Source organism: Heloderma suspectum, chromosome 5 (assembly GCF_057233095.1).
Source record: "Heloderma suspectum isolate Gila_16-S chromosome 5, 16-S_ref, whole genome shotgun sequence".
Classification (NCBI taxonomy): Eukaryota; Metazoa; Chordata; class Lepidosauria; order Squamata; family Helodermatidae; genus Heloderma; species Heloderma suspectum.
In genome coordinates this window covers 25,077,109-25,221,287 of record NC_139462.1, presented here as the reverse complement: position 1 = coordinate 25,221,287, position 144,179 = coordinate 25,077,109, and the positions used below count along the sequence as shown (strand labels likewise).

Below are 144,179 nucleotides of genomic sequence, written 5' to 3'. Positions count from 1 at the left end.
TAAGAAGGGAGAGAAGCAGGGCCTTGAAGTTGCCCATCAATAGTTTCGGCTATTGGGTGGTATAAAAATTGTGATAGATGATTGATAGATAGATAGATAGATAGATAGATAGATAGATGGATAGATAACATTTGGTGTCTGGACAGCAGAATGAGCAGGCACACAGAGGTCACCTAGTCAGTATTCTCCGCTATGGTGAGCTGTTTTGCATTTTTATTTAAATTGTAGTCATTATTTCTAGTTATTATAGTTATTTTGTTTGCAGCTAAACATATAAATATACATATGCAAATGTTATGCAGATTGGTGCCCTTTTTGTCCTCTTTTTTGGCAATGCATAAGTGGCCACCCGACACAAAATGTGTGTAGGGATGTGTGGATTTTGTTAAGCCATAAGCATACCTCCATCTCTTAAGTTTCAGAGACAGCAAGGTGTAGTGGTTAGTGTGTTGTACTAGGAGGCCTAGGTTCAAATGCCCACTCAACCATGCAGCTCACTGGGTGACTCTCTCTCTCTCCCTCTTGGCCTAACCTACCTCACAGGGTTGTTGTGCAGATGAAACGGAGAGAGGGAGAGCAATGTATTCTGCTTTAAGCTCCTTAGAGGAACAGCAAGATAAAATGTAATACATAAAAAATGAAGGGAATACTGGACTAGATGGATGTTTGGTCTGTTCCAGTATGGCGCTTCTTATCTTCTTATTTCTTAACCTCACCCACTCATCTACAATATAGACATACTAAAACTGACCTATCTGACAGGGCTTTTGTTACAATTACTTTGGTATAGTATATGTAGCATTTTGAACATTCTAGCACTACATGAATACTAAATAGTGGAATTTGTTTGTTTGTTTATTATACTTCTATACTGCCCAATAGCCAAAGCTCTCTGAGCAGTTGACAACAATTAAAACCACAAAATAGATCATAAAATACAATATAAATTGTAAACGTTTAAAACTACAGTATAAAAGTACAACCCAGAATAAAGCCTAGCAGCAACACAAAGATTTAAAATACAATAACAGGTTTACAACAACAGAGCTACACAGAAATATGGCCCCATGCGGAAGATTAACCTGGGGATAACTGGCATGTGGAAAGTTGAGCAATCTTAGTTATCTCTTCTGAACAGAGCATACATTCGTACATGCTGTATGCAAGTGTAACACTTTTTTCTTCAGGTTCTCTAAAGCGACTCACAGCAAAGGCTTTGTACAGGGACAATTAACATATATTTTAACATCTTAATTAAAAACAGTAATAATGCTCATGGAATAATTTGACATGCATAACCATACACTTATCACCAAAACAATAAAACAGAGCACAGCCCTCCCAAAGTTCTGTCTTTTTTTTCCAGCTTGAATCCACAACAAAAATATAAATGAAACTTCTCTCCGAAGCTCGATTTTTCTGCTGACTGAAGAAGGAACCAGTCTCTACTCAGTTCACTCCAGCTCCGCAGCTATCTTCTCAAAAATTGGATCACAATCCAGCAACACAGGAACTTTGTTAAACAACCCTTTATACAATATAAAAGAACATAAACAAACAAGGAACTCATAGTGTTTGTAAAAAATAATAAAAAAAGACTCTGAAAAAATTTCAGAAGGAAACCTCCCTACTAACCTGTCTCAAGGGTTCAGGGTCTTACAGGGAAGATAAAACAAGCTTCTTCCACACTGCAATTTTGGTAGCTGCCTACCACTAGGTAGGCATGCCACTCCCTATCTCACTCCTTTACTGAGCATGTGCAGGAATATTCCCTCAGAATTCTTAAAGAAAAATATACCAGTGGGTTACACAAGTTGTGTACATGTAGGCTTTCATGTGGGTACAGAGTGCAGGGACAAAGCCTACAGATGTGGGCAGGGAGGCATGATCCTGCTTCCCTTGCACAACTGATTATCTCCAGGTTGATTGTCTGCACAGGGCTAAAGTAGTCTGGCAGTGCAGTCCTATGAAACCTGGGCAGGTGTCTCAGGGGCCTTAAGATATGTGAGATCTCTCCCTCTGAGGGTGGAAAAAGAGGGCTGTCCTTGGAAAGGGAGATCTGACCTTCGAGCCTTCCTTCCAGCTGCTGCAGAAATGTCCATGGCCAGTTCATTTCTGATGGTGGGAAGGGTAGGAGAAGGAAGCATGCCAGGGTTTGGCAAAGGGTTGGGATGTGTGGATTTTGTTAAATCCATTCCATCTGAGTTTCCAGGATTGTCAGCTATGTTTCATTCCATCATCTACTCATTGATGGAATTGGATTTGGGGGGGGATGTACAAGAATTTTGTTCCATTTGCACTAATGCACATTAGCGCTAATTCAGACTTGCGTTCATGTGCATTAGCAAAAGTGAGAATTAGTGCAAATGCGCCTTAGCACAAGTATGAATTTGCATAAATCCCCCCCCCCCAGTTAAAAAAAAATGGTCCCTAAGTCTGCAGAATCCACACGACATGGAAAAAGCCAGTCCACTCTGGAATCCACAGGTTGGATTCATAGAAATCCAAACTCATTTGAATCTGTTGCAGATTTCTCCAACATCCTCTAGGTAGAGAACATGCCAGGAGAGGCCGTGGATCTGTCTGCTCTCGAGCTACCGCCCCCCACAAAAAATCTGGCTGCTGATTTATGCGAAGTCTGACACTGGCAGATTAATTCCCTCCCATTAGGGGTGTCCAGTACTCAGGAATCAGGCCCATTTAGGACCTATCAAATTCCCACGCTGCCCTTGGCTTGCTCTTGCAATCCAAGCTGGAGATCCGCCCCTGAAATCTGGGAACTTGGCTGTGTGGTGGCAGAGGGCTGGGAGGGCACTCCCCACCCACCCTTCTGTCCTTGTGCATTCCCCCACCCACCCATCCGCCTCTGCACTGCCACCGCTGTGGTAGGACGCCCACGCTGTCCCTGCCCCAGCAACCCTACTATGCGCAAATGTCTCCTTCTCCCTCCCAGATCCTGGGAGGGAGAAGGAGACATTTGGGCACCACAGCAGGGTCGCTGTGTGCAAATCTCTCGTTCTCTCTCCCGGTCCTGGGAAGGAGGAGGCATTTGCGCACAGTGGCAGGGCTGTTGGCAGGGACAGAGAGATTTGTGCACTGCAGCTTCACTGTGTGCAAATGTCTCATTCTCCCTCCTGGGTCCTGGGAAGGAGAAGGAGACATTTGCAATGCATACAGCGATGGCTTGTGGCAGGGACAGAGAGAATGTCATGTGGCAGTGCAGCGGCAGAAGGGTGGGCAGGGAGTGTTCCCCCCAATCTTCCACCACCGTGCCACTGCCGCCGCTGTGGCTCATTGCGGTGGCAGACAGGTGGCAGAGAACGCTTCCCTCCACCCTTCTGCTGTTGTGCCAAGGTGGAAAATCCTTTGTCAGGCCTGCTGGAGGATATCAACCACAGTCCAGGGGGCTGAGCTGAGCTCCAGCCCCCCAAAGCATTTCTCTGATGTTCCTACCTCCCATTGAAACCAAATGGAAGGAATTAGGTGATCCATCCGCCTTCAGATCTCCACTCTGCACCAGACAGGATTGCTCTGAGCCATCAAAGAGCAAGAAAGTCTGGTGAGAAAAAGCTGAGAGTTACTTGAAGAAAGGAGGAGATGTTATAACCTGAAAGGGGTTTGACAGGAGAGAGAAGGGGGATCCGCTTTAAAATGGGGAGTCCTGCTCAGAGCCAGGGAGGTAGCGTATGGGAGAGAACACCTATGTTTATTTTTATGTGGAAGTGTCATACATATTTGGCTCCCTGCTTCTGTGGGTCTTCGTGTGCCTGCTTCACACTGCCTCCATGATTTGGAGCCCCCCTTGTATAAGGCATGTTCAGCAGGATGTTCAAGCTGACAACTCTCTCAGGCAGCCTCTGAAAACGTTGCAGCCCTGTGGTGAGTTTAGGACTCACGTGCAGTGGTGTAATGGAGCCAGGGCTCACACGGTCAAATCACTGGGACTTCTTGACTGGCAGGGATGATGATGGCATCTTCCCCACCCCACCCCTCATTCCAGGCTTCCCTGTTCCCTCTGAGCTTAGTGGCAAGTCTCACAGTAACTGGTGGCAGTGGAGGCTGGTGGCTCCGATTTCGGTGGGACTGTGAATCTATTCTGGGTTTCAGTCAGAACCAGGCAGAACTCTAGAGGAGCTATCCACGGTGCTGAACCCAGCCCCAAAATAGGTTCAGCACCTTGGATAGCTCCTCTAGAGTTCTGCCTGGTTCTGCCTGAAACTCAGAATTGATTCACAGCCCCACTGAAACCTGAGCTGGCAGCCCCCACTGACTGGTTGGGTAATGGATTCTCCCAACAATAATATATTGTTGTGAGCTATCCCTGTCACAGTGCAAAGTATTTCATGATGGCTTAGCCTTAAATGGGCAGTTAAGACCCATTCGCTTTACAGAAGACCTGCTCCCAGTGGAGATGAAACCTGCTAGAACAGGCTGGTTGACATGGATCAGCATCATTGCCTGCATTTTTGGACTCTCCGTGGGGCTGTGGCTATGGGGACTGCCACAATGAGCCCAACACTTCGAAGTTTACCACTCCACCCATGCTCCTATGTGCTCCAATCCAGCTTTGCAAGCATAAAATGATTGCAAAACTTGTGAAAAAGATACCGAATGATCTCCCCAACACACTTGTAGGGATGTACGAAAGGGACTTACCTTGTCCCGCAGCTTGCTTCGCGGTGGGGGGGAGGCGCTTCGCTTCTCCCACCGAAGTTCAGGCTGGGGGGGGAGGTGCCCCGCCTTGCCCAGCCGAAATTCAGGCCGGGGAGAAGCGCCCCGTCTCCCCGGCAGCGAAAGAAAAATTGAAAACAAAAAAACAAAAAACCTGTGATAGGTTACGTAATGATTAACGTAGCCTATCACGGCTAGATTTCCAAAGTCAGCCGTGATAGGCTACGTTAATCGTCACGTAGCCTATCACGGGTGACTTTGGAAAAAAAAAAAGCGCGTACGCAAATGGCGGCGGCCCATGGGCGCCGCCATTTGCGTTCCTTATTTGGGTACGTCTAGTCTATGTAAAGATTTACGTAGACTATGGTGAAAATAAGGGCACACTCTTTGCGTTGCCCTTATTTTCGCCATAGTCTACGTAAAGCTTTACGTAGACTAGATGTGCCAAAATAAGGAACGCAAATGGAGGCGCCCATGGGGTGCCGCCATTTGTGTACGTGCTTTTTTTTTCCCCCAAAGTCACCCGTGATAGGCTACATGACGATTTACGTAGCCTATCACTGCTGACTTTGGAAATCTAGCCGTGATAGGCTACGTAAATCGTCACGTAGCCTATCACAGGTGTGTGTGTGTTTGTTTTTTTTTACTTTTTTATTTTGTAATGGTGGTGGCGGCAGCCGGTCAGGAGACCGGCCGCCATCCCCGCCCCCGACGAAATGCCGCCGAAACACCGCTGGGACCCGCCGCCGGGAGGGACATTCGGCCACGGTAAGTCCCATCCCGGGGGAGGCGGGGGGCCGGCGGAGAATTTCCCCAACACTTTCGGGGGGCCGAATGCCTCGGCGCTCGGCCTCCCGAAGATTCGTGGAGAAATTCTCCACCATCCCTACACACTTGGCCCGAATGGCACAAAGGGCTTTATAAGCAGAAGTCTCTAAGTCCCACACAAAATAATGGATTTTCTCCACTACTTTTAGGCAATATCAAGGCCCATGGAAGTCACTGTTCCTGCAATCAATACTGTCACCATCAGTAGACAGGCCCAACAATGTCGAGGCTGGCTGCATGCTGGTATCAGCGTACAGGAGCTCATGATCGGAATGCAAGTCTGCAAAAGGGCAGCCATCATGCTGCGGGGAGATCAAAACCCAGACAGAAAATTTCTCATTAAGGTTGTTAGTTGAGAAGCAGCTTTACCTCCGGCCTGTCATTGTCAGCATTTTTCTTCCAATGATCTTAACTAGAAGAGCAGCAAATTAGGTGTCTTTTCCCTCCTGGTTTTTTCTTTTCTTTTCATGCTAAGGCATTAGCATCTCCCACCCTGGTAGCTTTGTACTTTGTGTGTGCATCTGCATCTTCCCGTATTTTATAGGTTAGGTAATAATGTGATACAATTTCATATGTTTCTAAATGGGTCAGGCAACATCTAAAGCATTAAGAGAAAAAATAACTTTCTATGAATGGGATACACTATTTAGCACTGATGTAGGGCTATCTGCATATTTATAATCTATTATTTCTACTTACATTGTCTCACTCATGTAGAAACACAATGGAAAGAAGGAAACAGGGTGAATTAAGGCAGGTCTGTGGAACCCGTGATCCGCCAAGTCAAACATGTATTGCATCTAGCCAGTTGCTGGACATAGATACCCAGTTGCAATCCACCGCTCTGGGTTTCCCAAGATGGCCACACCCATTTCCCCTGGTCCCAGCCCTGGTCCCTTTCAATCATTCTGTGGTTACCTGGCTTTTGTCCCCCCCCCCCATTCTAAAGGTTTTTAGATATGACCTGTGGGCCTTAGGTTCACACCCCTGCTATAAAGCAATATCAATCAGGTTGTTAAAAGTAGTAAGGTTTATTAAAGGTAAAGGTAAAGGTGTCCCCAGCCAGTCGTGTCCAACTCTAGCAGGTGGTACTCATCTCCATTTCTAAGCCGAAGAGCCAGCGCTGTCCGAAGACGCTTCCGTGGTCATGTGGCCGGCATGACTGAACACCGAGGTGCACGGGATGCTGTTACCTTTCCCGCCGAAGCGGTACCTATTTATCTACTTGCAAGTTCTTGCTTTCGAACTGCTAGGTTGGCAGGAGCTGGGACTGAAGACGGGAGCTCACTCTGTCACGCGGCACTCGGGTCTCGAACTGCTGTCCTGCTGACCTTCGAGTCTGCAGTTCAGTGTCTTAACCACTGAGCCACCGTGGTCCCATAGTAAGGTTTATTACTAACACTTAAATGCTTTGGTTATATATGAAAGTATTGCATTTGCTTAGGAATGCAATATTCCAAAGCAAATATTTCTGGAAGAAATTTATTCAGTTCACATTTTAATGTGGACTAACCTAATTCGCAATTCCTGAATCAATGTGTGAACTGAAACACAGTTATACTTCAATATTCTCACTTTTCTGAATCAGATCTCCAGTCAAAAAAAATGTGTAAGAAATGCATATAATAGTAAAAAGTGCATGCAAAAGTGCATTATATTAGGGAGAATTGCTTGCAAAATTTGTGTATGACAGGGGGAGTGCAGCCCTGTTAATTCTGCTTGATCTCTCATCAGCTTTTGATACCATCAACAATGGTATCCTCCTGGATCGACTCTGTGGGATGAGTATCAGAGACACTGTGTTACAGTGGTTCTGGTCCTACCTACAGGGCTGATTTCAGAGAGTAACACTGGGTGACCATTCCTCAGCCCCACCCCCTTGGCAATTGAGCTATGGGGTTCTGCAGGGCACAATTTTGTCCCCAATGTTGTTTAACATCTATATGAAGCTGCTGGGACCAGTCATTAGGGGATTTGGAGCTAAATGCCATCAGTATGCTGATGACATACAGCTCTATCTCCCTGTGACATCTGAATCAGGAGAGGCTGTGCAAGTCCTGGATCAGTGTCTAAACTCAGTAATAGGCTGGAGAGCCAATAAACTTATCTGAATCCTGGCAAGATGGAAGCCCTGTGGGTGAGTGGTTCTCAAGTCCAGGATATAGGTACATTGCCTTTTCTGGATGGGGTTGCTCTCCCTCTGAAAGATCAGGTCCGTAGTCTGGGGGGACTCCTAGATCCATCATTGTCACTGGAGGCCCAAGTGGCCAATGTGGATTGGAGTGCCTCTTACCAGCTTCAGCTGGTTCATCAGCTACGGCTAGGGATGTCAGAGAACTTCGCCACGAATCTCGGGGAAGCTGAATGCCAGCGCATTCGGCCCCCCGAAATTGGTGGCAAAACAGTCTGCCACCCCCCCGCCACCCCCCGGGACGGGACTTACCTTGGGCGAATCCTCCTGGAAGCGGCGGCTGCCACCGCCACCATTTCCAGTTAAAAAAAGAAGTGATAGGCTACGTAAAGATTTACGTAGCCTATCATGGCTAGATTTTTAAAAAAATACCGTGATAGGCTACGTAAATCTTTACGTAGCCTATCATGGCTGATTTATAGTGGAAAAAAACGCGCGCCGCCATTTGCATTCCTTATTTTCACACGTCTTAGTCTACGTAAACATTTACGTAGACTGAGACGGCGAAAATAAGGGGAATGCAAATAGTGTAGACGCTACGCTATTTGCGTTCCCCTTATTTTCGCTGTAGTCTACATAAATGTTTACGTAGACTAAGACGTGTCAAAATAAGGTACGCAAATGGCGGCGCCCATGGGCACTGCCATTTGCGTACGTGCGTTTTTTTTCCTTTTAAATCAACCATGATAGGCTACGTAAACATTTACGTAGCCTATCACAGCTGACTGCAAGGACGCAAATGGTGGCAGCTACGGCCACCGCCATTTGCGCACCTGGCCGGCCAGGATTCAGGGGGGAGGGATGGAGCGCCTCCCCCCGGCCAGAATTTCAGGGGGAGGGACGGAGCCCCTCCCCCCCACCTCGAATCAATTTCGTGAGAAGGTAAGTGACTTTTGTACATCCCTAGCTATGGCCCCTCCTGGACAGGGATAGCTTGGCCATAGTGGTACAGGCATTAGTAACCTCAAGACTGGATTACTGTAATGTGCTCTATGTGGGACTGCCCTTGAGGCTGGTCCAGAAGCTGAAGCTAGTGCAGAATGCAGCAGCTCGGCTGTTGTGAGGAGCTGCCCCTTTTCAGCATGTAACTCCTTTGCAGAAGGAACTGCACTGGCTGCCTACTTGCTACTGGGCCAGGTTTAAGGTATTAGTACTAGTGTACAAAGCCGTAAACAACTTGGGATCAGGATACCTGAGAAAGTGTCTTCTTTACCAACATGCCCGGTCACTGAGGTCATCAGAGGGCGTGTTCCTGGTAGTTCCACATGGACCTATGTCCCAGTTGGAGTCTACCAGGAAGAGAGCCTTCAGCGTGGTGGCCCCTTTCCATAGAACTCCCTGCCTTTGGAGGTCAGGCAGGTGCCAACATTGTGTTGCTTTCAGCGCCTCCTGAAGATGTTATTATTTCAAGAGGCTTTCCCTGAGTGACCAGCTGTGGTTTATTATGTTCAGCATCTGTTCTTTCAAAATGTTTTAATTGTTTTAATTATGGGGTTTTATTCTTTTATCTTGCTGTTCACCTCTCCGAGATCTTTGATGTGGAGTGGTATATAAATATTGTACATAAATAAATAAACAAATATGATTTTTTTGTGCATACTTTAAAAAAATGTTCACAAACTAATGCAGAAATGAACCTAAGGGTGGAAAACTGAGAAACCTACAGATTCGTCCATCCCTATACTTACATCCAGAAATTCAACATGTGGAGTTTTGTATATCAGAGCTCCTCCCTGCAATCACTGGCTGAATTCTGGACCTGTCACATAGCCCCACCAGGAGAGAAAGTTGCACCCTTAATTTTAAGGTCGATAGAAAGTCAGAAATATGAACTCCAAAAATACATTTTGACCCGCCAATTAATTATCAGCCAATTACCTTTGCTCAATAAGCAGAAAAACAAAGAACCTATATTCTACCCACAATGCAATGGGATTTTTATCTCAACAAATTTATTTCCAACAACACACAATGATATTTTTCTTGCTGTTGCTAAGGCATAAGCTGTCAGAAATGCTTGTTTCTTTTTCTGCAAAAGAAGTTAACATTTTATCCCTTCATATCTTATTTTTCTTGATAAAAGCATTGCATGTCTCCTCAGCCATCCATGTCTTGTCAGGGGGGAGTGGGGGGGGATCAGGAATCCAGGTTGTAAAAGAAATATGGAAGCAATTCACTGAATGAAAATTTCCTTTATTATTTCAACATTTTTATTCAATGCTCAATACAAGTTTTTTACATTTGTTAATCTATTCTTTCCTTTCCTTCTCCTCTTGACATCCCAAATGCCACTTTTTGCTTTATTCATGTTATCTCTATTATGTTATCACTATATCTAGGCAGGCAAATAATATATCTTTTAATCTTAAAAATGTAATCTCATAAAAACATTTCTATAAGAATGGGCACAATCCAATCAAGTGCAGCATTTGTGTGAACTTCTTTGGAACAGATGAGGGAATGTGTATTTAATTTTGGCATTTTCCAGTTTCATTACAAATCACCCATAGACTCATACATTACTACATCATAAAATCATAGATTTATAAGACACTGGAACAGATGAGAAATCCATCAAGTCCTCCAGCCCTGAACAGCCCTCCAATGGGATTCTTCACATAGGACTGTGCCAAAAGAAGAGAGCAGGAAGAATCAACATGCCATGTAAGAAATCAACATGCCATGTAAGGTGCCTGCAGAATTAGGGATGGACAAATCTTTCAGGTTCACTTTCTCATGCATTCATTAAAAAAAAACAAAAAAACCCCCTCACATTATTTCCATCCCAAATATGAAGAAATTTGCAAATTTTGGTAAATTCTTATAAAACTTGACAGAACTGAAATTCTCACCCATCCACGCTGACCAAAATCAGTAGACACATCTAATCCTGGCATAGAAAGGGCTGTACCTGCCTGCCATATAGCTCTTGAAGATGAGGAGCCTATCAGAAAAAAGAGGTGACAACTAAGGCTGTGCAGGGACTCCCCACACACACACACACACACACACCCCACTTCGGAGGCCGATTCAGAGCTTCTGAATTGGCCCTGACCTGCCTTGTCCCACTTTGGACCTTGTTCCACCTGCTTTGGATTCCAGATCTGAAGTAGATTTGGACATCTGGATCAGGTCCCTCCACCCAGTCATGTGAGCTGCGTGAGCCTCGTGCCCCCTGCCCAGCTTTGCGAGCCCGCCCCATGCCCAGCCCCTGATTTAGACATGAATGATTTCTCATTATTTGAGAACTGGCAATTGAACATGTGATCTGTCTGAATTCAGAAGTATTGTGGTTAGGGATGTGTGAATCTTCCAGTGTCGGTTCGGGGGGTGTCCATCATGAGGAAATTTGGCCCTCTTGGGGCTCAACAAATTTCCCTAAGACCTCTGGTGCAGCTTGCAGATTTCAGCATAATTTTTTTCTCTGTAAAAATGGCAAGATACGCACATAGTGGCCATGCCCGCAGGGAGAGCTGGTCCACTGAGGATTCCATAGGTTGGATTCTCAGGAATCCAACATCATTCAGGTCCACTGAGGATTTCTCCAGCTTCCCTAATGGTGGTAGTGTTGATATTTGGTAAGATGAAAGTTCTATCTATAATGTTTGGTCCATGTGGTAAGACAGACTGACTCATTCACATCATTGCTTGGTGCTGCAGTTATAGCAACATAGGAAGTTGCCTTATATCAGGTCATACTATATGTTCATCTAGGGATGTTGTGGGTGTCTGGCTGGAGGTTGAGGCTTGGCGAGGAATCGTCAGCTCGGCCCTCCCAGATGCCAGTCCATGGATTCCTGCACTTGCCCAACTCAGCACGTCCCAAACTAGGCAAGCACGGGGATCCCTGATCTCTCATCAAGCTGCAAAATGGCAGCTTGGGCTTTTTCATATAGGCCAATTTTACAGAAATGGCTGCTGTGAAGCAACCGTTTACACAAGATCACAGGTGTAAATGGCCATTTATGCCTGTAATCTTCTGTAAATGGCTGCTTTACGGCCTCCATTTGTGTAAAATTAGCCTTTAAAAAAAAGGCCAAGCCACCATTTTTATGCAAAATGGCAGCTCAGTAATGGATTGGGCAGCCACATGCCACTCTCCGGGCACTCGCGGACTGCTGGCAACTAGCCATGAGTGGCAAGCAGGGGTGGCCGCCCAGTGGGGGTCCGGTGAGCAGCGTGTGACCCAGACCATGATAAGTTCACCCATCCCTACTTCCATCTAGCTGTATTGTCTATTCTGATTAGAACTGTCTCTCCAGGGTTTCAGACAGAGGTCTGGTTTTTTTCCTCAACACTTGCGAGTTGATTGTTCTTAAACTGGTGATGCCAGGTATTGTACCTGGAATCCTCTGGATTCAAAATGGGTGTTCTTCTGCTGAGCTAAGCCCCCTCCCCTAAGTGATCATCAAGTCCCCCATCAAGTCATGAACAAGCTCATGTGAACCAGCCCTGCAACATCAAGTGATGATTTGCATCTGTGAATGAACCATCTCAGATCGACAAGCAGTACATTCATATCTCACACATTGATATACTAGTTATAGCATTGATATATTAGTACATTCATTAGTAGTACACTGATATTAGTAGTACATTGATATTAGTAGTACATTCATATAGTAGTACATTCATTCATTGATATAGTAGTACATTCATTGATATAGTAGTACATTCATTGATATAGTAGTACATTCATTCAGCTGCCATTGATCAGGGGTTGAGTAATCAGGTGATATACACCAATGTGTGGATACACCCCATCAACATGCAAAGGGGGAGGGAGGGCATAAAATCCCCAAAAGCAACAACCCATCTGACCTGGGGGAAATTCCTGACCACAAATATCATGATCAATTAGACCCTCACAATCAAGCAAAAGGCACCCAGCAAACCCAACTATGTGATTAAATTTTGTGCTTGCTTATCTGGATTTGGAAGAAGACCTCTAGGGGATTTGTTTTTAAATTTTGTTTTGATTTGGGTAAGTAGACCTAGACAGCTATAAAACACATTACAAAACCTTCCAAAGGCCAAACAAGGAACGATACAGAATATGGTAGAGTGGGGTTGAAACTTTCCCACTTCTATGGATGTAAATGATGTCTTGGTTCACATGTGCACTTTCATCACTTTTCAGCATCAAGTGATGAGTTGTATGAATCATTCATCACACATTATCCTACTTTCAGGTGGGCTTCTCAGAGACATCTGGCTGGTCTCTTATTAGAAACAAGATATTGGACCCTTATTATTCAGCAGGATAATGTTCTTAGGTTCTTCCCTAACACCACAGAAAAAGTCAACATATCAATGGATACAACCTCAATGATTTCCAGTGGAAGGCATTCACACAATCAGTTGGCAGGCACATGCATAAGTGAACCAGCCCTGTTGCATCATATACACAAACAGGTGCCCACAGAGTGAAGGCAGAAAAGGTCAGCCATGCACAGGAAGTCTGCAAAAGAAAGACAGCTTCACATGTCTATATTTGTCGGTGAAAATGATAAAAGATCCATAAGGAATAGAGATGGAGGAAAAAGAGCCAGTTTGTGAGAACAACAAGAACACATAAACACATGCTAAGTTTCCAAGAGCTGTGTCAGCCCTAGTTGCTACTGAAGAAGAAACCCAAGTTCACAGGTGGAGGAGGAAACACTTAAAAAAAAATTATTCATTCATTCATTCATTCCTTCATTCATTCATTCCTTCATTCATAGAATCATAGAATTACAGAATAGTAGGGTTGAAAGGGGCCTATAAGTAGGGATGTACGAAAGTCACTTACCTGTTTGCGGATTATGCTGATACTGGGGGGAGGCGCTCCGTCTGTCCCCCCCCAAATTGTGGCTGGCTGGCTCCGCTCCGCAGTAATTCTGCGGAGGCACCGGCCGGCTCCGCCAGCAGCCGGACATCCAGCCGCTGGCTAGCAGGGATGCAAATGGCGGCGGCCGTAGCCACCGCCGTTTGCACCCCTGCAGTCAGCCGTGATAGGCTACGTAAATGTTTACGTAGCCTATAACGGATGATTAAAAAGAAAAGAAAACGCGCGTACGCAAATGGCGGCGCCCATGGGAGCCGTCATTTGCATTCCTTATTTTGGCACGTCTAGTCTACGTAAACATTTACGTAGACTACGGCGAAAATAAGGGGAACGCAAATAGCGTAGAAAAAAACACCTATCTCGGTGTTTTTTAAAATTTAGCCGTGATAGGCTACATAAATGTTTACGTAGCCTATCACGTTTTTTTGTTTGTTTGTTTTTTAAACTCGGAAATGGTGGTGGTGGCAGACGGTCGGAAGACCGGCTGCCGCAGCTGCCTCCGCCGAACCGCTGCCAGAGCCGCCACCAGAGCCGCCGCCGCCGCCAGGAAGATCCGTCCCAGGTAAGTCCCGTCCCGGGGGGGGCGCGGGGGGGCGGGCCGCTCCGCCACCGATTTCGGGGGGCTGAATGCGCTGGCATTCGGCCTCCCCGAGATCCGTGGCGGAACTTTCGTACATCCCTACCTATAAGACCATCGAGTCCAACCCCCTGCTCAATGCAGGAATCCAAGTCAGAGCATCCCTGACAGATGGCTGTCCAGCCTCATCTTGAATGCCTCTGGTGTGGGAGAGCCCACCACCTCCCTAGGTCATTGCTTCTATTATCGTATTGCTCTAACAGCCAGGAAGCTTTTCCTGATGTTCAGCTGAATCTCACTTATGTAACTTGAGCCCGTTATTCCGTGTCCTGCACTCTGAGATGTTCAAGAAGAGATCCTGGCCTTCCTCTCTGTGACAACCTTTCAAGAACTTGAAGAGCGCTATTATATCTCCCCTCAGTCTTCTCTTCTCAAGGCTAAACATGCCCAGTTCTTCCAGTCTCTCTTCATAGGGCCTTGTTTCCAGTCCCCTGATCATCTTTGTTGCCCTCCTCTGAACCCTCTCCAGTTTGTCTGCATTCTTCTTCAAGTGCGGTGCCCAGAACTGGACACAGTACTCCAGATGAGGCCTAATCAGTTCTGAGTATAGGGGAACTAGTACTTCCTGGGATTTGGAAGCTATGCTTCTATTAAAGCAGCTCAGAATAGCATTTTCTTTTTTTGCAGCCACATCACATTGTTGGCTCATATTCAGCTTGTGATCGACAACAATTCCAAGATCCTTCTCGCTTGTAGTGTTGTTGAGCCACATATCCCCCATCTTGTAACTGTGCATTTGGTTTCTTTTTCCTAGGTGCAGAACTTGGCATTTATCCCTATTAGCTTTCATTCTGTTGTCTTCTGCCCAGTGCTCCAGTCGAATTGTTTGTAATTGTGCCTTTAGAATTTCATTTTTTAAAAACTCCCACCCATCTTGGACTCCTTTTCTCATTACCGTCGCTTGCCATGGGACCTTACTGATAATTGTTCTGAGTTTATTAAAATCAGCTTTCCTAAAATCCAGGGTACGGGTTTGGCTACGCTCGGCTTTTGCTTCCCTTAGAGCCAAGAACTCAAGTGCAACATGGACGCTTTCCCCCAGAGTTCCTGTAACTGCTATTTTATCCACTAAAATAAGGGTAACTGCTATTTTATCCACCATGGCCAAAGATGACCAGGAGTTCAAAGGAGATTTACCAAAGAGAAATGCATCAATCAAGATGGCATGCCCTGATGGTAGATTTGGGGTCATATGTTGGGACATTTCAAAGTAGCCCATTTGTAATGGTGTCAGACACGTTCCCCAGACACATGAAATCATGGGAGATAGATGGGACACCTTGTTTCTGATTGGTGAGCAAATGCTCTAACCACATGCACCCCATTTCCTATTGGAAACTGATTGTCTCATTGCTCCTTGGGCCCCACCTTTGACCAGAGCAGAGGTCTAAAGCCCAGGGAATGGGAGCTCTGAGGTGGTTCTTTTTTGTTCCTGCTGCTGCTGCTGCTCCACTTCCCTCTTTCTGCTGTGCCACCAGACCCACGGATTTAGGTAAGTATGGACCTCTTTAGTCTCTTAGACTGTGGGACTTAGAATGATTTCTGAGTTTGGGACTTGGAGTGATTTCTGAGTTTGGGATTTGGAGGTTATATCTGAGGAGGGGATTTGGAATCCCATCTTCGGAGGTGACAACTGGAATTATTCCTAAGTCTTGAGTTTTCTGTTCACTCCAACTCCTTCCTCTACTCTTCCTATGCCTAGAGGAACTTAGTAATGCTTCAGCATAAGTTCTTGTATTCAAGTAAGAAGCAAGAGGGGGTAATGGGAAGGTTAACACATAGGTTGAATTGTTTTCGTTTAGCTTTGAACTGCAAGTAGTAAACAGGAGTAAGTTGGAAAGAGGAGTCATAACAATGTTAGAATCTCAGCCTGTTATCTTATTGGCCAAGTTCATAGTACCAGCTTTGGCAATTGCAGTTCTTTTGATTTATCTTCTGTTTTTGTTGCATTGTCTTTCCCTGTAATTGGAGAGATAATTTCTAATGCTCATATAACCGCCATGCTATTTTCTTTGTTTTGTATTTCTCCTGAATTTTCAGCAATAAAACCATAAATATGGTTTCAAGTTACAATCGCGTCTGTAGTGATGTTCTGTGGTGATGTTTACCTGTTGGGATTAGCCTGTTTACCCAGTGGAGTGCTTCAGACCCATTTGGTGCAGGTTCTGAGGTTAAACTTGACTGAATTTACATTCATCTGGTGCCGAAAGGAGTACAACATAGGCACCAGGTGAATCTCTCTAGGGAGCTCATTCCACAGCCAGGGTGCCACAGCCAAAAAGGCCCTCTTCCTGGAAGCCACCCACCTCCCTTCCTTTAGCAGGGGCTTATGGAGAAGGACCCCTGAAGATGATCTTAGGGTCCAGGCAAGCACATATGGGAGGAGGCAGTCCTTCAGATAACCTGGCCCCAAGCCGTTCAGGGCTTTGAATGTTAATACCAGCACTTTCAATCAGGTCCAGAAATGGACTGGCAGCCAGTGCAGCTGGAAAAGTACTGGCGTGATATGATCTTGTTGGCCAATCCCTGTTAACAATCTTGCTGCCCTAGCTGAAGTTTAGAGAGTGTTTTCAAAGGCAGCCCCACATAAAATGCATCACATTATACATGGGGCTGCCTTGTATAACTTCTTGACTCCTTGAGATCACAGCTTAATAATAAAATATCTGTAATAAGTGTTCCATGTTCAGAAAGGTAAGGATACAGCCAGCTTGGTCCTTTCCCTCAATCATAAAAGTGGTTTCAAAAGTTAGTCAAAGTCCAAATCTGCACACTGCTTGACAATGTTCACAAGCCATTTATAGTTATACTGGAATGAGCAAGTAGGCTGGCTAGGGAATACTGGGAGTTGTAGGGCTTAGTTCTGTCTAAACATGCATAGAATTGTGCCCTAAGTTGTTTTACTGGATTTTAACGGGGTCTGTTGAATTTGTTTTCTAAATGTATTGCTAGCTTTTCTTACACTTTGGGAAGGGTAAGGCTCTAAATGATATCTGCAGGTTTTCTGAGATGGCGGAGTGCATGTCAGGCCACAGGCTGGGATGTTTGAATGCTCCTCAGCCTTAAAACAAACAAACAAAACCTTACACCCTGAAAGTAGGGATGTCAGAGAATTTTGCCACGAATCTCGGGGAGGCCGAATGCCAGCGCATTCGGCCCCCCGAAATCGGTGGCGGAATGGTCTGCCCCCCCGCCCCCCCGGGACAGGACTTACCTTGGGCGAATCTTTCTGGCGGCAGCGGCAGCTCCGGCGGCGGTGCGGTGGCAGTGCAGCAGCGGCGGCTGCGGCGGCCGGTCTTCCGACCGGCTGCCACCACTGCCATTTCCAGTAAAATAAAATAAAATAAAATAAAATGAAATAAAAAAAACGTGATAGGCTATGTAAAGATTTACATAGCCTATCACGGCTGATTTAAAAGAAAAAAAACCACACGTATGCAAATGGCGGCGCCCATGGGCGCCGCCATTTGGGTTCCTTATTTTGACACGTCTTAGTCTACGTAAACATTTACGTAGACTAAGACGGCAAAAATAAGGGGAACGCAAATAGCGTAGCCTATCACACTGACTGCAGGGACGCAAATGGCGGCAGCTATGGCTGCCGCCATTTGCGGAGCCGGCCGGCCAGGATTCGGGGGGGGAGGGACGGAGCACCTCCCCCCCCGGCCAGAATTTCGGGGGGGAGGGTCGGAGCGCCTGGCCAGAATTTCGGGGGGAGGGACGGAGCGCCTCCCCCCCACCGCGAATGTCACCCTTCGAAAAGGTAAGTGACTTTCGTACATCCCTACCTGAAAGTAGAAAATTAGCACAGCATGGAAAAGAACGTGTGCTAGTTTTCTAATTGCAGGGAGGTGGGTGGGGATTTACACGGAAAAGCATTCACAAATGGCATCTTCCACCAATGTGGTACAGTCCACAATACCACTTCCGGCATCTACTGTCTCATTCTGCTGCAGGTGTACACCAGGCTTGAGTTTGGGGAGTTTTTTCAATGACTGCTGAATGCCTTCTCGCGGTTTTGTTAAGGGAGATGTCATGATAGTTGTCTCAGTCTCCACAGTCCCTTTTGTTCTTCCACAGAGCAATAATGTTAGCATTACACATGTCCTGCGGGACGACTCCTTCCCTCCAGCAGCAAAACAGGCCATTGAGGAGGTGTACTAATAACCATATGGCCGTGCTTAAGCACCTCAGCTATAATACCGTTATTTCTAAGAACCTGCCACTTGCTAAAGAATCTACGTCTTGGCTAATCTCTTGTACTGTGGCTCCATATTGAGCTTCTCCATGACAGGCAGTTCTGACAGTGCATTGAATGCTAAAACAGAATTGTGAGGTGATCTGTTACTACAGAAATGGCTGCCAATCAAGTAGCTACAATGTGTTCCTAAGGCACATCATGTTAATTGGAGTTAATTTGTCCTAGCTGCATATTCCTTATTACGCACATCGAATGTTCTCAATTCCAGCAAAACAAAACAAGTTTCTTGCCATACTGGACATGAATTTAGCTCTCGGTCCTGAGGCTTAATAGGTGTTGTTGCTCTGGGGCAGTATATAAGCAGGCAACAACATTCTCTCTAGCAGTAATAATCATAAACAACCTTCCATCACGTAAATGTACTTCTACGTGATAAAAAAAGAGATAAGAACTACAGTAATGGGTCACTGAACTCTTCCCCCGCCCCTCGCAAGGCAATTTGCAGAGGTCAGATTGTTTAGATACTGCGGAGAGTGATTCACTCTCTCTCTCTAGCCGTCTATCAATTTTGCCATAGGAGTTTTTAATTGCTCTCTCTCCTGGCTTTGCCTCCAGATAACAAGGTGGGAGGCTGCTGCCCGACAAAGGTTTCTTTCTTCTCCATTCTGTTGGGATTTCTTCTGGAGACAAATCGTGCCTTCACTGTGGCTAACCTTTCCTGAGAAGAAATGCCCCATGCCTGACAGGCACCTCAGGGTTCCTGGACCAGTGTTGGCCCTCTGCCTTCAAAACAGAGATGAGTACACCTCACGTGTACTTACTTGGGTCAACTGAACATTAACCCTGGTTCTTCTTAGGCCATCTTCACACAAACAGTTCCTGCAGTTTAACAGCCCCTTAATGCATACTAACTCCATTCTCACTGAAGGGGGATATACAAGGCCATGCTGAAGTGGATTTGTGCAGGGCCAATCCTCCACATTTAATGGGGCTTGTGATAGCATGTAATCAGCCCAATTTATCTCCTTAACAAGATGGAGAAGAGGTTGAGAGCTGCTAGGAAAAGAGGATGCAGGTCCTAGCTCAGCTATGTTTTTCTCGGAAGAGCAGCTTCTTGTATCCAGTGTTAGCTTCCTCTGCACTATGAGAGGAGCATGTAGAGTAGCTCATATTAAATCACAATCACGTGCAATTTCATCAGGGAAAAAACCCTCTCAGCTTCAGTTACCCAGCTATAAAATGAGAATAATATTGGTCAGTGATCACGTGTTTTTCTGAAGACAAAAAAGAGGAAGGGGCAATCCATCCTCCACTACCAGGTCCAATTCAAATGCTTCCTCCCATGTCACATGACATATCAGACGTTTCACCCTGAGTCAGTACTTTCTACTAGGGATGTATGAGAAATCTGCAATCTGAGTCCATACATTTCTGAACACACACCCAATGCGTTCAACAGTATGCGCACATTTGAAAAATGCACATTAAAAAAGCGTGCTTTTGAAAAATGTGCACAAATACACTTTAATTAATGGGAGAAGAATGTGTACATTTCAGAAATGGGCACAATTGATGCATGCATTTGGAAAGCTATGCCTGGAAACGTTCATGGATTTCTGTAAGAAAAGGCGGGGGGAACCAATGCTCACAATCTGATCTGGACTTGAGTTGGAACAAGCTTTGAAATGGAATTTGGAGAACTGTGGCAAGCTTGAGTTTGGCTGACTTGCACATAGGGATGTATGAAACCCCCTTACCTGGAGTCCATGGGGGGTCCGCAGGGGAGAAGGCGATCTGTCCCCCCCCCCCCCAGAATCCTCGCTGGCGGAGCTGCCAGCCAGCTCCGGCTGCTGGCAGACTTCCGGCCGCTGGGACGCAAATGGCGTCCAGCATAGCTGATGCCATTTGCATCCCTGCTCTTTGCCGTGATAGGCTATGTAAATCTTTACGTAGCCTATCATGACAAAGAGCAGGGATGCAAATGGCGTAGCGGACGCTATTTGCATGCCTGCTCTTTGCCGTGATGGGCTACATAAAGAGCCTATCAGGCTAGAGCTGTTTGCAAATCATGTCTTGAAATTCTCCACTCTGTTTGTGGGCAGAGAAATTGGGAGGACCATTTCACCAAATGTCTGCAGGGGGAGGAGAGTTTCTCCAACAGTTTCTCAAGGGTGGGGCTCACCATGAGCAGTGGCGGTGCTGCAGCTTCTTTCTTTTTTCCTAAAGTTTCATTGTTGTTTACTGCTGTTAGGGATGTTGTGAGCATCCAGCTGGGGCGAGAAGCCCTGCAAGAAGCTGTCGGTTTGGCCCCCCGGGTGCCAGTTTCCAGACCTTAGCTCTTGCCCTACTCACGGCGCGCTGAGTTGGGCAAGAGCTCAGGCGCCGCTCCCTCAGCAAGGAGAGGAGAAGAAGGCAGCGCCTCTCCTCTTTCCCCCATCCTTGCTACAGCAGCAGTGGCATGGGAGAGGCTGGTCATTTTCCGTATGTTTTCCTGGCCTTACGGAAAACGACCAGCTTGTCCCTTGATGCCACTGCTGTAGCAGGTGGGGACGGAAGGAAGAAGGAGGCACCTATCCTCTTCTCCCCCCCACTTGCTGGAGGCCAGGGCCAGAGGCTGGGGATGGCTGCACTGAGATCCTCCTTTCCCATGCCGGCCTTTGACAGCCAGTGCGAGAAAGAGGGGCAGCTCGTGCAGCTCACAGGCAGGCCAGGCAAGCAGGTAAGCTTGGTGAGCAGGCCCGGCCTGTGCGATCTGCGAAGGGGCAGTTTGTCAAGCTCCCCGATCCCAGACAGAGATGGGCTCGTCCATCTGTAGCTGCTGTTGCTATTTCGAAGTTTGGCCACCATTTTGCAGCATCCACAATGCATTAGACCAAGCATCATTCTAGAGTATTGGGTTGGGGATTTTGTTGGCTGCCACAAAAATTGGTGGGGAATATCACTACCCCTTCATGGATCACTGCCCCCTTCATGGATCACTGCCTTGTTGTGGCGAAGGGGCTTGTGTAACTCAGTGAAGCCATAAGCTATGCCATGTAGGGCCACCCAAGACAAACAGGTCATGGTGGAGAGTTCTGACAAAATGTGGTCCACTGGAGAAGGAAATGGCAACCCACTCCAGTATCCTTGCCAAGAAAACCCCATGGAATGTATCACAAGGCTAAAAGATATGACGCTGGAAGATGAGCCCCTCAGGTTGGAAGGTGTCCAATATACTACTGGGGAAGAGCAGAGGGTATTTCCAAGTAGCGCCAGAAAGAGTGAAGCGGCTGGGCCAAAGCCGAAAGGACACTCAGCTGTGGATGTGTCTGGTGGTGAAAAGAAAGTCCGATGCTGTAAAGAACAATATTGTTTAGGAACCTGGAATGTCAGATCAATGAATCGAGGTAAGCTGGAGGTGGTCAAACATGAGATGGCAAGATTGAACATCGACATCTTGGGAATCAGAGAACTAAAATGGACAAGCATGGGCGAATTTAATTCAGCTGACCATCATATCTACTACTGTGGACAAGAATCCCTTAGAAGAAATGGAGTAGCACTCATAGTCAACAAAAGGGTGGGAAAAGCAGTACTGGGGTACAATCTCAAAAATGATAGAATGATCTCAGTACGAATCCAAGGCAAACCATTCAACATCACAGTAATTCAAGTCTATGCCCCAACCACTGAGGCCGAATAAGCTGAGGTTGATCGGTTCTATGAAGACCTACAACACCTTCTAGAACTAACATCAAAAAAAGATGTCCTCTTCATCATAGGGGATTGGAATGCTAAAGTAGGAAGTCAAGAAATCACCGGGATAACAGGCAAGCATGGCCTTGGTGTACAAAATGAAGCAGGACAAAGGCTAATCGAGTTTTGCCAAGAGAACACGCTGATCATAGCAAACACTCTTTTCCAACAGCACAAGAGGCGACTCTACACATGGACATCACCAGATGGTCAATATCGAAATCAGATTGATTATGTCCTTTGCAGCCAAAGATGGAGAAGCTCCATACAGTAGGGATGTACGAAAGTTCTGCCACAGATCTCGGGGAGGCCGAATGCCAGCGCATTTGGCCCCCTGAAATCGGTGGCATAACAGCCCCCATGCCCCCCCGGGATGGGACTTACCTTGGGCTGATCTTCCTGGCGGCGGTGCCTCCGGCGGCGGGGCGGCGGGGCGGCAGCGGTGGCGGCGGCAGCCGGTCTTCCAACCAGCTGCCACCACCGCCATTTCCAGTTGTTAAAAAAAAAAACCCACAAAAAAACGTGATAGGCTACGTAAAGATCTACATAGCCTATCACCGCTAGATTTTAAAAAAACACCGTGATGGACTATGTAAATGCTTACGTAGCCTATCACAGCTGACATAAAAAAACAACAACGTGCGTACGCAAATGGAGGCGGCCATGGCCGCCCCCATTTGCGTTCCTTATTTTGGCACGTCTTAGTCTATGTAAACATTTACGTAGACTAAGATGGCGAAAATAAGGGGAAGGCAAATAGCGGAGACACTACGCTATTTGCGTTCCCCTTATTTTCGCTGTCTTAGTCTATGTAAATGTTTATGTAGACTAAGATCTGCCAAAATAAAGAACGCAAATGGCGGCGGCCATGGCCACCGCCATTTGCGTATGCGCGTGTTGTTGTTGTTTTTAAATCAGCCGTGATAGGCTACATAAACATTTACGTAGCCTATCACGGCTGACTGCAGGGACGCAAACGGTGGCGGCTACGGCCACCACCATTTGCGTCCCTGCTAGCCAGCTGCCAGATGTCCGGCTGCTGGTGGAACAGGCCGGCAGCTCCGCAGAATCGCTGCGGAGCACAGCCGGCCGGCCAGGATTTCGGGGGGGAGGAACGGAGTGCCTCCCCCGTCGGCCAGGATTCCGGGGGGAGGGACGGAACACCTCCCCCCCAGCATCAACATAATCCGCGGAAAGGTAAGTCACTTTCGTACATCCCTACCATACAGTCAGTAAAAACAAGACCTGGAACTGACTGTGGCTCAGATCATGAGCTGCTTCTTGCAACGTATCGGCTTAAATTGAAGAACGTAGGGAAAACCACTAAGCCATTCAGGTATGACCTAAATCATATCACTTATGAATATGCAGTGGAGGTGAGGAATAGATTTCAGGGATTAGACCTGATAGACAGAGTGCCTGAGGAACTATGGACGGAGGTCTGTAATGTTGTTCAGGAGGCAGCAACTAAATCCATCCCAAAGAAAAAGAAATGCAAGAAAGCCAAGTGGCTGTCTGATGAGGCTTTACAAGTAGCTGACGAAAGAAGGGAAGTGAAAAGCAAGGGAGAAAGGGGAAAATATAGCCAACTGAATGCAGAGTTCCAGAGAATAGCAAGGAGAGACAAGAAGGCCTTCTTAAATGAACAATGCAAAGAAATCGAGGAAAACAATAGAATAGGAAAGACTAGAGATCTTTTCAAGAAAATTGGAGATCTCAAGGGAACGTTTTGTGCAAAGACGGGCATGATAAAGGACAAAGAAGGCAGGGACCTCACAGAAGCAGATGAGATTAAGAAGAGGCGGAAAGAATACAAAGAAGAACTATACAGGAAAGATCTGAATGTCCCTGGTAGCCATGATAGTGTGGTCACTGAACTTGAGCCGGACATCCTAAAGAGCCAAGTCAAGTGGGGCTTAGGAAGCATTAGTAACAACAAAGCTAGCGGAGATGACAGTATTCCAGCTGAGCTATTTAAAATCCTAAAAGATGATGCTGTCAAAGTGCTGCACTCAATGTGCCAACAAATTTGGAACACTCAACAGTGGCCACAAGACTGGAAAAGGTCAGTTTACATTTTATTTATTTATTTCATTTCTATACCGCCCAATAGCCGAAGCTTTCTGGGCGGTTCACAAAAATTGTGAATTCCAATTCCAAAGAAGGGCAATGCCAAAGAGTGTTCAAACTACCGTACAATTGCACTCATTTCACATGCCAGCAAAGTGATGCTCAAAATCCTACAAGCTTGGCTTCAGCAGTATGTGAACCGAGAACTACCGGAAGTACAAGCTGGGTTTCGGGGAGACAGAGGAACTAGAGTTCAAATCGCCAAAATTTGTTGGATCATGGAGAAAGCAAGAGAATTCCAGAGAAACCTCTATTTCTGCTTCATTAACTACGCTAAAGCCTTTGATTGTGTGGATCACAACAAACTGGGGAAAATTCTTAAAGAGATGGGAGTACCAGACCACCTTACCTGTCTCCTGAGAAACCTGTATGAGGGTCAAGAAGCAACAGTAAGAACCGCACATGGAACAACCGATTGGTTCAAAATTGGGAAAGGAGTACGACAAGGCTGTATATTGTTGCCCTGCTTATTTAATTTATATGCAGAGTACATCATGAGAAACGCCGGTTTGGATGAATCACAGGTCGGAATTAAGAATGCCGGGAGAATTATCAACAACCTCAGATATGCAGACAATACCACCCTAATGGCAGAAAGCGAAGCGGATCTCAAGAGCCTCTTGTTGAGGGTGCAAGTGGAGAATGCAAAAGCTGGTTTGAAACTCAACATTAACAACACTAAGATCATGGCATGTGGCCCCATCACTTCCTGGCATATAGAAGGGGCAGAAATGGAAGCAGTGACAGATTTTATTTTCTTGGGCTACAAGATCACCGCAGACAGTGACTGTAGCCATGAAATTAAAAGACGCTTGCTCCTTGGGAGGAAAGCTATGGCAAACCTAGACAGCATAGTAAGAAGCAGAGACATCACCTTGCTGACAAGGGTTTGTATAATCAAAGCTATGGTTTTCCCAGTAGCAACGTATGGCTGTGAGAGCTGGACTATGAGGAAGGCTGAGCGCTGAAGAATTTATGCTTTCAAACTGTGGTGCTGGAGAAGACTCTTACGAGTCCCCTGGACTGCAAGGTCAAATCAGTCAATCCTAAAGGAAATCAACCCTGAGTGCTCATTGGAAGAACAGATACTGAAGCTGAAGCTCAAATATTTTGGCCACCTAATGCGAAGAGAAAAGTCACTGGAAAAGACGCTGATGCTGGGAAAGATTGAAGGCAAAAGGAGAAGGGGACGGCAGAGGATGAGATGGCTAGATAGCATCACCGATGCAATGAATATGAATTTGAGTAGGGATGTCAGAGAATTCTGCCACGGATCTCGGTGAGGCCGAATTCACCAGGTATGTTGTCTCCCGGGAGAACAGATTAGAGACGTGACTGAAAGGTTGCCTGCACTCATAAAGCCCACTGACAGGTATCCCTTTCTTCTCATCCATGTGGGAACAAATGATACCGCCAAGCGGAGCTACGAAGAGATCATGTCAGACTTTGAAGCTTTGGGAAGGAAACTCAAGAACTTTGGGGCCCAGATAGTTTTCTCATCCATCCTTCCAGTAGTTAGAAGAGGGGTAGAAAGGGAACGAAAAATACTCCGGGTGAATGACTCGCTACGAAGGTGGTGCCGACGAGAGAGATTTGGATTCTGGGACCACGGGCTATACTTCCTGGAAGATGGGCTGTTGGCTAGGGACGGGTTGCACCTCACAAAGCCTGGGAAGAATGTGTTTGGCCACAGCATGAAGAACTTCATCAGGAGGGCTTTAAACTGAATCCTACAGGGAAGGGAGATGTAATGTTGGGGGTAACAATGGACATAGGCACATGCACTGCAATGGAGAGAACAGTTCTGATAGCACCCAATAATAGTCTTCAGACACATGTAGGAAGAAAGCCAGACTATGAAGCACATGGTCTTCGATGTCTATATACTAATGCCCAGAGTATGGGAAACAAACAGAACGAACTTGAACTCTTAATACAAGAGGGAAATTATGACCTGATAGGTATAACTGAGACTTGGTAGGATGACTCTCATGACTGGAATACAGCAATTGAAGGATATAACTTTTTCAAAAAGAACAGAAGGAACAGAAAGGGAGGTGGGGTTGCACTGTATGTGAAAAATACATATCTCTGCACAGAAATACAGGAGGAGGAGCTTGGTAGCCCCATCGAGAGCATCTGGGTTGAAATAAATGGAGCAAAGAATAAAAGGAACCTGGTGGTCAGAGTCTACTACCGGCCACCCAATCAAGGAGAAGACAAGGATGTAACTTTTGAAAAGCAAATAGCCAATGTTTTAAGGAAACATTGGTCAGCTACGTGCATAGTAAAAGACAGAGGAAAGAAATGGTTGTTCAGCTATTAAATAAGGATGGCAAAACGATAACAGATGACAAAGAAAAGGCAGAGGTGCTCAATTCCTACTTTGGCTCAGTCTTCTCCCCAAAGAGGGTCTATGACCCCCCTGGCAAAGGTGAAGTACAGGCTGAAGGGGCAGGATTGCAGCTTGAGATTGACAGGCATATGGTCAAGGAACACCTCATTACTTTGAATGAGTTCAAATCTCCAGGGCCAGATGAACTGCATCCTAGAGTCATAAAGGAACTGGCAGAAGAACTCTCAGAACCGCTGTCTATTCTCTTTGAGAAATCATGGAGGACGGGGGAAGTGCCAGATGACTGGAGGAGGGCTAATGTTGTCCCTATCTTCAAAAAGGGTAAAAAGGAGGAACCTGGGAACTACAGACCAGTCAGTCTGACATCAATCCCTGGGAAAATTCTGGAGCAGATCATAAAGCAATCCATCTGGAAGCACCTTGACAACAATGCCGTGATTACTCGAAGCCAACATGGATTTGTCAAAAACAAGTCCTGCCAGACAAATCTGATCTCATGTTTTGATCAAGTCACCTCCCTTGTAGACCGTGGGAATGCTGTAGACATCATATACCTCGACTTCAGCAAAGCTTTCGACAAAGTGCCCCATGGTATCCTGATGAGCAAACTAGCTCAAAGTGGGCTAGATGAAACAACGATCCGGTGGATCCACAGTTGGCTACAGAATCGGACTCAAAGAGTGCTTATCAATGGGAGCTTCTCAAACTGGGGAGAGGTAACGAGTGGGGTACCGCAGGGCTCAGTCCTGGGCCCAGTGCTCTTCAACATTTTTATTAATGACTTGGAGGAGGAGGCGCAGGGAATGCTTATCAAATTTGCAGATGACACAAAATTGGGCGGGATAGATAATACTTTGGAAGACAGAAACAAAATTCAAAGTGATCTGGATAGACTGGAGCGCTGGGCAGAAAACAACAGAATGACATTTAATAGGGATAAATGCCAAGTTCTGCACCTAGGAAAAAGAAACCAAATGCAGAGTTATAAGATGGGGGATACGTGGCTCAACAACACTACAAGCGAGAAGGATCTTGGAATTGTTGTCAATCACAAGCTGAATATGAGCCAACAATGTGATGTGGCTGCAAAAAAGGCAAATGCTATTTTGGGCTGCATTCATAGAAGCATCGCTTCCAAATCCCGGGAAGTACTAGTTCTCCTCTACTCAGCACTGGTTAGGCTTCATCTGGAGTACTGTGTCCAGTTCTGGGCACCACACTTGAAGAAGAATGCAGACAAACTGGAGAGGGTTCAGAGGAGGGCAACAAAGATGATCAGAGGACTGGAAACAAAGCCCTATGAAGAGAGACTCAAAGAACTGGGCATGTTTAGCCTTGAGAAGAGAAGACTGAGGGGAGATATGATAGCACTCTTCAAGTACTTGAAAGGTTGTCACAGAGAGGAAGGCCAGGATCTCTTCTTGATCATCCCAGAGTGCAGGACACGGAATAATGGGCTCAAGTTACAGGAAGCCAGATTCCGGCTGAACATCAGGAAAAACTTCCTGACTGTAAGAGCAATACGACAATGGAACTAATTACCTGGGGAGGTGGTGGGCTCTCCCACACTGGAGGCCTTCAAGACGAGGCTGGACAGCCATTTGTCAGGGATGCTCTGACTTGGATTCCTGCACTGAGCAGGGGGTTGGACTCGATGGCCTTGTAGGCCCCTTCCAACCCTACTATTCTATGATTCTATGATTCTATGATTCTATGAATGCCAGTGCCAGTGCATTCGGCCTCCCGAAATCTGTGGCGGAATGGCCTGCCCCCCTGCCCCCCCCCGCAGATCCCCCCTGGGACGAGACTTACCTGGGACAGATGTTCCGGGAGGTGGCGGCTAGGGATGGTGGAGAATTTCTCCCTGAAACTTCGGGGGGCCGAGTGCCAACGTGTTCGGCCCCCCGAACAAGTTTCGGGGAGAAATTCTCCGCACCCCCCTGCCCCCCGCACCCCCCCCCCAGGATGGGACTTACCTTTGCCGAATGTGCCTCCCGGCGGCGGGTCCGGCCGGCGGTTCGGCGGGTGTTCGTCCTGGGCGGGGGCGGCAGCCGGTCTTTTGACCGGCTGCCACCGCCGCCATTGCAATAAAAGAAAAAGAAACGCCCCCGTGATAGGCTACATGACGATTAACGTAGCCTATCACGGCTAGATTTGCAAAGTCAGCCGTGATAGGCTACGTCAATCGTCACGTAGCCTATCACGGGTGACTTAAAAAAAAAAAAAAGCGCGTACGGATAATGGCGGCCCCCATAGGGAGCCGCCATTCCCGTTCCTTATTTGGTTGCTGTAGTCTACGTAAAGATTTACGTAGACTTCGGCGAAAATAAGGGCAGCGCTATTTGCGTTGCCCTTATTTTCGCCGTAGTCTACGTAAATCTTTACGTAGACTACAGGGACCAAATAAGGAACGCGAATGGCGGCTCCCTATGGGGGCCGCCATTAGCGTACGCATTTTTTTTTTTTAAGTCACCTGTGATAGGCTACGTGACGATTAACGTAGCCTATCATGGCTGACTTTGCAAATCTAGCCATGATAGGCTATGTTAATCGTTACGTAGCCTATCACAGGGGCATTTTTTTTTTTTTACTTTTCTTGTAATGGCGGCGGCAGCAGCCGGTCGAAAGACCGGCTGCCGCCCCCGCCCCTGACGAAGACCCGCCGAACCGCCGCCTGGACCCGCTGCCGGGAGCGACATTCGTGAAAGGTAAGTCCCATCCCGGGGGGGCGGGGGGGGCAGAGAATTTCTCCCTGAACCTTTGGAGGACCGAATGCATTGGCACTCAGCCCCCTGAAGTTTCGGGGAGAAATTCTCCCCCATCCCTAGCCGTAGCCGCTGCCATTTGCGTACGCCTTTTTTTTTTTTTTACCCAGCAGCCACAGCGGCCGGAAATCCAGCTGCGGACAGCCCTGGCCTGGCCAGCTGCTCTGTGGAGCCGCTGCGGAGCACAGCCGGCTGTCGAGGATTCCGTGGGGGAGGACCAGATCGCCTCCCCCCCTGTCGAGGTTTCTGGGGGGAGGGACGGAACGCCTCACCCCCCAACATGAACAGAATCCGTGGAAAGGAAAGTGACTTTCGTACATCCCTAAATTTGAGCACACTCCGGGAAAGAGCGGAGGACAGGAAGGCCTGGCATGCTATGGTCCATGGAGTCACGAAGAGTTGGACACGAATTAACGACTGAACAACGACAACAATTCAGAGAAAATTCTGTGAAGTGGCCTTTTCTTTGAAGGGGATGAAAAAAAGGGAAAAAAATCTTGAGAAATGTTGGCACAGCTCTGCTTCAACCATTACTGAAGTCCAGCGTATGTAAGTGTGCTGTAAAATTAAGGCTTAAACCAAGCTCAAGAATTGGTATCTAAGCATTGCACACTTAAACTCCCATAAAACGATGCAGAAGTCTTTGTACAAAAAAAAAAGCAAAGTGGCTTTATATTCACCTCCTTTTATCAATAGCAGAATTTTAATATTGCACTCTGATTACAGTCAGGGATAGTTCCTGTTAACAATTGGCCAAAGACAGGGAAAGCATGGAACTGATATGAATAAGATTAGGTTAAATCGTTTGGGAATTCACTTTCTCAAGTGTTGTACACCCTTAAAAAAGGGTTAATCAGGTCTCTGAAGTTGCTAGGTAACTGGGTGATACATTCATGGTATGATCAGTCGATGAGAGTTTGATTTTTACATTACAAACTCATCAGGCCAGGAACCGCATCTTTATCTTTGTCTTGTAAAATGCAAAGTACCCTGTCAGCACATAATTAACAATGCTAATATAATACTTGCTACTTTATTTCCCTGTTAGAGCTTTGTTGTGTATGAAAAGATCCAAAGCTTAAGGAAATTGTAGCTTTCCTAGATATGTATTTAGATAATGTTTTCTGTTGCAATGTTTCCTTGAAAGCACACAGAACCAAGTATCTCATAATGATCCAGAAATCCAAGGGGTCTGTTCACATGGTCACTTCTTCCTACAGACATCTTTGGGGTATACACTCACATGAGAATAGATGGATGCATCATGTGGATGCAGCCACCATCAAAGTATCTGGAAATCGCCTGCTAAATTTAATGGGTCTCCTCTAAGTAGGACTAACATTGGATACAACCCTCTGAATATAGCGAGAGAACAGTTTATGCATGGCAGACCCATGAACAGCCATGCCTCATTGCCCTAGAAATTGCACAATAATCATGGTCTATTGTTGTCCTGTGATTTTATGTTATTAACTGGATTTTTTGTTACTGTTAAAGGGCAGTGTTGAAATCCCAAAGAAACAAATAAATGTTCTCAAATTGCCACTACACAATACCAAACCAGTCAGTGCTATGAATGCAAATCTATGATAAGCACTTAACAGGTCAGCCAGAGCTAACAGGGAATGAGATGAGCTATATAGCATGGTTTCATATATCACTATTTCTTATACCAGCCTCTCCTAACCTGGTGCCAATTGTTTTGGACAACAACCTCCACCATTCTTGACCATTGGCTACCCAAGCTGTGGTTCATGGGAGTTGAAGTTCAAAACATCTGGAGGGCATCATGTTGAGGAAGGGTGTCAGAGGCAAGGCATAGTGAGATGTTGAGAAATGGTGAAAATGACCCACAGTGAAAAGGGCAAGTGTAATGAACACAGGGATGGATGGACTCACCAGTGCCCAGCTTTCTCAGACACTTGCTGAGCCACTGCCACTGCCCACCCCTCCTCACGGCACTCTCATGGTCAGTCATGACCACTGTCATGCCCACCCCTCCTCGTAGCTTTGTCATGGCCTGGCGAGCACCTGATGAAGCCATGGGGCCACCTGTCCTCCTAGCGAGCTGCCACTGTGTGCAACAATGGTGGCTTGGGCAAGTCCGGGTAGGTAATGTTGCATAATTGGAGGCTGGAAATGACTAGGGATGTCAGAGAATTCCGCCACGGATCTCGGTGAGGCCGAATGCCAGTGCATTCGGCCCCCTGAACTCTGTGGCGGAAAAGCCTGCCACCCCCCCGCCACCCCGCAGATCCCCCCCGGGATGAGACTAACCTGGGGCAGATGTTCCGGATGGCGGTGGCGGCGGCAGCGGCTGGTCTTCCAACTGGCCACCACTGCCGCCATTTGCAGTCTGGTTTTTTCTCCTCCCCCCATTCGTGATAGGCTTTGTAAAGACTTACGTAGCCTATCACATCTAGGTTAAAAAAAAAAACGCATATGCAAATGGCGATGGCTATGGCTGCTGCCATTTGCGTCCCTTATTTTAGGCCGTCTTAGTCTACGTAAATATTTACATAGACTAAGAAAGCGAAAATAAGGGGGAACGCAAATAGCATCTGCTACGCTATTTGCGATCCCCTTTCTTGTCTTCGTCTTAGTCTACATAAATATTTACGTAGACTAAGACGGCCAAAAATAAGGAATGCAAATGGCGGCGGCCGTAGCCACCGCAATTTGCGTATGCTTTTTTTTTTTTAACCCAGACGTGATAGGCTACTTAAGTCTTTACGTAGCCTATCACGGCTGAATTCAGGGATGCAAATGGTGGCGGCTATGGCCACCGCCATTTGTGTCCCTGCTAGCCAGCGGCCGGATGTCCAGCTGCTGGTGGAGCTGGCCGGCAGCTCCGCGGAATCCCCATGGAGTGGAGCTGGCCGGCCAGGGTTCAGCGAGGATTCCGGGGGGAGGGACGGAGCGCCTCCCCCCACAGCGGAACCCGGTGGAGCCAGGTAAGCGGGGTTTCGTACATCCCTATGACCCATTTATGCAACATTATAGGCATGAACGGAGCATTCATTCCTGTAACATTGCATAAATGGGCCCTTTATGGCCACCAATTACACAACATTACCTACCTGGAAGTGCCCAAGCCGCCATTGTTGCACACACTGTTGGACAGAATGGTGGCTCATAGGGATGTACAAAAGTTCCGCCACGGATCTCGGGGAGGCCGAATGCCAGCGCATTCGGCCCCCCGAAATCCGTGGCGGAACGGCCTGCCACCCCCCCGCCACCCCCCCGGGACGGAACTTACCTGGGGCGGATCTTCCTGGCTGCAGTGGCTCCAGTGGCGGCTCCGGCGGCGGTTCAGCAGCGGCGGCTGCGGCAGCCAGTCTTCCGACTGGCTGCCGCCGCCGCCATTTCCAGGTTTAAAAAAAAACAAAAACGTGATAGGCTATGTAAAGATTTACGTAGCCTATCACGGCTAGATTTTTAAAAAACAAAGTGATAGGCTACGTAAATCTTTACGTAGCCTATCACGGCTGACTTAAACAACAACAACAACAAAAACGCGTGTACGCAAATGGCGGCGGCCACGGCCGCCGCCATTTGCATCCCTTATTTTGGCACGTCTTAGTCTATGTAGATGCTACGCTATTTGCGTTCCCCTTATTTTCGCCGTCTTAGTCCACGTAAATGTTTACGTAGACTAGGACGTGCCAAAATAAGGGACGTAAATGGCGGCTGCCATTTGCGTATGCGCGTTGTGTGTGTTTTTTTTTAATCAGCCGTGATAGGCTATGTAAAGATTTACGTAGCCTATCACAGCTGACTGCAGGGACGCAAACGGCGGCGGCTACAGCCACCGCCATTTGCGTCCCTGCTAGCCAGCTGCCAGATGTCCGGCTGCTGGCGGAGCTGGCCAGCAGCTCCGCAGAATCGCTGCGGAGCACAGCCGGCCAGCCAGGATTCCGGGGGGGAGAAATGGAGCGCCTCCCCCCCGGCGAGGATTCCGGGGGGAGGGACGGAACGCCTCCCCCCGCACCATCAGCATAATCCCCGAAAGGTAAGTACCTTTCGTACATCCCTAGTGGCTCACTAGGAGGATGGGGCAGGTGCTGGGTGCTTTCTGAGCTGTGGGGCACTCGCCAAGTGGGTCTGTGATTGCCCTGTGGTTCGGCGAAACTCACCCATCATCATAGGACAGATCAAGCCCCCCATAGGTTTTGCAACACTTCTTCAATGCAAACCTGTTCCCCTCCTTCATTTCTCATCTTTTTTCAGGATTGTATTTTTAGCCTTTGCAGAGCCAGTAGTACTTTCCAATCAGAATACCTTCTTCCCAAATGTTGGTTGTCCACTTCTCCTCTCCTAGGTTTTGAAAGCATGATGAACTAAAGGGTCATCTACCATAATCACCTGGGTTTGATCTTGCCTGTTTTCTCTGAGCCTCCAAACAATTCTAATCCACAATTTTGCCCCTTCACACAATATGGATCTGAGTAATTTCCTCCCCATTTGTTCATGTTGGACCAATTGGATAGAACAGGCCTGAACAAATGGTGATCCACCAAGCCAAAGAGGACTACCCACCATGTGTGTCCTATCAGGTACATGTTGTAACACCCCAGTTCTGTAGTTCTCAGAAAGCAGGGCCTGGGATTGGGATATCAAGCCACTGGTGAGCTGTCTCCAGCTTGGTGGATCACATAAATGATGCAGGACTGGTGTAAGGAAGAGGGAAGAAGCTGACTAGGGACAATGAAGAGTTACAGAGAAAGACTTTTCTGCTTGGAGACGTAGGAGGGAACCACTGCCCTCGCCTAGGCCAATTGTTTCCACTCTTGGAACTGTGGTACTCAACCTGGAGACCACAGAGAATGGTCAATCTTCACAGATCCTTAAGCCTAATTCCATTTACACTGGAGAACACAAAAACCATCCTCTGTAAGGATGCCTCCATATTCCTAGTGCTATCACTCAGAAGGCACTGTGCATCAATTCCTGCTTTTTTTCCTTAATGGATTTTCTGCACCAAAGGGAATGATAGAAGAAGCAGAGGGAAAACATAGGAAGGTTATGATTGAAAGTCAACAATATCTGAACCCTCATTAAAATTCTGTGAATGAGGCAGGGTGATGACACTATAAAAGCCTAGCCTGGACGTACCCTTACCCTTGCTTCTCCTTTCCCCCTCCCCTTCCCATCCCTCCCTCTATTGGCTGCCTATCAAAATTCAGATTGTAAACCTGACCTTTTTTGCTCATTTGTAGAAGCATACAACACTGACAGTGTTATTTAATCAAGTAATTACCCCTCCTCACAAGACTGGGCTGTGAAATGGGCTGTATGAATCATTTTTAAGCATTGGGCTCTTTGCTATGGACATCATAGTGCATAACCACAAAGAAGCTTCCAATGAATGTTGTAAACATAGGGAAAACAACAACAACAACAACATCAACAACAACAACATGAACCATGAGTAGGGGACACCTGAGGAATTTGCAGAGCACAGAATTATTTGTGAACACACTATACAGAATGGCCAGCAGATTGTACTTTTCCCACAAGTTCATGTGCATTTCAGATCCTCAGTTTTCTGATCTCCATAGTCAAACTGTATATGCCTATAACAATGTAGCAACAATAAATGCAATTACTTGTGCACATGCATGTGCTCATGGGCTGGATATGCAAAGGAAGTCTATTGACAGAGCTTAGGTTGGACCAGCAACAACTGGGTTAAAACCATGCAGAAAGCAGGCACCCTTGCTGGCCAGGTGGGAAGGAAGAACAAGCAGGAGATGGATGAAGAAAATTATTCATGGGAGTCAAATGATGCCAAAAAAGGAGGTAGGAGGGAAGAAGTTAGCTAAGTAAAGGGGAAACTGAACTGGGTGAAGGGACAGACCAGAATGCATAACTGGCAAAAAATATGTACATATCAAAATGTGTTAATTAGGGATGTGGGAGAAATCCGCAACAGAATCAAATGAGTTTGGATTTCTATGAATTCGACCCATGGATTCCATAGTGGGCCAGCTTATCCTGAGTTGCACAGATTCCACTGACTTTCTAACTCCCCCCCCCCCTTTCTGGAATTTTACATAAATTTAGTCATAGAAAAATACATCTTAAAAAAACCACCAGCCAAAATTGTGCATTTCCCCCATAGGCGAAAGCATGAAAATATGCACGGGTGTGTGTGTGCTTTGGGGAGGGGATTTGTGCATATTCACAAGTGTGAATATGCACAAATGCGAATTTGCCTGAATTTGGGAAACTGGAAAAAATCTGATTCTGTCAGTGAGTGGATGATGGAATTAAAGGCGCCTGACAATCTGTGAAACACTGACTGGATGTATTTTACAAAAAAAGTATATCCCTGGTGTTAATTATAGTACAAGGTTTGCATAAATCCTGTATAATTTATTATATGCAGTTTAGAAACTTGATATATGGAGAGTTTGTAACAATCCACATTATAGAAATGGAAGAGAATTTAGCTTGTAAACTGTGAAACATAGACAGAATGGAAAACCAGAGATCCATCTGTCCTTACCCATGAGAAACATGTCATTTTCTTATACATTCTGGCCAAGACTCCAAACCTCCAGTTGCTTTGTTTTTGTATTGCAAGTGGTTCTGCTTATTGCAAGAGGTTCTGCTCATTTCACAGTAGCAAAGTTAAGAAATGGTGAACGGTGTAAAGGATTGAATAGTCAAGGTCAGCCATTCCTTTTAAAAAAGAAATTACACTATCAGGGGCTTGTCAATACAGTGTGCACCTGGTGCTGTTCAGCTAGCAAGAAGGAAGGCCTGGCTTGCTGTAAACCTGAAGGTTTGTAACTTCATGTGTTAAAAGGTGACGTGCTGGCAAGCGCATTCAAGGATGGCTTGCTTGGCATAAGTGAGGAAATAACAGTGCAAAGCACCACAATAAATTGGAAAGGCTTGTCCAAGCCAACACAGATAAAAATGTTGCCATGGTAATTGGGCTTTCCAAATATACAGAGGAGGCTGCTTGCTCGAGGCCAGGCATGGGACCTGGATACCTTTTTGAGCATTGGGTAGAGATAAGCACTGTCACAGGCAGATTATTGGGGAAAGCATAAAATGAAATCTGTTGCAGGAGATGTTATTTGCACTTCTTCTTAAAGAAGGTGGCAATGGGGAGTGGGGAGGGAGGAGAAGAAGATCCATGGGAACCTGGCTGGATTGATTTCACTCTCTTCTGCATAATGGTTAGCCTTACTGATTGTATTGATCTGCACTTAGGTTCAATGGCAAATGCTTCCTTAGATTAAGTAACTGATAGCTGAGCAGACCCTTCCCACACCCACTGTAATGCAAAGGAAGGGTGCCGGATTGTGTGTATCTATGGGCTGCAGCATCACAACTTGCGGCATTTAGGAGACTTGTGGCCTGGAGACCACCTAGCTGTGAGTCCTGCAAGACCTGGTCATTGCTTCTCTGGCTCATTCCACCTGGCCTGGGAGGGCAGGGCCCTGCTTGACCAATGGACTGACTGCAGCTACAAAGGTTGCTGTCCCTGATGTTACCTTTACTGGTTTGGATTTTCTCTCTTTCTGCTGTTTGACCTTAGTATGAGTTATTATTATTAGATTGTTTAATTCTAGTGTATATTTATTAATATCAAGTTTTTAAAATATATGTGACTATTTCAATCTTATTATGACTTGTAGCTGTTAGATAATTATTTGGAAATGTCGCTATATTTGATTGTGTACATTCCCCCACCCCCCATTTTGCTGTAAGCTGGCTTGAGCATGGTTTTACCATGGAAAAGTGGCATACACATACATTGATGATGAGGTTGGTGATGAGGATGATGTCAGCCAGAGGAGGATGCACACTGGCACAGTAGTTTGAACTGATGGCACAATGCTAAGGGGTGGATGCATGACCACAAGGAAATGTGGAAACACCTGTAGGGTGCATTTAGCGGGGGGAGGATGAGAGGAGGACCGGAGACGACTGCTAAAGCTCCTCTAGTCTCCAGAGAGAGAAGATTCCGTACGCACTTGATCTAGTGCAACAGGCCATTTTAATGGGATTGCAAGTGGCAGGTGACACAGCAGGATGGATTTGCCTCATTGTTAGGAATGTTAATAGGGATGTACGAAAGTCATTTACCTTTTTGAAGGGTGACATTCGCAGTGGAGGGGAGGTGCTCCGTCCCTCCCCCCAAAATTATCTCCGGCTGGCTCCGCTCTGCAGAGATTCCGCGAAGCCACTGGCCGGGGCCGCCCGCAGCTGGACATCCAGCCACTGGGCAGCCTGCAGGGACACAAATGGCGGCTGCCGTAGCCGCCGCCATTTGCGTCCCTGTATTTTGCCGTGATAGGCTACGTAAATATTTACGTAGCCTATCACAGCAAAAAAAAAAAAACAGCGAACGCAAATGGCGTTCCCTTTTTTTCCTGCCGTAATAGCCTACGTAAATATTTATGTAGGCTAAAACGGCAAAAAAAAAAGGGAACGCAAATGGCGGCCGCCGTAGCCGCCGCCATTTGCGTTCACTGTTTTTTTGGGGGGGTTGCCATGATAGGCTACGTAAATACTTACATAGCCTATCACAGCCATTTGCATCCCTGTGTTAGCCGTGATAGGCTACGTAATTATTTACGTAGCCTATCACGGCTATAATGAGGAAGCGACTGGTGGCTACAGACGCGGCCGCCATTCGCAAGTCAGCACGGACGGCAGCAGCTAAGTGCTTTGTTTCACGCGCCTTTCGTGGGGTGGGGGGGCGGTGGGCTTCGTTCCGCCATGGATTTAGGTGGGCTGAATGCACTGGCATTTGGCCTCACCGAGATCCGTGGCGGAATTCTCTGATATCCCTAGGAATGTATGATGTCCAGTTAGTTCCTCCTAATGTTTGGGCACAGAATTGTGAGCAGACAAAATAAGTTACTCCTTCCAGTACCTCTGTTACATGAATGGTGTACCAAAGGTATACCAGAATAGAATTCCAATTGAGATACAGTTGGGATACATGGAAACAACAACAGGTATGTAAGTTATCTGTTAAGAACACCCAGACATCATCCCGGTTATTTTCTCCTATTTTATTAATGACGTTTTGCATGATTACAGAATCACTCTCAAACCATACCAACAGTAATCTTCCTCGGGCATTAGGGCTCTTGAGTAGAAATGACACATGAACAGGAAACAGAGCTGTGGTATCTAGCCCCCCCCTCCAACAACCACGTCTCATGGTGTTCCCACCCACTGATGTGACGTGGATATCTGCAAAGAGGGAGCTGTGCATGCTCCATAAGATCAGGAATCCTGATGATGTGGGGATAGCCTGGTGTGTGGCATTGGGAATGGGGCTAGCCAGTACAGCCCTGTCCCCTGCTCATGCCTTGCTTGTATGGGTAGCCCTAATGCCTGAAAAGGGCTACTACAGTTAGAGATAGAATAATTGTGGATTATAGTAGAATGAAGACAGATGTAATACTCCAAGAGAGGTCACAGTGATTTCCTTACCTGTTGTGAGTACATATGCATATGTGTGTGTGTGTGTGTAGTACAGATGTATGGATTGTGTAAAATCTGTTCTGTCTCCCAATATTTATGCAAATTTGTTTTTTGCACAAAAGCATATTTGTGCAAATTCGCACATGCGAAAAACGGGCAATTTCCCCCCTAAATGCACATTTTCACACATTTTTGGCTGAGTTATTTATTTTGCATATTTTTCTATGATGAAATTTGCACAAAATCCAGGAAAGTTTGAAGAACAGTCTTCAGGTCCACAGAAAAAATCTGCCCGGCAATGAGGGAAGCTGCTCCATTGGGGAATCCGCATGAAGATCTGAACTCATTTGTTTCCATTGTGGATTTCTCTGACATCCCTAGTACGTACACGCACACGCACATGCACGCACACACACACAGAATCATCCTACAGCTTACCAAAACAACAACGATAATAATAATCACAAACATGTTGAAAATTGTTGCAAAATTGCACTTGGGATGAAGGCTAGGTCTGTTGGTGATGTCATGGGCCCTAGCCACAAGGCATCAATCACACTGAGTTTTTCTTCAATTGAAATGGAACCATGCTGAAAAGTTGGATAGCTGCTATAGAAAAAGTGTACATGTGTTTTGAGGGCAGCGATGGAATACTCAGAACATTTCTATTGTTCTTAAAATATCACATTTGCTTAACCCATAGATTATCAAATCTATAAAGACCCACCCGTTCCATGATTAAACTTAACCAACAAGCCTCAAAGGGATGATAATGATGGGGGTTTGTGTATGTGTATGTGTGTGTGTTTTTAAGTAAATTGGGTGCACCCTTGGTATCTATATCTTACTCTAGATTTGCTCCACATCCGACACACCCACCTGGTAGGTCAGAGGTCTGCTCTGGGGAAATGCTTTTTTTTTTTTTTTTGGTAAAAGAAGAAAAAAATAACAAGACAGCCTATCAGAATTTGAGTTTAGAAGAAAACTATTAGCATCTCTGCAGATAGAGACTTGGCTTGAAGGATATAGTAGGAAGGAAGGGCAGGAAGGGCAAAGAAAGTCATATTTAAAGAGAGAGATGCAGTCTCCAGTGGGTCATTTGAATTTCATCTGCAGAGTAATTTCCACGCCATTTAGCCCTATCCATTGCAGGAATAAAGAGGACTAAACAGGTTATTAAACTGACAAAGTCATACAAGGGGTGGGGAGGGATTTAGCCATGTGGGCAAGACGTTTGATAAAATTCAATGATACGCTACAATAGGTTAGTGACAAATCAGGGATTTAAGTATCTACAGAAAGATATGGCACACCAATGGAGGAAGAAGCTGGAATATATACATTCAGGGATCATATTGTGTTGAAGATTACTTTTATAAACAGAAGACAGGATTTTTTTAAAAATGGAGTGGGCTAAAACTATTCTCAGTGGTGGTTGGAGGTATACAGTACTCCCCCCACCTTTTTGGTTGACATTTTAGACATCACAGATTCCTTATCAAACAACAGTGAATGTGGACTGGTCCTTCAGGAAGTAAAGGGGATGAAAGTGTTAATCCCTTAACTGGTGCTACTAATTGTCTAATTTACTAACCACAGATTAAATATATGGATTCTTAATCAGATTTTCATCAAAGCCTTCCCCTGTGAATGGTGTATGTGCTGATGACAAGCAACCCTTATACTCTTTGAGTTAAGCAATGCATTAAAGATATTTATTTTGCAACGATTAATGTTTTTTTAAAAGCAAGAGAAATTCCCATCATTCAGAATCCTCAAAGCGTTGCTTTAGCAGTTTGATTAATTTATTAATCTGTTAAATGCACGCCGGTCAATTTATTAAAAAGCTCTAGGAAATGTGCCATTACAGAGTGGTTTCACCTCCTGGAATTCCAGTGTTTAAATGGAGACCTTCCATAGGAAAAAGTACACGTTACACGTCTAATTGCAAAATGGAGTATGAGTGAAGAAGGGTGCAGGGTTTTAATATTTGGTACCAAACGTCAGCCAATCAAGTGTGTACATATGTATTGTGTGTATGGCTTAAGTAGGACTCTTCATAGCTTCAACTAAGGACTGAACTTAACCAAATTTAGCAAATAAAGGTACAAATTTAATGAAATGTGGCCAGTTTGGGTCTAGGATCCAAACCTTCAAAGGTCCCAAAGGTCTGGGAGAAATCCCCCATGATGCAATTCCATGTTACTGAAGAGCATATGTGAATCCAGTCATGAAGGTAGTCTTATCACATGTATCCTCCCCACCCCGTTGGCACCCTTTCTCCCAGCAACTGCTTCCAAAAATGAAACAGATGCAGAGACATCATTTTCTGAGTAGCATACAAGCGGACGACTGTCAGAGGTCGACAGAAGGTAGAATTGACTGATAGATCTCTGAGTGATTTGCAGTAGACTGACACATGCTTCTGACTGCCAATTATTTAGCAGCAGCAGCAACAACAAAGTTTTCCACCCACTAAATTAAGCTGCTGAAATGAAGAAATCCAGGAGTGCATTTTTATGTTACAAGACTGAGCTCAGTTCTGGGTCTGAAAACAAATTCCTGGGCTGAGCATGTACTCAGAGGCACCCTGTCCCTCCATTTTTAGTGTATGTCTGTCAGCCTGAGCCACTGTTTTGCAGGTGGCTCCAACAGGTGGACCTCAGGTTTCTAGTAAAACACACACACAAAGTAGATCCCATAAGGATGAAGTCTACCTATCCCTGGTCTATGTTGTGTGAGCACTGAAAGCTACGGAGAAATCAAATTAACTTAACATTGCTGATAACATTCATAACCTGCTGTACATTCTTTTTTTAATGGTGTAACAGCTGGGCAAGACTCTGAACGTACTGAAAACATTCATATAATGAGGTGCCTCAAAAAAAATGGGAGAGCTCTTACAAAGTCTTCCATTGAGCCAATATAAGGCAAGATAGGATAGTTGGCAGTCTTGGAAATTTGAAATCCAGATAAAGATCTAATGAGATTACACTTGCCACCTATTTCCTGGTAGCGCACCTCTGTTTTTAATTGCATGACAGGCAGAAATGCAACCAATAAAGCTTTCTCCAGCACAGAGATGTAGGGATGGGACATTTTTTCACATCTAATGAAAAAGCACAGGACCTCTACCAAAAAAAAGCTGGTGAACCTAAATGAGATTCACTTTATTGGGTAGAATGAAGCAAAGAGGAAGAGGAATTGTGCTTCCTTGGGGGATCATAGCTTTGTGTACAACTAATTTATGTACGGTACAATATGTAGCCAGTAAAGGTAGTTACGGGTGGGTATTTGGCTGGGATGGAGCCTGTTGCCAGCCTGAGCCAGACTTCTTGTCCATAGTTCAATTCCAATAAGGCATCTCCCTTAACCACTCGGTCAACATATTTGTTATCATTGGCATTTTCAGACCGGAAAGCTAGCTTGTCTATTCCATCAACCACTAGGTACCCTGAGATGACAGGGCTGTTCGATTCAATGGTGTATTCAAAGATATAAACACCAAGATAAGGCACACGGAACCTTCCATTTGCTGGAACATAGGAGGAGCCATAGTTGACATCCAGATTGTTAAATCGAACAGGGCCAGGAGAATTCATCCCATAAGTGTGTGAAGCAAAAAAGGCCACCATTGGTGCATATCTGTAAGAGCCTTTCGAAAAATCTGCAAAGGAAAAAAAAACACATTGTAAGGATACATAGATTTGCTAGAGCCTTCGGGCAGCACTAGATGTCATGACAGACACAGGTCTGCTACTGAAAATGCCAGACACATGTTTCTAATTCTTTCATTCTTCCCTGTAACAACTGAGGAAACTCAAAAACAAAGAGAGAGGAGACTTCAAAGTTGCACAAAGGTTGACTGATTAGCCCAACATGTGTCAAAATCTTATGGCACAATCCTATGCAGGTTTAGACAGAGAAAAAGTCCTACAACTCCCAGCATGCCCCAGCCAGGAAGTTGTAGGGATTGTTTCTATTCTGAACATGCATAGGATTGCACCCTAAGAGACTACTTGAGGGCTAGATGTGACACTAGATGTGATGCCGTTCATGCAATTAGCAATTGCATCAATGAGGTACTTCTGTAAAAAAAGAAAGAAAGAAAGAAAGAAAAGGGAAAGGGAAAGGAAATAGCAGGCAAAGGGGCAATACAGATTGGCACCCTGGCAGGGGAATAGGCAGGTTTTAACCTTCTGCCCCTTGCTGCTGTCCAGGTCCAGAACTAGGGATGTACGAAAGTCACTTACCTGAACCGAAATTTGCTTCACGGTGGGGGGACGCGCCCCGTCCCTCCCCCCGAAATTCTGGCCGGGGGGGAGGTGTCCCATCCCTCCCCCCTGAAATTCTGGCTGGGGGGGAGGCACCCTGTTCCTCCCCCCCTGAAATTCTGGCCAGGGGGGAGGCGCCCCGTCCCTCCCGCCGCAAATCCCGGCCGGCCGGGAACGCAAATGGTGGCGGCCGTAGCCGCTGCCGTTTGCGTCCCTGCAGTCAGCTGTGATAGGCTACGTAGATGTTTACGTAGCCTATCACGGCTGAGTGAAAAAAAAACACGTGCGTACGCAAATGGCATGTGTAGTCTACGTAAACATTTACGTAGACTACGGCGAAAATAAGGGGAACGCAAATAGCGTAGACACTACGCTATTTGCGTTCCCCTTATTTTCGCCGTAGTCTACGTAAATGTTTACGTAGACTACACGCGCCAAAATAAGGCACGCAAATGGCAGCGCCCATGGGTGCTGCCATTTGCGTACACGCAGGTTTTTTTTCTTTTCCACTCAGCCGTGGGCTACGTAAACATTTACGTAGCCTATCACGGTATTTTTTGAAAATCTAGCCGTGATAGGCTACGTAAATCTTTACGTAGCCTATCAAGTTTTTGTGTGTGTGTGTGTGTGTTTTACTGGAAATAGCAGCGGCGGCAGCCAGTCGGAAGACTGGCCGCCACCGCTGCCGCCGCACCGCTGCCGCACCGCCGCCGCCAGGGAGGTTCGCCAAAGCTAAGTCCCATCCCGGGGGGGCGGGGGGCAGACCGTTTCGCCACCGATTTCGGGGGGCCGAATGCGCTGGCATTCAGCCTCCCCAAGATTCGTGGCGAAATTCTCTGACATCCCTATCAGAACAGGGGCCCTCATACTTGCTATTTGCATTCAAATGAAAGCTTCCATTGGTGCAAATGGGAGCTTTCCTTTCAATGTAAATGGCAGTTGTGGGAGGCAGGGCTGACCCAAATTGGGACTGCAGCAAAGGGCTACAGCCCCTGCCCCCTGCCCACTCCCAGGGTTCCAGTCTGGATCAGGCTAGGGATGTATGAAAAATTTGTTTCAGTTTTTTTGATCAGGATTCACCAGGTTTGCACCTTCTAGTCCGAACACAGACTAGGACACAATCTGCAGTCAAAGTCCATATATTTCTGTGCTTGTGATGTGATTTGCAGACCACCACCCCCAACGCATTCAACAGCATGTGTCTGTTTGAAAACTGCACATGAAAAATGCATACTTTTGAAAAATGCGGACAAATGTGCTTTAATCAGTGGGAGAAGAAGGCGTACATTTCTAAGGTACACACAATTGATGCGTATATTGGGGAAAATACATCTAGGTTTTCATCCAAAAAGAAATAAGCAAAGTTTGCAATCTGATAACAGACTCAAGTCAGAACAAGCTTCAAGGTGGAGAACTTCAGCAAACTTGGATTTTGCTGATTCGCACACCCCCATATCAGGTGCTCCACACCTGCAACTTACTTTTAAAAACATCCATATAATTGCTAATGGCATGAATTGTATCACATCTAAATTTGGCTTTGAGGAAGATTCTTAAGGATGCAATCCTATGCAGGGTTAGACTCCCAGCATGCCCCAGCCAGCATGGCTGGCCTGGAAATTCTAGGAGTTGTAGGACTTTTTTCTGGTTAAACACGCATAGGATTGAGCCCTTAAGAACACTTACCTGACATCTTTGTCAAAACTTTCTTGGGCTTTGACAGATGTTGTAGGAAATATTTGATGAGTGTGACAAATCAGAGTTCTTCAGAGATTTTGGGAGCAATCCTATGATCTAGACACCCAAATGATGGAGGCCTCTGAGATCGGGGTTCTCCATTCTACGCTCTGCCAGGCTCTTGCCAGCAGGGCGAGAGGAGCAATGGAGGCTTTTCTGCCTCTCCATCATCCTTTGAAGCAATTTTCATTAGATGGGCCTCCGAGCCCATCTAATGTGCTTTGCTGCTGGGGTGGGGGGCTTAGAGACCTTTTCCAAGGTTGGAGTCCCAACCCTGGAAAAGGAACCCTCGCAGAGCTATCCACAACAGCTGGGAGGGTTGGGGTGGTGAGATCCACAGTTGGATTCCCTTCTCCATAGTCAGAGCTCTGACCCTGACCTTGGAATAGAGGATTTGCTGCAACCTATGGCCTTTTGAATGCCATCTAGGAATGATAGGATTGCTCTCTTTAGGTGTTTTACCCTTGAGGAAGAGTTATAAGAGCTGAAGTTGAAATGCATTAGGCTAAGAAATCATCCTTCCACTTTTTAATCTAGTGGCCTCCAATCTTTCTTTCCCCATTTTGTCATCTCATGCCAAGGTCTCCCCACTCCTCCACCAGCAGCCAACAGTGTGAAACAAGGGTGGAGAAATTTGCATAATGCTGCGATGTCACAGACAGAGTTTAACTAGAGGAGAGCAGGAAGATCTATACACAGGGCTGCTATTTTCGGCATTCACCCCATGTCTGCCATAACATCCAGATCTCCCTTTTGTTGTCTTCTCCCCATGCGGAATTGCTGATGTAAATGGGATCAACTCTGTATAGCAGACACAGGCATAGTTGTAAACTTTCCCCCCAGGCCTCCTGTCAAGTTTTCAAGAAGCTAAAGAAGAAAAGCAGAATGAATTCTTAAGTACTGTATAGAAAGCAATTTTCTCCACAATTAGCGTCAAATGCACCAACAAAGGGTGGGGGGAGCTTCTCTTTTAGAAAAAATCAGAATCAGCAAGGAAATTTCAGTTCTGACTGTGCTGCATTATTAGGAAGAAAAGCTTTCCTGACTCTCTCACTCCAATGTCTGTGTCACACTTTTCTACCAATGTAACATGTTTGCATGCATTGTGCAGCCTAAAATTTGCTTGCAAGCTCTCAGCAAACATTGGAGAGATTTGGAAGCTTAATAGTAATAAAAAATAATAGGAATAATAAAAAATAAAAAATAAAAACATGAGGAAATAAAAAACATTCTTTGTTTCTTTTCCTTGCCCATAGCATACAAACCACTGCCTCCACTGCTGTAAAAATGATGGAGAAGCAACCAGATAGCGGCAAAAGAGCATAAAATGCACATTTCATGTATCCTGAATGCAAATCTTAGTTTATTCATTTTTTATGGCAAGGGTCTCGGTGACTGTTACTGCTGAAATGGAAATTCCCAGCAGAGTAGAGTCTATGCGGTTATAAGAGCTCAAATCCAGATACAAACCCCTCCTCGATTTTTACAAATATGGCAACTTACTTTTCATGAATTACATTTGTACATTTGTACAGCCCATAGTTTTTGAATATGTTTAAAAATGTATGGAGTGAATATGGCCTGTATCATAAAGAATGTGTATCATGCAGGCCCAGTGGCAGAATGTCGCATCCTCGGGCAGCTGCTGAAGTCCCAGACTTAATGGGGCCAATGCTTATCAAGCCTGGGCTCCCCTTTACATAATCTCTTTTCATGGGTGGTGGGTCTGGAAGTAGGGTGGCCATATATGAATCGCCAAAAAGGAGGACAAAAGAAGACACGGTGTTGCATAAAATCTGCATATGCTAATTTATATGCAAATATGAAAAATTTGAAATTATTATAATTTAAATAGAAACGCAGTATATCTCACCATAGTGTGGACGACTGTCACCGGGTGACCCATGTGCCTGCCTGCTCAGTTTCCTCCTCAGGTGCAAACTGTTGATGGGCAACAGTTCTTATGGTTCTTTATCTATAAACCAGAATTGGACAGGGTGGTCCTTCAAATAGAGGATGCCTCCAGATAGAGGATGGTCCTCTGGCAGCCTTCAGATAGAAAACTCTCCTCTGTAAAACAGGACACATGGCCGCCCTATGAGCTTCCATTTAAATTCCCTGAAGTGATTCTACATTGGAGGTATTCGGGGCAGTAAACGGGGAGGCGCCAGTGGAATACTGCAGGTCCCTGCTGCTCCTCCTGCTAGATAAGCTCGCCCAGCGGGTGCACTGATGGAGGAGGGAGCTAGGGACAGGCAAACGAGTGAAGTTCAGGATTGCTAGGATTCTCCAACCATCGTCTTGCTGCTCATCTCGTGCTCAGTTCCCGTTCCCATCTGCGATGGTGGCTCGCTTTGCTTGAATGGGAGATTTGCTCAAATTGAGCAGTGATCGAACAGGAGATTCCTATGGATTTCCTCCATAGACTAAAGCAGGGCTGAGTCAGCCTACTGAGGAAATTAGCACAAATTAGGAAATTTGTGCAAATCAAACTGGGACTCAGGGCCGAGGTGAACGCGAGCCCGTGTTTGCGAATATTTGAGAATGTTTTTGGCGGACATGTGCTCATGCTCGTGTTTGGGGCTTCAAACAGGGCATGCTTGCCTGTTTAGCAAGGAAACACAAAATTCTTATACATCCCTAGAGGGAGCCCATGAGAGGCACTTTGCTGAGGGCCCCTCATCCTGGCCCTGGCCCTGCAGTCATCAGACAGCTAGGTGCATCTTTCTTTGTTGCTGAGGCCTTTGGGAAACTGCCCTACATTCTTGAGAACACGAACCAAGCAAAGTGGATGAACGATTAAATATCAGAACAATCCCTCCCGTGATTTGAAATGTAAGAAAATGACTACAGTACCACCTCAGTTTTCATCAACTTCCTACTGCAGGGTGGCTTCTAGTGCCAATTATTTTAAATGTATGTGTTAATGATTCTAGGAGACAGACACATTCATCTGTTGTAGCAAAAACAGCAAAGAATCCTGTTGCACCTTAAAAGCAAAGGCCACACTCCAGCCTCTCTGTGCCTAAAGACACTGTGCATGGCGGACAGGAAATCAATGATGGAGGGATGGCTGATGAGCAAAGTGGAGAAGGGTGTTGGCCAGCCCAGGTAGTTCCCCCTCCTCCCAGCCTCCTCTCATCTATCATGCAGCTTATTGGATCAGAAAAAAGCCTATGAGGGGAAAAGATCTACAATGGCAGATACTAGGCAATGACCTATAGAAGACGGTGAAGACAGCAATGCCACAACTGTAGGAGAATGAGTTGCACAACAAAAAGCAAGTACTTCCAGAAATCTCTGCAGACATTGAGATCATGTTGATATAGACTTCCCCACTCACTTCAGAAGATGAGAGCAGATCCATGAAGGCACCCCTTTGTGGAAAGGCTCCTTCTCCATTTGTGGAAAGTAAATGGGCGAAAGATTCTTGCCATCCTGAGATAGCACATTCACTCTCAAGTGCATTTATACACACCCTAGTTGGAGGAACTTTACCAGGTGAAAACAAAAATCAGTCAAAGGATGCCTACAGCTAGGGATGTCAGAGAATTCCGCCACGGATCTCAGGGAAGCTGAATGCCAGTGCATTTGGCCCCCCGAAATCAGTGGCGGAATGGCCTACCACCCCCCCGCCCCCCAAGGACAAGACTTACCTGGGGTGGAACTTCCGGGCGGTGGCGGCTCCGGCGGCGGCTCCGGCAGCAGTGCGGCAGTGGTGGCTACGGCGGCCAGTCTTTCGACTGGCTGCCGCCACCACCATTTCCAGTTTAAAAAAAGAAAGAAAAAGACATGATAGGCTACGTAAAGATTTACGTAGCCTATCACGGCTAGGTTTTTAAAAAAAAAACGTGATAGGCTACGTAAATATTTACGTAGCCTATCACGTCTGACTTTAAAAAAAAAAAAACCACGCGTACACAAATGGCAGCGGCCATGGCCGCCGCCATTTGCGTACGCGCATTGTTGTTGTTTTTAAAGTCAGACGTGATAGGCTACGTAAACATTTACGTAGCCTATCATGGCTGACTGCAGGGACGCAAACGGCGGCGGCTACGGCCACCGCCATTTGCATCCCTGCTAGCCAGCGGCCGGATGTCCGGCTGCTGGCGAAGCCGGCTGGTGGCTCTGCAGAATTCCTGCGGAGCGGAGCCAGCCAGCCAGGATTCCAGGGGGAGGGATGGAACGCCTCCCCCCCACCATCAACATAATCTGAGAACAGGTAAGTGACTTTCGTACATCCCTACCTACAGCATACCTCTACCTACAGCATACCTTTTCCACATTGATTCATCTGCCTAGGACAGGGGGTCCCCAACGTTTTTGGACCTGTGGGCACACTTTGGAATTTGAGGAAGTGCTGCGAGCACCACCACAAAATGGCTCCCATGGAGGATGTGACTACTACAATAATGGAGTGCTGTGGGGCTACACCTTCCATCTTATACAAATTTGTGCAAATTCAGGAAATTGGAAAAAACTCAATTCCGCCAATGAGCGGATGACAGAACTAGAGCTGTGCATAAATGCTCAAAATTCTCCACCTTATTTGTGGGCAGAGAAATTTGGGAGACAATTTCACTGAATTTCTCCAGGGAAAGGAGAAATTCTCAATAGTTTCTCACAGATAGGGCTCACAGGAAGGGGTTGTAGCACAACTTCTTTCGTTTTTCGTAAGGAATTTCTGCTTTTTCTGTGCTGCCTTTGCAAGTGGCAACAGCATCAACTGTGTTGGCTGGCTGGCCCCCATTTTGCATCCACCACAATGCAGCTGTGTGTGGGGGGGGGGGCAGTGTTGTGTCTAGCTCCAGGAATAAGGTGGAGTTAGTGCTGAGCCAAAATCTGTACTTCAGTTTCCTGAAAATTTTGCTCCCTGTGAAAGGGCCTTCCGTTGTTCTGCCTCTGTTTTATCATTTATTTTTGTGGTGTTTTTGAGCTTACCTAATCACAGCTAGCCTCCCAGGCTGCCTGCATGTCCTCATCTGAAAAAGCCCTGTGGGAGGAATTACCTCATGCTGCCTTCCACTGGGCTTTAATTGAAGTGCAGGAAGCTCAGGAGGCTACAGACTGCCAGATAGTTGATTGTACAATGAAAAACAGGACACTTGTGCTCACTCCTCGGCCACCTCCTAAGTAAGCTAAGCCCAAGAAACCCAAACCCAACCCATAAGAATTTCTCTGAAATGTCTTCACCATTGAATTTCTTTCCAAAAGCAACTTCTCCTTTGTCAAACTGAATGAGAATGGTCAAAAAATATGGGAGAATTTTTTGGCACCACACTAGATGGAATGAAAGGCCTCTGACAATCCATGAAACACAGATGGAACAGATTTTACAAAATCTGTACATCCCTAAGCAGATGCTCTGCTTTTTTCAGAGACCTTTGCTCTGCAGATGGAGCCTACGCATGTCCACCTTGTACATGCCTAGGCACAATTCACACCGTTGTCTGAACATGGGAAGGTGAGGAGCAGGGATAACAGGCACAGTCTCGATTCCTCCCCTCCACACGTTTAATGAACGTGTGAAAAGGGCTTATACAATGCACACCGTTCTCAGACTTGAATTTTTTTATAACATGGAAGGTGCAGCCTTAGTTGCACATGTAATTGACCAATTTCACCGCTTTTAGAACCAAAATTGCCAGTTTGCTCCAGCCTATTTATGATAGTACTGCTTGGCTAATGACCAGCTTGTTCAATCCACCACAGTCCTGCTTTTTATTCTTTTTTATGGATAGGCCTGTGAAAGAAATAAAATTTTATACTTTGAGATGTGGGGTGCATTGAAATGGAGGATTGTGGACTCTTGCCGGGAACTAGATGCTTTAAAAAACGACTTTGCCGCTGGGGAGCCTTTGTTCAGAGAAACATGTTCTCTCTAACTTAATTTCTGGTCTGTAGCTAGAGAGGCAGGAGAAGGGCTTGCAAAATTTTACATATACTTGCCTATGGCTGGAGCCTTTTCATCCACCATCTTTGTGCTGCAGTTGACTCCTCCGAAGGGATAGCGGCAAGCGCAGACAAAGCTCTTCCTTTCATTGACACAAGTCCCCCCATTTTGGCACGGGGAGCTACTGCAGCTCAGATAATCACCTGGATTGAAAGAGAAAGAACGACATGAATTGCCACAGTAATCATGAACAGAAGCAAGGAGTCCTCAAGAACTCTTTGAAAACATTTTTGCTTCCAAAACCCAAATCAAGTATTTTAGCCTCCCGCTGTCCCCAGCTGCATTTGAATCTAAAGTTAAGGTTAGGGATGAACTAATCAGTCTGTTTCCAGTCCACTTCAATTTTGCATGTGTTCAATTTCTGCATCAGTCTGCAATATTTTGTTTAAAAGAAGAATGCACAAAAAATCACTTTTGTTTCGTATGCAATCTCCTAATTTACGCATTTCTGTTTGCAACTTTCCCCAGTATACACATTTTTGTATGCAACTTCTCTAATACACACATTTTTAACACAATGTTTCTTAATATGCACATTTTTGCATATGTACTTTTTGAGCTGAGAACTGCATTCCAAAGTTTGGAAAAGTATGAAGGATAATGTTGTTCTGATCCATATATTAGTCTGGATCCAGGAACTGTGATTTAGGTGAGTTTACGTAAAAATGGTGACCAAATAAAAATTTGTATGGGAGCAAAACCAGCCACCATTGTTTATTTGCATAGAAATTATGCTGCTTTCCAGGATGGTGTATTTTTGTTTCCCTAATGTTATTTGCCACTGGGGAATTTAGTCAGACACTGTTTGCTGACCCTGATGGTATCAGGTCTCGACTGGCTAATCACTCATCATTTCTGCCAAGCTAAGGTATAAGGGAAGCACTCAGCCTAGGCTTGTGTGCCTGCTGCACAGACTGCCAAATCGTATTTTATTCATGATTAAAATACCACTTAGTGCTTTACAGTCCTGTTCCCATTTTACAGATGGGAACCTGCCTTTTAGTGACCTGCCCAAGTCCATGTCAGAGCTGGAATTTGAACCCAGTTATCTTGTAATTAGAGAGTAGGCACATGGCCCTCTCAGTCACACTCATAATGTACTGTATGACGTGGGTGAACCACATGGATACCTGTGTGTATTCGAGGTCTGAATTGCGCGATTTCAAAAAAGAGAGGCTATGAGCACATGCAGGTTTCTCTGTAGAGACATTTATTATGAGTGTGGCACAGGTAGATCTGCCAGCTACTCTACTTGTTGTATCCCAAGACCTTTCTGGCAGGACAACCCTGGAACTGGAGCAGACCTCAGAGGAGGCAGAGGATCCTGTCCCTGGCTCTAGTGGTTGTCATTGCCAGTTGTAGGATGCTGATAGCCCTCCTGAGACCACCACAATGAGTGATGCCCAACTCCAGGAGGCTGCAGCACTGGGAGAACCAAAGCACCTGTACTGGTCCCGTTGTACTGCTCCAGGCCCACCAAGGTCACCCCCAGGACTCCGCTCCAGGAACAAAGGCAACAATGTGTCTGGACAGGAGCCCAGAGGCTCAGTGCCCATCTGACAGCATGCCAAGTATCTTTGAGCCCTACTCACAAGGGGGAAGCATGCTCTGGATCAGGGTCTTAATGACCAGCAAGGAATGAGTCGGTCAACAACATCCCTTAGAAAGCTGCTCAGATGGAGCCTAGCCCTTGCTGAAGCAATGTCTCTCTTAATGTGCATCCCTGCTAAGTGGACCTTCCTGAGCCTTAAACCATTGTTCTTGCCCTGGTAAGACAGGAATGGACTTTCATGGTAGGGATGGCAGGAACAGGACACTACCCCAGAAGCAGGATCTTTAGTTGAGTATCTGGATTGGACACAAAACTCTACTGCAGGTTGATGCTGCTCTTGGCCAGTATTTGGGGAGGGAATTTTGAATTAATGACATTATTAAAGTCAGTTATATTATTGGACCATATACATAAAACTGGGGTGGTTCATCCCACAAGTTAACTTTTGCTATATATGGAAACCCTATATTACATTCATTATTATTAAATATTACATTTATAACCCACCCTTCCTCCAAAGAGCTCAGAAAAGCATACATGGCTTCCCAGCCCACATTTACTGGTGAGGTAGATCAGGCTGAGAGAGTGACTGGAGCAAGTTCACCCAGTGAGCATCAGGGGTGAGTGGGAATTTGAATCAGGGCCTCCTCAGAACTAACCTGGCACTCTGACCACTGCACCATATAGGGTGGCCAGTTTTACACTGCCAAAAAAGAAGACAATAGAGGATAGCAATTTTCATAAAATGTCAATATGATAATTTTTATGTATAGATGCAAATTTAGAAAAAAATATTCTAATTTAAAGATAAATACAATCCGTCTCATCATGGTGGAGAAAGACCTGTCTGCCTGGTCAGTCTGCTCCCAGAGGCTAACTGGATGGGCAACTTCAAGCCTTCTTATGGTTTTTGATCTTTAAAAACCGGACTTGGACTGGACAGCCCTTCCAACGGGATGCCTTCAAATAGAGGACTGTCCTCAGCCAGCTCTTGAAACAGAGGACTGTTCTCTGCAAAGTAGGCCACATAGCTTCCCTAACACCATACTGGCTCTCAAAGAACTGAGAATTATTTCCTGTTTGCATTTTCCTAGTCAAAATTTATCTTGGCTCATAATGTGTGGGTTTAAAAATAATGTGTAGAAATGCTGGGGTTCACTGATGATGTGCCAACTTTCCTTATTTACCAGAGACAATCTGACTCTCTTCTGGAACCTGGTAAATCATTGTTGCTCCCTTTGCCTTTGGAAGAGATGTTGGGATTACCCTTTAAAAATGTTGTTAGTGTGAATGGCTGGAGATGTGTTCAAGATTCAGCTCCCTCTCCAGGGTCTCCAGGAGTAGGATATGGGATACATCTTGTCTTTAGCACCACCCTGATGTCCACGTCAGTGCATGGGCACTAACTAAGGTGCCACACACTGCAGTGTGTGATGGTGAGCTCTGGTGAGCTCCGTTTGCAATGTGGATAAACGATTTTAGGAGAAATATGTTTTTCCTTTCACAGCATGTCTACTTTAACCTAAGGAAGAAATACCTTCTTGGCTTTTAAAACTCTCCCCACACCTTTTTCCTTTTTTCATGCTGAAAGTCTATACCATTTCATAACCTTTGTACAACACCTATGGCAGTATCCAATAATGCCACTGCAGAAGCAGGAATGATCACTAGTGTAACAGGAAAGTAGCGCTTACTAGCACAACTGCAAACAACCTGAAACTGCCAGTTCCAAAATGGGACAATTCCAGAAGGGGTAGTTTGGGGTAGTTTCTTGGCTGGCACTAGCAAGAGCTACTTTCCTGTCGTGCTAATGGTTGTTCCACTAGTGTAAAGTGTATAGAGCTGGCACATTGCCAGCACGGGATACTGTCCATAGGATATAGATACACACACACACACACACACACACACACACACATGTACACACAAACAAACAAAAACTACAACTCCTACCCACAGCCTGGAGTTATACAGTCCAGGTACAATATTATCACTTGATTCAATTGCATCTAGAAATTGGGCTTAAGAGTCAGATGCAATTGCATCCCCCCACCCCCACCCCATGCCTTGAACTGTCCCCTGCAAATCACTGTTCTCTATCATCTAGGGATTAGACAAATTGAATTACCAGAGACCATTCAACATGCACAGCTCCTAAGACTCCTAAGCAGTGACAGTGGGGGTATGCATGTTCTCGCAACAAGATTGCCAAGCGGGCCAGCCACAGAGTCTTGAAAGAATAGCCTGGAACGCTCAAGAGGTAGGTAGGTATGGGTGATGAAAAGGGTGTTTCAGAATAAGTGCTGATTGCCGGCAGATGTGTGGAATTGCCTCTTTTCACAGGCACTTCACCGGCGCGCTGAGCTATCTTTAATTTCCAGCCCAGTCATTTCAGATGCCACCGCGTTCCGTCACAGCACTTTGGCGGTGATGAATCGGAGTTGGCCAGGCTGAATGCAAAGCTTTGTGCGCTTTGTGCAAAGTGCCCCCTTCCCCCACACCCGAGGTTAGACGGATGAGGTTTATGGTCTGCAACATGCCGGGGAGTTTCCGAAGTTAGCTTAAGTAATTATTTTCTTGTCTCCTCCACCTCCATCAACATATTGCATTCCATCTCTCACAACAATAAGACCCAGGATAAGAACTGTATGAGTGCCCTTCAAATGTCAGCAACACAAGAGGAAATGCTGGCGTATGTAGCTTTACATTTATGATTTGCCTGGCCTTAAAGATTAAACAAAAAAATAAAACAAAAAAGCTCCAGACACTACTGCAGAGTGTGGCCACATTCTCATTATAGTGGTGAACCTATGCGTGGGGTTGTATGGCTTCAGGCTGCAAGCAAGACTCATATAATTGAATGTCCCTGATACAAACAAAAAATCCTTTTGCCTATAAGACTAGCAGGTCAGGTGGAAGCTAAGCTGGTCAGGAAGACACTCGTGCCAAAGTGGTGAGCATGATGGAAGCCTCTCCCAGCTTCTTTGTTATACTAGTAATCTTTAATGTGTTAACTTCCCTCTTCAGAGGTATCAGGAGGCAAGTTGCCTTGTAAACAGAGTTGCCACTAAAATTTGACCTTATAGGAGTTTTGAAGCACATAGGGAGACTTCTCTTCAGGCAAAACTCTGTAAGGAATTTTGAGGGAATTTTGACCCAGTTTTTGAGGGAAGCCAGTTTTTATAGGTTTGCAAAATTTCTCAAGGAAGACTAGCTAGGGGGGGCGGGGGGGATAAAAACAGCACCTGTGGGTGCACTGGTGGCCACAAAGACCCCCAACAGTGCCTGCCAAGACTCCCTTGGACTCCTCCCACCCTGCTCACCTTCCCCAGCCACAAACCATGATGCCACCACCACCACCCCACAACTGCCTACTTCACCCCTGCAGTGCCGAAGCCCTATTGAGGAAGCAAGAAGTCAGAAGATCAGATCTTTTAGGGCTTCAGCAGTGCCTAGGTGAGGGAGGCAATGGGGGGTGGAGGCGGGAACCATGGTTTGGGAATGGGGAAGGCACGCAGGGGGTGATAAATGTGCAGCGGGGGAAAATAGATTTCACGCGAGGGAGAAATTAACAGATTCCAGGTGGGGTGGGAATTGGAAAAGAAAGTGGTGGTAGGCAGCAGGAGCAGTGGGGGGAGAAAGAGGAAGGGTGGGTGTCTACACGAGGGGGGAAGGAGGCAAGAAAAGTGGAAGTCCACACAAGGGGGGAAAGAAAAGTGGGAGGCCATGCAGGGGAACAAGAAATGGGAGAATTTTGAAAATCAGTGCCCACGGGCCAAAATGACAACTGTACCCATGGGTCTGGAAAAAAATTACAAATGTGCCCATGGGCCTGAAATAATTGCCTACCCCTGCCCATTTATGCCTGTAACCTTGCAGATATTGGCCATTCACCACACCATTTTGTGTAAGAGCAAAACACTGGCCGCAGAGATCACCAGACCGGCCCAGGGTGAGTGCAGGCAGCTTGGCCAGTGGGGATGGGGGGGTCAGGCAGGGCAGTGGGCTCAGCAGTGGGCAGGGGGGGATCCACTGGACTCCCAGACTTGATCAGGTGCCCGTGCCATCCCCACCCACACCATCCCTAGTGACCATAGAATACTAACTTTATGGTAGTGGCAGGGGAATGGAGAAACAGGGGAAATGAGATGGAGTACACTGGGGGAGGACATGTCTGGCTGCAACAGTGGACAGGAGCACTCCATGCCAGTGGAGGCCAGTGGCTCTGATTCTGGTGGGGCTGTGAATCCATTCTGGGTTTCGGTCAGATCCAGCAGAACTCCAAAGGAGCTATCCAAGCTACTGGACCTATTTTGGGGATAGGGTTCAGCACCTTGGATAGTTCCTTTAGAGTTCTGGCTGGTTCTGACTGAATCCATTTTGGATTCACAGCCCCACCACAATCAGAGCCACAAGCCTCTACTGCTCCATGCAGCAACATTTTGTTGCAGGCCCCACTTGTTGCTTCCCACCCACCCCTAAATTGCACCATGTATCTATATACAACACCAAGTCATTTTTCTTATTTGTTGCATTTACATCCTGCCTTTCTCCCATAAGGAAACGTAAGGCATTGTACGTGAGTTCTCAGGCAGCCTCCCTTTAAGGCACTGACCCTGACCCAGACTTGCAAGGCTGCTGCATCATATACCTGCCCTTGGGGGCCCTGACGTGCCATATTCCAGCTTAGTCTTTTGCATATAAAAGACCTGCATTGCCTCTGTCTCAACAGCCTGAGTGTGAGCCAAAGGAATAAGGATGGAAGATATTTCAGTCTGTTTGTGCTTCAGAGATGGCAGGACTAGATATTTTTGTCCATCACCCAAAGCGATCTGAGAAGTAAATGAATGGAGAGGACATGTACTGTTCTCTTCTCCCGCTAACAAGAGGTCGGTTTTGGGAGGCCTTTCGGTACTGTGGCAATAAGGAAATGCTGCTGTTGTAGCCACGTCATTGCCTATTAGAGAACGTCAGTCTCCAGTGCTTTTCCTTTGTTCTAAATTACAAACAACAACAAAAACCCCTTTCATCTGTCTCCTGCCCTGTTGTACTGAATGTGCAAAGTTGAAGCATGAAGAGTCAAACTGAATTAGGATAATGATCAATCTCTCGCAATTAAAACGCAAAGTACAAAACACGTTTAGACAGGCACTTTGGCACCGGACAGCAAGCAATAATGAAAGCCTTGGTATCTGAGGTACCACATGTCAGAATGTATGTTCAGGGCTGAACAGCATTCCAAGGGCCTCATTTCCACCAGTAGGGAGGTTCAGGCCCTGGCTAAAGGGGTGGAGCCTAAAATCTTGGGGTGATGTCACAGTAGGGGGTGAAGCCTGGGGCAATTGGGGTGTTTGAGGTGGTGGGGGAAGAGATCTCAAGCCTCTCCATACTGAGTTCCAGTGCAAAATTATTACCTCCTTTCCTATATGCTTTCAAATAGGTTTATTATGTTTGCATTTGTGCCTATCTCTCAGTCACTATCTCCCAAAGAAAGATACTAGGACTGGAAGGACATCTGGGAAAATTGGCTGGTTTACGGTGGGGCACAGGGAGTCAGTGCTGGCTGCCTCCATATTTTTGAAGGCCCTTCGGTAAGGGACTCTTAATGGGCTCCCTCCATGTCAGTGATCCTACCTTCTCACCACCATTCTCACCAGCTGCTATTGCTCTTCTTCCTCTTTCCCATCATTGCTACCACTTCCTTGCCTGAGAGGCAGTAAGGTGGCCACTTAGGAATTGCCAAAAAAGAGGACACGCATCACCCCAAATAAGAGGACACCTGATTTGCATAAAATGCGCATGTGCAAATTTATATGTATAGATGAACATTTAGAAATAATTTCTATTCGTTGAATAGAAATACCATACACCTGACCATAGTGGGCAAGACCATGACCAGGTGACCTGTGTGCCTGCCTGTTCAGTCTGCTGTTGACAGCAGCTTCATGGCCCAGTTCTTCTTCTGATGGTTCTTTGTCTTTAAATTGGATTTGGATTGGACAGCCCTTCAAATAGAGGGCTCCTTGAAACAGAGGACAGTCCTCTGGCAGGCCTTCAAATGCAGGCCCGTCCTCTGTAAAAGAGGACATGTGGCCACCCTAAGAGCCACCACTGTTGCATTTCAACTGCACAAAAGCCAAGAAACCACCAAACCGTTGATGGCTGGGGGAAAGAAGGTGGGGCCAGAAGAAAGGGGTGTGGCTCTCTGGGGAACCCTGGAGGGCCAGATTTGGACCCCAGGCAGGCTGGATTTGGCCTGAGGTTCTGCACCCCTAAGTTAAAGATCTCAGGTAGACGACCCCTGCCTGAGATCCCCCAAAGCTACTGCCAGTCAGAGTAAGCTATTCTGGGCTAAATGGACCAATGTGGCAGCTTTCTACGTTAAATCCACCCCATTTTCCCAAACTCCTGGAAATTTTTTTTTTTTGCCACACGTGTGCTGACTCAGAAGTGCCCATTGTAAAGGAGCAGTTTGGACTGAAATATAGTCAGTTTCACATGGAAAGATGGAAATCAGGCTGCAAATGAGGCCAAAGAATTTCATCCATACAGCTGCTGACTTCGACTGTTTCACTGCTGCACTGAAGATGCTTCCAGGAGTTTAAGGGAGAATGGGTAAGCAGCCAGATATGAAATAAAGTGGAAACATTATTGAAGCCTGAATCCACTTTAAACTTCTTGCGTGCTTGATTATCAGATGAACTGCAAGCACTTGACTTTAGGCATGCCTTCAGCGTGTGCACCGAGGTGGAAGGAATGGAAATAAAAAAAAAGACGACGGGAGACATAAAAGAATGAAAATGCCTTTGCTGTTCACCAATTTACCTTATTGTGCACAAAACAATGTAGCTTTGTCAAAGCCATTTCTTTTGAAAGATCATTTAAAACAGGGTCTCCGATTGCTGGCTCAGTATAACAGCTACTGTCTGTTTGGTCTGGATTGACAAGGTTTCCAGGTGTTGGGGTCCTCGTGCAAAGCACACTCAATCATCCTCCACTAACTCAAAGATCTGAATGCTAATGCCTCATTCTTGTTCACCTTAATGTCTCATCCTTGTTCACCATAACAATTTGACCAGATTCCCCATAGCCTAATGGAAGACGCTTGTTTTCAGGCACAGTGAATTAAGCGTGCACTGCCCATTTAAGCACAGCCCACCCTCCTGACTCCCCATTCCTCTCTTGGCCTTGGAGAAATCCTGCTGCAGGTTTTAGTAAGTATCTTGCTAGGAAGCTGTAGAAAGCCCAGTAATACAAGCAGTGGAAGCTGGTGGCTCCGATTTCGGTGGGGCTCTAAATGCATTCTGGGCTTTAGTCAGAACCAGCCAGAAATCCAAACGAACTATCCACGGTACTGAACCTTATCCCCAAACTAGGTTCCACACCTTGGGTAGCTCCTTTAGAGTTCTGGCTGGCTCTGACTAAAACCCAGAATGCATTTAGAGCCCCACCGAAATCAGACCCACCAGCCTCCACTGAATACCAGTTAAGTTACCAATACCTGTGTAAAGCCTGAATTCTGTAGTCACTATTCAACACACAACACAGGATCAAAGCCTGCTACCAGAGATCCCTTTAACTGGGTTTTCTGGGGTTTTGAACCTAGGCTTTTCTGCACATGAAGTATGTGTTCTATCACTAGCTAGCTATAGCCTTTCTCCAGCTAGCCATGACCTCTCCCCACAAGATCTAAATTGACTTCAGGTTGGTTGCACTCTATTAGATTGGCTTAAAATAATCATTTGTTTTATTTGCCCTAGACACCACTAATTTCAGCTCAAATACTGAGCTAAGTAATCAAACCCATCACCCCCCCACAGGGAATCTGTAAGACCTGAGGGACCACTGGACAATCCTGACGGTGCTTCCCAGCTTGGGAGAAATGAAGCTGTGCAGCCCCAGAGCTTGTCTGATCAAGCTCTGGAAAGCATCCCCACTTCATGCAGCCAAAAAAAAGCACTTCCAAAGGCTTTTATTTCAGGCTCTGCTCACTATCGCCCCAGTCTATGTTTTCATGACCTCTTTGGTTTACAGCGAGACAAAAGAGATTCAAAACTCCCTCCCTCAAGCCTCGGTGTTCAGTTCAAATGACAGCATTGGTGTCCAGGGCCTGGACTGAAAATAGATTTAAGTTAAATCTATTTTAAGTTAAATCTATTTTTAACTCAACGTGCAGAATCTCATTTTCCATCTGGAGCTGTAGAAAAACGTTTGAAGAAAATGGTGTTAAGATTCTTATTGTATTCAGGCATTACGAGCCCGGAAAATGTTTATTCTGAACCACGTAATGACACATTTCAGGCAACATCACAAGTAATAGGAACATTAAAGATGAAATACCTGCTTCTAAAGTGGTATCCGTGTTTCTTTGACTTCGCCCAGCCTGGTTTGCAGTAGTGCTTGCTGGCATCTTTTTCCCCAGTGGTGTTTTTTTGGGAATTGCAGGCGTTGCCTTCAAACGTTTGGTAATATTGTTTACTCCATCTCTGAGGGACTTGTCCACATACCAGGTTAGATTGGATAGGATGGTGCCTGCTTTGACCTCCAGCATGGATTCGGTGAGCTCTTGCAAACCTTTCTGAAACAGCACGCTGTCTGAATGAGCAGGTTTCATCAACCTGTTGAGGTTGCTGGCATTCATGCTGTTAATGCTTCCAGAGAGATCTTCACACAACCTCCGTGCTTCATAGGCAGTCTTGTTCAAGAGAGGGATGTTCACAGAGAAGCGTATGGATTTGGCCTCAAGTGCCCTTATCCTGGAATTCAAGGCCTGAAGCCGAACAGAGACCACTTTATCCTGTTCTTCTACAGCAGCTTTGACATTTCTTACTGAGACGCAGTTATTTGCTAAAAACTTGGTTATTTTTGCCTCCACAGCCTGCAGGCGGACTTCATGATCTTTGCGTTCCTGAGTAGGGCCCAGCTGTTTCTCATCCAGGTGGCCTGTCTCCCGTTGATGCTCTTGCAGGTTGAATGAGGTTGTGTTTAAATTATGGTGAACGCTGCTGAGATGAGGGATGATGTCTTCACCAGACAAAGGCTCTGAAGGAGACCGAATTCTTTTTGAAGCAAGGCTGAGTTTCTGGTTCTCATCGATTAGTAACTGAAGGGATTCATTCATTTGTTCAAACCGAGGTATTAATGTCAATACACTTTCCATCTTCTCAGCACCAGTACAGCAGGCATCTGTCTCATTTTTCAAGGCACTCAGAGTTTCTTTCAGCACGTAGTTATCCTGGATAGAATCTATGGCATTGTTGATCACCATCATGGTCTTGTTCATGCCATCTTCCATTAAAACGAAGTATTCATTAATTTGCCTCTCAGAGATTTGACTGTGAGTCTGAGCTTCATTTTTAAGCACCTTCTGGCTTTTGTCAAGTTCTTCAATGGTGGAACTGAGCCCTGTCACAATACTGGTTAAATTTTCCAATTTTCTGCTTATACCTTCCATTTCCATCTGCTGCTCATATTCTGATGTCAGGGTGAAAGGAACTCCTTGCTCAATCAAGGGCTGGAGGATCTCCATGTCATAACAAAGGTCATTAATTTGTTCATTCATTTTGTCCATTTTATCATCCAAGGGAAACACCAGGTTCTCGAGTGTTTGATTTAAAGAATGCATGTTCTCTCCCACACCCTTCAGTTGCGTTTGGAAGTCCCTCCTGCATTTGGACAGCATGTGTTCGCATTCTGCTTGCAAGCTGTCTCTCTGGATCTCTAATTCTACAGTGAGGTTACTGATCTTGCTGTCTTGGACTCTGAGGTCATCATAGAGCTGCAGAACCATCAGACTCTGCATTTTCACTTTCTCGTGAAGATCAATCATGTAATCTGTAAGGTTATCACTCATTGATTTACCTACTGTGGGGATGTTTTGGTCGGAGCTCCGTTCAGCTGCTAATAGCTGTTCATGCACCTCTTTCATTTGGGTCAGAGTCTTGTTCAGTGATTCATAATAAATGTTGCTCCTTGAACTTTGATGCTCCAAAGCAACTTCCATAGATCTTTGCTTTTCCTCCAGGTCTTTGATTGGCTTGTCGCATGTAAAGCTTATATCTTCTTCAATATGCAGGATCTGGGTCCTTATGTCTAAGATTTCTACCCTCTTAGCCCTATTCTCTATCTCCGTGGCAAATTTTTGTTGAGACGCATTCAAGCTTTTGGCCAATTGTTTGGTGCTTTCGAGATCTTCGGACAGGCCGGACACGATCTTGAAAATCTGGGCCACCGTCTCTTGCATCTCACTTTGGAAGACTTTAGACTGCTCTCTTACAATCTCTTTGACTAGCTCAGTAATGCTTTTGGACTTGAGACCTATAGGGGAAAAGGACACAAATGCCTCCATAAATAAAGAGCAAGCTAAAAAGAAAAAGAAGCAAAAATCCAAGATTTGAGCACACTTTTATCTAGCGCCCATTCATCTGGCTCGGCTTTGGGGAGGGAAAGGAAAGATCTTTTTTGCAATCACATTCTCTCCACCACTTGTGTTACGTATTATTACCTTGGCTGAATCTCAAGAGGGTTCTGTGTTTGAATAGCATTTTGCTAGTCTCTCTCATCCTTTTAATCAGTTTTGCTGTCCTGGGGGAGGAGCCATAATGTGCTGCTCCCCACAGTTACAGAGAACTATGACAAGGTGAAATGTACCCATGGTTTCTAGCATAGGAGGCCAAAGGTTGAAAGGACCTATCACTCTACCAGATATAGAGCTAGGGAAATGTTGACTGTCAGGAGACAGCAACAGCACTGAAATCATTGTAATTCTCAGCCATCTAATTAGCACAAGAAGCACATCCTGAAATTTGTTATGTCCAAGTGAAAAAGCAGAACCAGCCTGCTCTGCCTCTTCAAGGTAGTGCAAGTGAGCTTTTTTTTTTTAAAGTGTGTATGGCGGGAGGTGGGGCAGGATGAGGGAACCAATGGAATCCTGCAATGCCTTGAAGACATTGGGTTAGATCCAGACTTAGTATTTCCTAGCGTACACCCATTGAGATGAATGGGACTTAAGTTGGTGGTGACTGTCTTAAGTCCCTTTGATTTCAATGGGTCTACTCTAAACAGGACTAAGCCTGGATCCAATCCATTTATTGTGACCTAAGCTTTCAAAGGCTGGAGTCTACTAATTAGATCAGCCTTCCCCAACCAGCTGCCGTCCAGATGTTTTGGCTGTCAACTTCCATCAGCCCCAGCCAGCATAGCCAATAGTCAGGATTGCTGGGAGTTGTAGTCCAAAACATCTGGATGGCACCAGGTTGGGGAAGGCTGTAGTAGATGGTTCTCTGAGCTTCCAGACTACAAAATGTTGTGACATGATTGTTCGTTTTGCTGCAACAGACCACCATGGCTACTCTTGTGGCATTGCCTAAAAATGGAGCACACTGAAGTGTGAAGCTGCATTAGCAGGATGGAGCTGGATGAGGAGGGGGGGTAGCAGGATACAATATGGCGGATCTGAGATCTACCTTCTGTGTGAATAGAAGGGCTCCATTCACAGAAGGTGCCTCTGCTCAATTTGGGGGGAATCCCCCTTCCCCCCACACCACAACTCACCCCATTCAGCAGGGGGCCCTGACCCTCTGTAGGCATTTTCAGGGGGCTGGAGGGGTGGCCTTGGGAGGAGAGGGGGGGACATCTGCTTCTGCCAGTGCAGTTGCATACTAAATCTGGATCCAACTCAGTGTGTACTGCATTGCCATACATTCTGACATTCATAGAATCATAGAATAGTAGGGTTGGAAGGGGCCTATAAGACCATCGAGTCCAACCCCCTGCTCAATGCAGAAATCTAAGTCAAAGCATCCTTGACAGATGGCTGTCCAGCTTCATCTTGAATGCCTCCAGTGTGGGAGAGCCCACCACCTCCCTAGGGAATTGGTTCCATTGTCATATTGCTCTAACAGTCAGGAAGATTTCCTGATGTTCAGCTGGAATCTGGCTTCCTGTAACTTGAGCCTATTATTCCGTGTCCTGTACTCTGAAGAGATCCTGTCCTTCCTCTCTGGGACAACCTGTCAAGTACTTGAAGAGCGCTATCATATCTCCCCTCAGTCTTCTCTTCTGAAGGCTAAACATGCCCAGTTCTTTCAGTCTCTCAAGAAGGAATGTCCATTCAAGAAGGAATGTCTCTCCCCGCCCCCTTTTATTGGTCAATGTCATCCATTTTGAAGCATTAGAAAGCCATGATTAAAAGGCATTGGGGATGGACCATTTTTCCCACACAGAACTTACTCAAAGTGCCCCAGAGTTCCCATGCTAGAGTATACTTCTGACTGGCAGTTTGGTCTGAAATAGGTAGCGTGACTGTAGCCATCTTTATGTATGTATGTATGTATGTATGTATGTATTTAATTTATTAATTGCCCATCTGGCTGGTCACCCAGCTACTCTAGGCGATATACAACAAAACAGTTAAAACAATAAAATTCTACATTAAAAACATAAAAAATACCCTAACCCACCCCGAATGCCTGCCTGAACAACCACGTTTTTAATGCACGGCGGAAGCTCTTCTTCCGTATTTCTATATCTTCAGTATTTTTGAGTACGAGTGACAGCTATACTGCTCATACACAGAACAGATCAATGCAAAATAACAGTGATGGGTTTCTTTGATTGTTTATGCTTTTATCTATCCTGTGTGAGAAACCTCTCCTGTTACCACTGCATAACAGAGGATCAGAGTGCACAACAAACAGGTGTGTTTAGATGATGGATGTGGAAACTCTGTCCTGTGGGCTTATTCCGGCCTGCAGAGTTTCCCCATCTGACCCACACATGGGGGCGGGGCTCGGCTCCCCTGCATGCTGCTCCTCCTCCCAATCTGAGATTGCACATAACAATGGGAATGCGGATGGCGAGTGGCCACTGATGGAAGGAGTTCCGGCTAAATCCTTTTGCACACTACAGAGCTGGCCAAGTCCCTTTCTCCATGCTGACAGAGGCACAGAAAAAGGGAAAATGGCTTGGGATGGGGCAATGACATCGGTAGGTGTGGCTACACCCAGTGGCATCATCTAGCGTACAAGAGGGCTCAGTAGAGGGCAATTCATGCCCCCACCACAAATTGGTTTGACACCCTTGATTTAGATGAATTAGCTTTGATTAAGGAAGGCACCTGATTTCCATCTGTTCACTTTCATATTTAATATTTATGATTATGGATTAAAGTGACAATATACATGAATGACAGTTTTATAATATTCTGTCATGTGGGGAAGAAGATATAAAACAATGTGCATATCCATATATGTAAACACACACACACACACACACACTTCAAGAGATCATGTTAAACAGAAATTGACATGCTGAGTGGGTATAATAATTAGAATAACAATAAGAGAAAAATCACAAACTGCCATCTAACCTTAGAGAGAAAGAGAGAAGGGGGAGAAAGAGAAAATTTAATCGATCAGAATACAAGGAAGGATTTGTGACAGAAATTGCATGTGGCCACATGATGTCAGAACAAAGACTTGTCTTTTGGGGGTCAATTAAAGAATTCCCTCATCTCATGCCAATTCCTAAATCAGTGCTAATTGCCTAAAGAAACTTAAACAATCCCTAATTGTTTAATAGAGTAAAGGCCACCCTGAACTAAAATGAAATAATCTCTTCAGAAGATTATATGTCTGAGGGGCTCCACGCACAGAAAGCCTATGAAAACTTAAATATGAGAAAAATGGCATTAAAACCCATAACTTGGTACTTGATTACTTATCCTGCTGTCCTCTAACAAAGTATGAAGCATTTAGACAGTCTAGTTACACCTCCAGCATTTATTCCAAAGTGTTTATTCCAAAGCATTTATTCCAAAGCTTTTATTCCAAACCCAAATACAAATGCAGCAAATACTTTAGCTGGCAAGTGCAACTAAGTATAGAAAGAAAAGCTAGAAAGATCTAGTAAAACATCTGAAATGGAAGTTTTAAAGCAGCTGTGGAAAACATATGGCTTTCCAATTTTTTTGGAGTGCAAGTCCCATCATCCTTCACCATTGGCTACACTGGGGGAGTTGCAGTCCAACAACAACTGGAGGGCTACATGTTCCCCACCCTGCTTTACAATGTCTGAAATGCTTCAGGCACATTAGGTCAGTACTTCTTAGCGGCCTGTAAAGGTAGGACAGTTTTATTGCTCCCATGTTACAGATAGGAGGCTGAGAAAGGGTCCCTTTCCTACTGCCTTATACTGAAGCTGTAGCTGAAATTAAGGATGTACCATTATTTTGTTCCTGTTCACAAATCACACGTTTAGGGTGCAATCCTATGCACATTTAGACTGAAAAAAGTCCTATAATTCCCAGCATTCCCCAGCCAACACTGCTCGCTGGGGAATGCTGGGAGTTGTAGGACCCTTTCTGTCTAAACGTGCATAGGATTGCACCCTTAGTCACAGCTTAGTGAATGACTTCTCCAAACATCAGGAAATAGCTTATTTCTGAGCCAATATGAATTTCGACTGAGTCCTTTCTTTCTTTCTTTCATTCGTTCGTTCGTTCGTTCTTTCTGACCAACAGGGCGAACACAGTGGTGGCAAACTATTCCAAGAGGGACAGGGAAGGGAGGAAAATATCTCCCCACTCCAATATCTGGCCTGTTACATAAATAGCCCCTGAAAAGTTGCACCAAGGGCTTCTGATATGTTTGAGATACTGCATGGGTGGTGGGGAATCCTTCTCTTGCTCTGATTAAGATCCAAGCAGGAGAAAAACTCAGGAGCTGGAACGCTCACTTTGTATCTGAGGTGAGTATCATGAGCCCCCGAGAATTATATTTCTGAGCACAGAAATGCAAGTACCAGTGACAACTCTGTTCACTATGCTATGCCACCTCTCTGTGTCAATGAGCGTGTTCTCCAGGTAACAGGTACTGCTTTCTGGATGCCAACAGAGCCCCTGTTTGCCTTGAAATGGTTTTCATCTTTACTCACTATCCTGGGGTTGGAAGGTGAGCAGCCAGAATTCTGCACCATGCACGTCTTGTGACGTGGACAGAAATTCACTTTCCATTGGTCCCTCATCCTCTGTGATCGTCAACTATGACTACCTCATTTTTATAAGACTCTGAAATCTTGCCCCCGCCCCCCGAAGTCCTTAGTTTTGCAGAAATGTAACAGGGCAGCCTGTTCCTGAGGCAGGATCCCTGATGTCCTTGTTCAGGATCTTTCCATCTGAAGCACTAGGCCTGAACCACAAGGAACAACGAAAATGCAAGGAACAAAGTCAGCTGTGTGTGTGTGTGTATGTCTGTGTGTGTGTCTGTGTGTGTGTTTGCAAATGCCAGCTGAGCTCCCAGGATTGCATCTTTTGGGAAGTGCTGGGTAAAAAAAAAGTGTCTTTCATCTTATAAATGTATCTCTATATATGGGCTTGCTGCACTGTGGAAAAAACCCCACACGTTTGAAATCCCAGTTGAACTTTGAGTACTCGTGCATGTCTTTCAGCTTGAAAAAGCAGCCAGCCAAAATGATAATATCAGATTTTTAGGAAATAAAAGAAAACAAGAAGACTCAGCGTTCATACCGTGACTGGTGGAATAGCCCAGTAAACTCTTCTGTTGCTTAGATGAAGAGGCTGTCTGTGGTTCAGCTGGAGGGTTTTTAAACTGAGTGATATAATAGGAAGGAGGTGCAGGGGGAGGGAGATATGTGGCAAAGATGCCATTCCATAAAATGGCACAATGATCACTCAGCTGACCACTCGTTCATTTATAATGCATTGTCCATCCTGGATGTGTTTTTTTTGGGGGGGGGGGGTTACACATGAAAATAATGAGACAGAAGAAAAGCAAGGGGCAGTCACCACCTCTCTCTGAATTTCCATGATCAAGGAAATAAAATACTGAATATTATTTCTGATTTAAATACTATTAATGTTATAATAAATTAAATTAATAGTGAGAAATGTATTGTTAATCGTTATCTACTATAATTATTAGACACCTTTCTTCAAAAAAGACTCAAAGTGTCTTACAGCAGGGGTTGCAACCTACAAAATGTTGAATATACTCTTAAACTGCCAGGGTCATCCCTTCTTTTTTCAAGAAGCAAAACAGTGCGAGATTAAGGTCAAGCTTACATGCCCCTTCCATTCAGGGGCAACCCCACCAGGCTTTCTGTCAGCCATGTGTCTTCAATGAGTTTAATGGAGGCATGTCATAGCTAGACATTCATCGCCTGCCCCCCACTGAGGGTTACAGAAGGTACATCTCCTTCCCTCCTTCCCTTCCTCCCAGCTATTCTCTAGTTGACTTTTAATGGAGGGCGGGGAGGGAAGAGGGATGAAGACAGTTCAGAGGTCCTATGAGGCATGGAAGGTTCTATAATACAAATGCAGAAGGCATGAGATATCCAGTGAGAGAATGGACAGCATAAATCTAACATAGACAGAAACAGGAAGACAGGAAGCAGAAGGGCAGCATTTACCACCATGAGCCAAGGAAGACATCAAGGCCTCGTTGTACTGGCTCAGTTTAGGCCAGCTTTCAAAGTTGTTGGAGCCATGATGTACACATTAGTAGATCTTTTATATGGCAGCTGATCTGAAGATAGGGGGAGAGTTCTCAGGAACCCAATATGTTTTTATTGTTTTATTTTGTTATCTTATATTTCTATACCACCCCAAAGTAGAAGCTCTCTGGGCAGTTCACAAGAATGTAGAATGCATAACAGAAGAGAAAGAAAACTTAAAGGGCAACAATGGAATAGGATAGATTCCAAAGACATACCCCAGCCAATGATAAGGATGTATAAGTCCCAATGATTTCAACGGGAGAAAGCAAATCACATATATGTAAGCATGTCCTACTGAAATCAACGGGGTTTAAAAAGGCTACACTGGCTGGCCCATGCCTTCAGAGAGCAATGCTATGGTCCCAGGAGGGTGTCCCAGGGGTAATACGGTACTGTGGATCTCCCCCTACAAGACTGAAGACAGCGCTCTGACCTCAGAAGAGTCTGCTCATCTCCACCCCCACCCCCTCCACACCCCTCCTGGCCACCACGGAAACCTCCACAGTGGCTTCCCCTAGCCAGGTCAGAACTCCAGCCTTGGAAAGGGGGAAAAACAGGCATGGCAGGTGTGGGAAAGATGAGGGTGTCCAAAATTGACCAGGGACATTTAGAGGGGCATTTTGGGGAAGGTTTGGAGGGGAGCTTACCATTGTCAATGGGGCAGAGCCGTCAGTTTCTTGGTGGGGGGTTCTTTCTGCTGCCCCCTGTGGCAGTGACAGAGTTCCTCTTGGTGGCCGTTGGCAGATACCATTGCCCCGCTCCCTGAATGCCCCTGGTACTACAACTATGTCATGATGTAGCATCATTTGGAGAGGACATGGGGGAGGCGGGGAGAGCAGCTACCAGTCAGAGCAAATGGTCAAAGTGAATGTGGGTATACAGAGGTGAAGCTGACACCTAGAAAACACAACTAAGTGACAGACAGTGCTGGACTTGAAAAAAGAGGGCAGATGTGGGTACCAAAGGATACCAAGAGGGAGGGAGCATGGATCAAGGAGGGGAAAAAGTGGGGCAAAGCCAGATGAGAAAGGATGCAGCAGCTAACATCAACCTATTGGTTAAGCTGCAACTCAGTTTTATGGCCACATTCCCTTATACATTCCCAGCAATAGGCAAGCATCTCACTATGACGTGGGACCAGGCTACCTGAAAGACCACCTTCTCCCACACAAGCCTGCCCAGTTCTTAAGATCTTCAGAAGAGGCCCTTCTTTTGAGACCACCACCTCCAGAGGCATGTTTGGTGGCAATGCAAAAGAGGGCCTTGTTGGTGGCCACTCCCTGGCTGTGGAACTCCCTGATGAGGGAGGCTAGGTTTGCTCCCTCTCTGCTGTCCTTCCACCAGCAGGCAAAGACTACTTTATTCAAGTGGACCTTTGGTGTATAAATGGATCTGTTGAACTGGATGCTTTTCTTTCTTTTTTTACTGTGTTGTGGTGATGGTTTTAGTTGGGTTTGAATGTATTTGCTTATTGATATTTTATCAGTGATTATAAACTGCCTTGAGTGCCATTTTTGGTAGAAAGGCAGGATACAAATGAAATAAATAAATACATACATTCATAAATACTAATTGATAATCAAAACATCATTCCCACAGTGCCTCAGCCTCACCCCACAAACTAATTGGGAGGATGCTAATGGCTCAGTCTGCACCTCTCCTTTCACCTTACATTTAGGGATGGGAGAAAAAGGGTTGTTCGAGTTTGCTGAAATTCTCTGAACTTCACTTTGAAGCTCGGTTCCTGCTTTTGTTTACAATCTGTTTTTCAGTTTGTCCAAATGGGAAAACTGAGCATTTCTCTGTGCATTTTTCCAAAGTGTGCACTTTTCCCATATTGACTAAAGCACGAAAATGGATAGTTTTTAATGTGATTTCAAGTTTGGGAATGTGCAAACATTTTTTCCAAACAAGGTGCTCCCATTTTCATTCAGGGTTGAAAACGGGGCTTGTTTGGATGATTTGCAAACTGAAATGAATTTCTCATGCAACCCTACTTCTGTTTACCTTCCTTAAAATTTTATTTTGCAGCAGAGATGGACTAACTTCCTAGGGCCTCAATAGAAGAGAAAAACATAAAGGAATCACTGGGCTGAGGGGAAAAGATAGGAAAAGAAGGATATAGAGAAGTGGAAGTAATCTTCCTTTGGGGAATAAGCAAGCTGGGTAGAAAGGGATGTTGAGGTTGGGAATCAGTCTTGTTTTGATGGAAGAGGTCTTTGCAATGCTGTCGCAGCAATATAAAGGAAATAGTATCTGTGCACCCTAGAGAAAGTACTTGTTAGTCCGTATGAGGCAGCTCCAATATGAGGCAGAAGGAGCAGGTCGAAGGAAAGACATAATGCTTCTTCAGCAGCCCATCTCAGCTCACGATATGCATTCATGCACATGCAGTTTGCACCTCTGGAAAGGTCAGGTCCAGTATAGTCCCCAGGCTTATAATGAAAAGCTAATAAAAGAGGCTAATAGTAGCACTTTCATAAGACAACATGGACAGAAGGATAACCCAATTTGTAAATAACTAACATAAATCAAACAGAAAGCCAATAGACAGGCAGTGGATTTGAGGGTAGCCTTGGACAAGGCTGATATAACATGGTAAGAAAATTCAATTTAGGAAGTCTTCCAAACATAATGCTGCCTTCAAAGGGCCAATTTTATAAATGCAGCATACAGAGGGAGGGAGAAGGGCATACAGAGAGACAGAGACAGAGAGACAGAGAGAGAGAGACAGAGAGAGAGAGAGAGAACCAGCCCATCATATATAGGGAAACAGTACAGCTGTGCTTGGGCCTAATGAATCATCTGGAAACAATGGATGTTGGGGCACTGCTGAAGCTTAGCTAGTGTGGAATGCATCAGTACTTGGATGGGTGAACGTTTGGAGAGCCATGTAAATCTCATTATGACTTCACAAGGAAAGCACAGTGGTTAAAAATGAATAAGATGCTCTCTCACTCTCTAGGGGCTGTCCTAACTTTATTCACTAGGTACTGCTTTGTCATGCTGGCCTGGTCATTTTGCTGAGTTAGGGAGATACAGGCTTCAGGTAATTTGTAATAATAAAATAGGATGTGTCTGTCCATCCGTCCATCAGACTGTCAGTGCCATAGTGCTAAGACCTTGAAACCTGGAACTTCGCATGCATACTAAGATAACTCTAGGGGTTTGCAGATCTGGGTTATTTTGTTTTACAAATTCTTTAATTAATTTAAATTCATTTGAATGTGCACATGTGGTTGAAGCCTGCAGTAATGTCCTCAGCCATTAGCGGCAGACTTCCCTAACCAGCACAAAGCTTTGCCGTCTATACAGTTGGAAACCAGGGGAGATTAGTAGGCCAAGGGACACTGTTACATGGCTGTTGCTCCTCCCTGCTGTGGGGCAGTCCCCTTCAGGGAAATGGGCTATAGGAGTCTGCCATGGCAGGGGCTGTGCTTGGGGGTTCCAGGGGGCATGGTTTCACCATATGTCCAACTGTGACAGCCACATAAGTTTGCTTGAAGGCTTTGCTGTATCAGACTAAGGGCTACTCCAACCTGTGTGAAGCTGGGGTTGTTTGGTAGTAGAAAATAAGAGGTGGTACACTACAGTACCAATGAAGAGGTGTTATGGTATCGTGGGGGGGTGTCTTATTTGTTTGAAAGGCAGATGCCCAACATTGCTATGTGCGGTTTTGTATACATAGAATTTTGGCACCGAATTTCATTAAAAACGAAATTGGAGGTGAATTTAGAACTCCCAGCTCAGGCAAAACAAAGATATATCTCTGTTTATATATATAAGAGATGAATCAGTCTATTTCCAGTCTGTATCAATTCCTCATTAAATTGGTTCTGTCCTGTTTCTGCATTTTTGTGATTTTTTTTAACTGCCTGAAAATTTGTATTTAAATTTGTATTTAAGCATGTATTTTTGAATGTATTTTCTCACAAAAATATGTAGAGGTATAATATTTTGTCACAAAATGTGGATTTCTAGATTTATTTTTTTTTAGTAAAATACACTTTTATATTTAAAAAAGCTTTTTGGTACATTGTTCAGCTGAGAGCTTCATTTCCAAAATTTGGACAATGGCAAAATCCAAGGGATAGTTACATTCCAACCTGCACATCAGTCCGGGAGATGAAGATCACACCAGTTCACATCAGAATTCACGATGATTGAATTCTATAAGCATCCCTAATTTATAGATCTATATGGATCTTGGTTCAAGAGGTGGCTCATAACCTATTAAAATATATATTCACAATCAACCATTAAAAACACAGCAACAGTGCAATCCTATACATGTCTGTTCAGAAGAAAATCCCATGCTGGCTGAGGAATGCTAAAAATTGTATGACTTTTTTCTGTCCGAACATGCAAAGGATTGCACCCTAAATTAGGCTTATTTCTAGGTAAATGGGTATATTGCAGCCTAAATAGAGAAATAAACTTGTAGGTTAAAAAAAAAATCACATAAACATTGGTGTCAGATCATATTAGAAGCAGCTATTTTAATGTTCTTTATAGAAGAGTACAAAGAGGGGCCTGATGGAAACACACAGGGTGGTGCCATGTCAGAAAAGGCCATTTCCTCAAAAAGTGGGGCTATTCTTCTGAGCAGCATTGACATCAAACTCCACCAAGAAATAATCAAGGCAATCTTTGGAACTTCTTTCTGGGACAAAACATCAGATGATCTTTAGTGAAACTCTAAAAGACTGTGTTCAGTCAGGGTGATAGAAAATAGAAGAGGTCTACCAGCCAATTTCCAGTGGGACGCTTAGCACACTTTGCAATTTTTGTGAACTGCCAGGGAGCTTTGGCTATTGAGCAGTATAGAAATAAAGAAACAAACAAACAAACAAATAAATGTTTTGTCGAGGCACTTGCAAAACATGCTGGTCTAGGTGGACATTGGCTTGAAAATGTGTAAATTCGAAACCCTTTTACAACCAATAAGATTCAAGAAAACAAAAAGAAAAGTATAACTGGTTAGCCTACTCCTGCGCTAAATTTATCAAAATTTCAGCGGGGATGGCATGGATCCATAGTTATGGTGGAATGCAGAATGTTCTTCCCAGTTGAAGAAAACAACAAGGTCAAGTAACTGGGAGAATCATTCTGTTGTGTGTCAAATAGGGATGTATCGGAATTTCAGTTTTTTGCTCGCAAAGCATGCAAGCATATCCCATCTGAAGCTCAGAACTGAAGCACAAGTGCAAGTACATGTCTGCCAAAGATATTAGCAAATTGTTGAACATGTGTTTGCGTTCACCTCATTCCTGATTCCTAGTTTGTTTTGTACAAATTTCCTAATTTGCACAAATTTCCTCAGTAGATTGAACCAGCCCCACTTTAGTCTATGGAGGAAATTTGTGCAAATTATGAAATGTGCACAAATTTGGGGAGATTTGCGCAAATCTCCCATTTGATCACTGCTCAATTTGTGCAAGTTTCCCATTCGCGCAGGGTGAACAGTGACTGCAAACGCTAACAGAAATTGGGCACAAGACGAGCGGTGAGACAATGTTTGGAGAATCCTAGTGGTCGTGAACATTGCTCGTTCACCCATCCCTAACATCACATTTGTTGGAATAAGCAACAGCCATTAGTTAAAATTTACTCTATGGAGGGAGAAATAACTGGCTGAGAAGCCACTAAATGGTTAATGCATGTAGGAGTTGGGGTGGTGGTTTTGATTTCACTTTTGCCTGCTTCCTTTGCTTGCTTTAGTTGTAAGAAGAAGACTCCTGTTAATATTAAGTAAACATCCTGTTTAAAGCTTGCAGCTGTCTTTTCTCTCAAGTACAGTCAGACTAAACTTAGTAGGCAACAAGATTATATTGGGATCTGTCTCCTGGGCACATCTATGCTTCTTACCTGCATCACTTGGAAGAAGAAAGGTAAGGTGCCCTTTTGAAAACTATGTACACAGAGACAAGCTCTTTCGAGACTAGCAGTGTTTCGAGACTAGCGGTGTTCTTTCGAGACTAGCAGTACCTATCTAAAGCAGTGTTTCACAGTGGGATACACAGCAGCCACAGATCATGCGCTGGAGATGTTGCATGAATCACTGTGAGACTGTGGATCTCGGATTGTTCTTTTTACATGTTCACACAGATGGGGTTTCACATGATTGATGCAATCATGGCAATTTTCTGGTGTGTGTGTGTATCTGATCCTACTATGCATGGCTAATGTGAGTGAATCCAAAATGCAGCAAGGAGGTGGGTGACGCTCCAACGTTGGTTCTACCAAAGCACATCTTATTTTATTTATTTATTTATTGTATTTTTATCCCGCTCCTCAGCCAAAAAAGGCTCCCGGAGCGGCTTACAATCAATGAACAAAGAAGACAGTCCCTGCCCGCAGGCTTACAATCTAAAAAAGACACGACACACAAGGAAAGGCAATGGGGAGGGGAGACAAAAGAATTAGGTAGACTGTCAGCAGGGCTGGTGGGATGGCCCTGTTCCCCCCTCTCATCTCCCAAAGGAGGGGCAGTGCAATTGGAGGAGGCCCTGATGTTCCCTTTGCCTGCTCCCTCACTCTTTCTTCTTCCCCACAGGGCCACGGATGTCAGTTAGCCCTGTGGGATGGGGGGGACAGGACGACTCCAACTGGAGCAGGCCCTGATGTTCTTAGATGAATGTCAAGGAACTGATTAACCTGAAGGGAATACAGAAATGGATGGAAAGGAAGCAGATAGGAAATGGAAAATGTACAAAGACATATTGAATGTACCATACACGCAAGGGTCAAGCGTGCCAGATAGCAATAAAATGCACCGGGGGGGGGGGAACAGGATGGATGGGAGAGAAGATGTAAATATGACTATGGCTAAAGCAATGCTATTTGAGAACAGTATATGGAGCTTATATACTCCAGAGGCAAGCAAGAAATGGAACTGTAATATATGAAGATGTTTTCAAACGGCTTTTATAGGCTCAAAGGTTTGCTACTGTATTTATCCCAAATGTATTACTACCAAATGGCAATGGACACTGGAACATAACATGAGGCAAAAAAAAGAAAGAAAAAAGACTAGGGCAAATTCTATGAACAACAAATAAAAAATAGAGTTTTGATACAGTTATCCATGTCTTGGTCATCTCCTATTTCGATTACTGCAACACATTATAATGTATACATAGGGCAGCCTTAAAAACAGTCTGGAAACTTCAGTTGGGTCCCAAATAGGGCGTCAAGATTGTTAACTGGGACTAGCTGATGTGATCATATATGCCAGCTAGGGATGGCAGAGAATTCCGCCACGGATCTCAGTGAGGCCAAATGCCAGTGCATTCGGCCCCCCCGAAATCTGTGGCGGAACGGCCTGCCACCCCCCCGCCCCCTGCGGATCCCCCCCGGGACGAGACTTACCTGGGGCGGATCTTCTGGGCGGCGGCGGCTCCGGCAGCGGCTCTGGCAGTGGCTCCAGCGGCGGCTCCGGTGGCAGCTCTGGCAGCGGCTGGTCTTCCGACCGGGTGCCGCCGCCACCATTTGCAGACTTGTGGTTTTTTGTTTTTGTTTTTTTTCAAGACATGATAGGCTACGTAAAGATTTACGTAGCCTATCATGGCTGGGGGGAAAAAAAAACGCGTACACAAATGGCGGCAGCTATGGCCGCCAGCATTTGCGCTCCTTATTTTTGGTGTCTTAATCTACATAAATATTTACGTAGACTAAGATGGCGAAAATAAGGGGAACACAAATAGTGTAGCGGGCGGTATTTGCGTCCCTTTTTGATTTGCCATTTTAGCCTACGTAAATATTTACATAGGCTAAAACGGCGAATCAAAAAGGGACACAAATAGCGCCCGCTACGCTATTTGTGTTCCCCTTTATTTTCGCCGTCATAGTCTACGTAAATATTTACGTAGACTAAGACGGCCAAAAATAAGGAACGCAAATGGCGGTGGCCGTAGCCGCCGCCATTTGCGTACGCATTTGTTTTTTTTAACCCAGAGCCCTCCGCGGCCAGAAATCCGGCTGCGGATGGCTCTGGCCTGGGCCTGGCCGGCTGCTCTGCGGAGCCGCAGTGGAGCACAGCCGGCCATCAAGGATTCCGGGGGGGGGGAGGAACGGAGCGCCTCCCCCCCGTCGAGGATTCCGGGGGGAGGGACGGAACACCTCCCCCCATAAACATAATACGCTGAAAGGTAAGTACATTTCGTACATCCCTAATGCCAGCCCAACACCAGTCTCTGCCAGCCCCCAGTCCATTTCCTAGCCCAGATCAAAGTGTTGATCATTACCTTTGAAGCCTTAAACAGCTCAGTAACTGGAAGGATCATCTCCTCCCATATGTACTACTGCTACCTTTTTAGACCAAGGGTAGGCAACTTCAGTGCATCCAGGAACCAATTTTCCCCCTGAAATTCACTGTGGGCCACACCCCTCCCTGCTGCCACCGTTGTGCCACTGAATTTTTTTGCCGCTGAAAATTGACAGCATGGCAGCAGCAAAAAGGGTCACACAGTTTTCCTTTAAAACAAGTCAGGCGGGGAGTGCATTGGATTCAAGAAAACTTGCTCTCCTAGGAAGCTTACTGGAACACGATTCTGCTTGAAAATAAGGTGAGTGCTCCCCACGTGCCAAAGCAGTTCCTTTCTGCTGCTGCCACGCCACCAAATTTTGGCAGCGGGGCTGGTAGTGAGGCACTGGGGACCACAAAAAGGCTGGGGCCAGGTGCATGCAGCCCACGTGTTGCTCACCCCTGTTTTACACTAATGTTAATTGTTGTTTCTGGTTGTACTTTGGTTCATGCAATTTCTGCTTTCATTCTGTTTTCGATCTTATGGTTGCATTTTACTTCTTTTTGTGGTTTTGCAATTTTACCATGAACTGCACCCAAAACTTTTGTTATTGGGTGGTATATAAATAACAACCACAACAATAATGTTGCTGAATAAATGGAGTCCTTACTTAGGGCCTTTTTACATGTTACACGCACCATGCAGAGCCAGCTTGCAATAGCTTCCCTACACTGTCTTCTAGTGCCATAAGGTGCCGTGTGGCCCACCATATGCCCCTTCCAAATTTGCGGGGAAACTTTCCCCACCAGCACCATCTCTTGCCCAGAATATGTGCTGCTGATGTGAAACGTATACACATAATCCTGAAAACTGGGAGATGACATCAGTGTAGAAGTATCATTATATGTGGTATACGCTTTCATTTCATTTTGTACTACTAGAATCCCTGGTCAATTTGGTTTTGCGGGGTCTTTGTTTTTGTTTGTTTTTACAAAAACCTGCACTACATGTTTATCAAGGGATGAGCATGCACAGTTTTATCTACCACCTTCAACACTTGCCAGGGGGGCGGGGAGCACCCTATGATCATTCTCCTTTCTTAAACAAAATTAACAAAATAAAGCAAAATATACTTCTCTTGCAGAATGTGGAATAATAGAAAAGGACAATCTAAGTCAATTTCTGATTTCTGGCTCTCTTTTTCCTTCTCTTGCTCTTTCCCTGGCACTTTTAACTGGGTGAGTGATTGCATTAATTTCTTTCTTTTTACCTTTTAGAAAAGCTTGGAAGTCCCTGCCCTTATCTTCATTGATTTTGCCTTCCAGAGAGGAGAGTGTCTTGCTCACATCACTCATGACGACCGAAATGTTGTCAACCTTCTTCTGTAGCAAAGTCAGTTTCATCTCCTGGCTGCTAATCTGTTCATCCATTTTTTGTGCAACTGCTAGGTAGGGGGAAACAAGAATGGAACAAAAGAAGAAAGGAAGTCACTAAATCAAATCACAAAGGGAAAAGCAGAAAGCACCGAAACCAAAATTCCACGAGCAATTGCCAAAAGTGGAGTGAGAAGTTTCTGCAGCATAAGAAACTTCTGCATAAGAATGGACCATTTGATTTTTGTCATGTATCTTGAGTTATGAGTGACATTCATACAAGCATAGCAGCAAATAATTGCTGAATAATCCATATTCATTATAGAGTCGTTACAATTCTAGGAGAGTATATTGAATAGTTAACAGAAATTTAATGAGCATAAGTGGAAACTTCTTCTACTTAGTTGGTTTCCTGTGGAGGATTCAGTTCTACTGTTTAAATGAATGCATTATATTCCTGCAGAGCGATCTGAAAAATTGGCTTAGCTGCCATTGTGCAAGCAGTTGTTTGCACTGCAAAAATTAAGCCAGAAACTACTGTTCCCTCTCCTGAAAACTTTCATTTGCCTGGTTGAAAACTCTTTTTGCTTTCCTTAAGATTCTTTGGATGTTTTGTATGAACAGGAACCTCCCAATTAATGGCCCAAGATATTTTGCTGCCTGAGGCAGAACAGCAAATGGCACCCCTCCCCCTCCAACACACACACACACACACACACACACACAAACACACCCCTACCTAAGTCAAGGTGCACGGTATTCCAAATCAGTCAAGTCCCAGAAGCACCTCTCCCCATCCCTGATAGTAAATATACTGCCTCAACTTTGCTTAATGGTGGGGCCAGCCCTGCCTCTCTTTGCACTATGGCAGCCTATCTAAAGTAAAGTACAAGTGTTTAGAGTAAGTAAATGGCAAGGAACACTGATGGAAATATGGAGAAAGTGAGTTCCACACCGAGATGCCTACCATCAGGGCTGCCACACCTTAACCAAGTAGGGTGTCCAGTTACACACTGTGAAAAAATTGCACTGATTTATGTGTAGATACAAATTTAGAAAGAATTGTTATATTTTAAATAGAAATGCAGTACCTTTCACCATAGTGTGGAAGAGTCTTGGGATGTCACGAGAGTCTGGGAAGGGGGTGGAATCCAGTTGACTCCCCCTCATGGCCTCCAGACCCTCTCACCGAGCCTCTGTACTCACCTGAACCCACTCGCAGAGCAGCCTCGAGCCCGGTGAGCAGGTCCTTGCAAGGAGCAGGGGACAGGGGGTTAATGCTGCCTGTCAAGCCTTGACAGACAGCAGAGGCAGGAGCCACTGTTAGCCCCTTCTTCTCCTCTCCTTGCAAGGAGTAGAGAACGTGCAGTTTGCACAACTCCTGCCCCTGCTGCCTGGCAAGCCTTGACAGGCACTGGAGGCAGAAGTTGCCTTTACACCTTGTTCTCCCCTCCTTGCAAGGAGCGGAGAATGTGCAGTTGGCGTGACTCCTGCCCCTGCCACCTGGCAGGCCTTGAGAGGCGGCAGAGTTGCCCATTAACCCCCTGTTCTCCCCTCCTTGCAAGGAGGGGGAAACAAGGGGTTAATGAGCAGTGACGGGGACTCCTGTGGTCACCATTCTGTGTAACAATGGTGGCTCCAGAACTTCCATATTTTTAACGTTGGGTAAATGGAGCCTTTATGGCCGCCAATTATGCAACACTAAAAAGTACGGACATTCCAGAGCCACCATTGTTATGCACAGTGGTGGCTATCTATGAGGGCGGGCAGCCCTGTGGCTTCCTCGGGCACTCGCTAGGCTGTTTAGAAGCTCGCGTAGTGCCTCAAGCAGGGGCAGCCAGGGGAAGCAGCTTGGCAAGCACCAGATGAAGCTGGGCGCGGGTGAGTCTATCCATCCCTATGGAAGACTGTGACCTGGTGACCTGTATGGCTTGCTGAGTCTACTGTTGGGGTGCTGTTGATGGGCAACCTCAAGGCCCAGCTCTTCCTTCTGGTGGTTCTTTAACTTTAAACTGGAATTGGACTGGACAGCCCTTCAAACAGAGGATGCCTTTTAATAGAGGACCATCCTCTGGCAGACCTTCAAAAAGAGGCCTGCCCACCCTTGGTAAAGTAGGACACCTGGCCATCCTTCAGCCTGGCCACCAGCCTCTCATCCTTTAAATCTCCCAAAGAAGGGGGAGGTGATGCATCTACCCATTTGGTCTCTGAACTTTTCATGCCCCCCCTTCTCCTTACCTGCTGCAGTGAACAGGACTCCAGCTATGCAGTGCAGCAGGTGATGGAAGAGGTGGGTGACAGGAACAGAAGTGGAACAGATGGGAGAAGATATTACCAGTGGAGGTTGGTGGCTCCGAATTTGGTGGGGCTGTAAATCCATTCTGGGTTTTAGTCAGAATCAGCCAGAACTCTAAAGAAGCTATCCAAGGTGCTGAATCCTATCCCCAGCATAGGTTCAGTACCCTGGATTGCTCCTTTAGAGTTCCGGCTGGTTCTCACTAAAACGCAGAATGGACTCAAAGCCCCACTGAATTGGAGTCACCAGCCTCCACTGGATATTACTTCCATGTCTCCCACTACAGTGAGAGACTGAAAGGTATGCAGGCAATTTTGGGTGAGTTTGTAAGGTGGCAAAGGCATGATTATTGCCTGTCTGTCATTATCTCTGGACTACTGAATTGCATTAGCAGCGAATAATATTAGGCATGAATAACTATTTAACATATGCCACGGCCACACTGGAGGTCATTGCATCCAGCGACATTGTCCCTGAAAATTATTTTTCCTTCCAACACAATGGCGCCCGTGTAAGCCATTCTCTATCAATATCCTGTTTCCCCCACACACACCTTTCCCAGCAGACCCCACAAAGGAAACAAGATTGCAAGAGACGCCGATGCTTCATCACCTCGCTTTTGGTGGCCAGGGGGATTTCTTTTATTCTGGTTTTAATAAATAGTGTTGACAACGATTGTGTTAGGGACTGTAGTAATTACAACTGCTGACCTGGGTCGCTGAGGTCCGGCTGTTGCCACGGCTGCAGTTGGTTTCCCAGTGTTCCCCCGTTGGCAGCTGCGTTGCTCTCAGCCTGGTTGCTGTGTATAAGTGATTTATCCTGTTGGGCTAGAGAAGGAAGAAGAAGAAGAAGAAGAAGAAGAAGAAGGGTGAGTGAAACATTCAGCATGACTAATTCATCCAATACATAGCAATATCATTCATTGCTGGTGCTGTTCTGTGCCCTCTTACTCAGCTAAATCCTAATAGTTTCTGCTGATTCCTGAGTTAGCTGCTTTGCCCATCTGGACCACATGCTATGCCACCATACTGGTAGGGGATAGTGAATGGCTTTAATTCTTCCCACAGAGGATTATAAGCATCTCCTCCAGATTGCAATTGATCGTGATTTGCAGAAGCTTTGGGCTAATGCAAGGTTCACCCTCCCTTATCATTAAGAACACTTGGAGAGCTGCAAGATTATGAATGCTGAAGTGGAGGCTTAGAGAAGGGCATTGAGCAAGGCCAGCAAAATAATTACATCTTGCCCATCGCACAGCTCCAATGATCCCGGGGAATGGTAATCCAGGTAATGGGTTCATATTAGGGATGCTGCAGAAGTTTGCAAGGTTTCGATCTGGATTTCAACTTTGCCCTTTCATAAAGCTCAGAGGATTTTTGAGCTTCAAGTTGAAAATATGCAACACATTTGGAAAACTTTACTGAGAAGTGAGAGAAGGACAGGATTTCACTGAGGACCAGCCTAACATAGCCCTATCTTTGGGTTGTTTGTTGAAGCTTTGCTATTGAATTCAGCCTCCACAATAAGATGTATTTAACAGCGTTATACAGCTTCTAAGATCTCCAGCAGGGTTTCCCCTATTCCCCGATGCCAAATGAAGAAAAGGAAGAAGGCAGTCTGGTGGCCAGGCTATATTTAAGGGGAAAGTGTACATGTAATTCGATGTTCCTGAATACAACACAACCTTAATACACGCACACTAGTGTCATTCTGGAGAACCTGAAAATGGCCATGATAGGTGGACCCTTGGTCTGATCCAGCATGCTCTTCCTATGGTCTTAAGTACTTATTTGAAAACCCCAAGGTTGCCAGTTTCATGAAAGGCTTAGAGGACACACCAGTCAGGAAGCTAGAGAAGAACTTTTATAATCTTTTTTCAACAAGAACAGAACAGCAAGAGGAAACTTCTGACTCCACCAGATACACCTGAGGGTCAAACTGCACATTGCATTGAAGATGTAGCTAGCAGATGTACTTTAAAGATACTGACAGGAACTATAGGAAATGTAGTCCTTACACTTCCTTACATCAATGGCTGCTGCTGTGGCTGCTCGTGACAGTGTCTAGGCCTTAAGCCTGAGGCCTACACTCCTAAAAGCACCTCCTGGCACCAGGACCCTTGTTTGAATAAGCTTGAGAAAAGCGGGGGGGGGGAGCAGCAGGAGGCCTGGCAGTGAGATTGTCAAGAGTATGATGAGGTCCAATTCAGAATAAAATCAAGCGAAAGTGATATCTTTTCTATCATTTATCCAGCAATCTTCAAAAATTATTTTTACTCAAGCCTGTTCTGAATCGGGCCAGTGGGAGTTTGCTCATCACTAATAATATCACAGTATACTCTAGATAAGAATGAGGAATAATTAAATCTATATTGAGAGGTTACCCAAGGGGCATGCAAAAGAACCATATCATTTTTAATAAAGATGGAACAAAATTGCACTCCAGATGCTTGAGAAGACTCTGAACTGATCTTTTAAAAGAGATACTTTCCAGTAAGTGTAAGTGGCAGGAATTCTATAGTAAATTACCCTCGTTGGCAGGGTGTTTTCTGCTTCATAGAAATGGGGTTCCTCCCATTTAATTGTGCATGCTGTACTATTGCACACACACAACTATAAAGGGGGTGACAACACCAAGCTTCCATACTTTGTGTATATAATATTGCTTGTTGGATGTCCAAAGTGCTTTTTACACAATATAACAGTAATCCTTAGAGCGACCTTGAAGGTAGAGCAGTAGTCATTGCTGCATATTGCAGGGGGGGGGGGAATCCAGCTTCACCTCCTCCTGAAGGCCTGAAAGGTTAAAATTAGAGCTGTGCACAGATGGCTTCTCAAAATTGTCCACATTATTTGTGGGCAGAGAAATTTGGGAGATAATTTCTTCAGGGGAAGGAGAAATTCTTAAAAGTTTCTCACAGGTAGGGCTCCCCATTGGCAGGGTTTGTAGCACACCTTTCTTTTTTGGTAAGGGTTTTGGGGGTTTTCATGCTGCTGCAGCATCAACTGTAATGGTAGGCTGGCCTCCATTTTGCATCCACCACAATGCAAATGTGGGGGGGGGAGTGTTGTGTCTAGCACCGGGGATGAGGTGACCCCAGTGCAGGGTTGCTGTGGGAGATCATGAGAAATTAAAGCAACCTGGCATTCATTGGCGCACCAGAAAAGGGGAGCCAAGGGTAGAGGTCTGCAGTAAGTCCTTGGTTCCCAGCAACTGCCTGAAGATGCCAGGTTCTGATGATGGCCCTGGGGAAGGCTAAGGTTAAGTTATCAATGACTACTAGTCATGATGGCTAAATATTGCCTCCAGTATCAGAGGCAGTATACCTCTCTATACCAGAGGTGTCCTGCTGTTGTATTGTATTGCTGGGAATACAAGTGGGGCGTATGTGCTGTTGCACTCATGCCCTATTTGTGGGCTTCCTGTAGTCAGCTGGTTGGACACTGTGTGAACTGAATGCCTGTCTAGATAGGCCTTTGGTCTGATCTGACACCCCTTCATGGATCACTGCCTTGTTGTGGCGAAGGGGCTTGCGTAACTCAGTGAAGCCATAAGCTATGCCGTGCAGGGCCACCCAAGATGGACAGGTCATGGCAGAGAGTTCTGACAAAATGTGGTCCACTGGAGAAGGAAATGGCAACCCACTCCAGTATTCTTGCCAAGAAAACCCCATGGAACGTATCACAAGGCTAAAAGATATGATGCCGGAAGATGAGCCCCTCAGGTCGGAAGGTGTCCAATATACTACTGGGGAAGAGCAGAGGGTATTTCCAAGTAGCGCCAGAAAGAGCGAAGCAGCTGGGCCAAAGCTGAAAGGACACTCAGCTGTAGATGTGTCTGGGGGTGAAAAGAAAATCCAATGCTGTAAAGAACAATATTGTTTAGGAACCTAGAATGTCAGATCAATGAATCAAGGTAAGCTGGAGGTGGTCAAACATGAGTTGGCAAGATTGAACATCGACATTTTGGGAATCAGCGAACTAAAATGGACAGGCATGGGCGAATTTAATTCAGGTGACCATCATATCTACTACTGTGGGCAAGAATCCCTTAGAAGAAATGGAGTAGCACTCATAGTCAACAAAAGGGTGGGAAAAGCAGTACTGGGGTACAATCTTAAAAACGATAGAATGATCTCAGTACGAATCCAAGGCAAACCATTCAACATCACAGTAATGCAAGTCTATGCCCCAACCACTGATGCCGAAGAAGCTGAGGTTGATCGGTTCTATGAAGACCTACAACACCTTCTAGAACTAACACCAAAAAAAGAAGTCCTCTTCATCATAGGGGATTGGAATGCTAAAGTAGGAAGTCAAGAAATCACCGGGATAACAGGCAGGCATGGCCTTGGTGTACAAAATGAAGCAGGACAAAAGCTAATAGAGTTTTGCCAAGAGAACACGCTGATCATAGCAAACACTCTTTTCCAACAGCACAAGAGACGACTCTACACATGGACATCACCAGATGGTCAATATCGAAATCAGATTGATTATGTCCTTTGCAGCCAAAGATGGAGAAGCTCCATACAGTCAGTAAAAACAAGACCTGGAGCTGACTGTGGCTCAGATCATGAGCTTCTTGTTGCAAAATTTTGGCTGAAATTGAAGAACATAGGGAAAACCACTAAACCATTCAGGTATGACCTAAATCATATCCCTTGTGAATATACAGTGGAGGTGAGGAATAGATTTAAGGGATTAGACCTGATAGACAGAGTGCCTGAGGAACTATGGACGGAGGTCTGTAACATTGTTCAGGAGGCAGCAACAAAATCCATCCCAAAGAAAAAGAAATGCAAGAAAGCCAAGTGGCTGTCTGATGAGGCTTTACAAGTAGCTGAGGAAAGAAGGGAAGCAAAAAGCAAGGGAGAAAGGGGAAGATATATCCAACTGAATGCAGAGTTCCAGAGAATAGCAAGGAAAGACAAGAAGGCCTTCTTAAATGAAGAATGCAAAGAAATCGAGGAAAACAATAGAATGGGAAAGACTAGACATCTCTTCAAGAAAATCGGAGATCTCAAGGGAACGTTTTGTGCAAAGATGGGCATGATAAAGGACAAAGAAGGCAGGGACCTAACAAAAGCAGATGAGATTAAGAAGAGGTGGCAAGAATACACAGAAGAACTATACAGGAAAGATCTGAATGTCCCTGATAGCCATGATAGTGCGGTCACTGAACTTGAGCCGGACATCCTAGACAGTGAAGTCAAGTGGGCCTTAGGAAGCATTAGTAACAACAAAGCTAGCGGAGATGACAGTATTCCAACTGAGCTATTTAAGATCCTAAAAGATGATGCTGTTAAAGTGCTGCATTCAATATGCCAACAAATTTGGAACACTCAACAATGGCCGCAAGACTGGAAAAGGTCAGTTTACATTCCAATTCAAAGAAGGGCAATGCCAAAGAGTGTTCAAACTACCGCACAATTGCGCTCATTTCACATGCCAGCAAGGTGATGCTCAAAATCCTACAAGCTAGGCTTCAGCAGTATGCGAACTGAGAACTACCGGAAGTACAAGCTGGATTTCGAAGAGGCAGAGGAATGAGAGATCAAATCGCCAACATTTGCTGGATCATGGAGAAAGCAAGAGAATTCCAGAAAAATGTCTATTTCTGCTTCATTGACTACGCTAAAGCCTTTGATTGTGTGGATCACAACAAACTGTGGCAAATTCTTAAAGTGATGGGAATACCAGACCACCGTACCTGTCTCCTGGAAACCTGTACAAGGGTCAAGAAGCAACAGTAAGAACCAGACATGGAACAACCGAGTGGTTCAAAATTAGGAAAGGAGTATGACAAGGCTGCATATTGTCACCCTGCTTATTTAACTTATATGCAGAGTACATCATGAGAAACGCCGGGTTGGATGAATCACAGGTCGGAATTAAGATTGCTGGGAGAATTATCAACAACCTCCGATATGCAGACGATACCACCCTAATGGCAGAAAGCGAAGAGGATCTAAAGAGCCTCTTGTTGAGGGTGAAAGAGGAGAGTGCAAAAGCTGGTTTGAAACTCAACATTAAAAAAACTAAGATCATGGCATCTGGCCCCATCACTTCCTGGCGTATAGAAGGGGAAGAAATAGAAGCAGTGACAGATTTTACTTTCTTGGGCTCCAAGATCACCGCAGACAGTGACTGTAGCCATGAAATTAAAAGACGCTTGCTCCTGGGGAGGAAAGCTATGGCAAGCCTAGACAGCATAGTAAGAAGCAGAGACATCACCTTGCCGACAAAGGTCCGTCTAATCAAAGCTATGGTTTTCCCAGTAGTAATGTATGGCTGTGAGAGCTGGACTATAAGGAAGGCTGAGCACCGAAGAATTGATGCTTTCGAACTGCGGTGCTAGAGAAGACTCTTACGAGTCCCCTGGACTGCAAGGAGGTCAGATCAGTCAATCCTAAAGGAAATCAACCCTGAGTGCTCATTGGAAGGACAGATACTGAAGCTGAAGCTCAAATATTTTGGCCTCCTAATGCGAAGAGAAAACTCTCTGGAAAAGACCCTGATGCTGGGAAAGACTGAAGGCAAAAGGAGAAGGGGACGGCAGAGGATGAGATGGCTAGATAGCGTCACCGATGCAATGAATATGAACTTGAGCACGCTCCGAGAGAGAGCGCAGGACAGGAAGGCCTGGCATGCTATGGTCCATGGGGTCACGAAGAGTCAGACACGACTGAACGACTGAACAACAACAACAACAACTGATCTGACATTTCTTATCTTCTCATGCCTGCCTAGGGCCACCCAATGCACGTATGGCTGAGGTGAGATTTGAATCAGGAATTTCTTCTCTGGACTCAAAGCTTGCACCCTTAGGCAGGACATTATACCATCACTGGCTTAAAGAACCTGTCCAGGACCTCTTGGGGAACATTTCAAAGCTATGTGACTAGAACAAGTCTGTTGCAAATGGCTTCTGATTTTGCATGAAATTGGGAAAGGATGGAGGAGTTGAAGTTGCCATAACATAAATCAATACAATGGCTGGGTCCTTAATATCCCAGGGATGAGGGGACAGATCAGTCCAGCTGACAGGTTCTTATGGACCCTGTCGGTGGAGCCTGACCAACTGGACCCTGGCCACAAAATAGCTCCTCGGATCCCATGGGCCCCTTCAATGAGGTCACCTGTATTCTGCTCCCTGGTCAGCAATAATGGAAGTTGCCCCTTGCTCATGGCCATTTGACCATCTGTGACTCTTTGACCATGGGCAGGTCTTGCAATTTTGCATGTCCACCTTGAAACCTACACTGAAGAGATTTGGACTGGTGCCATGCAATGCAAATCCCGCTCATCAAGGATTGCAGCTTGGTCGCAAATGGTGAGCATCATCTTTCACACCTCATGGACAAGGATGAATTAAATAATGCCTTTAATTCATAAAGTTATAAATTGATTTGCAATGTTATGCATCTGTGTGTTCTCACACTGCTGCCCGGGAATTGTTGAGTGGGATAGGAATAGGGAACGTTTTTCCTCAAGCTACTTGTTTGTGGTCCAGGAGGTTTTCACACACCCACACAGGCAGGCACATATCATGGCTGCCCTGAACAGAAGCTAAGCAAACTATCATAAAATACATAAGAATCTTGCTAGTAACTAGGACTGGCCACACCATTAGGCAGAGTGAAGCAACTGCCACAGACACCAGATGCTGGGGGCGGGGGGGAGATGCTGGGGGGGGGGCAGCAGTGGCACGATCCAGCTATTTCCCTTTCTTAGAGGACAGCCTGTCCTGCACCCCCTAAACTAGCCTGCTGCCTACACATGTGATGGCTGATGCTGCCCTGTTTCCAGGGTTAAGGTAAGATTCAAATGCCAGCCAAGTCAGCTTCCAGCTACTGGAATGGGGGGGGAGGCACCATTTTGTCCTTTGCCTTTGGCAGCCAACTGCCTTGGGCCAGCCCTGCCAGTAACCTCCTGGTACCAGGCTTCAAGCTGAAGTGAAAGCCACATGGGAAGCTGCCTTATATTGAGTGAGGCCTTTGGGCCATGTAGCTCTGTATGATCTTGATCTACAATGACTTGCAGTGGCTCTCCAGGTTTCAGCCCTACCTGGATTAAACCTGGGATGGTTCGCATGTCAACCCACTCAGCTGTTGCCCTACCCCAGCCAAAAACATGCTGCATGTGATATTCCTGAACAAATTGATTGTCCAGATGCCGAGATATTGTTCTGTCAATTCCAGCAATCAAGGACACGTTGATATTTCAATCAACATTTCAATCAAGCATAAAGAGTTCGAGTAATCAACTTTCTGCTCCTGGCTCTGAGCTCCTGCCATGCTGGATGCTGAGCAGACTGCACAGGTGCAAAGTCGGCACAGAACTTTGTCATCTATCTCCATTTTAATTACACAGAGAGTGAGAATTCTAGGGCAAGGGGACTCACCTCATAATAAAATGAATATTCTGCACAGGCACAGTTTGTATCATGAGCCTGTTCGTTGTAAATTTTGTCTGCATCATTAGCTTGAACTGTCATTCAAACTGGGACATTCTGCTTGCAGGAGAAGTCAGATCACTTATTCATCACAGAAAGAAAGTAAGATGTATGGGTGGGGTGGGGATGAGAAACTAGCCGCCATGAGAAGAATGGTGCTACGGACTCGTGGGATGAGCAGACGTTCTACCAATGGAAACAGTCCAAGAGATGGACCCTTGGTCTGATCCAGCTGGGCTCTTCACTTTCAGTTTCACTTTCACTCTTCAGTTACACTTTCTCCCTCATGTTATTTTTTAAAAAATCAAGTTATTTCTCTCCCAAATAATGAACTTTGCGAAGCTTGATATATCCTTATCAAAAAAGAAAAGAAAAGAAAGAATCCTCATCCATTGGCACCAGCCAAATTCAATAGGTACAGCTATTCCTAGCATAAGAACATAAGAAGAACCCAGCTGGATCAGGCCAAGGGTCCATCTAGACCAGCATTCTGTTTACATTGTGGCCAAAAAGCTGTCTGTGGGAAACCCCCAAGTAGGACATGAGCATGGAGAGGACCATGGAAGCTACTTGCATGACAGCACTTAAAGATAAGGAGCCTGTCAGAAAAAAAAGAGATGGCAACTCTAATTCAGCACTAACATGGTTGAATACACAGGGATTCAAATGCAGACATTTTAAGAGCAAAGCACTCAAAGCCTTGGGCCTGGATGGACGAATCTGTCATTTTCGGTTTTGCCCACATTCAGGTTCTTTTTTCTTTCTCTCATCTCAAGGGGGTTTTGTCTCAAATGTCAGGAACTCTGCACATTTTAGTAAATTCTAATGAATACTGAATGGAAATGAAATCCCTACTTGTGACCCGCCATGGCATACATAGCCCATCAGGTATGAATTGTGGCTTCCTAGTAGGAATGTACGAAAATCACTTACCTTTCCGGGATTATGCTGATGGTGGGGGGGGAGGCGCTCCGTCCCTCCCCCCGGAATCCTGGACGGGGGGGAGGCGCTCCATTCCTCCCCCCCCCCCGGAATCCTGGCCGGCCGGCTGTGCTCCGCAGCAATTCTGAGGAGCCGCCAGCTGGCTCTGCCAGCAGCCGGACATCTGGCCGCTGGCTAGCAGGGACGAAAATGGCAGCGGCCGTAGCTGCTGCCGTTTGCGTCCCTGCAGTCAGCTGTGATAGACTACGTAAATGTTTACATAGCCTATCACATCTGACTTAAAAACAAACAACAACAACACGCGTAAGCAAATGGTGGCAGCCATGGCCGCCGCCATTTCCATTCCTTATTTTGGCACGTCTTAGTCTACGTAAACATTTACGTAGACTAAGACAGCGAAAATAAGGGGAACGCAAATAGTGTAGCGTCTACGCTATTTACGTTCCCCTTATTTTCGCCGTCTTAGTCTACGTAAATGTTTACGTAGACTAAGACGTGCCAAAATAAGGAATGCAAATGGCGGCGGCCATGGCCACCGCCATTTGCGTACGCGCAGGGTGTTTTTTTTTAAGTCAGACATGATAGGCTACGTAAACATTTACGTAGCCTATCACATTTTTTAAAAAAAACCTAGCTGTGATAGGCTACGTAAATCTTTACGTGGCCTATCACGGTTTGTTTTGTTTTTTTTACTGGAAATGGCGGCGGTGGCAGCCGGTCGGAAAACCGGCCGCCGCCGCCGCCGAACCACTGCCGCAGCCGCCGCCACCGCCACTGCCGCCAGGAAGATCCGCCCAAGGTAAGTCTCATCCCGGGGGGGCAGGGGGGCAGGCCGTTCCGCCACCGATTTCGGGGGGCCGAATGCGCTGGCATTCGGCCTCCCCGAGATCCGTGGAGGAACTTTCGTACATCCCTACTTCCTAGGTTCCCAATAACCCCTCCGCTCTTTTCTGTAGTCTCAAGCAACAGCAAAGCCAAGAGGTTTCTCTAGCCCCTGAGTAGTCACCATTCATGACTACTTCATGTCACACTTACAAGGTGTGCAGGCCTGGTTTACATAGCAACACAAAATGCCTACATTAAAATATGTCTAAATATTACAGTCTAGTGAAGTAGTTTATGGGGGAGGGAGTGGGGAGAACTGAGAAAAGCAAAAACCAGCATGGATCTCAGCTATGACCTTAAACAGAATTTAAATGAAAAACCTTTCTTTACATACAAAAGGATTAAGGAAAATAGTTTGACTCTCTGTCCCCCCGACCCCTTATCTTGGTTTCAGCAGATCCACTGGGCTTGCTGCTATTTGCAGATAAATGCCTCGAGGGTCACAGGGTTGCCAAGAAGAAAGAAAGGAGGGAGCTGAGGTTTGTCCTCTGGTTGACATGATTTCTAACTCCTAATGCTATTTTGTATAGACAAGACTGTCTAAATCGGGACCTGGTTCTAAAATCTAGTCTGTCTATAACCTGAAGGATCAAGCAGTACTGAATGGGATATATAAACCTCTGATTCAATCAATATTCACGCTTTCCCACATTCAAAGGTGGGCCTAGCTTTAGGTTGCCCTGAATGAAGCCTAGATTTGCATTCTCTCTGTCTCCACCCCTTTCCCACAGCGTTGAATACATGAAGCTGCCTTTTACCATCGGTCCATCTTGCATAGTGGTCTATGCCAGTGGTCCTTCCCAGCCCCGCTGTGTGAGATGCTTTAATAGTGGAGATGCCAGGAATTGAACCTAGGGCTCTTTGCACATCAAGGATGTGCTCTATCTGCTTATGTGTACAAGCACTACCTCTCCCCTTCCTTCTTATCTGTTCCACCAATGTGGCCCTTACCAGGGCCCCAAGCCTGTCAGGGCCAATCATTCTAGGTTGAGGTATGGGAGGAGATCATACTAGAGATGGGTAAATCTGTCAGTTTCACTTTCCCCCACATTCCAATTTTTAAAATCTCAAGTTCTTTCTCTCCAATATATGAAGATCTTGGTGAATGTTGGTAAATTCTTATCAAAAATGACCTGAACTGAAATTCTCACCCATCTGCACCAGTCAAATAGAGCAAGTACCACTATTACCAGCATGGAGAAGGCCATGATGTGCCTGCCTGCCAGCCCTATAGCTGTTACAAATGAGGACTCTGTCAGAAAAAAGAGGTGACTGGCAACCTTAATTCAGCACCACAAAAATGGCGGAATATGTACGGGTTCAAGCTGTGGGTTTTAAGAGCTAAGCACTCAAAGCCCTGGGCCTGTGTGGACAAAGCATCCCTACTTGCCATCCCCAGCCCACCATGTTCCCCCTACCATTTCTGGGACAACCTGATGCAGCAGGGCAATGCATCTTGTGGCTGCTACCTCAGTATGGTTTCTCCCATCCGCTGGTTTTAGCAAAAGACTGAGCAGACAGCAGGATTTGAAACATTTCTGCAACAGATGGCATTAGGGGTAGCAACAGTTGGAAGGTACGTTACTAGCTGACGGATGGATCATCTCCTCAGCCCTGTTGTCTAGGACACGAGTGCAGAACCTCTGGCTCAGAGTCCCAATCTGGCCTTCCCCAGATGGCCCCACACCCTACTCCTACCCCACCCTGTTTTCCCTGACCACTGATTGCTTGTTGGTTTCCTGGCTTTTGTGCGGTTCTCCCACCCCATTCTAATCAGTTGGAATAAGGGATGTGCATGGACCCCCCAATCTGACTCAGAGGCCGCTGCAGGGCTTCTGAAGCAGTCCCGATTCAGTTCAGGCTGATTTGCCCCCCCCCCCGACTTGCCTATGAAGCCGAAGTGGGATTCGGATATCTGAATTCCACTTCGCCCCTTACCCGGACCTTTACCTGGGCCCTTAGGTTTGTTCGGGGGGGCGGTGCCACCAGGGCTGCCACCACCAGGGGAGTTGCCACCAGCACTGCCAGGGGGAGCTGCCATTCCTGCTGTTGCTGGTACCACTGGGGAAGCTGCTGCCACCACCAGCTCCTAGGCTCACTGGACGCAGGCCAGCAGCTGTCCTGTTGTTCCGGGGGATGGGGGGAGCCATTTTTAAAATGGTGACTCTCTGTATTTCTGGAAATACAGGGAGAGGCCATCTTAGAATGCCCCCCCCCCCGCTGAAACAAGACAGCTGCTGACACACATCCATAGGACACAGGTAAGGAGCTGGGGGCTGGGTGGCAGCAGTGTGATGAGATCATGCCAAAGTGCACTGAAGTGCTTCGAAGCAACCTGATTTGCTTTGGGCCCCCTCTGCCTTGCCTCGGAGGCAGCCCGAAATGCCCCGCTTCGACTTGGGGCTCAGGCTTCATGCCAAAGTGGTGCACAGCCCTAGTTGAAACGGCTCTTCTAAGGCATAGTTTCTGACAGGAAAAGCTTCATGCTAAAATATGCTGGCATTTTGGAATTTTGTCCCACCCCTTTTGCCCTTGGTCCTGCCCACCATGGGACTGAGGTCCCCAAGAGCTTCCCCGAAATGGAATCCAGTGCTCAGGCTGAAAGAGGTTCAACACTCCTGATCTAGGATATGTGTCCCTTCTGGCCAAGAGGTGGGCCGGCCCTATCCAAAACACATCAAGAGCTGTAATGAACAAGAGGTTGTACTGAAAGAAGATGCAAGTAAATCTGACATACTGTAATTACAGAAAGCAACAATTAGATGTTCCACACAGGCATGTGAGATCTGGCTGCCCTTAAAGCTTATCATAGTGGCAGCCAAGGCTACGATATAAGCTGAAAGCTCTGTTCACATTTTCAATGGCTGCTGTTATCTTCATATGGCCATAGCTGTCAACAGGAGTTAAATACCTGCATTCATCCCAATTAATTACATAGGATTTATCAGGTGGCAGCGTGATGATATAATCTATAACGGGAGGAATCAGTTACTTTCCTGTGATAAAGGGCCACCTGATGGATGTCCTTTTCTTCTTTCGCTTGCCATTCTTTTGTTCCCAAATATATTTGCTGCTGGTGTGATGGCATTCCCCCCCCCTGCCCTCCCAGACAGTCAATCAGATGCAGCACCTTCCATTAAATCAACTAGCTGGTTTCCTTCGAGATATGCTTAGATTTCATAATCCCCAACCTTCTTTTCAGCTTCAACCATCTTATATTTCTTTAGGAGAGCAATGTTTGCCCTTTAAGTGTGGGCGATTTCACACAATGTCCAGAGACACATATGTGTTTACTAGTGAACACAGCTCCACTGTGAGTATACCTTTGTAAACTGGTATTTGCTGCCTTCACATTTTTTCAAGCCCACACTTTGGGGAGGCACCATAGCTCCGTGGTAGAGCATGTTTGCATGCAGAAGGTCCCACATTCAATCCCCAGCATCTCCATTAAAAACAATCATGTAGTAGGTGATAAGAAAGACCCCTGTCTGAGACCCTGGGGAGACCCTGCCAGAGTAAGCAATAAAGGGTTAGATTGGGGGTGCTGAACTTTTAGCAGCTCAAAGGCTGGATCCAATTTCAGAGACAATCTTGGGGGCCGAATTCCAATGATGGGTGGGGCTGGAGTAGGGATGTACGAAACACCTACCTGGCTCCACACCGGGCAATCCATGGTGGGGGGGAGGCGCTCCGTCCCTCCCCCCAGAATCCTCGACGGGGGGGGAGGCGATCCGGTCCTCCCCCCCGGAATCCTGCCCAGCCGGCTCTGCTCCGCAGCCAAGCCACAAAGCCACTGGCTGGCTCCAGCCACCCGCAGCCAGACATCCAGCCGCTGGGCAGCCCTGCAGGGACGCAAATGGCAGCTGTTGTAGCCGCCGCCATTTGCATCCCTGTATTGAGCCGTGGGCTACGTAAATATTTATGTAGCCTATCACAGCAGGGGGGAAAAAACCCAGCGTATGCAAATGGCAGCGGCTGTTATAGCCGCCACCATTTGCGTACGCTGGGTTTTTTCCCCCCTGCCGTGATAGGCTACGTAAATACTTACATAGCCTATCCCGGCCTCCGCAGGAACACAAATGGTGTCCCTGCATTAGCCGTCATAGGCTACGTAAGTATTTATATAGCCTATCACGGCTATGAAGAGGAGGAAGCGAATGGCGGCCACAGGACGGCCGCCATTCGCAAAGCAGCATGGACGGGAGCAGGTAAGTGCTCCGTTTCGTGCGCCTTTTGTGGGTTGGGGGCGGCGGGGACTTCGTCCTGCGCACCTTTTGTGGGTTGGGGAGTGGGGGGCTTCATTCCGCGACGGATTTCGGGGAGCCGAATGCACTGGCATTCGGCCTCACCGAGATCCGTCGCAGAATTCTCTGACATCCCTAGGCTGGAGGCAAAAGGAGGCAGGGCCAAAATACCAGGAAAGGCATTTCAAACTTTTAGATGTGTGTGTGGGGGAGCGGGGACTGTGCAAAAGCCAGGAAATGAGTGGAGGCTGGTGGCTCTGATTCCGGTGGGGCTGTAAATCCATTCTGGGTTTTAGTCAGAACCAGCCAGAGCTCTAAAGGGGTGTCAGGAGTGCCTTAGTGGCCTCTATCAGTACACTCCAATAGCCAACTCAAGACACAGACGAAAGGATTCTTTTCAAGGCTTTAATCCTTTTACAACTTAATGACTCTTTCAGATGCTAATCACCAGCGACTAAGCAATGAACAGCAGAGTAGCCTATGCTCCGAGTAGGCAGTTGATCCCTGTTTGAAGGAGAATCACTTGAACACCCAGAACTTATGGGCTAGGGAGAAATCCTCCCTCTTTCCCTTGGGTCCACGGGAGGCGGCCGTTGCTTGCGTGCCAAACAGGCGCTACACCTCCTTTCCACGCCCTCCATCACTCGTCGCTCTTTGCGTCTGCGTCGAGCATCAAGCAAGCCCCGTTCCCACACTTTCTCACTGCTAGGATAACTATCTATCACAGGAATGCCGGCAGAAGGAATCTCTGCCAGCTGCTGTGACTGTGAGGGATGAGCTGGCTCCTCTCCCACGGATTGCTGACCTCCTCAGAATCAGAACTGCTCTTGGGTTCTATCGGCTCAGTTTCCACCCTGACAAGGGGCTACCCAAGGTGCTGACCTTTTATCTCCAAAATTGGTTCAGCACTTTGGATAGCTCCTTTAGAGTTTTGGCTGGTTCTGACTGAAACCCACAATGGAATCACAGCCCCACCAAAATGAGAGCCACTGGCCCCCACTGCAGGAAGCCACCCAACCATCGGTGGTCATGACAAAGGGGGCATGGCCATCTGGGGAACCGTGGAGGGCCAAACTGGGATCCGAGGCAGGCCAGATTTGGACACAAGCTTCTGCACCCCTGGGCTACATGAACAAATCGTCTGAGCTGGTATAAGGCAGCTTCCTCTGTTCCACTTAAAAAGCCTTGGCTGCATATCTAAAAAAAAAGAAGTGTGACATGGAGGAATTCTCTGGTTACTCCATGCTTTGAAATGGGAAATGTAGGTTTGGGTCAGACTGATGGTTCTTGTGTTCTTTTATGGCCAGCAGCAGATGCTCTAATGAATGATGCCAAACAATGTGGAGAAAAAATAACTTGGTAGTAGTGAGCACAGGGAGGAGGAGGGGGCTGGGGCCTTTGGCAGCACCCTGCCCAAGGACACCTGGAAGTCTGGCACCAGCCCTGCAGAGAAGCAATCAGGGGCCACATTCCAAGGGTAGGTGGGGCTGAAGGCAAAATGGGGTAGAGCTGAAGGCAAAGGGACATCTTGTAGCTTAAAGCTCTTACATAGGGATGTTGGAGGAAACCACAACAGAACCAAATGAGTTCAGATTTTCATAACTCCAACCTACGGATTCTGCAGCAGCCTGGCTTTTCCCCTATCGGGCAGATTCCACAGACTTGCAGACCAGTTTTCTAACTTTCCCGAATTTTGTGCAAATTTTGTCATAGAAAAATATGCAAAAAAAGCAGTCAAAAATGCACATTTCCCCCATAGGCTAAAGCATGAAAATGTACACTGGGAGGGATTGGGGCATTTTCACATGTGTGAATTTGTACAAATGCACAATTGTGCAAATTCAGAAACAGAACAATCCAATTCAGTGGATGGGTGGGTGACGGAATGAAAGCCGCCTGACAATCCGTGAAACACAGATGGAATGGACCTTACATGATCTGTACACCCCTAGTGGCAATAAATAAGCCCTAGGAGAGGCATTTCAACCTTTAAAACTGGGTGAGGAACATGCAAAAACTGGAAAACCACCAAATGATTGGCAATCAGAGGAAAGGGGAAGAGGGTGTGGCTATCTGGGGCCAGATTGGCATGCCAAGTAAGGTAGATTTGGCCCAAGGACAGGAGGTTCTGCACCCCTGCAGTAGATCAGCAAGGTTCTCCAACTCCCAATTGTTTAACAGCGGCATTTTTGAGGCCTAAATGTAGAGCTGCATTTGTATATGCAAGTCATCCCAGCTTATGGCTCATGGGGTGCAGTAGGCAATAGGCTCTGCCCTCCTGAGCTACCATTTTGCATCTGGCTCCAGCTGGTGGATCTTGGGGTTCCAGTGAAAACAAAAACACAACAGATCCCACAAGCCTGAAGCCTGCCCTCCTGTTGTGCATAATGTAGTTTTATTTGACTGTGTCTGCGCACGCATCCAAATGTCGTGTGTGTGAGTCCAGAGTAGGGGGCAGAGTAGGAGCCCCACTGCAGCCTGCTAGCCGAAGGCCTGTCCTGGCCCTGACACGGTCAACAGAGCAGAGCATCCTGCTTCTGGTATTTCAAACTCTAGCTGACACTACTGTGAGCCCAGAGCTGCAGAATGCATCCCGCAGGTCTGGATTTGGGGGTGACCACCCACAGCCCAGTCTGGCCCTGACAGCCTTCTGGTTTAGGGTCAAAATTCACAAAGGTCATGATCCAGTCACAGTTCAGTATGTGTAGGCCCCATTGATTTGACTGTCTCATGGAAATCAATGTGTTCTAAAAGTCTTCAAGTTTGGCTGGATCATGAGCCAAGGATACGTTTCAGAAAACCAATCGTTTCACCCTCCTTTTCTTCCTGTGCCCTTTATTGTAATGCAACAGTAACTGATAATGGGGAATGAACACAAAAATAAGCAAAGATTCTCCTTAGATCTCAGTTCATTGACTGTTTACACAGGTGTAATAAAGGTCCACTGAAATCAGTATATGTGCTTAAGTATGAATCCTTCTCCTTTGTCTCCTGCCCTATACTGCAGTTGTTGTCCTTCCTTTATTGTGAACATTATACAGCCATCTACTGGGAAAAGTCCATAATTGTAGAGCCCTTTTTTATTATTATATAGAATGAACCACCATTAAAACTGAAAATACTTTACCTTACAAAACAAAAACAGATTCTTTTGAAAGGAAACCTGAGTGGATTCCCAGAATTAATTATGTAAACCCAACAAAACTGCCTATATTAACAAAAGTTTCATACTTCCCCCCGAATTATAGTGTTTGAGCTTTTCATAATACATTGGCAAAAATTAGAATGGTCCTCATTTACATCAGCGTTGTGTCTTTTTCCAGTCTAATTTTTGCCAACAGGTTGCAAAAGCACAGACACTGTCATTACAGGCAAAAGATGAAACTTTTGTCAATATATGCAGTTTTCTTGGGTTTACATAATTCTGAGTATCCACTCAGAATGGCTTAACCCATGAATGTATGATCCCTCCCTCACCCTACCCCAAAGTTTGCTAGCCTTGTCCAAACTCCTTTCTCTTTCTTATTAAATTGGATGATTCTTCTGGCAGAAATGTCTAAATTTGCCTCTCTGGACCTAGATTTCATCAGTTTTGCTTCTCTGAATCTGATGGCATGTTGCTGTTTGAAATGTGTGTGTACTGTGCTGATATAGTGGATGCACAGCAAAATTCAAAATGGAGGTGTACTGTGCCACTGCATTATTAATCACTGCCTATGATCCTGCCAGACTTGAGTACATTACTTCAGTGAGAGAGTTAAACACATGCTTAACATTCTCCTGTTACAATGAACGGGACTGAACTTTGGCTAGCCCACACTCATTGCCTTTTCTCTTTTATACCAGTTAATTTCAAAGCAGTTGCACTTGGGATTTGTATTTATATTAATTCAAACCGGTTCTACTTAGGATTTGTGGTGATTGTGAGATGTTTGTGTGTCACATGTGTGGAAAAAATCAGTATGGAAGCATTCTGAATCATCAGCATCCTTAGGGAGACTGAGAGCATCACCTAAATTCTTGGTCTAGTGTGCTGGACTGGCAAGTGAGTTATGCCCCAATCAAAGGTAGTTTCCACCAGTGGCATCGTCACCCTTTACCAGCCTTCTGCAACTTGGTGCCCTTTAGATGTGTTAGACTACAACTTCCAACATCCCCCAGCCAGAAAGACTGTCTCATACATTCTTTTTTTAAAATATCTTCCTCTAGGAGGCATATAAAGGCGGAAAGCCATATTGACCTCAGGCACAATCTACTGGGAAGTTCTTCCAAACAAAACCTTTAAATTACTGTTATTTTGTTCTCTTGTGCAGCCTTTATTCCTTTCAATTGACATATTCAGGAGAACTGCAGCTTTAAACAATCAGAAGATCAGGAGAACCATCTCAAGATCATGCATCCCAACAAAATTAGCTGGCTATGCACTGCTTATCCCTCATTGACATAATTTCTCCATTGACTGCTATGGCTTAGATCTTGTGGAGCCCTTCTGTGTATGGAAGGAGTCCTTCTGTTTGTGGAAGGGACTTCTATCCAGCAGAATTTCTACAAATAGATTGGGGGGGGGTATTCTCCGATTCTCCCATCTTCCTGAAGTATTCCTGTGCCAACTCCCACACTGTTCCCCAACCCTTCAGAGCAGTTTTTTGGGGGAGGTAGGGAACTGAAGGACAAAGGGGGAGCCAAGACTCTAGTGCCCTGTTCTGTGAGCGGCACTCTGGAACTCATGGAACTCTGGATCCAACTCTGTGTGTGTCCCTCATTCTATAGCAGTTGTCTGCTTCCTTCATATAAGTTTCACTTTTATTTGCCTGCTTTAATATTTTTATAGTAAAACAAGAAAAACAATAATACATCTTGAAAACATTTGAAATCCATGTTGGTTGGAATTTTAGATGTAAAAGCTTTGTGAATGAACAGACCTCATTAGATATCATCCAAAACATCTCCCTCCTTTCAGTCATGTATAAGAGAGACTCTTGTTTCCACGGGGATTCCAGTGCTGCAAGTATTAAGACTTCCCTCTCATGGATGCAAACAGCCAGTGACTTCTCTACATTTCCGCACATAAATTTTTAATCACAGCTCTTCCCTACCGCCGGTGATTGAGTTCCCTACCGCAGCTAATGGCATTTCTTGTAATATTCATCCATTTAAAATATGTATGTGGATGCCATATCTTATTTTTCAAGGGGAGCGTGTATAAGGCCATGAACAAGTAATAGCAGTCATATGCCTGTTAAACTATGATGCATTTGCCATATGTTTGATCACTGAGGCAATCGTAAAATACGGGACTCCTTGTCTCAAATAGGTGATGTTTAACACAAGGTCGGTACAATAGTCTGTGTGGCATTTTGCCATCTGCCTCAGTGTTAATCCAAATGAAACCCAGGATATAAATTTCCTTTGACTTGGGTGGGAATGGGATTGAGTGTCTAAATGTATGCCCTCTGGCTGGAATATATTCAGAGACGATGTACCTTAAAAAATCAGGCGGGTCAAACTGCTATAGGTGAATTAATTTTTAAACAAGAGGCATTCAGGAGGCCGTGATTTAATATCCCTGAGTAATTACTTTATGAAATGATTCCTTGAGCTGGGCAGGTTTCTCTACCAGGGCTGAATTAACTAGTAGCCTAACTACGCTGAAGATTAGAATGCCAACCAAATTAGTTCCCTTGCTGTAGCTGATTTATCAGATGATATTTATCAGGGTCAGCCAAGATCCAAACCAGAACCCTCCCGCTTTGTACACTGATGTCCTTTATGCTGAGTCATTTGAGGCCGCAGAACAGAAAACAAATGGGGAAAGACGTGCTGTTTCCGGCGCCTCCTGAAAACAGCACTGTACCAGGATGCATTCCGTAATTGACCAGTCATGGTTTTTACTGGTATTCTGTTTTTAAAACTAGCATAATTTTAATCTAGTGTTTTAATCTTTTTATCCTTTTACTGTTTTATCTCTTGCGTTCACCACTCCGAATTCTGTTCTAGTTATGGAGTGGAATATAAATATTGTAAATGAATGAATTTCAGGCATGGTTCACCCCTTCCAACCTGCCTTTTCAGCAGCAGCAGAAACTGTCTTGTAACAGATAGTTTCACCTTTCGTTCCAAAACAATGTCAGTCCAAGCTCAAAAAAAAAAATGATAATCCAGCTGTTCTCCCAACCCGTGCATCGAAGCTACTTGTTCAAGTCTCTTGGCCATGCACTCAACTGGCCAAAATTACATGATATACCCCACCCCCAATGCCTGCCTCTGGATTGTGGCAAAACTACACAATCAATGGACAGATCAAAACAGATTGCAAGGACATCTTTCTTCAGTTTTTAGTCATTCCATTTACTTGAATTGCTCAAATTCACCAAAGGGAGGCACACTAGGTGGAACTCTAAAGAAAAAGCCACCACGATACTATGAAACTGCAGCCACTTTCTCAATAATCACTGCCTGGAGGCAGGCAGGTACAACATGATCCTCTCCATGTACTGATTGACTGTGGCTGGTGCAGATGGGTGAGAACTTCATTTTGGTTCATGCCTGATAAGAATTTACTAAAATGTTCAACTTTCTTCATATTTAGGATGGAAAGAACTTGAGATTTAAAAAAAAATCAAATGCAGGAGAAAGAGAAACTGACAGATCAGTCCATCCCTTGTCTTCACCAACGGCCAGCTTCTGCTTGAGAACAGTTTTGCCCCAGATTTTACTTGCTTCTTGGTCTGTTTCCATCCCTGTCCATTCTCTTGCTATCCTTTTACACTTACTTGTAATTAACTCATTCTATGCTCAAACATTGGCCTGTGGAATAATTATATGGCAATCATCTTTCTTTCTTTATGACATTTATATCCTAACTTTCTTCCAAAGATCTCAAGAAGCTATAGGTGACTCTCCCTCACCACTTTATCCTTGCAACAACTCTGTGAGGTAGGTTGGACTGAGACTGGTCCAAGGTCACATGATTAGCTTCATGGCTTAGTGGGGATTTGAATCTGGGGCTCTCCAAACCTAGTCCAGTGCACAAACCATGACATCACATTGGCCCTGCTTCCTAGTATGGCTGAGATACCTTGGCTTTGGATCACACTTAACAGGAACTAGATTTTCTTGCTTAATCTAGAACAGGGGCAGGCATGCCAAAGGTAGATCATCAGAATCTACAAGTAGATCTCCAGGTGATTTGTGGTAGATCAGCAAGGATTTCAGGCTTCCAAAGATTTAATGATGATTAAACATTAGCAACAACAAAAGGCAATTTTCATCCTCCTAAATTTGGCTGTTGAAATTGAGAAAGCTTTGGGCGGTCTGGATTTGTGAAAGGATTTGTGTAGTTCTGAAGACAAATTCCTGGACTGAGCATGTGCCCAGTGGCAACTTGTTCTTCAGTGCTATGTCCACCTTCCTGAGCCACTATTTTGCCCCTGGCTCCAGCTGGTGGACCTGAGGGCCAAAAAAAATGCATTCCTTTAAATCTGTGTCAAGCAGCTACGTCCTTTTTTTTACTCTAGAGTAGACAAAAGGGGCCTGGCCTGGATCTTAAAAGCCCCCATAACCAACACACTAGGGTCTTGATCCAGATTGGGGTAGGGGTGCTGTGCCTGCTGAGTAAAAATGTTTTAAAAAATGTAGACTTAAAGTATTGTCTGTTTTGGCCCTCAGGGTTCTAGTGGAGAACAAATTAGATCCTGCATACCATTTCTAACTGCTGCCAATGAATGTGTCCCCCTTGCCACCATTTGGTAGCCAGATCAAATTGTTCATTGGGAAGGATTAAATATTTCCAACATTTCCCATACCTTTGGGCTGGCATGTGCCTCCACTGTATCCAGGACAGCACTTCCATTCCAGTGATGTCACGATCATATGTTTGATTCTGTAAGCTTGGTGAGTCCTTGACTGAGAGCTGCAAGGTGATTTGGAAAGCAAGTGTTAGCGGGGGTCTGTCTCAGATGAATGGACATGATACGGGACGATACATCAGTAATAGGCCACAGAGGGATTATTTTTGAAGTCTATTGATTGCATCCTGTGCAAGACCACAAGCACTTTTTACAGAATAGCCTCATGTCAAAGCTAGAGAAAATAAAGACTTCAGGAGCACAGCTGAAATTAATGGGGGGAGGATATTTATTTACTTATCTATTCATTTATTTTAAATATTTATTAGCTGCTTTCCTTCAAAAGGTCTTTGAGTGGCTTACGGACTTAAATGACAGAACACTGAAAGCAAAAATACCTCACAACAAATAACAGGACACAGCAACAGCAGGGCGATGAAATAAAATGCTAGTATAAAAGCACTGAACTTTCATCAAACTACTGCAAGGGCTGAACAAATAATAAGGTTTTGAGCTGGTGGCTCAGAAGAAAACAAAGATGGTGCCAGGCAAATCTCCCTGGGGAGAGAATTCCGGAGAACAGGGTGCCACAACAGAAAAGGCTCCAATTCCTGTCACCTCCCGCCTCACTTGGAAGAGCAGAGGCTGACCTTAATGTCTGGGCAGGGTCATGAAGGAAAAGACAGTCCTTCAAGTCCCTAGGACCCAAACTGGGATCCAGAATTTTCATTGCAAATAACAGAAGTCAACTTTCCCCCACACACACAAAATGTACAAATAGACTAATCAAGAGGTTTCTGCTGTTCAGATGTAACCACAATTTGAATGTTTTTTACACACACACACTCACACATTATTTATTTCTTTTCATTTCTATACTGCCCAATAGCCAAAGCTCTCTGGGCAGTTCACACCAATTCACAAAAAATTCAAACCACAACGTTATACAACATTCTATAATTCTACATTATAATAAAATACAGTCTAAACAATTTTAATAAAGAAAATGTAAAACAATTTAAACAGCTAAAAACAAGTTCAATAAACCATTTCATTTCATTTATTATATTTCTATACCACCCCATAGTCAAAGCTATGTCACTTACATCAGCTGTTCAAAACTAGATGGGTGGTTTTGCATCTCTAGCAGAGACTTCGGGGAGGGGGAGGGAAGGAGGATGAGGAGGCCATAGGAAAGGTTGTAGGACTGCCAATCCGGTCTCCTCCCCTCCCCCCTCCCCTCCCCTGGGAATGCCCCCTTCTCCCCATCTCCACACTTGGTTTTACAAGCATGGAGAGACAGCCGACGCAGGTCTCTCCATGCCACCTACAAGGGGGAGGGGCAGGGGGCGGGAAGCACAGTTTCTTTTCTCCAAGCTCAGAGCCCTGTCTCTGAGCTCGGAGCCGGAAGCCAAAAGATCCTATGTCCCCCAGATGCTGTCTAGGGGACACAGGATTGCTCCCATCACTTTTGGCAGCTTTGAATGTGGGAGAGTCTGGTTTCGGAGGCATGCATTAGACAGGCACAACCCTGCCCTGCTGAATGGATATGGATGAGTAAGTGGCAGCGACATGCCCGCAGCCGGGTTGGAGTCTGTTTGTGTGCTTGCTGGGATTCAGCCTCTTGCTTCAAGGCAGGAATCACAGGAACATAGAAAACTGCCTTATACTGAGCCAGGCCATTGATCTGTCTAGCCCAGTATTGTCGACACTGACTGGCAGCAGCTCTCCAGTGTTTGAGGCAGGAGTTTTTACAGCCCTGCTTGGAGATGCCAGGGATCAAACCTGTGACCTTCTGCATGCAAAGCATGTGCTCTACCACCAAGCTGTGGCCCCTCCTCTCTCCAGGCACCCTCCTATTTACTTCCCTCAGCCATAGCTCAGTAAGACAAAGCTTTCAGCTGCCTCACCCTCTTTTCCCCAGGCACTGATCATTGGGTGATTCCTGGCTTTCCCCCCATTCTAAAAGGTTGCAGTGCCTCTCCAAAGGCATAATTACTGGTAGGAGGTTTAAGCTAAACGATGCCAGTATTTGGGGTCTCATCCCTTTTGCCTTCGGCTCCACTCATCACCACTATGCAGCCCCAGAGAGTTTCTCTGAAATTGAATTTGGCCCTCAGGCTGAAAGACATCCAACACCTCTGTTTTAAATAGAAATATCAGTTATTTATATTTATTTTATTCATTTCATTTCTATACCGCCGAATAGCCAAAGCTCTCTGGGCGGTTCACAAAAATTAAAACCACAAAGCGCAGCATAAAACAATATAAAATATGAAAGCTTAAAACCACAATATAACAGTATGACCAGAATAAAACCTAGCAGCAATGCAGAGATTTAAAATGCAGATTGAAAGCACCAAAGCTAAAAGACTGGGAAGCTAAAATGCTAAAATACTGGGAGAATAAAAAGGTCTTCACTTGGTGCTAGAAGGAGTACGACGTAGGCACCAGGCAAACCTCTCTAGGGAGCTCATGGTGCCAGAATGAATTTGGGAGCTCCTTCTTACAATGCATGCATTCTACCAATAAGCTACAGTTCCTTCTCTAAAAAAGAAAAAAAAAAGGGCAGACACAGCCATGTACCAGCCAGAACATGAACCCAGCCCACAAGAATGGAAATTTAGTACAAACATTACTGTCACAATAGAGGGTTTTGTCTTGAAATTGCCACAAGCCTCTTTTTGTGTGTTTTCTTTTCAGTGTCATTGAGCATTTAGACAGAAACATGGGTTGCTCCTCCTGTGACACCTTTAAGTGGCCTTCTCAGGAACTGTGTCAGCAACTGGCATTCTTGGGCAGCTGTCAGGGACCCAGCACCCTGGCAGGGGTCACTGCTGAGGCCTACCCAAGACCCCTTTGAAAAGATTTTTTTTCCCCCAGCTAGGCACTCCAGGCAGCGCCTGGCAACTAGAACTATCTTCCATTTTAATTTCCTGTCATGCCCCTGAAGCAGTGTCTCTCGGGAACATTGTGGGAAATTAAAATGGTTGCCCACGGAGCTACTCCTGCACCAGCAGAGGAGGCCCACCAGCAGGCACTTTCCCCAGGGCCCCTGAAGCCAGCCTTGGTCCATTCCATAGGCCATGCACAGCAAATGTATCTTTGATTATGACTTGAATCCAGAATTCTGCTTTGCCCCAGTTGCCAATGCAATTATGTCATTTATGACATACAGGCAGAAGAATGGAGGTGCTTCCAAGGGAAATGAGGAGGCCATGACAAAAGGCATGGGGAAGGGTGAATGTCCATTCCTTATCATGGAAGTATCTCATTAAAAAAGGAAGGAGGGAACACTAATTTAAATTAAAAAGAAAATTACATAAGGACTCATCTTATTTGGAGTCCTTACAATTGAGGTGTCTGTTTGAATTCTCATTCCCTACATGGGCAGGGTGTGTGTGTATGGGAGTGCAATGGGTGAAGGTCAAACTAGGTAAATATTCATTTTTAAGTGGCTAAAATTATGCCTTCAGTTTCAGCATGACTATGAATAAGCAGCCATGCAAATGTGTGTCATTAAGAGCATGAAATGTGGTTCCAAAATATGCATGTCCACTCAAAGCTTCTGCTGAAGTGAGTCTCCAAGTTGCTAGAGTGACATCTAATTAATGTGGAGATTTCCACAACCAAGCTGCTGTCTAGTATTTGTTCATACTTGTAGCTTATTTCCTATCAACCAAGTCTGCTCAAGATGGCTGTGAATATTAGAGTCAACCTATAACAGCACACGTATGTCTGGCCCAAAGGTCATGCACTGAATGTCCTGCAACTATGGTGGTGACAAGTTACCCCAGCACTGGCTTAGAGCAACTGGCAGGGTTTTATAGCCAGGCCAGGCGAGTCCTTCTGAAAGCTCCTCCTCCTCAAGTCATGAATCTGGCTTTATTTTAAAAGGGCCAGTGTCCTTTCCTGCAGTCACTGGCTTTTTCTGAGTGGTGAGAGTCTGGGGAGCAAGACATTAGTTTGGAAAGGCTCCCCGAAGCTTCCCTGCTCATTAGAGGAGCCTGAGGTCCACTCTCCAGAGTCAGAGGGCAGCAGCACCTCTGGGGGATCGAGAGGACAGAGTGCAGGAAGGCCACAATTCTGAAGGTCCAGGAACTGGTTCTGACTCCTCCACGGGGCATAGGACTACTGTCTGTAAGGCATCCATATTTTTAAGGATTTGAACCCCGACCCCAAAGCAAGGAAATCCAAGAGGAGGCCGTGACAAGGCCCTTAAATAGATCCTTCACAGACTACATTTTTCCTACATTGAGATAATCTTGGTGCAAGAAATAACATCATGCATCCAGCATTTATTTTGATGCTAATATTCATGTTCAGAACCCCCTGGCTGCCATCTGCTATTGAGTAAGCAAAAATATGTGAAGTGTGAAATGACATTGTTAAAGTCATTTACCAGCTCAGTATTTTAGAGCTTTTCCTTTATTATCATTTAAAATCCGTTTACATATATTCAGTTCTGTAAGAATAAATGAACTGTTGGGATCACCATGGATTGCAGATTTATTGAACTGAGCTCCTTAAGTTAAAATCTGAGCTAAAACTCACACCGCAGCCTGACTTGACTGAAAGAAGAAAAGGTGGTGGGAAACAAATCCATGCACCTTTCAAAAACCAAATAGCTGTGGAATTATTTGCTGCTGCTTCTTAATCTTGCTTGGAGGATCTCTCAGACCGAGCAAGAGAGACTTGAAAATTGAAAAGGGATTGAGCTTTATGAGAGGAGATGGACTAGATTTTAAATTGCTCCTATACGTCTCATCTCTCTCAGGTCTTACAGGTATGCAAACCTGCCACCTAGTGGAAAAAGGTAAGACGAATGAACAAGTTTGGAAGGTCCTGACACTTCTATAGGATTAGAGAGCAAGTGACCGTGCTCATCCCACAAAACATGGGCACTTCTCACCTGATGCCAGGGCTTCCATTATTTGAGTGGGCTGGAGGCAGAGATAAACAACCAGTTTTTCTCTCCCCAGCTCCAAATAGAAGAAAGAAAATCCTCACCTGATGCTCCTCGCCTTTGAAATCTTAATGATCCAACAGGTTTCCCCAACCTGGTGCTCTCCAGATGTATCAGACTACAACATCCATAATCCAAGCCTGGCTGTGGGTGATGGGGAGTGTAGTCCAATGGGGTTCCAGGTTGCCCATGGGTAGGAATGAGTGAATCAGTCTGTGTTACTTTTGCATCTGTCCCATTCCTGTGTTAATCTGAGATATTTTTTTTAATCTGAAAAGTTCTATTTAAATGTGTGTTTACGAATGCATTCTTAAATGTGTTTTCTCTCAAAATGCACATTCTAAATACATTTTAGAAAAATAATATATATATACACGCGCATGCTAAGAACAAAAGCCAGGAAGTACAAAATGCAGTAGATGGATAAACTGCAATCCTCACATTAGTCCAGAATCCACAGTCAATTCACATCAGAATTTGCAAAGATCAGATTTTTCAAGCGTCCCTAAACATGAGTGACTGATCAGCAGCTAGAGTACCACAAGTAGCACCGGAAGCAGGAGAAAGCTGTCACAGAGAGGAAGGTCAGGATGTCTTCTCGATCATCCCAGAATGCAGGACACGGAATAATGGGCTCAAGTTACAGGAAGCCAGATTTCAGCTGAACATCAGGAAAAACTTCCTGACTGTTAGAGCAATATGACAATGGAACCAGTTACCTACGGAGGCGGTGGGCTCTCCCACACTGGAGGTGTTCAAGATGAGGCTGGAGAGCATCTGCCAGGGATGCTCTGACTTGGATTCCTGCATTGAGCAGGGGGTTGGACTCGATGGCCTTGTAGGCCCCTTCCAACCCCACTATTCTATGATTCTATGAGTTGCAGCACTTCTGGATAGTGATGGGTGAATTCACTTCTGTTCTGTCTAGACTCAGTTCAAAGTTTACAAGCTTTCTGAGAGAAATCTCAGCAAAAGCTTGCCTGTTTTGATTAGTGTGCAGGACGTAAATTAAAAGGAATCGATGAAATTCAGTGGGGAAGAAAACTCATTCGCTATGCATGTAGGCAGAATCTCTTTTTTATTTGTTAGCCAGCCATACCGTAGGCTAGACATGCAGAATCATAGGCCATGCTTTGGAACTTTTTGTTCTTAAGCAGCCTACTCATGCAAGAGGGAGTGTTACATACAGACCAGTCTTCGGTTGCCTGATACACAGAATGCATTTGGTGCCAAGAACAGGCAGTTAAATGAAGAAAACTGTCAGTACATACTACCCACCTAGAATTTTTCAAGAGAATGGTGAAATCTTTGTTTTGTTTTACACCCGGTTTGAGCAGTTGCTGGGGGAGGGAGGGTGAATAAATCTGAGTAAGTAATCAATCATCTGGCTTAGCCAAGGGGGATACATATTAGAGGAATTGCATTAGGCCTTTGTAGTCATCATTGCAGCTATGAGGGGCAAGAAAACCATCCGGAAGAGCTCCCACAGTGAGGAAGACTTGTGGATGGACCAACCGGCTGTAACAGATATTGTCATGTTATCTGTTATCAAAATGTGTTCATGTACTTGTTGGCAATGCCTGCTTCACCTCAAATCTTTCCTGCTCCTTCTGGGATTCCATCATCTGCTCTGGACAACAGCTCAGGGAGGAGGAGCAACTGGATCAGGAACAATTTTAATACCACAGCCAGCACTTGCAGGTGATACTCCAAGCCCAGGACTTGGAATTGATTTCAGGACCATAGAGAACAGCTCTGCAGCTAGAGTACCAGCACATCACCCCAACACTGACGAGGAACAACTCACAGAATTGATAGTCAGGCCAAAAGAATCTTTCTGAAAACACCCCCTCAGGTACTGTATCTGGCTGTTAAGAGGACTGTGGCCTTTTTCTGTAGGTGTTGGCTTCTCCTGGGGATTGAAGGTTGGAGGAGAGAGAAACCGTTTGGGGACTGCTCCTCAGGGTCTCCCTGACTAATAGAAGAGTCCAAGATCCACTCCTTCTGAGTCAGGGTGTCCTGGGGGGTCACATGGATAGGATATGAGATCCGAGGAAGTGAGACCCTGTTCAGAAGGACCAGGGACTGGTTCTGGCATCTTCTTGGAGTCACTGTCACTGGAGGCTTCAACCTCTGAGGGTTCTCAGTCCTGGCCCATGACACCATCAAAGTAACAACTCCAAGTCAGAGAATAACTTCTCAAGGAAATGGTGCTAGATTTGTAAGGCAGCTGAGCATTATGAGCTGGACAAATTTGACTTCTGAACCAAGTGATTATGAACTTCAGTGACATCGTTATCATTACATAGCAATAGGAGGACATCTTGGCCTACAGCAGCTATAGCCAAAAACCTGCCAGTACCCTTGCTTGCTCCCACACCTCTGGCCATTGGGATGGGTTTCTGCATAGTTATTGTAATGCTCACTACAGCAGTACTATCTCATACTTTGGATAGGCTGGTGGCTCACTTGCCAGAAATGTTGTCATAATTGTCATGAGTCAGTGATAGCATATGCTTTGCATGAAAAGGATCCAGGTTCAATCCCTGGCATTTCCAGGTAGGACTGGGAAAGATTCCTGCCTGAAACTCTGGACCATACTGGGCTAGATGGACCATTGGTCTTACTCAGAATAAGGCAACTTTCTTTGTTCTACCACTTCCTTAAAACCTCACAGAAACCTTCCAGTCTTCCAGTACCTCCAGCAGTAGCACCATGTAACTTTCTCTTCCTTTACCTCCATCCTTGGAATGGAAATTCACAGTGTCTGCTTGTTCTTCTCTCCCAATGGGTTCAGCCTTCCAGTCGTGAAATGGAAGATAGTGGAAGAATTCTGGGAAGTTTCCACACTGTCTCATTAATTTAAATGGTCATCATTAAAGAGCACCTAAGTGATATAAGCCACATCACGTACCTTGATCCACAGGGTCCTTGAATCCAACTGCATGGCTTGGGTCGGCCTGATGCATAGCTCTCTATACTGTCAACCACTATGGTGGGCTGGAGCCTTGTGTGAACATAGGCACACCAGTTCCTGTGCAAATTGGAAGGAGAAAGAAGTAAGTGAAGATTTGTTCTTGTTTTTTGGTCAAAAATTGCAATGGATACTATAAATGAGCCGATTTATGGAAATCTGGTGAAACACTAGGCTGAGAGGAGCAAATGACTGGTTTCTAGTTCCCAAGTATGCCATAGGTTTCTCATACTATCCTAGGCAAGTTACTAGTCCTCACTGTGTTGTTATTTTCTGATCTACAAATAGAAATGATTGCCTGATCAAGAGAGATCCACACATTTTCCAGTAACTCCACCCTGATGCAGCCATTTGCCCTCTTGCTCTTACCAAGAAGTCAAGGGCAGGAGCAGACCTGAGAGGGCCTGGACAGCCAGGTGCAGACTGGAACAGCACATGCTGGCCCTGCTGGTATATGCAGATGGCAGGAGTTAGATGTACACAACTGGATGCCCATCCAAAACCTGCAATCTGCATTTATTCCTTTGGTGCAAGGATACTGCTGTGTTTTCACGTTCTGAAAATGTTGCAGTTGAACTACTGAGGAATGAATTCCTGTTTAATTTCTTTGATGTTGTTTCTCCCCACCCCCATCTGTCTCTCTCTCTCTCTCTCTCTGCATAGGCTCTAGGGGATTTACAGCAAAACTATTATTCTTTTTAATTGGTATATGAATATATATATTAAAAAATCAATATTTCTTTATGAAGGTATGTTGACATCTTTTTTCCTGTGATGAACTTATAGACCTGATTGGATATTAGTCTCTTTTGCCTTACAGTGGTATGAGAAAGAAGCAACGCAAGACTTCAGTTGAAATAAAGATCAGTTATAATAACATTATTATCATTATCATCGTCATCGTCATCACACCACTGGAGCTGAATTTCAAATACACTTTCAACATTTAGAGCAAATAAACTAAACAATACACACACATACAACTTCCCCTTGGAAGTAAAAGGGAAAGAAAAGAGAAAAGTGTATAGCAAAGAACATAAGAAAGTCTTGCTGGATCAGACTAGGAATGGGTAAATAATCTATTTCCATCCCATGTCACTTTCTCATGTGTTTACCCAGGAATCCACTGTATTCTATTTCTGTGTGAATTTGCGATAAAAAAAACCCTGCACACAAATTTGCATATAAATACATATGAGACCTTGGAGAGGAACCTCCTTACCCAAATCCAGAGAGTCCTACCAGCAGGCCCATAGGCTATTTGAGTGGCACACATGTTTCCCCACCACCACCATTTTATCCTCAAAATAACCCTGTGAGGTACATTAGGCTGAGACTGGGGTCTCCAGCATGGTGACCATGGGCACTTTTCTGGGAGCCCACCAAGATTCCTGCCCCTCCTGATTTTTATTTTGTTTCTTAAGATTTTTGTGTACTGTAAACTGGGAGGCTGGCATGTTGCAAATTGATGTTCCACCCTCCAGTACTATCTTTATTTGGGTTCAAAAGAGTGTTTTAGAGCTCAGACCCTCCCTGCCCCCCCCCCGCTTTGTACTTAATTTCTTGGCCAAGTTACTTTTCTTTTCATCTCCCCAGTTTACCTTTTAGGAAATGAGTGTTTTGTGACCAGCCATGCCCATCATGGCAGCCATTTTATGAATGGACAACTCGCCCTCCATGGCAGCCATTTTATGAGAGTGCCCACAACACTCTATCAACATTCCCAGTGTGCCCACTAACCCATAAAGGTTGAGGACCCTGGGCTGAGATATAGTGATTGGTCTATGATCACCCTTGGAGCTTTAGAACTGAGTTGGGATTTGGAATCCATGCCTCCTCAGTCCAAGTCTGATGCTCCATCTGCTATATCACTCCTGGAGAAGGTAAGGCATGCAACCCCAGAGGTCTCTCTTGCTGCCTGTGATCTGTGTGCCCTATGCAACATGAGACTGGTGGCTCTCTTGTGATGCTGGTGGGCCCTTTGTGTTGGCCAGACCTCTATACATATGCCACAATTGGCAACACAGACCGTCATCAGTAACATGCTGACACTAATGTGCTTGGGAGCAGCAGCAGTCTTGGGGCATTGGCAAATGCCTCAACCTCATCATCCTCCGGAGCCAACCCTGATGGTTCATAATAATGATAATGTTCAGGCACCAGCAAGGCACAGAAGGAAAAAAAAATCCCCATAACCTTTATTATTATTATTATTTATTTACCCAAGAGTATCATTGCAAAAGCAGAAACAGGATAAATGGAGCAATCATTAGCAAAAGAATATTAGGAGGGCTGACTACGGTGAGGGAATCCAAAGGGAGTGTCATCTATGGCTTAAGGGGTTGGCTCAACTTCTGTACATATGGTGCCGTTGGCAGCACAGGCTCTAATTGGCTATACGCTGATGGGTTTTGGAGCAGCCGTTCTCAGTATGCATCCCTGCATCTTCTCTGGATCATCCTGGCTGATCCTGGCGAGGTGCCCCATTCTGTTCATTTCCCTATCACCATGCCAGTCATGGGAAGATTTATTAATATGAAAGCAGAATGTCATTTGCCAGTTTTCTTTGGCCAAGAGCAAATGCACTGGACTGAGCTAAGTTCTCTTCTGCACCTGTGAGGGACGAAAGCATCATTATCTTCAACTTGCAGATTGTTGTCATTTTTTAATGGTAGAGGAGGAATAAAATGCTGAAGCCCAAGTCCAGCCAACATTATGTAAGCAAAAGGAGATGCCACACTCAGCAAGTGCATCAAGCAAAGAATCCTAATTTAAAAGATATTATGCCACCATGGTTTCCATGTTTGGCCTTTGTGGAAGTCCTTCAAACTTCAGATTAAATTCCAACCAAGCACAGAAGCCTATATTTTTTCTATGACCGCCCCCCTTAATATATGCTATGGGTGCAACCCTATGCAAGTTTAGACAGAAAAAAGGCCTACAACTCCCAGCATGGCCCAGCCAGCATGGGGCATGCTGGCTGGAGCATGCTGGGAGTTGTAGGCCTTTTTCTGTCTAAACTTGCATAGGATTGTGCCATGTATAACATATATACCTAAAATCTCATTAGATAATGAACTCCTTGTGCTCTTCTACTCTAGTTGTCCCACTCTACTCTAGAATCTATCATATGCCAAGGCAGGAAGGAGGAGATCTACTTTGTTTCTTACTAGATTCCAGAGATTTACCAACAGTGTTTCAGTTCATGTTTAGGTTCAGGAAATGCGAATTTGGTCAGTTTGCATTGAAATGTGAACCAAAGGAATTTCTTCCCCATCCCTAGGTGTAGCATCATCCCCACTGGACCATTCTCAATGAAGAACAGTAGTGGCAAAGCTTTTGTTAACAGTTGAAAGAAAGACTGACTGCAACTCACTGCAATGTCGTGTCTGTCATGGTAAGACCTCAAATGTAGCATTTCTCCCATCCTCCACAAAATGCTCCAAAAATGTGTAAGACAAATGGGCCATCCTGAGTCCAATCCTTCCTGCCTCAACAATCAATTCATTGTAGGGGAAAGGAAGGGGACATGGGAATAAAAAGAATACTTTGCCCCTTCTCTCTTCTTTGTGGCTCCTGCCGCCCTCCACCGCCCCTCCATCACCGAATAGGTTGACGTGGCAGCAGCAGCAGCAGCAAAGCAATTGGTGGTGGTTTGCCACTGAATTTCAGTGGCAAACCATGACCATGGCCTAAAAGGGCCCAATTTAACTTTTAAACCCTGGTTTAAAGCTAAATTGGGACTTTGAGGGCCACCATCGTGGTCTGCCTCCAAAATTCGGGGGCAAACCACCAATTGTTTTGATGCTGCTGCTGTTGAAATTTGGCAACATGGAGTGGAGGGGCTGGGGATGTGGCCTGGGGCGGGGGGAGCAGGAGATTGAAATTGGCTCCCAGAGCCCCCAAAGGTGCCCACCTCTCCCTAATGGGAGAGCCACTTGTTGAGAGCCAGTGTGGTGTAATGGTTAGACCATCAGACTGAGACTCGGGAGATCCGGGTTCTAGTCCCCACTCGACCAAGAAGCTCACTGGGTGACTTGGAGCCAGTCACTGACTCTTCTCCTAACCTACCTCACAGGATTGTCATGAGGGTTAAAAGGAGAGGAGGAGGAGGAGGAGGAGGAGGAGGAGGAGGAGGAGGAGGAGGAGGAGGAGGAGGAGGAGGAGGACTATGTAAGCCACCTGGGTTCCTTGCAAGAGGAAAAAGGCGGAATTTAAATGTAATCATAAATAAATAAATAAAATAATGCACATTGATGAAGCTGCCCTTTGGCCAATTTGCACTATGGCTTTTAAAGCACCCTGAAAATTTAGTAAGTAAAACATTTGGCATGTGAGTAAATGGTGGGAAAAGCTTCACCAGCTTAATTCCTGTGTGTCAAAGGCAAGGGAGAAGGGGCAGTAAACCAAGCAAGGTGGCAAGTCTACTTGCTTGCTTGCCAGAGATGGTTTATGCTTCATATGTTACCAAACGCAACCAGAAGATGGCAATCTTTCCCAACACACAAGTGTTCTCATTCATTCTTTTGATTCTCTTGCAAAGAGTTAAGTTTTAGGGTAGTAGTGTCTTTCTGCAGTGCTATCCCTCCTTTTGAGTAGCCCATCCCCACAGCCCTGGCATGCAGTTAGTAGTTGGAGAACAATGAGTGATGTTTAGAAGGGCTCAAAATAGAAAACCAGCAGATTTCCTGCACGGGTGCAAGTTCAGAACCATATCTTGTGTGAACAAAGGCAAATTTGCAAACTCTCAGGTCTGGTAATCATTGCAACTGCACAACAAATCTAATGGTCTGTTACATACAGTCATAAGTGGATAGATTATTAGTGGAATGAGGTGGCTGAACTAGCAGTCTGAACAGCAGCAAAGAGATGGGAGGAAGGCATGGATTTCAATGGATAAGCCGTGGAAGGGTTGCTTAGCTCTGCCTCCACCCCACACCATTTATGGGATGTGCTCCCTAGAGAAGCTTGCCCAGTGCCAACACTGTTGTCTTTCAAACACCAGGCCATTTAAAAAAATTATTTTAGATTCTTAAATTTTAGGCATCTTAAAGACTTGCCAATGGTTCCATTTTACCTGCCAGGTGTTTACTTATGTATGTGCTGTTTTTTTAAATCGTCATGATATTTAAAACATGTAAATTGCTCTGGAACTTATTTGGATGAAGCAGTGGAGGTTGGTGGCTCCGATGTCAGTGGGGCGATGAATCCACTCTAGGTTTCAATCAGAACCAGTCAGAATTCTAAAGGATCTATCTGAGGCCCTGAACCCAATCCCCCAAATAGGTTCAGCACTTTGGATAGCTCCTTTAGAGTTCTGACTGGTTAGGAACATAAGAAGCTGCGTTATACTGAGTCAGGCCTTTGGCCCATTTAGTATTGTCGACACTGACTGGCAGTGGCTCTCGAGGGTTTCAGGCAGGATTCTCTCCTAGCCCTACCTAGGGAAGCCGGGGATCGAACCTGGGGCCTTCTGCATGCCAAGCATGTGCTCTGTCACACTGAGCTATGGTGCCTTTGTTCTGACTGAAACCCAGAGCAGATTCACTGCTTCACTGACATTGGAACCACCAGTCTCCACTGCTTCATCCACCACTAGGACGAAACTGGGTAGTACCAAAATATTTAAAATACATGTTTCAGGGGGGAAATGGGTGGGGGAGGAGGTTGCCCAGGAAAAGCTAAGGTTACGCACTCTCCACCCACCCATCACATATCGGGTACAAAGAGTAGCGGTGCTTTGCAGCTGTTTGATAGTGATCCAGCCAGTGGAGGCTGATGACTCCGATGTCGGTGGGGCTGTAAATCCGCTCTGGGTTTCAGTCAGCACCAGCCAAAACTCTAAAAGCACCCAAGGTGCTAAAACCATTTTAGGGACAGGGTTTGGCACCTTGGATAGCTCCTTCAGAGTTACGTCTGGTTCTGGCTGAAACCCAGAGCAGATGCGTAGCCCCACTGGTTTGGAGCCAGCAGCCTACACTGCACCCAGGTTCCTAGACCCAGATCTCTTCCCAAAGTCTAGTTCAACCCAGAAACGCTGGAAACCCAGCCCTTCTCAAGTATGTATTTTGTGTATCCAAAACCTTAATGACATTAATAATAAAGATGATAAAGATCATTAAGCCGCAGCTGCAAAACAAAATACTCATTTATGTGCAGGGGGGATGAAAATCTAGGAAGTCCATAGTTGTGTTATATATAGACAAAAGACTCCCAGAAGCCAATATGTGAGCTGGTGTGCAGCCCTGAGATCCTAATGCCATGTGTCTGAATGATCTGTGCTCACAGCACAGTGTGGGGAGATAGTTGCCTGGTTGCCTAGACAACATGTGGGTAGGATTCATGGCCTTCCCATGAGGACAACTCCTGCCCTCATGGATGATGGTACATAACCAGCTCTAATTGGCCACATTGCTGCATGACATCATCTCGCTTTATGATTTATGATAGGTTGGAACAGCATTCTCCACCCTGGTGCTTTCCAAATGTGCTGGACCATAAATCCCATCATTCCAAGCCACCAGAAAAGACAAAATGACTTGAAGGAGCAGCAAAGAGATGGGTCATCACAGCTGCAATATTTGCAGGCAGCCACAGGGGAAGCAAATGTAACATATGTTTGCCAATGGATTTTTTCATGAGGCATTGTATTAATCCACTCTTCACTCTCAGATTTTTCAGTGTGATACCTTGGGCCAACCCTACCATAAGGCAAAGTGAGGCAATTGCCTCAGGCAGCAAAGGCTAGGGGCAGCAGCAACAGTCCCCCAGACTAATCCTGAGCTCCTCAGGTGCTCCCCTCTGCTGGAGGGCAGAGCAGTGCTTGCCAAGTGGCTAGTCCTGAACTCCCTAAACTAGCCTGCTGCCTCAGATGTGATGGAGGGTGCCATCTGATCAACTGCTAGTCCAGTCAGCTTCTGGATATGGAATGGGAAGGGGCCGCCATCTTGTCCTTTGCCTTAGGCAGCAAAATGTCCCAGGCTGGCCCTCTCTCAGCCCTACTTCACACAGAGGTAAAGCTTCTCCTCCCAAAAGTGTGCTGCACAGAAATGGTTACATATAAAAGCCTCTTGCTGTGTAGCCCCACAGCTCAAGAGCACCACACACCTCTCTGGGTGCCACCAGTACTGCTTCCTTAGGAAACGCCTGTCACTCCTACTACATGCAGTAGGAAGCTTTGAGAAAAGCTCTTTTTTTGGAAAAGAGCTTTTCCAGCAGCAGTACATTTGGAGTGTCCTCGTCAGTGTCTTCCATAGACCCTTTCAAATGCATCATCCAGCATGTAGCTGAAAGATGGTCTCCCCCTCTATAGACACATTAGGCCACTATGATCCTCAGCGGAGGCCTTGCTGTCCATACCACTTCCTGCAGAGTCCCAGCTGGCAGCAACACAGCAATGGGCCTTCTCTGTAGTGGCCCCCTCCCTCTAGAATGACCTATGACACATTAGGCTCTGACGATCGTGTGCTTTCAACGATTATTGAAAACTTACTGGCTTACCCTGGCTTTTCCCAACCATCAACTTGTCTAAATGCCACTTTTAGAATTATGTATTGTTTTATAACAATTCAACAGTAGTGGCACCGTGGAACCAGGGCTTGCAGAAACACAGTGCTGGCACTTTTGTTATGAGCAGGGACGCCATCTGCCATTCCCCCCACCAGTCAGAATTCCCTGTTCTCTCTGTGGCTAGCTGCAGTCCTCACCATAGCAACGTGGGGGTTGGAAAGAATTCCCCAACAACAACATATTGTTCGCTATTGTAATGCAAAGTATTTGGGGGTGGCCTGGTCTTGTACGGGCAATTAAGACCCATTCGCTTTACATAAGACCTGCTCCTCGTGGAGATGAAAACTGCTAGAACTGCTTTGTTGGTATGAATCAGCACAGCTGCCTGCATTTTTGGCCTCTCCTTGGGGGACCATCGTGATGAACGCCCACACTTCAAAATTTACCACTACACCACTGATGCTAAGATCTTTAAAAGAGGCCCTTCTCTGGATACCTATGCTATCTGAGGTGCAGCAGCTGGTTTTTCTCCCTCTCTCAAAATACTAGAATCCAGGGTCATTGTATGAAGCTGATTGGTGGGAAAATCGGGACAGATAAAAGAAAGGACTTCATCACATAGCGTATCATTAAACTATGGAATTCGCTACCACAGGATGTAGTGATGGCCACCAATTTGGAAGGCTTTAAAAGGGTGGTGGACAAATTCCAGGAGGAAAAGGCTTTCAGTGGCTGCTAGTCTTGATGCCTATGTGCTACCTCCAGTACCAGAGGCAGTACCAGTTGCTGGGGAACATGGGCGGGAGGGTGCTGTTGCACTTGTGTCCTGCCTGTGGGTTCCTGGTCGACAGCTGGTTGGCCACTGTGTGAACAGAATGCTGGACTAGATGGACCCTTATTCTGATCTAGCATGGCTCTTCTTATGTTCTTATGTTCTAATGGGGCAAGGGCCTTTTCAATAGTGGATTGTTCTCCAGAGAGAAATGTGGAATGTTCTCTCCAGGAAGGCTTGCCTGGAGCTTACTATAGCATCAGTCAAAGGCCTTTTGATTTTCCTATGCCTTTAAATTAATGCCGTTCTATCACTGCTGCTGATTTTATGCTGCTCTCCTCATATTTTCTGCAAAAGGCCTAGCAGTACCTAGGCCAAATCTGCTCTGAGGAACGCTGCCAGCTGAAGAAACTGCCTGGCTCACCTGCTGCCTATCTTCTGGGGGTAACTCTGGTGTTACAGTTACATGTTATAGCTAGTTGAAGGACTGTTGATTCTAAAAAGAGGAAGGAAGCGCAGGGGGTGGGAGCAGGATCATGAGCATGGGTGCTAAGCAACCAGCTAGGCACCTAGAAGAAACCCACAAAAATCCTGCAGTTCCCTTCCCCTAAATAAGCCCCGTGCTGCAAAAGCAGAGTTTTGAATTGCGTGGAGAGCCTCCACAGATACAGGAGGCTCCCTTCTTCAGAAAGTCGCCCTCCATGCATTCAAAGTGACAAAAGCATTGGTGGAGGGGGTGGGGCATGTTTACTCTACACAGAATCAGAATGCCTGAATAGGGCTGAGGTATTCTAGGGATGTCTGAGTGTGACCAGTGGAAGCTGGTGGCTCAGATATCAGTGGGGCTGTAAATCCACTCTGGGTTTCAATCAGAACCAGTCAGATCTCTAAAGGAGCTATCCAAGGTGTTGAACCTATTTGGGGGGTTGGTTTCAGCACTTGGGTAGCTCCTTTAGAGTTCTGACTGGTTCTGACTGAAACCCAGAGCGGATTCACAGCCCCACTGATGTCAGAGCCACCAGCCTCCACTGAGTTTGACAGATGTAGTCTTCTGAGGAAAAATCAAGAGGAAAGGGGGGATTGTTGGGTAGTGGGGAGTAGCCCACTGACCCAAAACTCAGTCCTAAATCAGTCCACTGACCAATTTATTTGCTGACATGAACAGCTCCAGAAGTAAATTAATCTAGGACACTTTACCACTGTGGTTCTTGAATTGTGTGGTACTGAGGATTATTATTTTGTTTTGCTTGTCCTGAGAGGACTGCCACATTTTTATAACTCAGGGCAGTTATGCGTGAGTGGTCATTTAAAAAATTGTTGAATTAAAACTCTCATATGCTGGAATGTTTTCTTCAGCAATTCAACCAAAGCTGCAGGCATCCATGGAGAAGAACTATGTGTGGGTTTCTTTGAAGTTTCTCCACTTGCCACAAGCATTCCTGAAGAATCAACCCACCACTTTTTAGTTTTAAATTTTAAATCAAAAAGTGGGCTACATCTTCTGAATGTGGTGGAATAAAGCTTTGGTTCCTCAACACTTTACTGTGTTATTTAAGCTGTGGCACAACCTGAAAGTGGTCCTGGGATCTTTGGTATTTTCTGGGCCAAAGTTTAAGAATGTCCGCTATATCATAAGGGAGACATTTTCACAGAGCTGGTTCACATTATCAGTTTAAGCCACAGTGGGCTGTGGCACATGCCCATGTATGTGGGCAGCCATTTTGAATATTCAACCCCTGCCGTGGCTTGTCGTATGTTGTGTGAACCCAGGGACCATGGGTTATGTGACAGTTAAACAACCCTCACATAACCCATGGTCTGTTGTTGGGTTATATGAGGGTTGTTTCACCCTCACATAACCCATAGTCCCTAGGTTCGTACAACACAATAAGCCACAGCAGGTGCTGAATATGCAAATCCCACCTGGTATGCACCAGCACATGCCACAGCCCACTGTGGCTTGAACAACCCACAGTGGTCTGTTTTGATCATTCAAACCAGGTCACAATGTGAAGTTAACTATGCCCAGAGCTAGCAGTGCCAAATGTTCTGCAGATGACAATCCCAGTACCTCACAGCTCCATAGAGCAAAACATAAAAGCAGCACTGATCTAGCCACAGTGGCATATGCCATGGTTTCATCCAGGATAGATTGCAGTAATGCACTCTATGTAGGGCTGCCATTGAAGATGATTTGGAAACTTCAACTGGTACAGAATGTGTCAGAATGTTTGTGTCATCTAGGCATTCAGACCATATTACTCCTATTCGGTATCATTTACATTGGGTTGCCTATTAGTTTCCGGGCTCAATTCAAGATGCAGCTTTAAAGCTCTAAATAGTTTTGGGTTATGTTATTTGAAGGGCCACCTACACCTGTATGAACCTGCCCAAGCATTAAGATCAGTGTCAGAAGCCGTGTTCTCTGGCCCACTAGCAAGAGCCATTAGCCTGGTGGGTACTAAAGACAGGGCTTTCTCAGTGGTGGCCCCAAACCTTTGGAACTCCCTCCCTACGGAGATATGTATGGCTTTATCACTGCTTGCTTCTAAAAATACCCTTAAGACACATTTATTCCAGTCTGCATTTGGTGCTTTAAAATCCTTAGCTGCTGCTGCTGCTGTGTGTGTTGTCTGTGTTTAATTGTAATTTCTGTGTTCATGTTTATGTAATAGTGTAAGCCACCTTATGAGGTCAATGCACCCTGAATGGCAGGTTTAAAATCTAATAAATAAATAATAATAAAGAAAGAAAGAAAGAAAGAAAGAAAGAAAGAAAGAAAGAAAGAAAGAAAGAAAGAAAGTCTGAGGTCATCTAGAACTTCAGGAGACAAATTATAACTTTTTAAAGGGATTAGTTTATTATTACTATTTTTGAACAACACAAATAAAGTAATGTTCAAACAAAAACTAAAAAGGGAGAATTAAAATTGAGAAGGGGGTATGGTGGAGATGACTTAAGATGTTTTGACCTTATAGATTGGAAAGACAAATATGCTGGATTGTCGACTACAATACATATGTCTTAAGAAAAGCTGAACAATTATTTCTGAATTGATCTTCTTTGTGCTCACATCAATATATTGCCAGTTCAAAGACGGACAGGCAGTACAAATCATTAATCCATTACTGGATGAAAGATTATGACTTCTCCTTCAAGCATTCAAGCTCCATGAGTTTCGTTGACCCCAACGCATGCATGACCATAGTTCATGTCCTGGAGATAAATTCCAAATGGTGGGGATGTCATTGATTCAACAAAGCATGCATTTCTTGCGAATGTAGTGAGATGTCCAAGACTAACAGTGCAATCCCATACCTGTTTACTCAGAAGTAAGTTTCATGGCATTTAAGGGAGGTTACTCCCAGCTAACTGGGCATAGGATTGCAGCCTAAATTAATAATTTCCAAGACTTCACCCCAAAAGGGCCTTAGAATTAGGGCTGATATGAACGTTTAGTCCAGCTGAACATTCAGGGATTTCAGGGAATGGGGGAAACCCTTTCAAAGATTGGGAGGGGGCGGATGCTCAGTTTGGGAGCAGGGAGAATGTTTGGCTGGGGCTGGTTCCTTAATGCATTCACAGTTAATATGAGGGCTTTTCTCCACTTGTTTTCCTATTTAAAGTGTTTCTTGCTGTTCAGAAGCCATTCCAAGGGGCCAGGTAGCATAGCTCGAAAATGGAGCTAGAATTAGGGTGGCCACTTGTGAATCGCCAAAGAGGACGAAACACATCAACAAAGAAGAGGACCAAAGAGGATGCTAATTTGCTTATAATGCATATGGTAATTTATATGTATAGACGTACATTTGCTCAGTCTGCTGTCCAGGTGCTGTTGATGGGCACCTTCAAAGCCCAGCTCTTCCTTCTGATGGTTCTTGATCTTTAAACTGGACTTGGACTGGACAGCCCTTCAAACAGAGGATGCCTTCAGAACAGAGGACGGTCCTCTGGCATCCCTTCAAACAGAGGAATCTCCTCTGTAAAAGAGGAGACATGGCCACCCTAGCCAATACAAGGCCTTTTGATCTCTCCTGGAGATAGTAATGGGCAGTTCCCAGTGGAGGCTGGTGGCTCTGATTTCGGTGGGGTTCTGAACCCTTCAGCACCTTAGATAGCTCCTTTAGACATCTGGATGCTTCTGACTGAAACCCAGAATGGATTCACAGCACCACTGAAATTGGAGCCACGAGCCTCTACAGGTGATTCCCTCCCTCTTGGATCTTGCTGGCAGCTGTGGCTACTCGTTAATTAATTAATTAATTAATTAATTTATTAAATTTATTAATCGCCCATCTGACTGGTCACCCAGCCACTCTGGGCGATGTACAACCCACCATAAAACAATTTAAAACAATAAAATTTTACCATAAAAAATTTTTTTAAAATACCCTAGCCCACCCCAAATGCCTGCCTGAACAACCACGTTTTTAATGCACGACGGAAGCTCATTAAAGAGGGGGCATGACGGCGTTCCCTAGGGAGGGAGTTCCACAGAGTGGGGGCCACCACAGAGAAGGCCCTCTCCCTCGTCCCCACCAGTCTAGCTGTCCTGGCTGATGGGACAAAGAGAAGGCCATCCGAGGCTGATCTTGTTAAGCGGCCTGTCTGGTGTTGCTGGAGGCGCTCCTTAAGATAGGCTGGGCCGGAACCATATAGGGTTTTAAAGGTCAAAACCAACACCTTGAATTTGGCCCGAAAAACAACTGGTAACCAATGAGCTCCGCTGTGTAGTGGCTGCCGCAGATACAGTTTTCTGTTGAGTGGAGTCAGTTGGCAAACTCAAGAGTGTCTCAGAGTCACCTTCCCCAGTAGGTATGGGGCTGAGCTAAAGAGAAAAAGGGGGGTTGTTACCCCTCCCCACTACAGATGCTATTTCTTTTATCCAAGATACTTCCCTCTCATCCCACTCCCATCTTCACAATGCCAGAGTGAGGGCAGGAAGCACCACTCTGCCCCTTATTTGGCATCAAGGCAGTATCATCTGACTGACATCTGAAGCCAACTCAGAGTGAGGGTAATGCTTCCTGCTGTCACTTGGGATGCATGCTGGTGTGTGTTCATGTGTTCTGGGTAAAAAAAAAAAGGGGGGGTCCAAGCAGCAGCCAGTAGAGCAATTGCTGCCAGGATGTTCACCTTATGCTTCACTGCTGATTGTACCCCTTCTAATTTTCCCCCAGCTTCACAGCCTGAAAACAGGGTGGAAAAATGCAGGTCTATTTCAGCTTAGGACAAGTTGCTGAATCAGTTTAAATTGGCACCTTTAAACATGGGCCCCCACTTATCTCTACAAACAGTAGGCCACAGTGGTACAGGGGCTAGTAACCTCAAAACTGGATTACAGCAATGCTCTCCATGTGGGGCTGCCCTTAAGGCTGCTCCAGAAGCTGGAGCTAGTGCAGAACGCAGCAGCTCAGCTGTGGTAGGGAGCTGCCCCTTTTCAGCATGTAACTCCTTTGCTGATGAAGCTGCACTGGCTGCCTATTCACTACCAGGCCAGGTTTAAGGTTTTAGTACTAGTGTACAAAGCCCTAAACAACTTGAGACCACGATACCTGAGAGAGCACTTCCTCCCTTACCAACCTGCCCCATCACTGAGGTCACTGGAGGGCTTGCTCCTGGTGGTTCCACATGGACCTATGGGCTATGGCCTGATTGGAGTCCACAAGGAGAAGAGCCTTCAGTGTGGTGGCCCCCTTTCTTTGGAACTCTCTGCCCCTGGAGGACAGGCAGGCACCAACACTGCATTGTTTCTGGCACCTCCTGAAAACACCACTGTTCCAGGAGGCATTCCTTAATTGACCAGCCATGGTTTTTATTGGCATTCTGTGGTTTTTTAAAGCATGATTTTGATACGGTGTTTTAATCTTTTACTGTTCTATCTTTTGTGTTCACTGCTCCGAAATCTGTTTTAGATATTGAGTGGTATACAAATATTGTAAAATAAATAAATAAATAAACTGTAGTCAGTGGCAGCTGGTGGCTCTGATTTCAGTGGGGTTCTCAATCCATTCTGGGTTTCAGTCAGAACCAGCCAGAACTCTAAAGGAGCTATCTGATGTACTAAACCTATTTTGGGGATGGGGTTCAGCACCTTTGGATAGCTCCTTTAGAGTTCTGTTTCTAACTAAAAGCTGAAACCCAGAATGGTTTTACAGCCCCACCGATATTGGAGCCACCAGCCTCCACTGGTAGTAGTTTACTGCTACATTGAATTTAGCAGTAAAATCATTCACTATTGTACTGTTTATACAGTTGTTTCAGATAGGTTTAAACCACTGCTGTTCCACTGGTGCCTTGGTCTTCCTATCTGCAATATGGGCATGAGAGTACTAGGCTACATTACAGGGCTGTTGTAAGGATTTCTGTGATATTGTACATGAGGCATTTGGAACTCTGGAAATGCATTGTATAAATGCCAAGTATTACTGTTAACCAGGAATAAAACTAGCTGTAGTACTGAAACTAAAGCAGCATTGATTTGAGACCCAGTTGCTGTCTATTGCCCTACTCTTGTGGCTTGGCCCAGCAATGAGAATCTGCCGCTAAAAACTCAGCCGTCACAGTTCTCCAGTCACTCTCTTTCTCATCCAGAGGTGATGGAAGCAGGGTGAAAGAAAAGGAAGAGGAAGGCATCCCCACACAAACCTTAACTGAAGAAATACCCCCAAGGATGTTGTTCTGGAGAGCTAGTCCCACACATAGGAGTCAGGACTCCACACGTGGCCAGGGGTCCCCAAACCTTTTGGGTTGGTGGGCACATTTGGAGTTTTTTGGGGTTGTGGGCAGTCTCAAAATGGCTGTCATGAGGGGCTTGTCCATTAACAAATGGCTACCATGGTGGGCATGGCTGGCCACAAAACCCTCATTTCCCAGAAGGCAAACCGTCGATGAGACTAAAAGAAAAGTACCTTGCCCAGGAACCTAACTACAAGGCAGAGGTGGTGTCTGAGCTCCAAAACACGCAATCATTCTTTTGAAGCCAAATAATGATGGCGCTGGAAGGCAGCACTTTGCTTCATGGTTGCCAGCTTCCCAGTTAAAAATATTTTTAATTTTTAAAAAATCTTAAGAAATAAAATAAAAAGCAGGAGAGAGAAGACAGCTGGCAGGCACCAAGAGAGGGGTCTGCTGGCATATTGGTGCCCACAGGCGTCGCATTGGAGATCCTAGCTCCAAAAATTAATACAGGGATGTGGTAGTTGAACTTTTATACATTCAGATTGAGGAAACAATGTCACACAATGGGTCATACAGTCAAAAAAGACAGAAAGAAAAACAGCAACAACCTGGAACACAAGCATCGAATTATTCATAGTCCAAAAATGATAGCAGATCTATGTGACAAAGGAAACGAATGATGACAGAAAAGCAAGTGTTTGCGATTATGTAGTACAAAGTGTCAGGGCCCCAAATCCTGAAGAAAACAAATATTATTTCCCATATTAGTCATGTAGTACAACCTGTTCTGGAGAAAAATAGTAGTCTTGGCATGTGTTCATATGAAGTGAGCCATACCTGCAATCTTTCGCTATATCTCATTTTTTGGCCTACCTATCCTGATCCGCCTCATACTTGGTTTTTCCTACATAAGGTATAAACGATGCCCATTAGTGAAGGCAAAACTTTAAAGATAAAGGCCATTCTGAAGTTACAAGTTGTTTTTAATGGATGCCATAAAGTTGCTTTTATTGGGTTCCGCAAATCATTATGTCCACCACCGAAGTGTTGGCAATAGGGAGTAGAAATTGGGTCCCTTATCAATATGATGTGAAACTTCCCAGTTATAAGTTACAAGCCGGACTGGATGAAAGCTGCCCCACCACACACACACACACACACACACACACACACATTCATCAGTGCCCAGTTAGGATGGCCATGTCCCCTCTTTTACAGACAGACCTCTGTTGCAGAGCTGCTACTGGACTGTCCTCTATTCTGAAGGCATCTTCTGTTTGAAGGATTGTCCAGTCCAGGTCTGGTATAAAGATAAAGAACCCTCAGAAGGAGGAGCTGAGCCTTGAAGCTGCCCATTAACAGCACCCGGACAGCAGACTGAGCAAGTCACGCAGGTCACCTAGTCACAGTCTTCCACACTATGGTGAGATGTACTTCAATAGAGGTATTTCTATTGAAATTATAATAATAATTTCCAGTGCTCTCATTTTCCAACAGGTGGCAACGTAAGAAGCCACTTCTCAGAATATAAGGCAAGGCCGCACCTGCCTGAATTTCCTTTCTTACTGGCTGTGTTTATTATGGGGCGTTTCTGTTTTCTGCTGTGTTAATTAAATCTCCGTCTGTGAGGTGTTCTCTATGCAAATCAAACTAGACACAGCCGGTGCTTCTTGCATGAAGTGCAGCAAAAGAGGTTTATGCAACACCCCTCAGTCGAGTGGTTTGGAACAAAAGTCCGGCCTTTGTTAGCATCACGCTCGCATGAATGGAAGTGTAGCGTGGTGCACAGGAATGTTCTTAAGACTTGCAGCTTGCACAGTAAGTGAAACAAATCAAAAGAATGGACAATACAGTAAGGAAATGATTATGCAATCAGTGGAACACAAAGATGTATGGCCCATATTTCAGATACAAACGCTGTGTGTTTTCATATACAATAACAGCTCCCCTGCACATGACAAAAATACTGCAGCCAGTCTTTTTTACCAAAGGCCCAAAAGAGAGACATTTTCCCCCTGCAATGATAATCTCACAGTAGCTTTACCTTGACAGTAAAAGGAGTCCTGAGAGACAAATTAGATTCTATGGTGCTGTTTCCCACACTGTTCAACACAAGCACATGATGTTCTGATGATACCCAATAATCTTCCCAGCATGAGGGAGGTTTGGAAAACCTGTACTTAGATTTGGTTGTTGGTGTGTGTATGTGGGGGGTGGTGGTGATGGGGTTGTAAACCACTGTGTATGTTTTCAGCAATTAACATATTTATTTAAAGCTCAGACTTAACAGCTGCAGGTTACATAACAATTCCTTCTTTCTGCACACTGAGGAGGATAGGGTGGTGGTTAGGAAAGAAGAGGTTGATCATTATATTACCTGGATCAGTTCTCACAGAACTGCTCTGAGGGTTCAAAGTCAAGTGGACTTATTATATTCTTAGGCCCTACTTGACAACTTTTTTAAAAAACACACATTTTGAACTAGAGTCAAAGAGCCAACAGCACTGCCTCTCCCTGCTTGCTCCTATGGGAACCAAGCTTCAAACAAAAGGTGCTTATATTCCCTCTTCTTTAGGCCCATTTCACACACTGCACAGCAATAAAACCAGGTTTGCCATGGAGTATGCAACCTACAGCAGTGGTCTGCAGGCAGGTGTACCTAGGGATGTCCGTTGCTGGGAAATCGTGCCCTGTTTGGGCTCGCTGGCATTCCGCAGCACACCAGACTTGGCTTGCATTTGTGAGCTGAGCTGAGCCACAGGTTTTCCCTGCGCTATGAGGATCTTTTACGTGTTGTGTGTGTGTGTGTGTGAGCTGTAATTTGTGCAAATAGAGATTTGCACAAATTATGTAAAATGCAGCAGTAATTTGCGTGAATTACAACCACAATTTGTGCAAGTATGCATAAATGTGCTGCAGACCAAGTTGGGCCAGCTAGCGGATGACAAACCAAAGTCCAGGGGGCCAAGCTGATGAAAGCCCATCGAGCTCCACCCCACAACCTGATTCCTTCGACATCTCTAGTTGTACCCAGCAGACAGAAGCAGAGTTTCTGCTGCTCCATCCCCTTACTATGTGGGGATGTGATCGTACTCCAGAAATCCCTAAAAAGCTGTCACATAGAAGAGGGCCAGGGCTTGTTCTCTGCTACCCCAGGGGAAAAGACCTAACAGGCTTGACTTACAGGAAGGTAGGTTTTGGCAGAACATTAGGAGAAATGCCTTGATGGAAAGAGCAGTTTGACAGTGGAACCAATGACTGGGGGGGGGCTTTCCCTCACTGGAAATCTTCAAGTAGAGGCTAGACAGACATCTGTTAGGGTTGTTCTAGCTCTGGATGAGCTGGGGGTTGGGCTGGTAACCTGCAAGGACCCTTCAGCATTTCTGTGATTTGATTATTCCATCCAAATCAGTCATGCTTTTTATTTTCACAGACATGCTAAAGAACATGCAGTGTCAACAATATCTCCCCCTGCATAGCGGCGGTATGCCTCCCCTTCTTAATACCCTGCTTTTTAAAGGAGCGCATCAGTTCCCGCATGGAGCTACCACCAGTGGAGGCTGGTGGCTCCAATGTCAGTGGGGCGGTGAATCTGCTCCAGGTTTCCAAGAACCTTGGGTAGCTCCTTTAGAGTTCAGACTGGTTCTGACTGAAACCTGGAAGGGAGTCACCACCCCACTGGCATCGGAGCCATCAGCCTCCACTGACTTTGTTGTTCAGTCGTTAAGTCGTGTCCGACTCTTCGTGACCCCATGGACCATTGCACGCCAGGCCTTCCTGTCCTCCGCTCTCTCCCGGAGTGTGCTCAAGTCCATATTCATTGCATCAGTGATGCTATCTAGCCATCTCATTCTCTGCCGTCCCCTTCTCCTTTTGCCTTCAGTCTTTCCCAGCATCAGGGTCTTTTCCAGGGAGTTTTCTCTTCGCATTAGGTGGCCAAAATATTTGAGCTTCAGCTTCAGTATCTGTCCTTCCAATGGGCACTCAGGGTTGATTTCCTTTAGGATTGACTGATTTGACCTCCTTGCAGTCCAGGGGACTCGTAAGAGTCTTCTCCAGCACCACAGTTCGAAGGCATCAATTCTTCGGCGCTCAGCCTCCCTTATAGTCCAGCTTTCACAGCCATATGTTACTACTGGGAAAACCATAGCTTAGACGGACCTTTGTCTGCAAGGTAATATCTCTGCTTCTTACTATGCTGTCTAGGTTTGCCATAGCTTTCCTCCAAAGGAGCAAGCGTCTTTTAATTTCATGGCTACAGTCACCGTCTGCAGTGATCTTGGAGCCCAAGAAAATAACACTGCTTCCATTTCTTCCCCTTCCATATGCCAGGAAGTGATGGAGCAAGATGCCATGATCTTCGTTTTTTTAATGTTGAGTTTCAAACCAGCTTTTGCACTCTCCACTTTCACCCTCAACGAGGGGCTCTTTAGACTCTCTTCGCTTTCTGCCATTAGGGTGGTATCGTCTGCGTATCTGAGGTTGTTGATAATTCTCCCAGCAATCTTAATTCCGACCTGTGATTCATCCAACCCGGCGTTTCTCATGATGTACTCTGCATATAAGTTAAATAAGCAGGGCAACAATATGCAGCCCTGTCGTACTCCTTTCCCAATTTTGAACCAATCGGTTGTTCCATGTCTGGTTCTCACTGTTGCTTCTTGACCCTCGTACAGGTTTCTCACGAGACAGGTAAGGTCTGTCCCATCTCTTTAAGAATTTGCCACAGTTTGTTGTGATCCACACTATCAAAGGCTTTAGTGTAGTCAATGAGGCAGAAATACACGTTTTTCTGGAATTCTCTTGCTTTCTCCATGATCCAGCGAATGTTGGCGATTTGATCTCTAGTTCCTCTGCCTCTTCAAAACCCAGCTTGTACTTCCAGTAGTTCTCAGTTCACATGCTGTTGAAGCCTAGCTTGTAGGATTTTGAGCATAACCTTGCTGGCATGTGAAATGAGCGCAATTGTATGGTAGTTTGAACACTCTTTGGCGTTGCCCTTCTTTGGAATTGGAATGTAAACTGACCTTTTCCAGACTTGTGGCCATCGTTGAGTGTTCCAAATTTGTTGGCGTATTGAGTGCAGCACTTTAACAGCAGCATCTTTTAGGATTTTAAATAGCTCATCTTCATGTAAAAGTACATTCCAAACAGTGTGTTAATGCTGGTTTCTTGGACATTTTGATATGCATTTTAAATGTCGGCTTTATCTTTAGGTTTATTTTTTTTTAAACAGTCCTCTAAAACTCAATCTAGTTCATAGTGTTAAATTTATCTCTGTAATATAATGCTCCCCGGTTGCTGTTATTTCAGCACAGGAAAAAGCAAAGGGGGAACACAGAGAATTTTAACACCCTTATAATTTGTACAACTTGTCCTTGCACACACTATCTGAACAAATAGCTTAATTCTGTCACACAGGTGTTATTCATATCATTCAGGCAAATGCATTCCAAAAAATAAAAATAAAAACCTGGGTTGTTTGGAATGGATTGTTTACATCTTGGGGCAGGGGAAGCTGCATGCCTAATCCTAGGAATGTTCACTCTGAAGTAAGTCCGGCTGAGCTTAATAAGGCTAGACCAGCAGTGCAGTGTAATGGTTCGAGTGGAGGTGGAGAACAGTGTTTGGTTCAAGGGCTGGATTTCCATGCAGAAAACCTCTCAGGGGCCACATAGCAGCAGTGGGCAAGGCAAGAGCCCAAAGTGGCCACCTCACTCTCTCACATACCAGCCATTCATACACACACACACACACACACACACACACAACATACACAAACACAAACACAAACCCCATTCATATCATACGCAGACACACTATTCACAACACACACACACATGCACACACCCTTCTTAGACCCCTCAACTCATGTCAACTGATCCATGTACATCAGCTGAGGGGGATGGTATTTTCCTCCCCATAGTAGTGTGCTGGGTGGGTAGTTTTAACCTCTCTGATGGGGATGAAAATTGGACCCTTTCCACTCCTTAGCTGATTGGTGTGAATTAGCTGAGGAGCAAAGAGGGCCTAGTTTCCATCTCCACTGTGGTGCTGCAGATGGAGAGTTTCAAACCTCTTGCTCCCTCCCTTCATCTCCGTTGTGCTGCGGTGGATGGAGAGTTGCTGTGCTAAGGATTACAATCATGCTGGAGGAGGGGTGTGGCCTGGGAGAATTCTGGGGGCCAGATTGGGGAGCATCATGGGCCATTAGGCCTGTGAGCCAGAAGTTCCCCGTTCATGGGTTAGAGCAGGGGTGGAAACGTAGTGCCCGTGGGCACCATGGCTCCCACGGGGACCTCTGAATCCTCCAAAGGAGCTATCGAAGTTGTCGAAAACTATCCCCCAAATAGGTTCAGCACCTTGGATAGCTCCTTTAGAGTTCTGGCTCTGACTGAAAACCAGAATGGATTTACAGCCCCACAGAAATCAGAGCCACCTTCCTCCACTGGATAACCCTTTCCCTACACCATTTCCCCATCTTAGGTCACCCCTGAAACAGCCACTATTTGCTCTGTCCCTGTCCTTTTGTCCCTTCATGGCTAACAGCAACTGAATTGGAGGGGTCGTGGCACCCTAGGATGGGGAAACTGTGACACTCGCAATGTTGTTGGATTCCAACTCCCATTAGCCCCAGCCAGCATGGCCAGTGGTCAGTGGTGATGGAAGTTGCAGTTCAACCACATAGGGAGGGCCACACATTCCTCTCCTCTGCCATAAGGGAAATACTATGGGCAGTGGAGGCTGGTGGCTCTGATTTTGGTGGGGTTGTGAATCAATCCTGGGTTTTAGTCAAAACTAGCCAGAATTCTAAAGGAGCTATCTAAGGTGCTGGACCCATTTTGGGGATATGGTTCAGAGGTTTAGGTAGCTCTGTTAGAGTTCTGGCTGATTCTGTCTAAAACCAAGAATGGATTGGCAGCCCTATGAAAATCGAAGTCAGCAACCTCCCCTGACTCTGGGGAAAAGGGCTAGCCCTCCTCCTGTAGTGCCCCCCCCCGAATCATGACCACTTTTAGTCAAAGGAAAAGAGACTGGGAGGTCTGATCATGCGTCTCCCACAACGTGCCTCATTTGGAGCTCGGTTTATCCACTGGAGACAAGACAAACATGAACAGCAATGGATTTGAAGAAAGGTCGCTATTTGCAACCCAGACTTCAGACATAGACTTTTACATCTTGTTCTGTTGCTGGGGAAAGGTAGCTCCTCCTACCTGTTCCCTCCCCAGTCCTGTCATCCACTCCCCTCCACCCCTGCGTGGCACACCTGGGGTCCTGCTGGCCAGCAGAAAAGTGGGACAGGGCAGAAGACAAGACAGGAGCGGGGAGCAGGCAGGAGGAATCAGGGTTCTCCTGTCTCTGGTTGCATCTGGAGATTTAAAAGCCTCTACTCTATACAAGATAGCAAGAGACAAAGCATACATTACTTTAAAGATGCATCTAGCACCTACATCTTTTTTTTTCTTTTTTTTACTCTAAAGTACAGGGCTCCTGCCATACCAGGAGGGCAGGGGGGAGAGTAGGTGGCATTTAACCCTCCCCCTGCCATTGCAGTCCCAATCCAGATTGAGGGGGGGGGAGGCATGCCCACGATATAGAGTGCCAAATAATTATCAATTTGTTATAAAGGATCACTATTTGGCAATATGAAGGGGGGGATCTGGGGGGGGATTCCAGATGAAGGGGGGGATCCAAGTTAGGGTCACAGAAGGGGGAGAAGGGTCAAAAGGTCACTATCCCCTCCCCCAAACTGATCCAGATTGGGCCCTGAACTTATTTTAGAGGTGTTTGTTTGTTTGTTTGTTTGTTTTTTAAGTGAATTGAGGGCTCTTGGTCTTGGGCAATTCTTACGTTCTTTGGATTTAGCAAGGCGATTCTTGATATTCTTATGTTCTTATGGTGAGTGCATGGGCTTCCCACTGTTGCCAATGGGATGGGATGGGATGGCACATTCCACTCCTGTGGGAAAGTCCTGGTCATGTGCATAGTTAAGCTACAGTACTTTTAAGGCGAGGATTTTATATGATGGCTTCTTTTAAAACAAGCTCTGTCCTCTGTTTATTGCCAATCTAACAATAAAACACTTGTCAACAACTGTGTTTTGCATATCACATTAAATTGCTATACACTTCTTCCCCTGCATTCAATTAAGCATTTTGCACTGCTGAAATCCTGCATGTAGAGATTATTATTATTATTATTATTATGCTAATGTCAAAGGGATTGAAACAGTCTTAATCATGTGCAGGATTGCAGCCACTATTTCTATCACAGTACCCTGGCTATTCAGTGTGGTCACGCCTCTCTATTAATGGCTCTGTAGGATGGCCTCAGTTGACTGACCATTTTTTCCCATCAATTCTGGCCTTATTTAAAATCAGAAAGGGTTTTGCAGGGGACGCTATGAATTGGGTCAACTCAGCCTTCAATCCTTCCGAGGTCAGTAAAATGAGTACCCAGCTTGCTGGGGGAAAGGTAGTCACGACTGGGGAAGGTAATGGCAAACCACCCCGCTATAGTCTGCCATGAAAACGCCAGTGAAAGTGGCATCCCTCTAGGAGTCAACAACGACTCAGTGCTTGCACAGGAGGAACCTTCCTTTCCTTAGGCATACTGAACAGATAAAAGAAGAAAAATAATTTATTTCTGCTTACTTCCCCCTCGTAGTTTCAAAACTGGGTATTCTGGAGTCTGTATTCATTTTGCTGCTGCTGCCATAGCTTGATTGCCTGGAAGATCTGCTCACGGTCACTCCTTTAGAAGCATCCTTTTGAAGAGGCCCCTTTCTCGGACTGATTTGTGCTGGAATCCCAGCGCTGTTAGACGGGACTGGAGACTTGACATTTGGAGAGCCAGCATCACTGTTGTTCCCTCTGCTAGGACTTGTAAGGATTAAGGGTTCCTTCTGCTGTACCTCTGCAGGAGTTGGCAGTCCTTGAATCTCTTCTGTGGCTAGAGGAGTGCTGCGTTTTACATCTTCCTCCTGGGGTGTATTCAGAACAGTAATTGGCACCTCTGAGGCAGGAGGTAGAGGTGTTCCCGACTCATTTACGGGTCCCCCTATTTCACCCAAAGTCAAGCCAGGCTGATTTGTTTCCACTTCACTATCCACAGGGGTGACCAAGGGCACGCCTGTTGAGTTGGCGTCTGCATGGCTCCATCCTAAGGACAATAAAATCAGGGTCAGGAATATCTCCCTCATTCTCTTGGCTTCTAAGAACTTCAGGGTGTCCCTCATATCGTCCTCGCCAGAGACTGTACTGCCTCTTTCCCTTCAAGCTATCGCTTTCACAATGAACCTGTGGAGAACTCCCGCCTGGGGATTTTTTTATTTGTGGTGGGGAAAGGAAACAGGTTTTTAGTGTTTGAAGCTGGACCATTTCCTGTTTCTATGAACTCCTCAGCGACCCGTGACCTCTTGGAACTGTGGAGCGAGAGACCCTTGGGGAAAGGCTTGTGGGGGTTGTCTGTGTGGAAGCTACAGGATGAAGGATAATGGCACAACCATGCGAACATGGAAACATGCTGTCAGTGAAATTGGTTCGAGGGGAATGGGTGGGGAGTAAGAATTGCTGAGTAACTTCCTTTGATGTTGATCAGCAACAGAGAACATGACAGACCTGTCAAATGGGCCATTTGCATCATGTCATAAAGTTTACACTACTCCACTGAACACTCCAAAGCAGCGCTTGTTAACTTCTCTATTCTCTGTTTGTGGTTAACTGACATTTAACTCTACCATGCAGCTTTAGCCCTGCCATGGGTGAGAATTTTGTTCAGTTTTTTATAAGTACTTACCAACATTCACAACCTCCTCCAGAAATGGGACAGAACGAACTTGGGTTACACGGAGTCAAGAGATCCTGCTGAATGGGGTGGGTTGTGTTATGGGGAGAGGGGGATACCCAAAAATTGGACAGGGGGGCCTTCTGCGAGCATAGCCCTTCTTCTTGAGGAAGGTCTTTTCCTCTCAAGGAAGGAAGATAATGAATCCAGTCCCAAGAGATTTGAAAAATGCTCATGTGGAAGCAAACAAAGCTGATTTCCTTCTAGGCAGAGGCCGTTGAGTGCTTAGGGCTTTATAGTTTGGCTTTGAATCCCTGTGTTTTCACTTTTCAACCATGTTTACAGTGCTAAATTAGGGTTGCCATCTCTCTTTTTTCTGACAGGTTCCTCATCTTTAACAGCTGCACAGCAGGCAGGTATAACAGGCTAAGGATCATGTCTCTGACTGAATTTGGCCTATGCAAATTGGTGAGAATTTTGATTGGTTTGTTTCTGATCATTCACAAATTTGTTAAACTGGACAGAAAGAATCTGAGATTTAGAACAAATCTCAGTGTGGGAGAAAGTAAAACGGACAGATGCATCCATCTGCAGTGGTAGCGTGCTGCGATTGCATCGTGCTACTTGAAGTGGATGCCGCCTGCCATTTTCACTTTCTCTTCTGCCACTAGGAAGTGCTGCCTCTGGTTCTATCTACTTTGGTTGGTCCTGACCAGTTTGGCAGACTGTTGTTTCCATGTTGCATGACGCAGCTGCATTGAGCCATTGTAAGAGCAGGGCTTTGATTGTATAGATCAGGGGTGGGCAACCTTTTCTTGCTGATGGCCACATTCCCGCCTGGACAATCGGTTGCGAGGGGGGGCGCAGTGGCAGTGGCAGTGGCTGAGACCAGCACTGGGCAGGGCCAGAGCCAAAAATGGGTGGCTCACTCCCAGTGCCGGTTCCAGGTTGTTGAGGACCCCTGGACATGACACCCTCAACGGACCCCCTCCCTCAGTGAGTCTTTCTTTTTGCCACCATTGGCACCAGCTGCTATTGCTCCTCAACCTCTTTCTTGCCATTGCTACCCCTTGCTTGCTTGACAGCAAGCAGAGAGCCAGTGCGCAAGAAGGCCGTGGCAACTGCTGCTCCCCCTTCTCACCACCACCATTGTCTAGGTCAGATAGAGAGGCAGGCAAACAAGCTGGTTGCAGTGGTGAAGAGGAGCAACTCCTAGGGGCTCTTGTCAGTGGGACACTGCCGGGGTGTGGGCCCTTGTCAGGTGCCCAACCACGCCTACTTTTGACACCAGTCCTGGTCACTCCTTTCTCTTTCTGCCACTCCCTTTTCTATCTCTTGCCACCATCTCCTTCTCTCTCTCTCTCTCTCTCCCCCTCCCTCTTCCATCCCAAGCAGTGGGCTGCCAGGGAAGGCACAGTTAGCTAGTGCCAGAGGTTGAACTGATTGCATGCAGACGTCCTCTGAAATTAGGATGAGGGCTGCATTCAGCCCTCGGGCCGCGGGTCACCCACCCGTACTGTAGATGGAACTGAAGCAGGGTTGCCATGATTAGGGATGCATGAACATCCCTTTGTCACCCCATAAAGGGTCTCAGTCCTTTATGTGAGTTCCAAATGAGTGTATGCAAAGGATCAATCTTTAGCATCATATTATGCCAGTACTTTTCCATCTGCCAGTCCATTTCCAGGCCCAATTCAAAGTGATGGGATTAACATTCAAAACCCTAATTTGCTTGGGGCCAGGTTACCTGAAGTATTATCTCCTCCTCCCATATATACCTGCCGGGTTGTGGAATGAGCTTCCCAGAGAGGCTCGCCTGGTGCCTGCGTTGTGCTCTGATCAGTGCCAGGCGAAGACCTTATTTTCCCAGGCATTTTAGCCTTTCTGTTGTTTTAAATCTGCTACTGTATTTTAAATCTTTGCACTGCTGCTAGGTTTTATTATGTTCTTTATTTTTATTTTATGCTGTAGCTTTACACTTCTAAACTTTTATATTGTATTTTACAGTTTTCATTGTTGAAAACTGCCTAGAGAACTTTGGCTGTTGGGTGATGCAGAAATGTAATTAATAAATAAATAGCACATGATCCAAGAGTGCACATGCAAAACATTTGCAGGTGCTTGAAGTGCCTTCACCACTTTCCCTGCCCCCAAGTGTCCCCAAACTTACCTGGGGTAGGAGAAGGGGGAGGCGACAGTGGTAAATCCAACAGCAGGTGGTTTCAGCTGCTTGGCAGAAAGCACAGGGGCTACATGTCCCAGCATGCCTGATGGGAACATGGAACAAATTGCATCCATTTCAGCCAAGGAGAGATTTCTCCTGGGTGGAAATGGATGTGAGCCAGGCCAACTCCAAATCCATACAAGAGGTGTTTGCCCACCACTCCAAATTACCTGAATGCTGCACTTTGTCATAAGAAAACCAACAGGGATCAAAACCCCACCAGGTTTTGGGAGACCAGGTGTGTACACTACAGGAATGGGCACCATCTGGATTTTCGTCCTTGGGCACCACATTGTCTTCAGCTGGGTATGAAGAAAACATCCAAAGCTGGCATTCATGTTCATACCAACCGCAAAGCCTGCCAAAGATTGCAGCACACGGACTAATTGTAACTGAAAGGCGGGCATCTCCTCTGAGCAACTACGGGCAGCTGCTAAATTGGCCGGCTGATTTATCTGCTGTTAGTGTAAAGGTTCGCCACATCGCACCAACTGACAACATCTCATTAGCAGTGCTCTTCAGGAACAGGCAAGTGCAGCTGAAGACATAAACAACTCAGATTAGCTGGACAGACCTGCTCTGCCAAGTTACAGCTGTAGCAGTCAATAATGTGGTGGGCAGAACTGGAAGGGAGCCAAGACAGTGACAACTGAGCCAGACAAACCCAATTCCCTCATGTTTATGGTGCTGTGTGCTTTTGAAAGCCAAGTGCACAGGTTTTCAAGCCTGAGAGAGAGAGCTCCACAAAAGGGTAATCACCGTTCTGTAGGCAATCAAAGCAGGGTGCCCCTCGGCAGTCAAGAAGGGTGAGAGCAGACTTTAATAGAACAGTGGAGTCAAGGCCCCAGACACGGTAGTATTTCAGGGTGGCAGAAACCAGTTCTGGCCAGAATAATTTATGCTTTGCTTTGAGCACGTTCCAACTAGATACAATAACAACCACAGGCCTGAATTTAATTATAGGAGACAGTAGGAATGGGTGAGAATTTCAGTTCAGTTCAGTCTGGATAAGAATTTACCAAAATTTGTGATGTTCTCCATATTAGGGACAAAAAGAACTTGATATTTAAAGGAACTGACTGTGGCAGAAACCGAAACAGACAGATTCATGCATCCAAGCCCAGGGCTTCGAGTGCTTTGCTCATGAAAGCCTGAGTCTGTGTATTCAACGATGTTAGAGCTAGGGGTGTACGAACCCCACTCATCTTCATCCGTTGGGAGGTCCATGGGGGGGGAGGTGATCCAGTCCTCCCCACAGAATCCTCCCTGGCCGGCTCTGCTCCACAGCGAGTCCGCAGAGCCACCGGCCGGGGCCGGCCGCTGCCGGACTTCCAGCCGCGGCTGGTCTACGGACGCAAATGGCGTCCGGCATAGCAGATGCCATTTGTGTGTCTCCCTTTGGCCGTGATAGGCTATGTAAATCTTTACATAGCCTATCACAGCAAAAGGGAGGCACGCAAATGGCGTCTGCTATGCTGGATGCCATTTTGCATCCGCACAGGGGCAGCGGATGGACCCGGATGGACCCGGACCCGGCGGTGCCAGGTAGGATCCGGCCGGGTCGGACTTCGCAGGGTGGTGGGGTGGGGAGGGCCGTTCAGCCATAGACTCCGGGGGGGGGGGGCAGATTCTAAGAATCCAGCCTCATTGGATTCCGTGGCGGAATTCTCCGCCATCCCTAGTTAGAGCTTCATTGGGGTGGCCACCTTCTTCTTTCTTACAGGCTCCTCATCTTTAAAGTTATATGGCAAGCAAGTACATCCTGGTCTTCTCCATGCTGGGAATTGTTGTACCTATTGGATTTGGCTAGTGCACATGACTGAGAATTTTATTTCAGTTCATTTTTGATAAGCATTTACTGAAATTCACAAAGTTCTTCATATTTGGGAGAAAAAGAATTTGAGATTTTAAAAGTCTCAGTGTGGGGAAAAGTCAAACTGACAGATATGTCCCTCCCTAGGAGACAGCCAATGGGGAAGCTTCCATCCAATTTTAGAAAGGAGGGAGGTGCCGTGGGCTGAATCTTCCTCCCTCTTTGGGGAAGCCAACACTGTAATGGGAAATGCAGAAAGAGAAGTAAAAAGGGTGATTGGTGTGACCTGGCATGTGTCAGGGTGCCACAGGTTGCCTCACAGATAGGGGGCATGTCATGGAGAGGGCAGGTGGGAAGTTTGGCACTCTGGCATCCCACCCTACAGGGGTGACGTTGACCTTTCTGGATCTCTGCAGAGTAGATACTCTGCTGATATTAACAGTAGGAAAGGAAGAACAAAAGGGTTGGTGGAGCAGTTTCTTCATTCACCCCAGGATTTCAGTGTAACTTAATGGAGTGTTTATAAGGAGAAGCAGAGCCTAGGTTCCTTTCAGTGTGGACAGGGCTGTCAACGCTGGTTTAAAGTTGGGATGTATGGGAAATTCATTTTAGTTCATTTTTTATCAGGATTTACCAATTTGCACCTTCTGGATTGAAAACAGATTCAGACACAACCTGCAGTCCAAGTTGATAGATTCGTGGACCCAAGAAAACATGTTTGACAGCATGTGTACATTTGAACAATGCGCATGAAAAAATGTGTGCTTTTGATAAATGCTCACAAATTTAATCAATGGAAGAAGAATGTATATATTTCAAAGATGTGCACAACTGACACATACATTTCAAAACATATGCATGAAAATATGCACGGATTTGCATGAGAAAAGCAAAAAAACAAAGCTTGCAATCTGATACGGACTCAAGTCGGAACAAGCTTTGAGATGGAATTTGGAGAATTTCAGCAAGCTCGAGTTCTGCTGATTCGCACATCCCGAAGTTAAAAGATAAAGAACCATAAGATGGGAGAGCAACAGGGCCTTGAAGTTGCCCATCCACAGTGAATAGCACCTGGACAATGGACTGAGCAGGCATACAGGTCACCTGGCCAGCCCTTCCCACTACAGCCAGATGCATTGTATTCCCTTTAAATTATAGTAATTGTTTCCAAATATGGATCTATGCATACAAATTAGCATGTGCAAAGTTTATATCAATCTGTGTCTTGCTTTGTCTTCTTTTTCACAGTGCGGGCAACACATTCCCTCTTCATTGACAATGGGGAAGTGGCCACTCTAGTTTGGGGACATATGGAAATTAGAAGGACAAAGAGCTGGAAGATTTGTGAGTTTGCATTCAGGAACTGGCTAAGATGCGATGTATTTCAACAAAGTAACATTTCCCACTTTTATGAAAAGGGAAGTCAGAAAGGTTCGGCAGGTTGGGGAAGTAGATAGAGTAACATTGCAACATCCAGAAGATGGAACACAGAATTTCTTAAGACTATTTAGTGGTTCAGAGAGAAAGAAGCAATGGCCCGATTTCCGGGAAGAAATGGTACAAGATGTTCTGAGAGAAAATTTTACATTTCCCATCCTCCTGCCACCCCCAGTTTGGAGAAGTATGACAAATACCAGTATAGTGCTGTTTCCTAGCACCTATGTCTAAAAATAAAATCTCATATTTGGATAAAGTTTGGGGTGAGGGGCGTACAAAAAAAAAGATGCTTATTCATGGGGGAGTAGGGCTGAAGGTGATATACTACTACTAGCCACAGTTTAGCAAGCCACTGCTAACATGTTGGAGATGGTTAATACTATTACGCGTGTTCACCCCACTTCTGAGTGGTGAGACGTTTCATGGTTATCACTTACTCAGGGTTCACTTTCCTTAGAACAGGGGAGCAGCACTTCAGGACCAGGGACCAAATCCAGCCTGCCTGAGTCCCAATGGCCACACCCCGTTCCCTTGGCCTCCCCCCTTTCCCCCAGCCACCAATTGAGTGGTGGCTATTTGGCTGTTGTGCAGTTTTTTCCTCCATTCTGGAAGGTTGAGATGCCTCTCCTAAGGCTTAGTTACTGTCAGCAATAGCTTTAAACTAACATATGCAGGTATTTTAGTCCCGCCCCTTTTGCCTTTGGCCACACCTACTAATGGGGCCAAACACGCAAAAAGCTTCTTCAAAATGGAATTTGGCCCTTGGGCTGAAAGAGGTTCTGCAGTCCTGACTCCTGACTTAGAATGAGGTCATTGGAGACTTGTGGCATTTCTGTGATAGAGGGTTTATTTGCACATATATACAGGCTGAGCATAAGATGAGGGTTCCCAGCATTAACATTCCAGCAAATTCCTGCTCCCCATCAGATGTCTAGGGGGAACCGTATCTCCCTTAGGGATATCTGTCACCTGGAAAGCTGGTCCTATTTGGTCTTGCAAGATTTCCATGGTGCCCCTGAATTAGCTTCCATTTCTTCTGGAAATCTGGAAACTTTTTTAAAAAATGTTTTTAATGTGCATACATTGTGGCCACAAGTTGCATAATTTGGCACATGTTTTGGCCATCATTTGCATAATTTCTACAAATTACTGCCACAATTTGTTCAAATTACCACTGCAATTTGTGCAAATTATGCAAATTACACAAATTATGGCTGAAACTTGTGCAAATTAGCACAAATTGCTATTCATGCAAAAAAAAAAATTAAAAACCCAAATCCACGAACTATTCATCTCAATGCAGATTGAGTGAGCCAACTCATGGGGAAATGAGCCGAAGTCCAGGCATCTAAGCTGATGAAAGGTCGGCAAGCTCCATGCAATGGACAGATTCCTCTATCATCCCTAATTCCCATTAGATTTCCTTCAGAGAGCAAACCTTCTGCCTCCTGTTCAGATCCAGTTCCAGCACAGAGTGATGATTTCTACAGATTTAGCTTGCATCTATCAGGGATGAGGGAGAGAAATGTAAGCCCCCTTCTGGAACAGTCTACCTATATGGCCACCTCGGAGCAAGCAAGCCACCACTCAGCTAATCTCCATAATAAGCGTAAAGAATTTGCCAGGCTAAACTTGCCAACCGTTGATTCATTCTAGTCTTCTCTTTTCACAACCACAGTCTCACAGGGTTGATGGGGGAGGAAATCCTTGAGAGCTCATTCAGACTACACACACACACACACACACACACACACATCTCATTACAATATGAATGGACCTGGTGAATGGCCTGGAAGCACCTGATACTGTATTTTGGGTGAAGCTAAGCAGGTAGGGCCTGGGAGATAGGGATGTCGGAGAATTTCTCCACAAATCTCTGGGAGGCCGAATGCCAACGCATTCGGCCCCCCGAAATTGGTGGAGAAATTCTCCGACACCCCCTGCCCCCCCCCCGGGATGGGACTTACCTTTTCCAAATGTCCCTGGCACTGGCGGCTCCCGGCGGCGGCCGGTCTTCCGACCGGCTGCCGCCGCCGCCGCCATTTCCCAGCAAAAAACAACAACAACAACAACAAACGTGATAGGCTACGTAAAGATTTACGTAGCCTATCACGGCTAGATTTTCAAAAAACACCGTGATAGGCTACGTAAATCCTTACGTAGCCTATCATGGCTGACTTTGGGGGGGGGGAAGCGCGTACGCAAATGGCGGCGCCCATGGGCGCCGCCATTTGCGTTCCTTATTTGGGCACGTGTAGTCTACGTTAAGGATGGACGGAAGTCCCTTACCTGGTCCCACAGCTTGCTTCACGGTGGGGGGGATGAGCTTCAGTTTTCCCCCCAAAGTTCAGGCCGGGGGGAGGGCGCCCCATCCCTCGCCGCCGAAATTCAGGCCGGGGAGGAGCGCCCCGTCTCCCCGGCTGCGAAATAAAAAAGTAAATGTAAAAAACAACAAACATACACACGTGATAGGCTACGTAACGATTTACGTAGCCTATCATGGCTAGATTTCCAAAGTCAGCCGTGATAGGATACGTAAATCGTTACGTAGCCTATCACAGGTGACTTTGAAAGAAAAGAAAAAAAGCGCGTACGCAAATGGCGGCGCCCATGGGCGCCGCCATTTGCGTTCCTTATTTGGGCCCGGGTAGTCTACGTAAAGATTTACGTAGACTACGGCGAAAATAAGGGCAACGCAAATAGCACTTGCGCACTTCCCCCCCCCCCAGTCAGCCGTGATAGGCTACGTAAGGATTTACGTAGCCTATCACGGCTGACTGCAGGGACGCAAACGGCGGTGGCTACGGCCGCTGCCATTTACGTCCCGGCAGGACAGCAGGATTCACGGCCAGAGGGATGGGGCACCTCCCCCCAACCCAGAATTTCGGTGGGGAGG

General features: G+C 45.7%; 1 protein-coding gene across 2 annotated transcripts; it reads right to left on the bottom strand.

Moving 5' to 3' along the window:
* Positions 1-39,728: 39,728 nt before the first annotated feature.
* MMRN1 (multimerin 1) lies at positions 39,729-135,322 on the bottom strand. 2 transcript variants are annotated; one of them, XM_084855627.1, is made up of 8 exons: positions 134,678-135,322; positions 111,002-111,121; positions 103,080-103,186; positions 81,457-81,573; positions 78,348-78,521; positions 60,657-62,633; positions 50,761-50,907; positions 39,729-42,467 (listed from the first exon to the last, which is right to left on the bottom strand). In XM_084855627.1, exons 1-8 carry the CDS (start codon positions 135,259-135,261, stop codon positions 42,046-42,048), a joined length of 3,648 nt encoding a protein of 1,215 aa, XP_084711753.1. In that variant the 5' UTR covers positions 135,262-135,322; the 3' UTR covers positions 39,729-42,045. The 2 variants fall into 2 exon arrangements, with proteins under 2 accessions (XP_084711753.1, XP_084711754.1); XM_084855628.1 differs by having other exon boundaries at positions 78,348-78,518.
* Between the last annotated feature and the right edge of the window lie 8,857 nt (positions 135,323-144,179).

Bases quoted from the DNA above. Each gene is read 5' to 3' on its own strand.
- MMRN1 (XM_084855627.1), bottom strand. From the start codon at position 135,261: ATGAGGGACACCCTGAAGTTCTTAGAAGCCAAGAGAATGAGGGAGATA. The intron at 78,522-81,456 runs GTCAGCAGTTGT...CCCCCTACCTAG, and splicing joins GCCGGACCTCAGCGACCCAG to CAGTTGCACAAAAAATGGAT. The intron at 42,468-50,760 runs GCAAGTATATGT...TTTCCTTTGCAG, and splicing joins TGAAAAGGCTCCAGCCATAG to ATTTTTCGAAAGGCTCTTAC.